General features: G+C 44.6%; 6 protein-coding genes, 6 non-coding genes and 1 pseudogene across 14 annotated transcripts; 6 read left to right on the top strand and 7 right to left on the bottom strand.

The window, feature by feature from the left end:
• The first annotated feature begins 2075 nt into the window (after positions 1-2075).
• Positions 2076-2807, top strand: LOC150066452 (eosinophil cationic protein-like). The gene is made up of 2 exons (XM_090354968.1): positions 2076-2143; positions 2329-2807. Exon 2 carries the CDS (start codon positions 2334-2336, stop codon positions 2805-2807), a length of 474 nt encoding a protein of 157 aa, XP_090211094.1. The 5' UTR covers positions 2076-2143; positions 2329-2333.
• Positions 2808-14039: 11232 nt separating this feature from the next.
• Positions 14040-15255, bottom strand: LOC150066451 (etoposide-induced protein 2.4 homolog pseudogene; annotated as a pseudogene).
• A 19590-nt stretch (positions 15256-34845) lies between these two features.
• Positions 34846-36351, top strand: Rnase1 (ribonuclease A family member 1, pancreatic). 2 transcript variants are annotated; one of them, XM_090354933.1, is made up of 2 exons: positions 34846-34917; positions 35645-36351. In XM_090354933.1, exon 2 carries the CDS (start codon positions 35658-35660, stop codon positions 36123-36125), a length of 468 nt encoding a protein of 155 aa, XP_090211059.1. In that variant the 5' UTR covers positions 34846-34917; positions 35645-35657; the 3' UTR covers positions 36126-36351. The 2 variants fall into 2 exon arrangements, with proteins under 2 accessions (XP_090211059.1, XP_090211068.1); XM_090354942.1 differs by having other exon boundaries at positions 34848-34917; positions 35650-36351.
• A 15899-nt stretch (positions 36352-52250) lies between these two features.
• On the bottom strand, positions 52251-54520 carry LOC150066449 (ribonuclease K6-like). Its single transcript, XM_090354919.1, has 2 exons — positions 54358-54520; positions 52251-53207 (listed from the first exon to the last, which is right to left on the bottom strand). Exon 2 carries the CDS (start codon positions 53199-53201, stop codon positions 52740-52742), a length of 462 nt encoding a protein of 153 aa, XP_090211045.1. The 5' UTR covers positions 53202-53207; positions 54358-54520; the 3' UTR covers positions 52251-52739.
• A 3809-nt stretch (positions 54521-58329) lies between these two features.
• On the bottom strand, positions 58330-58770 carry LOC150066448 (epididymal secretory protein E3-beta-like). The gene has a single exon (XM_090354906.1). The coding sequence runs from the start codon at positions 58768-58770 to the stop codon at positions 58330-58332; it is 441 nt and encodes a 146-aa protein (XP_090211032.1).
• A 12767-nt stretch (positions 58771-71537) lies between these two features.
• LOC150066447 (ribonuclease 4) lies at positions 71538-83388 on the bottom strand. 2 transcript variants are annotated; one of them, XM_090320262.1, is made up of 2 exons: positions 83253-83388; positions 71538-72163 (listed from the first exon to the last, which is right to left on the bottom strand). In XM_090320262.1, exon 2 carries the CDS (start codon positions 72155-72157, stop codon positions 71714-71716), a length of 444 nt encoding a protein of 147 aa, XP_090176388.1. In that variant the 5' UTR covers positions 72158-72163; positions 83253-83388; the 3' UTR covers positions 71538-71713. The 2 variants fall into 2 exon arrangements, with proteins under 2 accessions (XP_090176388.1, XP_090176396.1); XM_090320270.1 differs by lacking the exon at positions 83253-83388 and adding an exon at positions 77172-77246.
• A 270-nt stretch (positions 83389-83658) lies between these two features.
• Trnap-ugg (transfer RNA proline (anticodon UGG)) lies at positions 83659-83730 on the bottom strand. The gene has a single exon. It is a non-coding gene; the product is annotated as a tRNA-Pro (tRNA).
• A 1231-nt stretch (positions 83731-84961) lies between these two features.
• Positions 84962-85034, bottom strand: Trnat-ugu (transfer RNA threonine (anticodon UGU)). The gene has a single exon. It is a non-coding gene; the product is annotated as a tRNA-Thr (tRNA).
• A 5745-nt stretch (positions 85035-90779) lies between these two features.
• Trnay-gua (transfer RNA tyrosine (anticodon GUA)) lies at positions 90780-90873 on the top strand. The gene is made up of 2 exons: positions 90780-90816; positions 90838-90873. It is a non-coding gene; the product is annotated as a tRNA-Tyr (tRNA).
• Positions 90874-93544: 2671 nt separating this feature from the next.
• Positions 93545-93638, top strand: Trnay-gua (transfer RNA tyrosine (anticodon GUA)). Its single transcript has 2 exons — positions 93545-93581; positions 93603-93638. It is a non-coding gene; the product is annotated as a tRNA-Tyr (tRNA).
• A 1776-nt stretch (positions 93639-95414) lies between these two features.
• Trnay-gua (transfer RNA tyrosine (anticodon GUA)) lies at positions 95415-95508 on the bottom strand. Its single transcript has 2 exons — positions 95472-95508; positions 95415-95450 (listed from the first exon to the last, which is right to left on the bottom strand). It is a non-coding gene; the product is annotated as a tRNA-Tyr (tRNA).
• A 9541-nt stretch (positions 95509-105049) lies between these two features.
• Or6s1 (olfactory receptor family 6 subfamily S member 1) lies at positions 105050-106037 on the top strand. The gene is given in 2 exon segments (XM_090320249.1): positions 105050-105226; positions 105228-106037. Coding segments are annotated over 2 exon segments (966 nt in total). The 5' UTR covers positions 105050-105070.
• A 21479-nt stretch (positions 106038-127516) lies between these two features.
• Positions 127517-127601, top strand: Trnay-gua (transfer RNA tyrosine (anticodon GUA)). The gene is given in 2 exon segments: positions 127517-127553; positions 127566-127601. It is a non-coding gene; the product is annotated as a tRNA-Tyr (tRNA).
• The last annotated feature ends 4566 nt before the right edge of the window (positions 127602-132167 follow it).

Here is a 132167-nt window from a genome sequence, read left to right as displayed (position 1 = left end):
AGATCCATTACTGAGACAAGGGCTGGATGGTAGTTCCGAATTAGAGCATCTGCTTAGCATGTCCAAGGCAGAGAGAATCCATCTGCAAAATAGCAATGGTGGGAGGGAGTAGGGGAAGGGGGAGAAGGAGGAAGTGGTAAAGGCATGAAGCCAAGATGAAAAATGCAAAAGTAAACACCATGTGATTCCCAGGAACTCAACAAGGGCAAAGAGCACCAGCTGAGTCTCCTAAGCAGAGCCACTGCAGCCAACACAACACCCATGACACCATGAGCTCAGCGTGAGGTGCTGGAATTACAGTGGCAAAAGTCAAGATGGGGAGCTGGGCGTGTGGCTTAGTGGTAGAGTGCTTGACTATCATGCGTGAAGCTCTGGGTTGCATTCTTCAGTACCACATACACAGAAAAAGCTCATGGCTCAGCGGTAGAGCTCTAGCTTTGAGAAAGCTCAAAGACAGCATCCAGGTCCTGAGTTCAAGCCCCAGGACTGGCCAAAAAAAAAAAAAAAGTGAAGATGGCTCTTCCTGCTAGGAAAATGATTACAAGAGAATTATGAAGGCAACGAGATTTAACTCAGGTCTGTGACTCACTATTTGTAAAATCTTGGCAGACCCTCTTGACATGCCTTTCTCCATAAAATCTTTGGCATAATGACCTCTGGGTGGTACAGAGGGCTCAGCTGTGTCTGTGTAAGTTGGGCTTGAGCCTGTGGTTACAGGAAATACAACAAGTGTAGAACATGTACACAAATACAAAGTATTTGAAGTTTGTTTTATTTTGTTTTTGTGGGTCATGGGACTTGAATTCGGCCTGGGTGCTGTCCCTGAGCACTTCAGCTCAAGGCTATTGCCCTACCCTTGAGCTAAGCCCCACTTCCCATTTTCTAGAGGTTAATTGGAGATTAGAGTCTCAGGTCCCTTTGTGCCCTAGCTGGCTTTGAACCTTGATCCTCAGATCTCAGCCTCCTGAGTAGCTAGGATTACAGACATGAGCCACCATGCCTGGCTTCATATTTGAAGTTCCTACATGTAAAATGACCTAACCTGCAGAGTTATTCTTGCATTTGGCCATGATAAAAGATTAGCCCCAAAGAGTGAGGATTTCAGGAGTAAAAACTGCTGATCACCTGCATTGACTGATGGTTCTGGCTTGGAGACAACAGTCCAGCCACAGCTCTGATTTCATACTTCCACTCCTCACACAGCTCTGGGCAGGAAGCTTCCATTCACACACCTTAGATGCCTCTAGCCTAGCAGAAGGGGCCAAATCTACTGAAGCCAAGGCAGATCATTCTAGGTGAGTCAGGACACGCTGCTTGAACCCTCTTACTATCTGCCAGGGACTGATTCGTTCTCTTTTCCAGGCTTTATGTGTAAGGATGTATCTTGTGAGGGTCCTCAGGGGAAAAGTAGACCTTTTGTACCAGTTCTAGAGGCCAGCCAGCCATGCACACAGCAAACTTATGCAAGGAAAAATGAGAAGATCTTGTGGGGTGCGGGGTTGTAGAGACGTATCAGTACACAGAGGACAGGTAGGGGCTGAGTAATGTTTCAAGTGGCTCTTGAATATGTGATGATTATAAGCATCTGGCAGGTGACATCACTGAGCAGGCAGAAAAAAGTCAGGACAGGGGAGGCAGCCAGAGAGACTACTGGGCCAGTGCTCTCTTCACTGCAGTGATGGGGACTCAGTCCCTCCGCCACCCCAGCCCACCAGGACTGCAGAGGACACAGGAGTGGAAACTTGTCTGTGAAATGGACCTGCCTATCTGGACTTGGTCTTCCAGTGGCCTGAGGAGGCACAGCTTCCAGAGCCACAGGGGTGCAGCAGGCAGTGTGTGTGGGGGGGGTGCACACAGCGCCTCCCCTGTGCACAGGAGGACATGGGGTGGCCTTCCTCACAGCACAGCAGCCAGCAGCACTGCCATGGCTGGAGGCAAGTGAAGAAAAGGAAGTGGGCTGCTTGCCAAGAGATCCATGTGCCAGCTGTGGTTTTGCAAGCTCCACACCCTGTGCCCACTTGACCCTGCCTATGCCACTCCCAGGGCCTGCACTATATCTACTGAGCCAAGTGGGGGCCAGTTGTCCCGATCCCCCAGACAACCAGCGGCTGTGTTGTCACCCGGGAGTGGCACGCAGACACAGGTAGGATGCGGGGCCCTAGAGCTGAGGGCCAGGGCTGGGCTGGGCAGCACTTGAGGGAGGGCTGGGAGGCAGACAGGGCCCAGGGGGTTGCAGTTTGGGAGGGATGGAGGGAGAATGAGTAGGGGACCCCACAGCACACAAGTGAGCCGGGGTGCAGGCGCACTGAGCTCTCTCCTTTCTTGCAGGAAGCATGGGGCCAGGGCTGCTGGGGTGCAGAGCTGCTGTCCTGCTGGGGGTGATGGTGCTCATGGGAATGCTGACCCCATCCGAGGCGCCACCCCCGGGCTTCACCCCGACTCAGTGGTTTGAAACCCAGCACATCAATATGGTCTACCCACAATGCAATGCTGCCATGACTGTGATTAATGGTCATACTGGGGTTTGCAAAAACAAGAATACTTTTCTTAATACAAGTTACGTTGATGCTGCTCGTGTTTGTAACACCTCAATTACAAGATGCCGTAACCCTAGACAAAACAACTGTCATGACAGTCCAAATCCGGTGGCCATAACAGACTGTGACCTCATAGCCTCAGTTTACCCAAACTGCAACTATCGTCAGACACAAGCAGTCAAGTTCTACACGATTGCTTGTGACCCCAAAACTCCACAGGACACGGTTCCATATCCGGTGGTTCCGGTTCACCTGGATAAGACGTTTTAACTCCTGTTGCAGCATTCCCTGCGTGGCTCACCTCCAGCTCCACTGCCAGCCTGAAGAGCCAGCTCCTCCATCACCCTGCACGCGGGATCCTCCCCTCCTCCAGTCCCCACCCCTTCCTGCCTCGCTCACCTCTGTGACCTATGCAATAAACATCTTTGCAGAAGCATCTAGATGCTGTGTGTCTGAGTTTACTGCTCTACTCTCCTTAGCCACTCTCTGGCCTGGACACATGGCCTGAGGCTTTGGGGAGTAGAGAGATGTGAGGGTGACGGGCTGTTTGCAGCAGAGGAGGAGAAGCTTTTCCTTTTTGTTTCCTGAGGCCAGCAACCATGGAGTGCAGAGTTGTGTCATGACAAAGACCCAGTGAACAGAGTGCTCAGGCTCCTCTGAGGTCTCTCCACTCTCTGTGTTGACCTGGGCTTTCTCGTAAGGCCCTGGGGTGTCAAGTTGTGTGTTCATTTCTTGGTTTTAACTGACACAATTATTTTCAGATTTATGGGATACAGTGTGGCTTTTGTGATAATCACAAGATGTACAATGATTAAATCCAGATAAATGCCACTCCATCACTTACCATGTTGGCTCATTCAAAATCTTCTCTTGTAGTTAGTTGTTTTGAAACATACAGTATGTTGTGGATCATTCTATTCAGACAACTGTTCCATGACATTCTATTTAGCAGAATTGTGCTAATCTCACCCTCTGTTTCCTAAACTACCAATGCGTTTACTTCCTTTATCAGTGAAAACATGGGGAATTTTTCTTTTTCTACTCGGATGATTTCATTTGATGATATCAGGGCTAGTTTCTTCTATGTGGTCTCTCTCTCTCTCTCTCTCTCTCTCTCTCTCTCTCTCTCTCTCTCTCTCTCTCTCTCTCTCTCTCTCTCTCACACACACACACACACACACACACAAGCAAAACAGAACAGGATTCCCTTCTCTTAATGGCTAGTTTTCCACTGAGTGTATAGGCCTCATTTTCATTATCCATTCATCAAATGTCTGACACTCAGATTTTCTCTGGAGAATAGTGCTGCTGAGATCCTGGGAAGACAGACATCTCTGTGACACAGTGACTTCTCTTTGCTTGGGTAGACATCAAAGTGGGATTTGATGAATCACATGAGGTTCTAGGTTTAGTATTTTCAGAAGACTCCATGCTGTTTATGACAAATTTATACACTAATTTATGTTTCCACCCAAAACAGTGGACAAGCTGTCTTTCATTTCATCTTCACCAGCATCTATTTTTTCCCCCATTCTGATGGCAGAAGCTGTATCTTGGTGATCTCTCATTCTGTTTGGCCCTTGAATTTCTTTTCTTTTTTTTCCTTTTTGCCTGTTCTGGGGCTTGAACATGGGCTGGGTGCTGTCCCTAAGCTCTTCAGCTTAAGGCTACTTCCCTACCCTTGGGTCTGGGCATTGTCCCTGAGGTCTTCAGCTCAAGGCTACTGCCTTACCCTTGAGCCAAGCCCCACTTCCCATTTTCTAGTGATTAATTGGAGGTAAGAGGCTCATGGTCTTTAGTGTCTGGGTTGGCTTTGAACCGTGATCTTCAGATCTCAGCCTCCTGAGAAGTTAGGATTACAGGCGTGAGCCACCGTGCCTGCTATAAAACAAAGTTTTAAACAGTCTGTTTGAGTAAGAAGAGCTTCAGAAAGTGGTATACTCCAAGTTAAGAAGTTTGCTGTTCTGAGGAAATAATGACTAAGACAAAATGGGGTTGGATTGGTTCCAAAGTCGCCTTTGCTGACTTGCATTCCAGGAAACGTCCTGGTTACTTGAGGATGGCAAGGTTGGCTGCTTATGGTTGGCAAAGGTGGAGTTTTCTTTCTGATAACTACTACCATTTCCCTGAATTGACCCAAGCTAGATTTCAGTTACATGGATAGTGTGAGCAAAGCTAAGGCTTGTAGTGGTACTTGAAGTTGAATGTGGGATATTCAGTTTGCTATGCAGGCACTCTACTACTTAAGCTATTTTGCCTATCCATTATTTTGGACATAGAACCTCATTTATGTCCGGGTTGAAATCCTCCTTCTTCTTTTTGTTAATTGTTTTTTTCTTGCCAGTCCTGGTCCTTGAATTCAGAGCCTAGGCACTGTCCTTGAGTTTTCTCAAGGCTAGAGCTCTACCACTTGAGCCACAGCACCACTTTTGGCTTTCTTCTATGTATGTGGTTCTGAGGAATTGAATCTGAGTCTTCATGCATGCTAGGCAAGCACTCTACCACTAGGCCAAACTCTTGGCTAAATCCTCCTACTTCTGATCCCTGTGTTGCTGGGGACATCAGACAATTGTCACAGTTATTTGAAATACGTTTTGTTCCCTATTTCCATATCAGTAATAAAGTGATTGCATTTGCAGATGCCAAGAAGCTGGGAAGGTTAAAAAATGATGTGGATTGATTTTGCTAGATTGCAGCATGAGACCACTGAATGATGAAAGTAGAGAGATTTCAGCAACCTGTCTACAGGTACTTCCTCTCAGGACAATTTCCCATGTCAGCCTTTCTCTAGAACGCTGTCCCTTTCCCAACCATCCCTGCAAGACCCTGCTCATGCTCTACAACTTCATTATTCTTTGTAGAAAAGAAGTTGAGAAGAATCCCCGATGCTAAGAACCCCGTTGGAATCTCTGGGCCCATGGAAAGTCCTTGCCCAGTAGATATAAGAGCTTGACTTTTTCCTGGTTAGTCTCAGGTGGCGTAACTTTTTTTCATGAGGATAGGAGAGTTATTCAGCACAATATTTAACAAAGCATAAAAGAATACCATGCTGGAATGACACTGTATATAGTTTCATATAAGAAAATGGTCTTAGTTTTACAAGAGAAACACATGTAAATAAGTACTTTCAATGAAATATCAAGCAAACTTCCCTTTCTAGAATAAGTAATAAGGCCTGGGACCCAAGTGAAGCTTCATTGGCTCTGTGGGTGTGTATGTGTGTGTGTGCAAGTGCACACATGTGAGTGTGTATGCACATGTCCCAATATGCAGTAGGCCTTGAGCTCAGGGCTTCAGACTCTTGCTTGGCTTTTTCAGTCACAGCTGGTGTCCTATTGCTTGAGCTATACCTCCACTTGCAATTTTCTGGAAAGAAGAGTCTCTTGAAGGTGTCTGCCCTGTTTGGACTGGCTTTAAACTTCTATTCTCAGATCTCAGCCTTCTGAGTAGTTAGGATTATAGGCATGAGCCACCAGTGTATGGATACGGTGGGCCTTCTAGAATCAAAGACAACCCTTACTGAGGCAGTGGAAGTTGAGAAAGAGAGAGTTTCTTTCAACAGAACCTTAACTTTTCCCTCCACAGCTTATTTATCTGTTTTCTCTGTGTGGCTATAGCTTATCTCTTGCCATCCCATATCTGGCCTAATCTTGTTCTGTCTTTATTTTTTTATTTTTTATTAAAGAATTTATTAACATTGATTTTTACATCATAAGATAACCACACAAAGATATGAGCTGTCATGTATGGCACCATGCCTAGGAAGTTTTGAGCTACATTGTCTGTATTGTGAGCTCCCTGACCTTATCGATTTATTGCTTTGGTGTTTTCTGGCCTTGTCCTGCTTAACTGATCTGAGATTTACTGCCTTGTACGAATAGTAACCCCTGGCAGTTCCCTGGTTTCAAGAAAGTATATAAGACTGGATTTAGAAATAAACAGTGCTACAGTCTTACGCTCACAGCCTTCTTGGGCTGGGGACTTGGGCTGTAGTCTTCCCGGACCCTATCTGTTTATCTCTTGTCTATTTCTTTTCCAAGTCCCTATCCCCTAAGTCAGGAATCCCCATTTGCTGCTGGCTGGCTCCTCCTCCTTCTGCTGCTCCTTCTGCTGCTCCTCCTGCTGCTCCTCCTCCTCCTCCACTTCCTCTTCCTCTTCCTCTTCCTCTTCCTCTTCCTCTTCCTCTTCTTCTTCTTCTTCTTCTTCTTCTTCTTCTTCTTCTTCTTCTTCTTCTTCGCCTTCGTCTTGTCCTAGGACTTGAACTCAGGGCCTGAGCACTGTCCTTGGGTTTTCTCAAGGCTAGCACTCTACCACTGTAGCCACAGCACCACTTCTGGCTTTTCCATATATGTGGTACTGAGCTTTAGCCAATTCAGTGAACTCTGCCAACAATTGGCTTCTTCTGCCAGGGTTTAGTCTCATTTTACCAAAAGTCAAGTGGGGCTATGTCGACAAGAAGAGTGCTCCAAAATGCATTTGTGAGTGTCTTAGGAATCCTCTTAAATCTGAAACCTGATAGTTGGATGGGATATTGGATTAAAATCCACACCAAGGCACCTATGTTAAGAGGAGTTTCCCAAAGACAATTTCAAAATGCTCTATAGGCCCATCCCAGGAAGTTCAAATGGAATTTTTATCTCCCTTTTGGTTTGCATTTCTTGTACCATGCATTTCAAAGTTCTTCAATTTCCCTATCTCTCAGAAATCCAATACAGCAAGACCTAAGTTCTAGAGGGAAAGGAGATCAAATAAAGTTACCAGTTCACATGAGTCAGTAGTTACCATCTTTAAGGATTTAAAAGAATAATCAAAACAGTTGTTCAGACTGTCTTGAGAAGGTAAATTAAGCCATCTCTCTTTCAACCTTTATTTCCATGTTTGTTTTGCTGGTAGTATGTATTAAGTGCCTCTAAGCCCTGCCATTGTATAAATACCATCCTACATTAAAATTCTGTTGAGGAGAAAGAATGACTCCAAATGAGTCAAATAGTAAAATTTCTGGCTGGGCAAGGGGTGGTTCATGCCTGTAATCTGCTTATCATACTTCATTCTAAAATATTAGCAATGCAGTTTAGAAAATGATTGACTTGGCAATCAATTCCATTGAACTTTGCTCCATTCTTTATCCTGTGTGCCTTCAGACTGATTGTTCCCTGAGTTTTGATAACCTTGGAAATGTTCTTGAAACCTGGTATGATTTTTCTCTAAGAACTGGAACTCTTTCCCCTTTCATATTTGCTCTTTTGTGCCAATGTAATCTTGGTATCACACCACATCATGAACCTCGACATTGAGGACACAAAGTTCTCAGCAGAACTCATGGCCTCAGGAATCTTCCACACAGGAGATTTCAAGTGCCAAGTACAAGGTGGACAAAGATCTACAAAAAGGATGAGAAGCTCTTTTCCTAGGATAAGCACACCAGCTCGCTGTTTTCCCAATAAAATGGTCTGTGCTTCATTTGAAAGGGAAGATGATGGGGGCAGGGAGGGGTTGATCTGCTAGTTCCCTGCTCCCAAGTTTGACAGCTTATTCCCAGAGTGGGTGGGTTTCTTGAACTCTCTCAATCTCAGATTGCACTTGTCCCTCCCTGATCAATCAATCAATCAATCAATTTATTTATTTTTGTGCCAGTACTGAGCTTTAATTCTGGGCCTGAGCACTGTCTTTTGGATGTTTTTGTTCAAGGTTGGCACTCTACCACTTGAGCCACAGCTTCACTTTTGGTTTTTTAGACGTAAGAGTCTCATAGACTTTCCTGCTCGAGCTGGATTCAAATCTCTATCCTCAGATCTCAGCCTCCTCAAGTAACTAGGATTATAGGCGTGAGCCACTGGCACCTGGCTGTGTTGAGGATTTCAGTGAAGGCTTTCTTTATCCTTGGAAACCCTGGAAACTTTCCTGTACTACTCTGGTTCCCTCTGTCTTCAGCACAGACTCTTCTCTCCAGTGCTCACACATGTCCCAGCTAATTCCTTCCCATGCCCAATCCTGTCACAAAGCTAATTGCTGTTGGCTTTTAAAAGTTTGCTTTCTGATTTCATGGAGGATGTGAGTTACTTACACAGAGACACCGTGTGGGAACAGGAAACAAGCTGGAAGGCTTACGTGGCAAGCTCACATTTGTGGGCAGTTCTTCTGGGAGGTCCTGAACGTGTAGCTGAAGTGCAGGGATGAACGGGAGGTGGGGGAGGGAGAGGCACTCTTGGCAGTAGGAATGGATGAAATGATTCCAAAGAAAATTCAGATACTGGTGAGCAGACAGATTTGCCTAGAACTGTAACCTTAGCATGAATGCAATAGTTTAATTTTATTGTTGCTTTTGTTTCAATTTATCCTTGGACTCACTAGTAGCCTCTGGTTTGAGTTGAAACTATGTTCAGGTTAAGCTATTGTGATTCCTTAGCTTCATTCATTCATTCATTCATTCATTTATATTTCTTGCTAGTCCTGGGCTTGAGCTCAGGGCCTGAGCACTGTCCTTGGGTTTTCACAAGACTAGAGCTCTACTACCTGAGCCACAGCATCACTTCCAGCTTTTTCTATGTATGTGGTGTGGAGGAATTGAACACAGATCTTTGGTTGCATGCTAGGCAAGCACTCTACTGCTAGGAAAGCACTGTACCACTAGGCCAAACTCCCCACTCCCCATCCCCCCCACTCCCCACCCCCCCTCCTCCCCCACTCCCTCCACCCCCGCTTTTTAAAAAAAAATTTTGTGGCAACACTGGGGCTGGAACCCAGGTGCTCAAGCTCTTATCTTTTTCTCTGGAAGCTTTCATTCAACCACTTGAGCCACACCTCCATTTTGAGCCTTTTGCTGACTAATTGGTGGTAAGAGTTTTGTTGTTTTCTTTTTAAGGGTTTTATAGCCTTTGCTACTCAGGCTGGCTTTGAGGCTGGATCCTTAGATCCATCGGCGCCCAGCTTTCCTGATTATTTCTTTATGTTTGAGAATTCAAGCTCCTCTCTTCTATATCTTCTCAAAACACATAAGCCTCCTGAGTAGATAGGATTGGGCATGAGCCATCAGATGGATGTTGGGACATTTCTAGTCTTTTGATAAGTTCTTGAAGAAATCAAAAAGAGATTTGCCCCTTCTTTTATAGTAGACTGTCTTTATAGAGTTTAGGCTTCTAGCAAAACTCAGCACAAAGTACAGAGTTCACACCACAGCCTTTCCTATAACCAATACTTCCCAAGAAGGGGACATTTGTTATAAGCACTGTACTTGCACTTCCGGAAGCTCCTGCTTTCCATTAGAGCTCACTCCTGAAGCTGTACAGGGTTTGCCATCCTCTGACATGTAACCACACTATACCAACATTCAAGATGTTTCTCTGCCTTCAGAACCCTGTTTTGCTTGCTGACCCCTTCCTGTCCCAACCAAGATCTGTTTACTGGCTCCTTAGTTTTTTCCCTTTCCCCTAATATCTTATAGTTGGAATTACATAGTAGCTAACTACCTTAAATCTTTTCAGATTGCCTTCTTTCACTCTATGTTTTCAAGGACTGAATAACTTGTTTCTTTTCAGTCCTGAGTAATTTTCTGCTGGCTGAGGATAGCAGTTAAGTTTCCCAAGGGTAGTTTTTTTGCTTTCTGTATAAAGCTGCTGTGAACATCAGTGTAAGTTACTGAGTAAGCAAAAGTTTTCAATTTGTCTGAGTAAATACTAAGGAGGGTGACAATTGGGCCTGAGTAGTTTTGTAAGACATCTCCCTTTTGAGTTTATACTTTTCTCAACATGTATTAATGGTATATATTAATGAGAGTACTGTGTGATCTTTCAACATCTACCTGGTGTACATTGACCCTGGTATATGTTGACCAAGCACTTCTTTCTTGTCCTGATCATTTCTTTCTTTTTCTTTTCTTTTTTTAAACTCTGGGCTTAGGCACTGTCTCTGAGCTCTTCACCTCAAGACTAGCACCATACCACTTGACCCACAGCACCACTTCCAGTTCTCTGGTGATTAATTGGGGATAAGAGTCTCATGGACTTTTCGTGCCTAGGCTGGCTTTGAACTAAGATCCTCAGATCTCAGCCTCCTGAGTAGCTAGGATTACAGGCATGAGCCATCGGCACCCAGCTGTCCTGATTATTTCCTTATGTTTGGGAATTCAAGCTCCTCTCTTCTCTATCTTCTCCAAACACATAAGTTTACTGTGAACTTTTGATTCCTGTTGCACAACACTTAAATTAACAGCTACTGTTTGACTGTGCTTGGATACCTGGTGTATACTCTCTTTTATATCCCTTCCCCTACTACCCAGCCTCTAATAATCATCATCCAGCACGCAAATGGGTTATTACTTGGCTTTTATGTATGAGAGGGAACATGTGCTATTCATTTTTTATGTTGATCATAATTATTTACCTTTGTTTATTTTTGTGACGGTTCTGCAGCTTGAACTCAAGAATCTCGTTGTTAAAGGCTACCTTTATAGCATTTTGCTAGCTGCTAGCAAATAATCTGGAGAATTTGTCTGCTCAGTCTAGCTTTGAATTATAATTCTAAGATTGCAGCCTTTTGAATGCTAGTATTATAGATATGAGCCACCAGTGTAAGGCTTTTTTCCCATCCCCCCCCCCCACTCCTGCTAGGGTCCTAGGCTTGAATCCAGGGCCTGGGCACTGTCCACAAGCCTCTTTTTCAAGGCTAGTGCTCGACCACTTGAGCCACAGCAATACTAGCTTTTTCTGAGTAGTTTATTGGAGGTAAGAATCTCCTGGACTTTCCTGCCTGGGATGGTTTTGAACTGTGATCTTCAGATATTAGCCTCCTGAGTAGGTAGAATTTCATGCATAAGCCTATAGCATCCACCTTAAGAGGACATTTCTTTTTTTTTCTTTAATATATTTTTAAATTGTAATTAATAGAAGTTGCATTATATTCACCAGATAGAAGGTACATTACTTCACAAACATTGCTAACCCTTCTCATGTTTTTGTCCTCATCCCCCTCCCCCCCCGGGATGTTTCTTATTTTTCTTTTTAGGTAGTGGGGACTGACACCAGGCAAGTGCTTTATCACAGAAGTACAGCTCAGCCATCTTCCTTTTTCTTCTAAAATAGGACATTTCCAGTATAGCCTGATGTTTACTGGTGATTAGAGTCCAGTCTTGCCATGGCTGTGGTCTGCTGCGTGGGGCTCAGTGTCCTCTCTTGGCATGCTGTGGAGATGGCAGTATCCTATATCCCTCACAGTATTGTGTCACTATGTCATTATTTGGTTGCTATTTTCTCCATTCCAATTACTAAATAGTTGTGGGGAAACCTAGGAAGATCATGCAAATATCCCATTTCTTCTCTAATTTTCCTCCACATTTTTTTTTAAATTTTGTTTTGTTTTGTTTGTCATTCGTGGGTCTTGAACTTAGGGCCTGGACACCGTCCCTGAGCTTTTTCATTCAAGACTAGCACTCTACCACTTTGAAGCATAGCACCATTCCCAGTTTTCTGGTAGTTAACTGGAAATAAGAGTTTCAGGGACTTTTGTGCCTGGGCTGACTTTGAACCAGGATCCTCAGATCTCAGCCTCCTGAGTAGCAAGGGTTACAGGCGTGAGCCACCAGCGCCCAGCACAAAAGACCATTTTCAAGTCTTGCACTCCACACTTAACAGTCAGCTCTTAGCATATGACTTCGAGCACAAACTGTTCATTGAAGTTTCTTTATTATGTTTATGTTTATTACTAATATAGATTAGTAATTCTTTTTCTTGATGGCTTATAAATCATTATTGTACTTAACTATTTTCTTGCTCAAATGGGGCCCTGTCTTGGACCCTGGAGTTTCCTTCATGCTCACTTCTGTATCTTTGAAACATGGTATCTCTTCCACTTTCTTGGCATTTCAGTATTTTCCAGCATGATATTATGTTTCAACTTCACTTGTACCTGCTCTTGTTTCAGTCCTAGATGGGTCTTACTCTGAGGTTCCCTGATTATAATAGTGGGGAACCGTGAGTAATACCAGCATCTAAGAACTAACTATACCCACGGCTACTGAAGGATCTCCCAGTGCACACGGTGAAGAAACAGAAGCCTTGGTGGTGCATATATGTAATACTAATACACGCACACACCTGCACATTAATCAGTAGATCTACCCACACCAACACACACACATATTGTATGTATTTTAGAAATGAAAATGAAATGATAAGTTCACAAGCCTTGAATTCAGTCCATTTCCATGGAGCTCTTTCTGTGGTAGCCTAGTTAGTGAGAAAACAAAGATGCCACAATAAATAAACCAAATTATAAGAGTCATTCTTGCAAAGGCCAGGGGCTGGAGATGGGGGCACAGACTTCCCAAATTATATAGCCTAGATTCAGCACAGAGGGAATCTTTTTAAAAGCAAAAGCCACATCCTTTTTGGCAAGCAATGTATAGGGCTTTTCTTCTTTTTTGAAGCACATACAGAAGTAAAAGTGAGCATTATGGTAAATTTAGACTTACTTACCAAAATACTGAACAGCTGGAACTCCCCCCCCCCGAAACTGCTAAGCAAACATTTTTTTTGGAGGGGGGAAACCAGCTCACATTTAATTGTGACATTTTAAAATTGTACAAGTTTTTGACATCTGCCCTCCCACCCCATATTTAGTCTCCTAAAATGACAGGAAAACATCACCAGTCACAGGCTTAATGGGTTTAATAAGTTTACCTCTTCAGTTCCTATTTGCGGCACCCCTAATCCTTTGAAATACCAGTCCAAACTGGCAGTGGCCAACAGTAAATTTCCATTCTCCAGAGGAAAGTTCAGTTTCTCTGAGCATTCTGTGTTGCAGAGGCACTTGTCCAGATTGGTACCTCCCCATAGTTGGGGAACTTTAAATGTACCAATGGAAAAGAAAAAGCTTTTTCCCCTTCAAGGGGAAGAAAGAAAGGTATTCCTCAAAACAGCTAATCTGGCTATGAGGTCTTTCCTTCTCTCCCATCTCTTCAGGCTCTTTTATTTTTTTCTTTCTCTTTTTTTGCAGTAGAGCAAGAGAGACCAAAACCTAACCTGAGTTACAAGAAACAAGACAGTGATGGCTATAAAGGAAGTATCCAGGAGCAACTGAGACGCTCCTACACCTCCCACATCCAATGTATGTGCTTCACAGAAAAACAAAAATAACAAATCCACAAAATACAACAGCTAGAATTACAAAACCCATTCATCCAAGGGTGCTAGAAGACCAGAAGGAGAGGTGGGAGGGTAAATGGCACAGACAGGAAAATGAAGTATTCAACTCGTCCAGGCACGGGGGCTGGCAAATGCTAGAAAATAGCTGTGGTCCTTTCAGACTTACATGGTGGTAAAAATCCACATACTAATGTCTGCCTTATGTGCACCAGAGACAAAAATTCAAACTCCACAAACAGAAGAGACTATGCAGAGGGCCCTTGGCAGAGTGGGTCCTGCCTTCCCTGGCAGGGGGAGGAGAACAGAGAGAGAGCTGCCACAGCTTTCATCCAATCCCACCCATCCCTTCTGAACAGCAGGTGACTCAGTGGCCTGCAGCAGCCTTCAATTTGGCAGGAGATGGATGCGGTGAAGGAAACTTCTCTGCAGAGGTTGAGCTGCTCGGGGCAGATTGCAGGTAGACTGTCTTGTGGAAGAGTCTGTTGCTTAAGAAGACCACCAAAGAGAAGAGGCGCAACTGGAAAAGGTATGCTTTTCCAGGAGTCTTTGCTTCATTGGCGCTGATAATGAATAAAGGAAAGAGGATAGAGAAGAGGCAGCCACTACTAATGTATGAGGACTGCATTGCTGTGAGGAAAGCCAAGGGCAAACCAAATCCAAAGTAGTAAGGCCAGTTTCGTTCTATGTTTGACAATCGCTGATGCATTTCAATTCCTTTATTGAACCAACGATATTTAAAGCAGTACAGTGAGTGGAGAAGGGACATATGCAGCAGACTAACCAGCTGACCAACAAGATGGATGGGAAAGAGACTCACAAACATCCCCTGGATAAGGAAGAGAGCCTGCAGCAAAAGGTTGAAGAGCTTATCAGCAATGATTTTGCTGACACTAGGGAATGGATGAGGCTTCCTCCCTGACACCTCTAATGCCAGGTCAGCTATATCTTGAAACCAAATGGCATTCACAACTTTGCTAAGCACAAACAGGGGGAGCACCCAAAGAGCACTGAAGATCGATGTGAGGAAGAACTCCAGCCGTGACCAAACATCTCCATGTAGTGATGGATCACCAATAATTCGGGCTGTTACTGACTGAAGCACGGGGATAAAGACTCGATAAAACAAGAGCAGACTGAACCAGAACACTCCGCCATTCCAAGCGCAACACTGGAAAATTCTACTAACAATGCGTGGCTCTTGCTCCCGCTCTATGCTCTGGGCTCTCCGCTGGGCCAGGACACTACTTGCCCTTCCTCGCCGCTGCTCCTCTCTCTTTTGCTGGATTCGAGCATCTAGCTTTGAGATGGTACAAATGCCCCAGATGGAGTCTTTGATTCCCCTGCCAAGGTCCTAGAGAAGGGTTTTGACACTGTCAGCCATCTCCTCACCACCCAGACTATCAGCTACACAGACAGAGAAGAACCTCAAAATCTCTCATCATGAAGGACCCCCGCAGCCCCGCCGCCGCGGATCCGGCCCCGGCGTTCGTCCACCTCGGGGATCCCGCTCGGCTCCCCTCCACGCCCGGCCGGCCGCCCGCTCCGCCGGGGCGCTCCCAGGCCCGGGGCCGCTGAGCCCGCACTGGAGCAAACAGATTTTTGCAAACCCTGGTAAAGCAAACAGTTCTGGGGTCAGGGGATATTTTTCCTTGGGGGACAAAGTGGCATTACTTCTCTCAGGTTTCAGACTTAAGCAGGTAACCTACTTCATTTCTTACCTTCTTCCATTGCATTATTATCCCTTTGTTCACAGCATGAATCCTGGCTCCTGAAGTTCCTCTGTGTACTCATTTGGTAATGCTAACATAAATAAACCTAAGGTGGATTCAGAAGTGGTGGCCTGTACTATTATGCTAATGAAGATTGCGGGGGTGCGGGGGGAGTTTGGCCCAGCATGGAGACCTAGGTTCAATTCCTTGGGGTTTGTGTATATATTCTACCTCATTATGTTCCACAAAGTTAGAATGGCAAGTTAATTGGATGAAGAAACAAGAGCACTAGGGCTGTTAGTATATCCTCTTCCATTTGGGGCTTAGAAATCTCCAGCTTAGGCTCTAGCATGTATCCCTAGCTCCCTGGGCCAGATCCAAGCTCCTCCCTGCCTACTTGCTGGTTGTCTTCAGTGACCAGCTGTTCAGGTAGAATGCCTCCCACCTCTAATCTCTAGTATAAGGGTCTGCCTGGGAAGCAGACCGGCGCCATTTCTCCCTCTGCCAGGAGAGATTCGGCCTTGTTAGTCCTGCTGGCAACAAACCCCCTTTGCTTAGGTGACTGCCACTGTGGATGTGGTCTTCTGGGCTGGTTACTTTCATTTCAGGGCCAAGGCTAAATCTGTGGTCTCAAATTCGATGCCAGCCTATGAAGATAAATCCGAGAGACTCTTCTCTCCAATTGAAATAGAATTGTGGCTCAAGTGATAGAGTGTCAGTCAGCCTTGAGTGAAAAAGCTAAATGAGAATATGATGGCCTGAGTTTAAGCCTCAGGACTGGTGCATGTGCATGCGCACACACATACACACCAAAGGATTAGCAGGAGAGTTCAGAGACTGAGATGGAAACATAAACAAGCAGGTAGGTACATTGGGCCATGGTAGAGACAGTTCTCTTTTCTTCCTTTAGGTCGACTATTGGTAAGATGGACAATGCCAAAGAAACAGGTTCTCAACTCTGAGAAGGTCAGTGAAAGTTCAACACACAACCCAGCAATATTGCACACATTCTGTAACTCCTAATCCAACTTTAAGTACTTTTCTCTGGAAGAGAACATTACCTGAAACTTGAGAAATCAAAAGCTGCTTAGAAATACCTCACTGTTTACTGAGAACTTAAATCACTGATAGTTTTGTAACTCAGGCAAATCAGAAGGGCAGCTGCAGAAAGTAGTCTGGCTCACCCTCTCTAGATCAGAAATTTCATTGGCCATGATATTTTTTTCTGAGATCCAAGCACATTAGGAAAATTTGGGGGTACTTACTGAGGCTCCTCCAGGAGCCAGATATGAATTAAAAGTTTTGAGAGAGTTGAAAGAAAGCCAAAACAGAGCTCAACAGACAAGAGAGGACCCAGGTTCGATTCCTCAGTACCACATACATAGAAAAAGCCAGAAGTGGTGCTGTGGCTCAAGTGGTAGAGCTCTAGCCTTGAGGAAAGCCCAAGGACAGTGCTCAGGCCCTGAGTTCAAGTCCTAGGACTGGCAAACATTTTTTTCATATATTTTTATTGTAAGTAATAGAAGGGTTACATTATATTCACCAGATAGAAGATGCATTACTTCACAAACATTGATACCCTTTCTCATGTTTTGGTCCCCATTTCCCTCCCCCCACCTCCAAAGAAAACATTTTTTTTGAAAAAAAATCCACTAGTTTGTCTCTGGAGGCGCATACCTGTAATCCTAGATACAAGAATCTATGATCTGCTTTAAAGCCAACCCAAGGTGGGGGAATCAAGAGAGACATATGGCAGGCACATTTTGAGAGGCTGAATCTTCTGAGTTCAGGGGACAAGTCCTGCAGGCCCAGGAACCCATTGTCCAAATCCCTGCCCCTGCTCTAGGAATTTAGGGCCTATCACCTAGGGTGGGTATAGGGAAGTGAGATTTCACACCTAGGAGTTTTCTGGAAAGTCTCTATCATCGACCAGTATTCCACAATGGCACCAGTTAGACCCAGTATCCATATTTCACAATTAACCAGCAAAAACCCAGAATGAAGGTATGGCTCAAGTGGTAGAGTACCAGCCTTGAGTGGAAAAGTAAAGGGAAGCCTCAGATCTCAGCTTCCTGAGTAGCTAGGATTACAGCTGTGAACCACCAGGCACGGCTAATTACATTTTAGTTACAGTCATCCTTTTCCTGCTACCCTTTCATTAAGACATCCCATGAGAAACTCTTGAATTTTAATTATGTCCTGTTAGTTAAGCCACATTCTTTTTCAGATTTTGAACCTGAGCTCAGCCAATGAGAGCACAGGGGCAGGACCTGCTGGGTTCTGCCTAAAAAAAGAAGCCCACTCCCTGTTCTGTAAGCTTGCTTGCTACCTCTTTGACTGATGTTCACTTTTTTTTTTTGACAGTCCTGGGGTTTGAACTCAGGGTCTGAGCACTGTCCTTGGGCTTTCTCAAGGCTAGAGCTCTACCACTTGAGCCATAGCACTGTCTCTGACTTTTTCTAAGTATGTGGTACTTGGAATCGAACCCGGGTCTTCATGCATGCTAGAGAAGCACTCTACCACTAGGCTATGCTCCTAGCCCTGGTTCACCTTCCAGCAGAAATAAACTTTGTCTTGCCAAGTTCCTTTCAAATGGATGTCCTTATTCCTACCTGACACCCCAACATCCCAAGCTTTTTCTAACAAGAAGGGCAGCCAGAGCTGGATGGAGAAACGCTGGCCTTAGGCTACATAATACAGGCTAGCGGATGCCAGCCTGATTTCTGATTGTAGCCCAGGCTGCCCAGCCTTGGGCTGCCCTGCCCCTGGATCCCCAGGAACCACTGGAGGAAGTTGCTTTCCATTGCTCGAGTTTAAAGGCACACACCTGAGTTGTTTACATTCTGAGTTTTAGTGTTCTAGAAGACTTCTTCCAAGGACCAGGAGCATGGCCTAGTGGTAGAGTGCTTGCCTAGCATGCACAAAGCTCTGAGTTTGATTCCTCAGTACTACATACACAGAAAAAAGCTGGAAGTGGTGCTATGGCCCAAAGTGGTAGAGCACTGGCCTTGAGCGAAAGAGTTCATAGACAGCATCTAGACAGTAAGTTCAAGCCCCATGACTGATAAGAAGAAGTATTTATTTTTCCTGGAAAATCCACTTTTGCCCTGTGTCTTTGTAGGGAAACACTCTTTCCTGCTATTGCTTCTCCATAATTCTGACCTCATTTCATCAGTCTGGCTTATATCACAACTTTATGCTTCTGCTCCCATTGCACAGTTTCTTAGCGCTTAGTGAAACAGAATTCTGGAGAAAGGTTGTTCCAGGATTCCAGGATCCTCAGATTGTGACTCAACAGTGGGTTTCTTTTACTTGAGAGAACTGGTTACTATTTAACACACAAATGATAAGCTGAAGCTAGCTGGAAGTGAGCTGCCCTTAGACAGGGATGGAAGGGAAGGCATGGTGGCTGCCCTGCAGAGGAGAAGTGGTACAGACAGGGAAAGTTCTCCTAGATGAGCGCAGATCCAGAGTCCATTGAACAATCAGACTGAAGGGCAATTGGATCCTCTTTAATGAGGAACCACTGACAACCAAGTTTCTGTCTTTCCCTTTACTTCCCGGGAAATATCGTCTCTACATTTAGGAAGATCCAGAGTTTCCCAGGGGTGGGAAATGCCATAGGAGGCATGAATATTGGTCTTAGGACTAAGGACAGTTGATTGTGTCAGGAGGCTTGGGTTTGGGGGTGCCAGAGAAAGTGTAGGCTCTCTGTGTGCTCTGGGGACTGGACTGTTGGGCATCTGTTGGGCTCTCACAGCCACCCTTTGAGAAAACTGTACATGTGCCCATATAATCTCAAACCATGAATCAAGGTCTCAAATGTCAAAGCATTTGAAACCAGCCTAATGATAGGATATCCTGGGAATTTTTTGACTTGTTCTTGTAAAAATATCCTTACCTGTGCATACCATTACCTGAGTTATTTTACAAATTTGTGGAACCAGAAATTGAGTACACATCCCAGCACTGAAGAAGCTGAGGTTAGAGCAGTCGTTTGAGCCTGGCCTGGGCTATATAGAGTGAAACCCTGTCACAAAAAAACAAAACAAGGGCCGGGAGTTTGGCCTAGTGGTTAAAGTGCTTGCCTAGCATGCACGAAGACCCGGGTTCGATTCCTCGGTACCACATACATAGAAAAAAGCCAGAAGTGGTGCTGAGGCTCAAGTGGTAGAGCTCTAGCCTTGAGAAAGTCCAAGGACAGTGCTCAGGCCCTGAGCTCAAGCCCAGGACTGGCAAAAAAAAAAAAAAAAACAAAGCAATCTGGAAATTAACAAAACCACCCCAATGAGAATAAGCCAATACTCTATCCAGAGCTTGCTATTGAAAGGAGGCATTCACCATTACTTTCATGTGGCAGATACTAACGAACAGGCAGAGGAGGAGGAAGCTGTAGAGCAGACTGAAAGAAAAGGCATCATTGGAGACTGTTAGTTCAGGGAAGCTGTAGGCAGGTTAATATGAAGTGACACATCTTCTGTGATTGGTTAAGGGTCTGTACTGGTTTTACCCCATTGGTCCTAAGTTTGGGGGAAAATGGAAGGAAAAACATGGGAAAGTTTTCACTCAAAAATAAGTCCTATCTGCTTTGAGCCAATTGTTTGAGTCACTGTCTTTCTGGATTATTTGCAGCATAGCATGGATTGCCTCCCTGGATTTGTTGTTGAAGGTTCTGGGTTAGAGCTCATAGAAAGAAATGACTCTGACCTATGGATAGAACTAGTCTGGCCTTTGCACACTTGTATATTTAGATTCTCTTCTGCCATTTTGCTCATTTTCTGTCTCCTGAAAGCTTAATGAACTTACGGAAAGCTATAGGTCAGATTTTCATTGCTTGAACATTGCTCAGCCACCATGAGAGTCAACTGCACTGAAACCTCATTTTGACCATTTGTTCATCAGAATTTCAGCTCAAAAATTAATAGGAAGTAAACCAGGGGTGGTGGCTCATGCATATAATCCCAGGTACTCAGGAGGCTAAGATCTGAGGATCAAGGTTCAAAGCCAGCTGGGACACAAAAGGACCTGAGACTCTTATCTTCAATTAACTTCTAGAAAACAGGAAGTGGGGCTTGGCTCAAGGGTAGGGTGGTAACCTTGAGCTGAAGGGCTCAGGGACAATGCCCAGGCCTAGGGGTAGGACAGTAGCCTTGACCTGAAGGGGACAGCGCCCAGGCTGAGTTCAAGCCCTATGACACGCCCCCCCCCCCCCCCCAAAAACCTCTTTAACAGGGTCGGGAGTTTGGCCTAGTGGTAGAGTGCTTGCCTAGCATGCACGAATACCCAGGTTCGATTCCTTGGTACCACATACATAGAAAAAAGCCGGAAGTGGTGCTGAGGCTCAAGTGGTAGAGCTCTAGCCTTGAGAAAGTCCAAGGACAGTGCTCAGGCCCTGAGCTCAAGCCCAAGACTGGCAAAACAAAACAAAACAAAAACAAAAACAAAACCTCTTTAATGTGGAGGGAGGGGGAGGCAAAGGATGAGCCAACACAGCAATGCTACTGATTACACCCTATGTTGAAAACCAACTATACAACTTGTGGGTGGAGCTGGGAGGGAAAAACTGGGAGAGAATGGGGGTGTGCAGAAAGAAATGTACTAGTACATTTTATCTTTCTGGGACTTAAGTAACTAACTATAACCTCTCTGTATATTATCTTTATAATGACAGTAGAAAAGAAAATTCATTTAAAATCCAACATACTTATTTCCTCATGACATTATAATAATAGCAAAGACAATTAATAATTCTTGAGATACTTTAAAATTAGGAATCTAAGTTGCCCGCCCAAGCCAAGAAAATGAATCTCACTGGACTGGAGGATCAATCTTTTGGATTATCCTGGGGCGTGGGTACTATCCCTGAGGACTTTTGTTGTTTGTTTGCTCAAGGATATCACTCTACCACTTGAGCCACAGTGCCATTTCTGGCTTTTTCTGTTGGTATGGTACCTAGGAACTGAACCCAGGACTTCATGCATGCTAGGCAAGCACTCTAACATTAAGCCACATTCCCTGCCCTGAAATCATTATCTTAAAGTGATGTCAAAGTTGGAATCATTTGATCCCAAAGTTAGAATGCTCCAGGATAAAACAAAATCAAACCAGGCCCCAGTAGTTCATTCGTATAATCTTAGCTACTCAGGAGGACGAGGCCTGATGACTGCGATTCAATACTAGGCTGGGTTTTTTTTTTTTCTCATTTTGTTTTATTAAAGAATTTATGAACATTGATTTTTACATCATATTTCAAATGTCATGTTCAACAAACATGTATTCAAGAAAGGAATCTCTGGGGCCGGGAGTTTGGCCTAGTGGTTAAAGTGCTTGCCTAGCATGCGTGAAGACCCGGGTTCGATTCCTCAGTGCCACATATATAGAAAAAAGCCGGAAATGGTGTTGAGGCTCAAGTGGTAGAGCTCTAGCCTTGAGAAAGTCCAAGGACAGTGCTCAGGCCCTGAGCTCAAGCCCAGGACTGGCAAAAAAAAAAAAAAAAAAAAAAAAAAGGAATCTCTATATACAATCACGGGCACTTAGGTTTTAGAGCATAATTAAAATCAAGACTAAAATTCAGGATTTTTGAATGACCTCTGAATTCTTCTAGAGATATCTCCTTAGAGGGTTTATATAGGATCATAGCCGTGGCTAAATGAGCTTTTGGGCATGATTATCTTATGTTTCATATTGTTTTACATGGATCACCACCTTTATCATAACTACCTCTTTAGGGGCGAGAGGAGTCTCTGGAAACTCTCTTCACTTGCTGTCTTATTTTAGTGCTTTTCCCAAGCATCCTACTGTCAGAACTGACACCTACTATCTATCTCCCTATGTTTGTTCTCTAGCTATTATTTAGTTGACTGTCTCTAGTACATACAATAACTTTTGCTACCCAGACTTATTTGACTTTGGGTGGTGTTCTCCCTTATGAAGGGAAGTTTAGAATAGTAATGGCATATATTAGTTGAAAATGTAGGGAATGAGACTATGCTAGTTCAGTAATTTTGAGGTGGCCATTTTGAGAAAGAGCAAGTGCAGAAAGAATATCAAAAACAGCACAAAGCTGGGACGCCAGTGGCTCACATCTGTAATTTTAACTACTCAGGGACCTTAGGCCAGAAGATCTCAGTTGGAAGTTAACTCAGGCAGCAAAGTCTGTGAGACTCTTACCTCCAATTAACCGACAAATTGCCTGAAGTAGAGGACTGGTTCAAGTGGTACAGTGCCAGCCTTGATTGAAAAAGCTAAAGGATAGTACTTAGGGCCTGGGTTTGAGACACCCCACCAAATCTCCCAGAATACATACAAGGTTATATTTTGTATGAATAATTCCCATTGTAATGTTGTCTCTCCATGATGGTTAATTTTGATAATCAGCTTCATTGAATTGAAAAGTGCATAGAAGATTTAGTAAAACACATCTGCTTAGTCTGTGAAGATATTTCCAGAGAGAATTGGCTATGGAAGGAAGGTTCCGAACATAATTAGACCTATCTCATAGTCTGAAGCCGCAGATGGGATAAAAGCCCACTAAAACAGGTTCCCTCTCTCTGTTTCCTTAGCTGCATGATGGGAGCTGCTCTGCTTGTCTCTTCTCCCGGCCACGATGGGCTGAAATCTCAGTTATTTTGCTACCTGGACACAAGTCTAACTGATGTACTCCTTTTCCTTTACAAGAAAAAGGGGAGAATTTAACCATAGGAGATTATGACAGAAAAAAAAATGGAGAAGGCAACCAATTTGAATTTGCATAACAGACTGTAGTAAGTAAGCATCCACAACACATTTCTCAGTTACCTTCCACAGCTGTCTTCTGTAGCTTGTGGCCCTTGCCTCTGAATCTTGACACTTCTGTACTTTTTGTTTAAATGGAATGCAAGTGTTAGTTGCTCACTACTGTAATCTTTGCTACTCAGGAGGCTAAGTTCCCACCAGACACATGTGTGTGACTTTCACCTCTAACCAGCAAAACTCTGGAAGTAGAGCTGTGGCTCAAGTGGTACAGTGCCAACCTGAGTGATAAAGCTAAGTAAGAACCAATGCCCAGGCTTCAAGCCCCAGTACAGGCTTTTGATGACTTCCCACAAAGCTGAAATGAAACTTCAAGGGCTTCATTTTTTTTTAGTAGCTCAGATTTTTTGTCTTGTTTTATGTTTTGTCAGTTTTATGTCTTATTTTATTTGTGCTAGTACTGAGGCTACCTTCCTTTCTCTCTGTCTCTCTCTCTCTCTGTCTCTCTCTCTCTCTCTCACCCTCTCTTTCTCTCTCTCTCTCTTTTTCTTGTTGTTGTTCATGGGTTTTGTTGGTGTTTTTTTTTAACTGTACTTTTTTTTTTTGTCTTTTCTTTTTTGGCACTGGGGATCGAACCCAGGACGTTGCACTTGCTAGGCAAGCGCTTTGCCACTGAGCTACATCCCAGCCCATGTTCATGGGTTTTGAACTCTGGCCTGGGTGCTGCCCTGAGCTCTTCAGCTCAATGCTAGCTCTCTACCATTTGAACTACAGTACCACTTCCAGTTTTCTGATGGTTAATTGAAGATGACTTTAGTCCCAGGCTGGCTTTGAACCACGATCCTTAGATCTCAGCCTCCTGAGTACCTAGGATTAAAGGCATGAGCCACCAGCACCAGCTTCCTTTTTCTTCTCTGTTAAAAAAAAATCTATTAAAATTAGACTCTCTCAGATGCAGTATGGGGAGTGCTTACTCTGACAAACAGAATAGTCTTGTTTTCTTCCAGATGGAGTATTCTTGTTTTTTCCTCCAAGCCTTGGCTTTAATCAGTTTTCATATTCATTTGGTTCTCAACTTGCCTTTTAGGCTAATAGGCTTTTGATGGTTTCCCAGAAAGATGAAATGAAACTTCCGGGGCTTCGTTTTTTGAAATATATTTTTATTGTAATTAATAGAAGGGTTACATGATATTTGCCAGATAAATGGTGCCTTAATTCCCACACATTGATACCCTTTCACATGTCATGGTCCCCATTTCCCTTCCCCCCTCCCCCACCCCTTAACTTGTTTTCCCCAGTTCCCTATCCAATTTCAGATAACCAAATACAATTATATCCGATGTATCAGATAACAAAGTGAGATATGAGATAACCAAGGGACAGTAGAAGTGATGAGAGATAACATAGTACCTTAAGAACAACAGTGAGGGGCCGGGAGTTTGGCCTAGTGGTTAAAGTGCTTGCCTAGCATGCATGAAGACCCGGGTTCGATTCCTCAGTACCACATATATAGAAAAAAGTCGGAAGTGGTGCTGAGGCTCAAGTGGTAGAGCTCTAGCCTTGAGAAAGTCCAAGGACAGTGCTCAGGCCCTGAGCTCAAGCCCAGGACTGGCAAAAAAAAAAAAAAAAAGAACAGTGATTAATTACATGGCCTATGTTTACATCATATTTTAAATGACAAGTTTAACAAACAATTTTTCAAGGAGGAAATCTCTAATTACATTCTCTGGGACTTAGTCTTTAGAACTTAATCAAAATTAGGCTAACGGTTTTTATGTCATAGAAACATATCAGTTTATGAAATAAAACACTATGATTATAGAGTCATAGGTTTTTTTGTCTATATAGTTATGTTTGTATTTCCATTACCATGTCCATAGCTTTGGGTATGCAGTTATTGAGTCCTCGCTCTGGTTTACTTTGGATTTAATAACCGCATATTAAGGATACCATGCCCCTTTTGTTCCTTAGGTCTTGACTTGTCTCGCTCAGCATGATTCGCTCTAGATTCATCCACTTCCCTGCGAATGCCACTATTTTACCTTGTCTGTTGGCTATGTAGAATTCCATTGTGTATATATACCACATTTTCTGTATCCATTCATCTGCAGTAGGGCATCTGGGTTGTTTCCATCGCCTGGCTATTGTGAACAGTGCAGAGATGAACATAGCTGAGCAGGTGTCTTTATAATATCCTGGGTCATGCTGTTCAGGACAAATGCCCAGAAGTGGTATGGCGGGATCATAGGGAAGGTCTATTTTCAGTTCTTTAAGGAACCTCCACACTGCTTTCCAGAGTAGCTGAACTAGTTAACAATCCCACCAGCAGTGCAGTAGGGTTCCTTTTTCTCCACAACCCCGCCAGCAACTGTCATTGTCTGAGTTCAAAATCTTGGCCATTCTTGTTGGGGTAAGGTGGTATCTTAGGGTTGTTTTTATTTGCATTTCCTTTATGACCATAGATGATGAACATTTTCTCATATGTTTTTCTGCCATTTTAATCTCTTCTTCTGATAGGTCTCTCTTTAGTTCCCTTGCCCATTTAGTGAATGGCTTATTGAGTATAGCCAAAGTTGGCCTTGAACTCATAATCTTCCTTTCTCAGCTCCTAGGAAGGATTACAGGCATGTACCACCATGCCCTGCTTGCTGAAGAGATTTATTAAGAATTACTGAAGGTCTGTTTATATCTGAATTGTGATTCTGAAATAATCCTACTGCCAAATTAATGATCAATTTTGTGCCCACCACTGTGGAGGGATTAAAATTCCATTAAGGCCTAGATATGCCTGGATATAAATCTTCCAATTAATATAGTGCTTAAGCTGTTTTTCAAGAATGAGGTTGTTGGTGCAGGCCCAGAGCCTCCGCTCCTATAGCTTAGCCTGCCCCCTTCCCAGGCAATTACTAGACCCATTTGGTTAAAGCAGTAAATAATCAGTGCTGGCTCTGGGGCTCCCCTTTCCCATAGTTCAGTGTGCAACTTTCCCAGACAATACTGGACCCCTGGATGAAAGCAGTAAACAGTCAGCTCCCACTTCCTTTACCTTGAGGTGTCTTTCCTCTGGAGCAGCCTACCTTCAGGCCTGGGCAGCTACAGACCCCTTATCTACCATTTGGGCAGCAGCCATGCATCCTAGTCCACCATGATGAAGCCCCTTGTTCTCACATCCACCCCAGGGTCTCTGCCCCCAAAACCCTGCAGGTTATAGAGGTCGCTCAAGGCAATAGCTGACACTTTTCTCTTGTGAGAAGGGGTCTTGCTGATCCCTTTGCTGGCAATAAACCTTTCCTTTGCTCTCGGTCTCTGGACATCTGCATGCTTTTCTGACAAAGTCTAATATTCATTAACAGATGTTCCCGTGAATGGGCATGCTCAAAAGCCAACTCTGGTCAACGAGCTTTTGATGTCACAAGTTCAAAAATCTCCCATGCAGATTATGCTCATTTCCTCCCAAGAAACATAAGACCCATGTAAGGTATGGTGCCTGGTAATAACAAGGGAAAACAACCCCAAGACTACCCTTACTTGTTTCTCCTCTTTCCCTTCTTATAAGTCCCCTACAGCCAACAACGATAGAGAGGCATGTAAAAAAAAAACAACAACAAAAAAAACCTGTTTTGAATCCTGGGTTTCAAGTCCTGGTTTTGGCACCAAATGTTAGGAAGTACTAAGGAAATATTTCAAGTACCAGGAGTATGGAGAAAGAAAAGGCCAGAGAGGTGATCTCTACAGGACAATAGGTTTTTATTAGACTCAAACCAGAGAAGGGCAGCTACATCTTCAGCCTAGCTGGGGAAGAAATGGTGCACACGATTTCATTACAACTAAGGTCTCTTTTATTAGGCAGAAAAAGTGGAGTCAGGTGGGGGCAGAGGTCTGGAATAGAGGGGGTAAGAATGGGACCAGGAGAAGAGGCATTGTGTAGAGAGAAAGAAACTTATCTTCAGTTTGCGGAAAGGGGGTTTTTGAAGTATCTTGGCACCAAATGATAAGGATGGCCCTCAGTTCACAGGTTATCTCTTTTTTTTTTTTTTGCCAGTCCTAAGCTTGGGCTCAGGGCCTGAGCACTGTCCTTGGACTTTCTCAAGGCTAGAGCTCTACCACTTGAGCCTCAGCACCACTTCTGGCTTTTTTTTTGCTATGTATGTGGGGTACCGAGGAATGGAACCCAGGTCTTCATGCATGCTAGGCAAGCACTCTACCACTAAGCCAAACTCCCGGCCCCACAGGTTATCTCTTTTACAGCCCCAAGGTATGTTTGGGAAGGGGAAAAGTGAGAAGAGATGATTCCATGAGGTCTACAGCAAGGGTAGTTCTAAAATAATGACTGTAAGGAGAAAGGTGAGTGTTTTGTCTTTTTTTTTTTAAATCAAAGCAGAACTAAGAAAACTATCTTGACCTCCTTTCTTGCTCCGTTGTGGAAAACATTATACTAGGACCTGGTTGAACTTGAACTCAGAACCTGGGCACTGTCCTTGAGCTTCTTTTGCTCGAGATTAAGCCACTTGAGCCACAGCACCACTTCCAGCTTTTTTTTTTTCTTCAGGATTTTAGTATAACAAAGTGAAGGTAGAGATTAAGAGAAATATTCTTATTCCCCATGCAGAAAACAAGAGTTAATGACTCAAACTGGCAGCTATGGGCTGGGAGCATAGCCTAATGGTAGCGTGCTCACCTAGTATGCATGAAGTACTGGGTTCGATTCCTTGGTACCCCATACACAGAAAAAGCTGGAAGTGGCACTGTGGCTCTAGTGGCAGTGTGCCAGCCTTGAGCAAAAAGTGTCCAAGGACAGTGCCCAGGCTCTGAGTTCAAGACCTGGGACTGTCAAACCAAAAACAAACTGGCAGCTGTTACCTGCTGCTTTTATTCTTTCTTTTTAAAATTTTAAAAATTTTGTTGTGCTTTTATTCTTTCTGACCCAGAGAATACAGGTGGTCCCTTCTAGCAGCTCTCACCCTTAGGCAAAGGTATGGGTAGTCAAAGAGAATGGTCCTTATAATTCTGCAGTATGTAGATGTTTCTGAGCCTACAAAAAAAACATAAAGAAAATAAGCTTTAAGGTCTTCCTTTGAAATACCTAAACTCATTAGCTCACTTAGCCAATCTTGGAATTTGTCAATCTCTACAGTTATATGAGCCAGATTCTTTCTTTCTTTTTCTTTCTTTCTTTCTTTCTTTCTTTCTTTCTTTCTTTCTTTCTTTCTTTCTTTCTTTTCTTTCTTTCTTTCTCTCTTTCTTTCGTCCTTCCTTCCTTCCTTTCTTTTTTTGTGGGTCATGGGGCTTGAACTTGGCCTGGGTATTTTTGCTCTTTAGCTGAATGCTATTGCCAGACCCCTGGGCCTGGGCATTGGCCCTGAGCTCTTCAGCCCATGGCTACCACCCTACCCTTGAGCCAAGCCCTACTTCCCATTTTCTAGAGGTTAATTGGAGATAAGAGTTTCAGGTCCTTTTGTGCCCAGGCTGGCTTTGAACCTTGATCCTCAGGATCTCAGCCTCCTGAGTAACTAGGATTACAGGTGTGAGCCACCACACCCTGCTCATGAACCAGTTTCTTAAAATCTCTGTATGTAGCTGGGCACTGGTGGCTCATACCTACAGTCCTAGCTTCTCAGGAGGCTGGCATCTAAGGAACACAGTGTGAAAGGAGCCTGGACAAGAAAGTCTGTGAGATTCTTATCTGCAATAGACAACCCTTTGGTAAAATAGACGAGGGTTTTAGATCCCTGGCTAGGCAGGCTCACCATCTCTGAGTCAGAGACAGAAGATAGATCTTCTCCCATCAATCCACCCATAAGATCAAGGGAAGAGTCATAAAGCAGGACAAATGAAAGAAACAGATGTGGGAAACAGTGGTAAAAGTGTACAAATATGGAGATTGCACTTGTGAGAGATGGTTATAGGCCCAAGTCTTCTATGTCTTGTAATGTGGAAAGTGGAAAATGTATTATTATTGTAATGTGGAGAACGTATTGTTGGACTGGAATTGTGGAAATAAGGGACTGCAGTTTAAAGCCCTTCCCCCTGCCATTAGTTACCCAAACTTAACACCCTTCCCTCTGTTACTGTTTATGAAGACTAGGACTGTATCTTGAGCTATCCTGTCACCCACGACCAGATCCTTCCTGTTAAGTGTTCATTATACAGATTACACTAACCTTGTAACTTATAGAAGTATAGAATTTATAGTTGTGACCCCCCCACCCAAGCATGTTTGCTGGCCTTACAAAATAGCTTCTAAAACAAAGGGATCAAGGTTTAAGGCTTTAAAAACCACCCACTTTTGGCTAGAAAAATTCTGCTGATACCTGAGCCTATACCTGAGTATGTCCATATAAGATGTGCTTTTGTTAAGGCTTGGTCTCCACGCCAAGCCTGTGGCTGTTTTCTTTAAAAGCTTGGTGCAACTATTCAATAGCCAAGCAATGGAAACAACCCAGATGCTCTACTGCAGATGAATGGATACAAAAAATGTGGTACATACATACAACATTCTACATAACCAACAGACAAGATAAAATAATGGCATTCGCTGGGAAGTGGATGAAATTAGAGTGAATCATGTTGAGTGAGATAAGTCAAGACCAAAGGAACAAAAAGCATATGGTCTCCTTAATATGCGGATATTAGATCCAAACAGTACAAAAGCGATGACTCAATATTTGGGTACCCAAGGTTATGGACATGTCTTGGAGATATAAACATAACTACATAGACATAAAAATCTATGTTGGGCTGTATACTCTATAGACATAATGTTTTATTACATAGATTAATATGTATCTATGACATGCAAACCCTTAGCTTAATTTTAATTATATTCTAAAATCTATGTGCCAGTGATTGTTTATAGAGATTCCCTTTTTGAATACTTGTTTGTTAAAATGGCATTTGAAATATGATGTAAAAATCAACATTAATAAAATTTTTAAAAATAAAAAATTCTGGGGCCGGGCGTTTGGCCTAGTGGTAGAGTGCTTGCCTTGCATGCACAAAGAACCAGGTTCAATTCCTTAGTACCACATACATAGAAAAAAGCCAGACATGGTGCTGAGGCTCAAGTGGTAGAGCTCTAGACTTGAGAAAGTCCAAGGACAATACTCAGGTCCTGAGCTCAAGCCCAGGACTGGACAAAAACAAACAAACAAACAAATAAATAAATAGATAGATAGATTAAAAAAAAAAAAAAAGCTTGGTGCAAGCTCTGTTTAGGGATTCTGGTCTTTGAGACAGGAGTCCACCATGCAGTCACTGGCCTTTTAATAAGGACTCCTGAATCGATCTCTCAAAATGCAGCTTCTCTATTTCCTCACCAAACAAAAATCCAGGTCTAAGTAAGATCTGAGTCAGGGGGCAGGGTGGAGATCCAAATCCAACAATAACAGACCATATAGGGCAGTAGATCAGTGCTCAGCTTAAACTTTCATATAAGGTATTTTCAGAGGCACGTGAATCAAACCATTTAGGGGAAATCAAAGGCCAGCTTTCTCTGTAACAAAAGCTTTCCTATGGCTAAACAGCATAGCATTTGCATGTTCTCTGAAGTAGCACTCTCCTAGCTCTGATGGAACTAACCACATGCAATTCAGTGACTGTCCTCTCTCACCTCTAGGCTTTTCAGAGCAGAGTGGAAAGCCCCCTCCACCAAGCAAGGCACCAGGATAGCGGCAAGAACAGGGCCATGTTAGACTCAGTCTCCTTACTTCACAAGCATTTTCTGGACATGTGTCCCCCAAACAGTTGCTGACTTGCAGTCACAATCTTTTTAAAATTAATTTAATTGTCAAACTGATGTACATTTCTTGTTGAACATTGTTACCTCTTGCCTTATCTTTCTCCCACTTTCTCTCCCTTCTCTCTGACTTTATAATAAAGACTACTGATCCAACCTCTCAAAAGGTAGCTTCTCTGTCTTGTGATTGAAGAGGGATGCCATGGTGATGTGAGAAGAGTGAGAAAATGGGTTGGGAGCATGGCCTAATGGTAGTGTGCTTGCCTAGCATGCACAAAGCCCTGGGTTCAATTCCCCAGAACTGCATATACAGAAAAATCCAGAAGTAGTGCTGTGGCTCAAGTGGCGGAGTGCTAGCCTCGAGCAAAAAGTGTCCAAGGACAGTGCCCAGGCCCTGAGTTCAAGCCCCAGGACTGGCAAAAATAAAATTAAAAAAAAAAAAAGAGTCAGAAGACAGGAAGCATGGTGTACTGGAGACAGAACTGAAGGGACTTACTTAGAGTCCTGAGTAAAAGTGGCTAGGAAGTGAAAGGACCCCTTTCTTGACTTCCCCCAAAATCCATCCCGTAAAGGCATTTCCCATCTTCAAGATAAAGGAGTACTTAAGGCAGGGGCAGTAAAATCCCTGATAACAGCTCAGACTACAAGAGTAGTTAAACCAGGTGGAGTCACCAGAATTCCTCTCCACCCTATCCCCTTGGCCTGCCAGGAAACTCCCTCCCTTTCCTTTGTTGTTAGAGCAGTGTGCCAGAAGCCCACTGAGATGATAGGTCGGTTCAAACAGCAAAGGTGTCAGTGGTTGCCTCAGCCATCACTCAAGTAGGTTGAGATTCCATTGGCCACCTGCATATGGCCAGCCCAACCGCATGGCTGGGGTCTATAAAAGTAGCCTGTAAGATTAGGCGAGGTCGCTCTCTCACTCACATCTTAGAACCGGTCCTGACTGGTCAGTATGATTCTCGATGCTAGGCACAGAATAAAACTCTGTTTAACTTCCGCTTTTGTGTCAGACTCGTTCCTTTGATCATGGACCCTAATATTGGGGGACTGGACCCTAACAGTACAAAAGTTTCTCCTTATCTGTCTGCGTGAGTACTTGCCTATTTGCTTACTACTCCATAAAACTCTACCAAGTTTTCTTACCATTATGACTTGTCCAGAAATTCTTATTCTGTGATTGGAGTCAAGGACCCTAAGCGAAGAGTTCCTACTTCTAGAGGGAAACTTCAGCAACCTTCAGCTGCATCTAGTGACAGTACAAAGTGGTTTTAATAAAATGTATCAGTTTCTAGGTATGACACATCTTGATCTCAGTTTCCATGAAAAACCATGGGGTGTCTCACAGAAATGAGACTTGCACAAAGTGGAAGTTTTAGCAAGGCTTGATTTTAGTTTAACAAGGCTAAAGGAGAGAGACATAAATATTTTCCGCGGGAAATGAAGTTAAAGACTAAAAATGGCAGCCCTTCAGCAAAGGCCCTGGGTAACCTGTGCAGATGTTATTTAGTATTCTAAAATATGGAGATGTCTTTGGGTCTACCTAAAACAGGGGGATCTTAGCTAAGCTTTAGGGCTTCCTTTCCTCAGTTAAGTCTCTCACTGCAGTATCCTACACACTTACAAAGTAGCTAAGTTTTATTATAAGGGAGAAGACAGATTTCGATAGGTAGCTCTCTGTTAGCTCTGCCTGGGGAACATGACTCCTTCCCTTTGGTTTCCTGTGGTGATCATGTGGTCCTCCTTAAAAAGTGGGCCCAGGGACAGGGAGTTTGGCCTAGTGGTTAAAGTGCTTGCCTAGCATGTATGAAGACCTGGGTTCGATTCCTCAGTACCACATACATAGAAAAAAGCCAGAAGTGGTGCTGAGGCTCAAGTGGTAGAGCTCTAGCCTTGAGAAAGTCCAAGGACAGTGCTCAGGCCCTGAGCTCAAACCCAGGACTGGAAAAAAAGAACAAAAAAAGTGGGCCTAGCATCTATAGCCCAGACAACTGGCGCTCCTGGGGGCAGTGGGAGCCCCCCAGGCTCTGAGATCACTTCCTCTTCCTCTGAGGTCACATCCTCACCAGCCACAGTCCTTTGGGCAGAGAGAAGTTCCCGGGCTCTGAGGTCATTTCCACAGTGCCTGTGGCCACCCCACCTCCCCCACATCAATCTTCATGATGAATTCTCCTCCTCCTTCCCTTCCCTTCTCTCTACACACCTTCCCTTCCCCATCCTTCTTCTATTCTGTGCACACCTCCAGCTTTCAGGATGCCTCCAATCTTGTACAGGGCCTGCAGTTTCTCCTAATAAACTCCTCTGCCCGAACCATATGGTGGCCTCCTTTCTACAAACCTTACACCCACCACCCTAAGTCTCACCCAGAGCTTTCACCAAAAGGAGACCAGCTACATGGTTCAGGCAGAAAAGAGTTTAATTGGGGGGGGGGGGAGGAGGGAGAGCAAACTGCCTGACCCCACAACATGGAGGGTGCAAAAGTCAGGGGAGAGAACTAATGATGGAGATTGATTAAATAAATAAAGGGTGGGGAGCCAAGGGTGGTGGGGCTACAACTGTGACCTCAGAAAATGGGGGACCTCTCACTACCCCCCAAATGCTCCAGTTACCTGTGTTACAAGTACTGGGCAGAGATTTCTAGGGAAGGGACCACATGTGTACAGGGAGAAAACAAAGAGAAATGGCTATTTTTTCCTGGACAGACCTAACATTACCAACCTGAGCTCAAAAGACCATGCAGACACCAAGTCACGTACAGTGAAGTTCATTGTCAGCTGAGCCTCTTGGGCAGGAAAAGCACCTGTCCTTGAGCAAGGGCGTTTATATGGCTAGGGGGGTTGGGGTGGAGAATTTTACTTGGGATGGAAGGTATTCTGTTGTCTGATTTTTGTGGGACATGGAGTTTGTGCGGTACATGAGAGCAGGGATTTATTTTGTGTGTGTGGTTACAGCTGCTTGTGTCATCAGGTAAGATAAGGCCTGAATCAGCTAATTTCAGGGAAGGGGCCTGTGTCACCAGATTTGGGGAAAAGGCCATGCTTTACAGCAGGGCTGAAAATAGCAGACTGCCTCCTAAGGTGGAGGAGGTTAGGCTAACAGATTCCAGCTTTTGAGTAGGACTCTTTTTATAGTTATTTAAAAGTATATATTGAGGCACTAATAGCTCTTGCCTGTAGTCCTAGCTCCTCAGGAGACTATGACCTGAAAATAGTGGTTCAGAGCCAGCCCAGGTAGAAAAGTCTGTGAGATTTTTATTTCAAATTAATTAGCAAAAAATCAGAAGTAGAGGGTCGGGAGTTTGTGGCCTAGTGGTAGAGTGCTTACCTAGCATGCATGAAGACCCAGGTTTAATTCCTCAGTACCACATACACGGAAAAAGCTGGAAGTGGTGCTGTGGCTCAAAGGATAGAGCTCTCTAGCCTTAAGAAAGCCCAAGGACAATGCTCAGGCCCTGAGTTCAAGCCCCAGGACTGACAAACAACAACAACAAAAACAGAAGTAGAGCTATTGCTGAAGTAGTGAAGCGCCAGCCTTGGGGGGGGGGGGAAGCTAAGAGGGAGCACGCTATCCTGAGTTCAAGTCCAAGTACACACACACATGTATGTATATATGTATGTATGTATAATTTTCCTGTCTCCTCACCTATCTCTCCTGCCATATCCTCCTAACCACCACCACTGCTAAATGACTCTGATCCCTTTTAATCTGAAATGGGAATGCTGAGGGAGGAAAAAGAACCAAGTGTCTTTCCTAGGGTATGACTAGTTAAGTCTGTCCATTTCAGCATTCTTTACCTCCAGCTAAGCTTCCCCTGCAGCCAACAGTGACACACTGTCTCTCTCCTCAGCCGCAGTGGAATGAGGTTGACCTGAGTGATTCCCCCCACCCTGGCCTCACAGAGGTCTGGTTTTTATCTGAACAGACTCCAAGATGCTCCTCCCACTTTCCTTGGAAGCCAACCCCTTCATAGTCTCTATATAAGATTCAGACCCAGGACCTTCGTGTTTGTAGAAACTGACCTTCCACTCAGCCCAGGAGCCCCAGCTGGAAACAAGTAATTGATCCAGGAGGTAATATCAGGACCCACTTCGATTTGGGGGGTTGGAGAGGGGGAGGCGGAGCTGACACTTGCATCAAAAAACACTTGGGCTGGACTGACAGTAGCTCAGAAAAGCTCAAGCCAAGTAAACCTCAATTGGAGATGGGGAAAGGAGGGGAGCCACAGCAGGTACAAAGAATCCTGGGCTGCAGAGAAAAGAATCCCCAAGCTGGGATAATATGTGTCTTGAGTCCCTTCTAATCCCTTTCATAAGTCAGTGAAGCCCATATACTAAGTTTCTCCTGCATTGTAAAACTACAAGGCTCTGTCAGGTGAGCCATGGCCTTAAATGTTATGGTAATAACTCAGAAATATGATCTGGCTTGTAACTTATCCAAAACCACCTTTGGATGAGCCATTTGAGCATGAAATTCAAATATATTTTGTTTTTCAAGTGAATTTCAGGTGAAAGAAATGCCAGAAGGCAAACACAGTAACGCTAGTGACATTGTAGGTAACCACTGAGAGGGGACAGTGGCCTTTCTAGTAAATGAGAGTAAAACACACTAGGGGAAGGGTGTGTGTGTGTGTGTGTGTGTGTGTGTGTGTGTGTCTCATCTCTTGGAGAATCTCTCAGGAAGAGGACTGTCTTCCTGGCTATTCTGAAAGATACAGTACTCTAGAAAGAGCAGTCAGGAGCTGGACTTCTTTCTCTGAGGTTCTCCTCTCTTTCCTGTTTTCTGTCCATGCTCTCCTAGGGCAGAGTCCACCATGGCTCTGGAGAAGTCCTTTAGCCTGTTCCCACTGTTAGTTCTGTCACTGCTGGTGGTCGGCTGGGCCCAATTATCACTGAGCAAGGAAACCCAGGCCATGAAGTTCCTGCGACAGCACATGGACTCCACCGGTTCATCCAGCAGTCCCACCTACTGCAACCAAATGATGCAGCACCGGAATATGACACAGGGATGGTGCAAGCCAGTGAACACCTTTATCCATGAGCCCCTTGTAGACATCCAGGCTGTCTGCACCCAGAACAAGATCTCCTGTAAGGATGGCAAGAGCATCTGCTACCAGAGCAATGATAAGATGAACATCACTGAATGTCGCCTGACAGGTAGCTCTAAGTACCCCAACTGTAACTACCGGACCAGCCAGAAAGAAAGACACATCATTGTGGCCTGTGATGGGAATCCATTTGTGCCTGTCCACTTTGATGCTTCTGTGGAGAGCTCCACATAAAGCCACAGAATCAAGACATGCCTCTCCCCAACCTCATTGCTTCTACCCCAGCTTCTTCCTCTTTGTTTCTGGCTCTGAAACAACTCTGTCGGCTCCTATCGATTGTGCATGTTTCCTCTCCCTGACTTTTGTTCCTGCATGGCTCTTGGGGTGGAAAATGGGTTGTGAGGTGGGCCCATAAAAAGTTCCTTCACTGATTATATGAAATAAAACCTAATTGCAACTACTTGATTCTGGAAATATCCCATCTAAGCTCTCTTCCTCTGATGGTTTTCCAGAAAAAGGTAAGATTATGTCTGGATAATTTTTTTTTGCCAGTCCTGGACCTTGAACTTAGGGCCTGAGCATTGTCCTTGGACTTTTCTCAAGGCTAGCGCTCTACCACTTGAGCCACAGCACCACGTCTGGCTTTTTTCTATGCGTGTGGTACCAAGGAATCCAATCCAGGTCTTCAGGCGTGCTAGGCAAGCACTCTACCACTAAGCCAAACTTCTGGCCCTGTCTGGATAATTTTGATCAATGAGTGGAGTAATTAAATGTCTTTCATCTTGGCTCCTGGCTTGCAGTGTGTAGAGAAAGACTAATTGATTTAATGTGTGCCAAGACTGGTGTTTGAATTCAGGGCTTAGGTGCTGTCTTATAGCTATTTGCCAAAGGCTAGCACTCTACCATTGAGCCACAGTTCCAACTTCTGGCTTTTTCCTAGTTAATTGGAGGTAAGAGTCCTACAGACTTTCCTGCTGAGGCCAGCTCAATCGTTAGCTCTCAGCCTCTTGAGTAGCTAGGATTTCAGGCTAGAACCATCTGCACATTCGGAGAAAGTTAATTTTTTTAATGCTGTTCCTGGGGCTTGAACTCAGAATCTGGGCATTGTGTGTTCAAGGCTAGCACTCTACCACTTGAGTCACAGCTGCACTTCCAGCTGTTTGGGGGTAGTTTAATGGAAATAAGAGTCTCATAGACAATCCTCAGATCTCAGCCTCCTGAGTAGTTAGAATTACAGGCTGGAGCCCCTAGCACCTGGCTGAAAGTTATTTTTCTTATAGAATCTGCAGTGCTAACTATAGAACTGCTAAGTGTGGGCTTTTTAACAAAATAAATAAATAAAAGTGGGTTACAGCCTGGAACATTGTCATACTAGATGAACTGACAGAGTGAAACTCGGCCTTGCTTGACCTGGGGGGTGTCAGGAGGTGGCTATGAAATTAGCCATTTTATATTTTTCTTCTTGTTATGTAACTCCTATTGCTTGCTACATTAGAAAAAAAAGACATTTTTAAAGGTTCAAACAGGAGCAGAGAATAGACAGAGATGGCTCAACACTAGCTCAGGTTTGTTCAGGGAGGAAACAGGTAGAGGGAAACCTCCAGGCAAAGCCAGACTCCCAATTAGGAGAGAGTGGAAGGAAGGAATATTTGTAAATCAAACCACTAGTCTGGAGCTTCAAGATAAAGGTACGTGGCTATTCAGACCTAACAGTTATCTTACTTAGAGAGTCGGAACCTTACAGGTCAGTGCTGAAAGGTCACGAAACTGAGGGATAACAAGCTATGTTCACCTTTTATACCAACTCAAATGAGAATGGAATGCTATAGGAGAACATCTAAACCTGAACTTCAACCTCTACTGAAGGCAGGAGAGCAGGAAGATGAGTGTGTCCCTCTTGCTAGCCCTGATGTAACATAATGCACTTTCTAAGGGACTTGGTCAGGGGCCACTACTAATAGCATAGCTGAAAATGGAGCCCAGGTCACCTGTTTTCCCTAAAATTGTTCTTTCTGTTGCTAGAGGCTAACCCAGGAAGAAAATCTCCCCATTGTGCCTCTTTCTTTGTGTGCTAGGAAGTGGTGGCTAGCTCTGGGTGGCATATTCTGGGTGGCCATCCTAGTGTACTTGATGTGTTAGACTTATCCACTGTGGCAAAAAGTTAAAGGAGGGCAAGTTTATTTTGACTCCCACTTTTAGTAGTTTCAATCCATGTCAACTGACTCTATTAACAAAGGCCTGATGTAAAGCAGAATGTCAAAGCCTAGACAAAGCTAAAACTTTCCTTGGACTTTCTCAAGGCTAGAGCTCTACCACTTGAGCCTCAGCACCACTTCCAGCTTTTTTCTATGTATGTGGTACCGAGGAATCGAACCCAGGTCTTCATGCATGCTAGGCAAGCACTTTAACCACTAGGCCAAACTCCCGGCCCCCAAAGCTAAAACTTTTTAGGCCATGTTTCCACTAATAGATAGATAGATAGATAGATAGATAGATAGATAGATAGATAGACTTAAACTCTGCCCTGGCTATGCATATTTTGCTTTTCTAGGATACATGCCATGCCAATTATCATGATGTCCCTGCTTAGTTATTGTTGTTGTTTGCCAGTCCTGGGGCTTGAACTCAGGGCCTAGGCACTATCCTTGACTTTTCTCAGGGCTAGCACTCTACCACTTGAGCCAGAGCACCACTTTCAGCTTTTTCTGTATATTTGGTATGAAGGAATTGAACCTAGGGCTTCATGCGTTCTAGGCAAGCACTCTACCACTAGGTCACATTCCTTGTCCTCTTTGCTTAGTTTTTAAAGGAGACTAATTTGGGGCCAGCAGGAAGGTCACATGGAGAAAGCTGCTCTTGTTCTTGTTCTTTCTTTTCCTTGAATAATACTGAAGCTTATGAAAGAAGACAGTGCTTTTTTTCTTTTTTCTATTTAGTTAGTCATGGGGCTTGAACACCACCTGGGGGCTGTCCCTGAACTCTTTTTTGCCCAGTGCTAGTGCTCTACCACTTTTTGAGCCATGGCTCCACCTCTAATTTTCTTTCTTTCTTTCTTTCTTTTTTTTTTTTTTTGGCCAGTCCCAAGGCTTGAACTCAGGGCCTGAACTCTGTCCTTGGGCAAAACTAGAGCTCTACCACTTGAGCCTCAGCACCATTTCTGGCTTTTTCTATTTATGAAGCACTGATGAATCAAACCAGGGTCGTCATGCATGCTAGGCAAGCATTCTACCACTAGACCAAACTCCTGGCCTCTCCACTTCCAAATTTCTAATGGTTAATTGGAGATAACAGTCTCACAGACTTTCTAGTCCAGGCTGGTCTTGAACTGCAATCCTTAGATCTCAGATCCTTGAGTAGTTAGAATTACAGGCGTGGGTCACTAACACCTGGCTAAGATAGTAACTCTAAATAGAACTACTCATTAAATGCAGTGTTTGTTTCTGAATTCCTGGCTCCTATTTATCATGCTTCATTTCCCTAATCTATCATACTTCAAGGCCATATGTAGCTTCAATCCTCAGAATTGAAAAAAAAAAAAAGAAAGTAAGTTAAATATTTGTTTGGATTAAATTTGCTTTTATCAACTGATAAAACTAATCAGGCATGTTAAAAATAGAATAAGCACATGTGATATGGCAAACAAAGGACCTTATTAAATTCATCAAGTATCAAGCTCCTGGAAGAGCTCCTGTTCCTGGAGTCTCTGCTGCTACTTTCTCTTGAGGCACTTTGGTCATGGTTCTACTACACCTGTTTCCATAGCAACTACATCTCAATTTATTTTTATTTTTATTTATTTATTTATTTATTTATTGGCCAGTCCTGGGCTTGAGCTCAGGGCCTGAGCCTTGGACTTTCTCAAGGCTAGAGCTCTACCACTTGAGCCTCAGCATCACTTCTGGCTTTTTTCTATATATGTGGTACCGAGGAATCGAACCCGGGTCTTCAGGCATGCTAGGCAAGCACTCTACCACTAGGCCAAACTCCCAGTCCATATTATTTATTTATTTATTTATTTATTTATTTATTTATTTATTTATTTATTTATTGTGGGTCATGGGGCTTGAACTCTGGGCCTGGTCTTTGTTCCTGAGCTCTCCAGCTCAAAGCTACCGACCTACCCCTGGAGCTACAGTCCCACTTCCCATTTTCTAGGGATCTAATTAGAGGTAAGAGTCTCTCACTTTGTCTTTCGAGTCTTTTGTGTCTAGGCTGGCTTTGAACCTTGATCCTTAGATCTCAGCCTCCTGGATAGCTGAGATTACAGGCATGAGCCATCGCACCCAGCTATACCTCAAATTTGAACAATATTTTCCCTTCCTGTTTTTTTTTTTTGCCAGTCCCAGGGCTTGAACTCAAGATCTGAGCACTGTCCTTGGACTTTCCTCAAGGCTAGAGCTCTACCACTTGAACCACAGTGCCCTTTCCAGCTTTTTCTATGTATGTGGTACAAAGGAATGGAACCCGGGTCTTCATGCATTTTAGGCAAGCATTCTACCACTAGACCAAACTCCTGGCCCCTTGAACAACATTTTCTATTAACACTTGTGAGAAAGAGGACATTTTCATAAATTTAAAAGATTGCAGATCTAGGTGTATGGCCTAGTGGTAGAGTGCTTGCGTAGCATGCATGAAGCCCTGAGCTCAATTGCTCAGTACCCCCTGCCACACACATACACAAAGCTGGAAGTGGTGCTGTGACTCAAGTGGTAGAGCAGTAGCCTTGAGAAAGCCCAAGGACAGTGCCCAGGACCTGAGTTCAAGCTCCAGGACTGGTGAATTAAAAAAAGAGAAAAGAAAAAGATTGCAGAAAAAAAATAGTATTTATATTATCAAAATAATCAATAAAATTGGTATTAGTACTAGCTTTCATAATTCTTTTCAGATACAACTATTTAAAATAATTATCTACTCTACGAAGCAAATCTATAAGAATCTTTAGAATCTAGAATCTTTAAATCTATAGAATTGTTTCTACTGGTCCCATACCTTAGTCTTTTATTTTTGTGTTAGGACTGGGGCTTGAACTAAGAGCCTGGGTACTCCTTAACTTTTTTGCTTAAGGCTGGTGCTTTACCACTTTACATACACACACACACACACACACACACACACACACACACACACACACACAATTTCCCTACTTTTTAGTCATCCAGTGGAGGCATAGGAATGGAGGAAGTTCAACCACCTGCATCAAGAAAGGAACTCAGGAATGATTTCCAAATAATACTCTCCAATTAAGGAAGCACTAGAAATATTCATAGAGGAAAGCATGTTAGGACTTTTCTGAGCAAGCTCAGTTATGTACATTTCTGAGCTGCTCAGTGTTTGAAATCATGCTATGCATTTAGGAAAGAAAAGATGGCAGATGGTTTAAGAAGGAAAGATGGCAGAAATATACTGTGGCTGGTTTATGTCAGTGTTAAGGGTAAGACCACCAGGAAAGACCATACATATACAGGGTGCAACCAATAGAAACTGCAAAAAAAAAGTGCAGTGCCAAGTCTGGTCTCTTGGTCCCTTTTCAAACAGAAAGCCCACCCTTCTTATTCATTCAGAGGAACAAAGTCCTTAATGGTTCTTTCCTACAGGTGCAAGCAAAGCATGAAGTTACAGAAGCTAGAACAATTCTGTAAGCAAGCATGAGTAGGGCAACATGAGTCACCCTGGTATTTCAGATACTATGATAATTTCTATATTACTACTATAATCATTTATATATGTCATTACTATGATTGTTACCTAGAAACATAAAGGAAGAATGTCTACATATTTCTAAATGACAAACTATAAGGAACTGGTCTCACAGGTGGGGGTGCAGTCCTTTCAGATGGAGTCACAAAAACAAAATGGAGGCCCGGAGTTTGGCCTAATGGTAGAGTGCTTGCCTAGCATGCATGAAAACCCAAGTTTGATTCCTTGGTGCCACATACATAGAAAAAAAAAGCCAGAAATGGTACTGTGGCTCAAGTGGTAGAGCTCTAGCCTTGAGAAAGCCCAAGGACAGTGCTCAGGCCCTGAGTTCAAGCCCTGGGACTGGCGAAAAAAAATAGAGTAAATGTTATAGAAGAGTGAATGCCATGACAGTGAAATTTGACAAGTCCTATTACATCGAAGTCGTGGGGTATGAGTTCACGGACAGGCTCATCACTGAGCTTACTCTGCCTGTGTCATAAAGTTTTGAGCAGGAAATCAAAAATAGGACCCTTTGAGGATGTGTTAGCATTAGATTTTGCCCAGAGATACCTGCTTCTCTTCACGGTTAACAGTTGCTAAAAACAATTTGCTAAAACCCCTAGGTGACTCTAATATAAAGCCAGAATTGAGAGGTGCCAAAATATTTGCTGAGTTAATTTCTGTGCTTTGCCTACTTTGAGATCATTCTGTAATGTCTATCAGATACTTAAGTGACTGCTCAGGCAGTATGTAAATGACTTCTTATGTAACATCTTTACCCTTTCACAATACATAATTGTACACTGGAAAGAAACCCAACCTCTGATAGTGTCGGAACCAAGTTCTGAAGATACAGGGCCAGCCAGACTTAGAAGTTGGAATCTGGAAACAGTTAACTTCCCTCCATTTAAATGCTAAGTTAACAAGGCCTGCAAGATCTAATGGGAACTAGCTGTTTAAAACTATCCTCTCCTTTGAAAAGGTAAAGATTTGGTAACTCTAAATGGATATCTGAAGGATTGAGTCCTGTCTTATTCCCCAGCGGCAAGCAAAGCACCAGGCACATGCTCACCTGCTTGTCTGCAGGCAGGTCATTCTACCTTGGTCCCCAGGGGATAATAGACCCCGCCCCCACACACACACACCCAAGGTGGAGCATTCCTTTGCTGGCCTGGCCAAGAAAATCATCCTCCAAGAGACCCACACCCATTTTTTAATCTTGCTCCCTTGTTAAGTCCCCTATAAACCTACCCCCAAATCCAATCCTTAGCACAACCCTCCAGTCCCCAGGGAAGGTCTGTGCCCCTCGCTGTTCCTCAATAAACAGTCCTCGCCTGTTGACTATGGAGTCCGGCCTATTCCTTTTCTGTTCTCCTCCATTTTCCTCACATTTGGTGTCAAATACCTGGGAGAGGAAAAATGCCAGGAGGCACCAGGTCCCCTCCACTCGCCTCCTGGCTGCCTCTCATCGAGTCTTTTATCTTCCCTTCCTCCATCGGGAGTGCATAGGCCTCCAAGCTTACTTTTGGTCTAAACAGCCACCTGAACCAACCTCATGGCCTTTGCTTCTATAAGTAAAGTATGCCTCGTGGACGGTCACCCTGCATGGGTTATTATGGCTTATTATGGCTTATTATTATTATGGATTATTGGTTATCTGCATATACCTAGAGAAGGCCTTACCTATTTCTCCATCTCCCTCCCCTTGTTCCCACCGTCCAAAAGCCTTCAAGACAAGGTAACTAGCCTGGTCTGTGGGAAAGGCGCCCTGACACAGACCCCGGGACTCCAGGAGTACCTTCCTTCCTTCCTTCCTTCCTTCCTTCCTTCCTTCCTTCCTTCCTTCCTTCCTGTCTGTGGGGTCCCCAGAGACTCCAGGAGTCTCTCACATTTGCTGACCCCCTGACACCTTTTAATTAGGCTTTGGGGACAGGATAGCCCTCTCCTAATTATCTGGATCCATCCGTTAGCCTTCCCAAAGCCCCAGGGATGCCTGGAGCAGCAGGACAGGCCCAAATTTCCAAATTGTCTCCTAGAGACATGCCATCGACTTGCCCACAGTCTAATCTTAGCCTGGCTTGTTTGTCCATTGGAATTTGGCCTCACCAAGCAGTGGCCACCGTGGGCCTGAACCTTTGATTCTTACTTTACTCTTGCTGCTTTAGACAATTTTCCAACGAAAGAATGCGGGGTCCGAGGTCCCCTACACCCAACCTTCTTTACCCCCACTCTAGACCCCCTCTGCTCTTCGTGTCCTACGCCCAAGTCCTCCTCTACCTCCACTCCAGACCCCCTCTGTTCATCCTGTTCTGTCCACCAAGTCCTTCTCCACCTTCACTCTAGACCCCCTCTGCTCTCTTGCACTGCTTACCAATTTCTTCTCTGCCACAACCCGCCCAGCTATCTCCTCTAGAAAGGCAACTTGCCTTGAAGCAATCTCTGGCTCCACTTTCCTTTCCCTCTCTGTCTTTCTCTGATAACCTCCAGACAGGAGATCATCACCTCCACTCCCGCTGACAACCTTTTCACTGCACCCTTGAGAGGAAGATGCAGGCAGGGTCCTAGGGACCCCCTCTAGGTTCCCTCTTAAAGGCTAGCCGTCCTGGAGCAGCAGTTCCATAAACCCAAGGCTTTTCTCCACCCCTGCTCTTGTAACTACATTCCTCCTCCCTGCAGCCAGTCTCTAAGTGAAAATTACCTTCAGAACTCCATCACTAATCCATTCCTTTTCTCTTTCCTGAGCCTACTCGCTACAAAATCTGGATTCTTTATTTCTCCCGAAGGCAAACTCCTCTAGGATACTGTAGGAGAAATCCCTCTCTCTCTCACCTCCTCCCTATCAAATAACTCAGACAGTCAACTTTCAGTATCTTCATTGGGCTGCATCCTCCCCTTAAAATGTCTACAGGTTAAAAGTGTTGCATCCTCCTCTTAGAAGCCTGTTTCGCAGCCCCTCTTCCAATTCTCTGCAGGTCCTGAAGATTTTCACAAAGGCCACATAGTGGGATTTCATGTGACCTCCACTTTCCCTCAAAGCTTTGCCAAAATTATTTTAAAGATTTACTGTTCTTGTTACCAATGTTCATTTAAGCGTGGAAAATCTGTTGAACTTGCCTTGTGCTTTCTGACTACAATTGTTAAAAGGAAAAATCTTCATCAGTGGAAGTAGTAAAAAGAATAAGACAGAACTCACCACCAACTCCTGCATTCTTTGTTTTAATCACTAAGGCTTAATAACACCTCCATTGCCTTAACCTCAGTGTCCTAAAGTATTATATGCAATTAAGAATAACTATATTTCTTCCTTTTTCTTTTTTTTTTTCTTTTTGTGGGTCATGGGGCTTGAACTCGGCCTGGGCACTGTCCCTGAGCTCTTCAGCTCATGGCTACCACCCTACCCTTGGAGCCACAGCCCCACTTCCCCTTTTCTACAGATTAATTGGAGATAAGAGTCTTATGGTCTTTAGTGCTGGGGCTGGCTTTGAACCACGATCCTCAGATCTCAGCCTCCTGAGTAGCTAGGATTACAGGTGTGAGCCACTGCACCTGGCAAGAATAACTATATTTCTAGTTGATCTCCTTGTTACTTTAATTGGAAATAAAATGAAAAGCTGGGGAATTTTTTTTGTTTTTTGTTTTTGTTTCTATTTTTTGCTTTTGTGGCAAAGATTGCATTTCTAAACCAGACCAGACAGAAAAATCCTTGAGACTCCATCTCTCCATTAACAAGCCAGGCTAGAAGCATGGCTAAATAACCAGCAGAATTCTGGAAATGACCTTGTGATTCAAAATGGTAGAGTGCTAGACTTGAGCAGAAGTGCTCAGGAACAGTGCCCAGGCCTTGAGTTCAATCCCCGTAGAGATGTAACCAGGAAAAGCCATCCCTGCACCAAGCACCTAGACCCCTGAGATTCAAGCTAGTCCTGGAGTAAGAGGAGATGATGTTACATCCCAAATGGAATTGGCCTTTCAAAACTAACCAGAGCAAAAGAAAATAGTTAATGCCCATCTAATAAATTAATGCCCATTAATGACCATCTAATATCCATACCTGTCTGCCTTCTAACTGGACAGGAACTTACATTCTTGCCTTTGTTATCTCTTATTTACAAGGAATGATCAAGGCCCCTCCTCTCCCATGTTCCTTCCAATTCCTCATGCATTTCAGTCTCTGACCTAAAAGACACTTTCTTCACTATCCGATCCACCCCTCTTCTAGGCCACTTTTTGCCTTCACCTGGGAAGACCCAGATACCGGCCAGGCCCAGCAACTAACCTGGACAGTTCTCAAGGACTTCGAGACAGGCCGCGTTATTTCTCCAATGCTTTTCAGCGAGGCCTCCCCTCACTAAATCTCTCCCCACGTAGTCTCCTTCAATGTGTAGATGACCTTCTCCGCTTTACAGCCCTTCTGTTGATCTAAATGTCTCCTCACCTTCTTATTAACCCCCTCACTTCTTGGGGTTACAGGGCCCCCAAGGACAAAGCTCAGATGTGCCAAAAATCAGTTACATATTTGGGACTAACAGTTTGCCAACAGGGCCAAATAATACCTCCCCTCCCCCACCCCCCCAAGGGTCCATGAGCTCTTCAGTTATCCCTTACCTCAAAAGAGCCCTCTTGGCCCTCCTTGGCCTTTTCAACTTCTTCCATATATGGATCCCCAACTTCTCTCTCTATATTCCAAGTAAGGGGTCCCTCAATAAGCCCTTCCTGTTCCCCCACTCTCTTTCAACTCCTATCCATCAACTTAAACTCTCTATCCAATGCCTCTACTCTTTCTCTCCTTGACCTTAACAAACCCTTTTTTATTTTCTTACATACAAACTAAGGCCTTAGCTATTCTCTGTCAAAAAAGAGGAGACACCTTTTGCCCCTTGGCATACCTATTCAGACAACTGGATGTGGTAGCATAGGGATGGTCTTCAGATTCTGGCAGCTGTGGCACTCATAGTCCCAGAAGCCCAAAAGATTTCCCTTCACAGCCCTCTCCACATTCTCACCTCTCACTCCTTTAAGGACTGCCTAAACCACAAAGCCTTTCTCTCCTTACCTCCTTCCCAAATCCAAACCCTCCATGCCTTTCTCCCTGATCGGATCCTATTCTTTGAACAAACCTCTCTTCAAACCCTGCTAACGGGGCCGGGAGTTTGGCCTAGTGATTGAGTGCTTGTCAAGCATGCACGAAGACCCGGGTTCGATTCCTTGGTACCACATACGTAGAAAAAAAGCCAGAAGTGGTGCTGAGGCTCAAGTGGTAGAGCTCTAGCCTTGAGAAAGTCCAAGGACAGTGCTCAGGCCCTGAGCTCAAGCCCAGGACTGGCCAAAAAAAAAAAAAAAAAAAAAAACCCAAAACCCTGATACCCCTTGCTTGCCTTAACCCAAGAATCTGAATCTCCAATTCATTCCTGCTCGAAAATCACAGATCCCATCATCTTCCTCTAAATCTCCCATGTCTCAGACCAGCCTATCTCAGGAGCACCTGATTGCTTTATTCATGGTAGTTCTCTTAGATGGCATTATTCAAGAAAATCCAGAGGAGCCTGGAACAGGTCTGATGTTCATTTCCCAGGGAGTGCATTATGCCAACAGAATACCAGCCCCACAATGGAGAACAGATGCCCTTGGAATGCCAGCCCTTCAACAAGATGACCTCTCGTGAGACTGTCCCCTAAAACATCACCCCCTGTCAGCAGGAAGTAGCCAGAAAAACAACCATCGTCCCCTTTCCCTTGTCTCCCTTCTTGGTCTCCCCTCTTGGCCCACCATTTGTATTTATCCAAAAGACCCTATATGAAGGATCTGCCTCTTCCCTCTAGGCCCAATCTGTTATAAAGATGGAATATGAAGGGTTGAGCCCTGTCTTACTCCCCAGGTGTGTGTTCACCTGTTTGTCTGCAGGCAGGTCATTCTGACCTTGGTCCCAAGGAGATAATAGAATCCACACCCAAGGTGCAGCCTGGGCAAGGACATTGCTCTGGAACTCTGAGAGACCACGACCCATCTTTTAATCTTGCTTCCTTGTTAAGCCCTATATAAGCCTCCCCCCAAATCTAGTCCCTAGTACAACCTCCAATCTCACGGGAAGGTCTGTGCTGCTCTCTGTTCCTTGCCTGTTGATGATCAATTCTGGCTCTATTCCTTTTCCATTCTCCTTACCAGAACAATACAGACTATTTCTGGTGAAAGATATAATTCGTTACCTTCTGAAAAATACCTAGTTATAAGTAGCCAGTGTCTTACGTGTATGGATCATACACAGCAAAACAGATTTCAAAACAAGTACAAATTCAAAACAAATTTAACAAGCATGACTACAGAACTTTACCATAGGGACTGGCTGGAAAACTGTTTAGCTTTAATCAATGAAACAATATTGGCATTACAAGTAATGTTGGTGATACTAAAAATTAGAACAATAACGTGGTTATACCATTTCAGTGACACCTGACTTTGGCTACTCAGACTTGTCTAAGGATTAGGGGATGCTAGAGAATAAATGTGTTTCCCCAGCTCAGAAGGAATAAAGGCAGCAGCCCATAGCTGTCATTTGAGCCTTTAGCTCCCATTTTTCACTTGGATAGTAGGAACGTTTCTCTTTCTCCTACTTTAACTATACTAAAATAAACCCTACCTGTGAATATGGCTGAGTGGTAGAGTGCTTACCGTGCATGCATGAAGCCCTGGGTTTGATGCCTCACTACCAGATGACCAGAGCTGTGGCTCAAGTGGCAGACTGCTAGCTTTGAGCAGAAGTAGTAGCTCAGGGACAGTGCCTAGGCCCTGAGTGAAGTCCCAGGACTGGCAAAGATAAATAAATTAACCCCTTGCTAAAACTTTTACCTGTGAGACTCTCCTTTCATGAGACACTGACATTCATTTCACAGTTGAGCTCAAGGATCAATAAATAGCTTTGTGCAGAAATGGGAAGCTGGAGGAAGCCCAAGACTATTCTCTGTCGCTGGTTAGGATTTGGCCCTCTCACCAGGCCCTCTTACCATCTTGGCCAGGTCTGATTACCAGTCAGGGAACCAAGCCTTTATTTCGAGGCTTTCTTTTCACTTTCAAATACCCTGTTGACTGTAAACACCTCCTTTCCTTTTCATTCTTCCGTGGGTAGTGGGAATGACTCTCTTCTCTTAGATTGTCAGTTTCATCTTTGTCCTATTTCATCTTTTTATTTTGGTGCCAGTCCTGGGACTTGAACTCAGGGCCTGGGCACTATCACAGAGCTGTTTTGCTCAAGGCTATCTGTCTACCATTTCAAGTTACAGCTCCACTTCTGTCTCTTTTTGGGTGGTTAATTGGAGATAAAGTCTCATGGACTTTCCTGCCTGATCTGCCTTCACACTGTGAAGGGTTGCTGAAAAGAAATTCCCATGCTGTTCTAGGGAAGAGGATTTATTAAAAGCAGGAGAGAACAAACCTCCAGAGCACAAGATGGAGTCAGGTGGAGCAAGAGAAACTGTGGGCAGGAGAAGAATGATTATATAAGGAAGAGCAGGGAAGGGAGTGTTGCCACAGTGGAAGCAAAGGTGACCTCAGAGAATGGGAAAATGACCTCAGAGACTGCCCTCTGGCAAGCCAGTTGCCAGGACTATAGGTGCTAGGCAGGGGGCTTCTAGAGTGCAGGGGGAGAGAACCCCTTCCACAGGGGCCATTTCTCCCAGGCGGACCTAACATTCCAGCCTTTTGATAGTTATAAAGGGACACTGAGTCTCTGGCTACTTCCTGCTGACAAGGGACATCAACTTAGAGGTAGAATGTGGAGATGTTATCCGGTCCAAGAGAAGGTAGTGATAATAGTTCCTTGGTAGTGAACATGCATATGTGTCTTTGGATGAAATCCGAAAGAAGTCTTATGAAACAGGGGCTTGGTAGGTGGGAAAGAAGATGCAGTATAACTTGAAGTCATCATTGGTATAGAAGGGGTGGTAGCAGGAGCCTTTTTTACTTCTTTCTTTTTTTTTTTTTTTTTACCACTTTTACTTTTTTACCATTGTGGCTGTCTGTTGAGCTTATCTGCAGTGGGAGTGGTTAGCAGACAGATTAAGAGTCAAGAAAGACTTGAACCCCAGGAAAAATTGGGAGAGAAGAAACGAGGCCTTGATGAGAGGCCAAAGGAGACTTGGAATGGGACAGTGGAGTACGATTAAGAAAGGAACGTGAAAAAACCTTATCTATTCTACATGTCATGGCTTGGTAGTTACAGAGCAAGTAGGACTGCATCTACACCCACCATCAAGATCTGGGAGAGAAAAGACAGGCCAGAATATTCAGGTAACATCAAGTAACTGGTCCCATATACAAAAGAAAGGCTACAAATAGTTTGTCTGCAACCTGAAGAGATACCCTGGGCTCCTCCATTGTGATGCTTGTGGGATCCAACAGCCCTGGACACTGTCAGTCTTGTTGCCAAGTTCAGTATCTTGGATAAGTTGGGCTCCTCCCCCTGTGGGGGGGGAGGGAATGGGGGGGAAGGGATGGGAAGGCTTGGCCTACCTTGTAGAAATAAGGAAAGACAGTTGACTCCCCATACTTTAGAGGATCCAGACAGTGGTCATAGAGTAAGACAATCTCTCTCCTGTTTTTCTTTGCCAGTCCTGGGACTTGAACTCGGGGCCTGGGCACTGTCCTTGGGCTTTCTCAAAGCTAGAGCTCTACCCCTTGAGCCATAGCACCATTCTGGCTTTTTCTGTGTATGTGGGTACTGAGGAATGGATCCCAAGGCTTCACTTTACCACTAGGCCACACTTCTGGCTCCGAGTAGGACAATCTCTTGCCCAGTGGCCTTCCTTTGCACATTTAAAGCATGGTCTGGATCACTACACTGGGTGACTTTCTTTGAGTTGCCCAGAAGGCAGCAGCCAGGAGCTGGAAATTTTTCCTATCATGGGCAGCCTTATCAGCTTTGTTCTGTTCCTCCCAGTGATGGAAAATCTTAAAGGCTATGCTCACCAGCTCTTGTTGGGGGGTTTGAGGGCTGTCTTCAGCCCTTTTCAGCTTTGTTTGTTTTTAAATTTCAGGAGAGATAAAAAGGGTATTAAAGACCACTATATCGTCCTTTGACTCTGGGTTTAATGTAACACCAGCGTGCCAACATGAGGCAATTGAGAAATTTGGCTGGGTCTTCAGTGGCTCCCTGGGTAACCTCCTTTAGTTTATCATAGCTGATTCTGGTGCCTCTTACTAGGTGAAGAGAACTCTCCACCCAGTGCTGAAAAGCCTAGAGATGAGAGAGACCCTAAATTGAACGCAGATGCCCAGCTCAAGGTGAGCCAGGAGAACTCTGCTTCAGAGAAATGCACACGTCATAGCCTTAAGAAAGCTTTGCATAGAGAATGCTCTGCTTCTGCCTTAATAAACTCCCTTTTAAATGGCTTGAATCACCTGCCAGGGAGCAGTAACTAAGTATTCCTTCTATGGAAGATTGAGGCCTATCTTTCCTAGATGGAAAGATAGTGACTTCATAGGAGAGGACTGGTATCAAACTAAATCAATTTTACATAATATATTTATATGCATATTTTCTGCTTAAACATAGAAATAAGTCTTTAAAAATAGAACCCCTCTGTCGTTAGCTTTGCTGGGAGCACAGCCCCTCCCCGCTTCCTCTTCACCTGCCTGGAATCACCTGACTGTGCATTAGCAAAGGATCCTAGGCTCTGAGGTCACTTCCTCATCTGCTGAGGTCATTTTCTGAATTGCCCTGGTCATGCCTCCCTTGGACAATGAGAAGTTTCCTAGACTCTGAGATCACTTCTGTGTCCTCTGTGGTCCCGCCTCCTGCCTTTCCCTATATAATCCAGCTCAACACAAGTCCCCCTCGCCCCCTTCTACTTCTTCTCTTTCTCCTTCCCTTCTGTCTCTGCAGGCCACCATCTTGTGAAGGCCCTTGGTTTGTTCTTCCCCACAATAAACTCTTTCCTGGCTGAACCATGTGGCAGTTTTCTATTCCTTTCCAGCGAATCTTACATCGGTCACCAAGGTTGGAATCTATTCCAAAAGTACCATCCATTCTTTCAGAAATATTGGCACTGCTCCAAAAATAAGAATGGAGAATGATAGTTTCAAGAGAAGCATGGAGAGCATAGTTTCAGAAGGGAAGATCTGTTTCCAAAAACAAAAAACAGAGCCAAAGAGAAGGCCTCAGAGGTCGCCTTTCAATCTAAGGCCAAAATACTTCTCCTTTGAATACTGGCAGACAATATATTTTTGCCAGTCCTGGGGCTTGAACTCAGAACCTGAGCACTATCCTTGGGCTTTCTCAAGGCTAGCACTCTACCATTTGAGCCACAGCACCAGCTTTTTCTGTGTATGTGGTATGGAGAAATTGAGCCCAGGGCTTATACATGGTAAGCAAGCACTCTACTACTAGGCCATGCTCCCAACCCCACAGACAATAATTTAAAAGGGGGAAAGAAACACATTCACACTCGGGCCAGAGTTTGGCCTAGTGGTAAAGTGCTTGCCTAGCATGCATGAAGACCCAGGTTTGATTCCTCAGTACCACATACATTGAAAAAGCCAGAAATTGTGCTGTGGCTCAAGTGGCAGAGTACTACCCTTGAGGAAAAAGCTCAAGGACAGTGCTTAGACCCTGAGTTCAGTCCCCAGGACTGGCAAAGAAAAAAGAAAAAAAAAAAAAGAAACACAATCACACTCATTAAAATGCAGGAGGAAGTGGTTTTATTGCCATTAATATAGTGCAATAAAGTTTCACGGTCAAATGTTTGTAGTATTTCTTCTCTCAACACAGACAGCACTCTACAGCAGCAAAGAATCCTGTCTCTTTCTGTCCCAATTCTGTTCTATCAGATTCTGCTAACTCTTTTCTTCTGTGGGAGTAAAGGAATAAACAAAGAAAATAGAAACCAAGCCTATAATTCTAGCAACTCAGAAGACTAGTATCTGAAGATCACAGTTCAAAGCCAGCCCAGGCAGAAAAGTCTTTGAGACTCTTATTGCTGACTAACCACCAAAAAAGAAAAAAGTAGAAATGGAGTTGTGGCTCAGTAAACACTGGCCTTGAGTAACTAAACTAAGGGACAGCATCCAGGCCCTGAGTTCAAACCCAAGTACTGACACAATAGACAAAAAAGAAGAAAAAAAAATCGGAAGGATCCGTAAGATAAACTGTGTCATATGGAAGGAGATGGGCTTAAAACCTTAGATCAGTTTATCTAAGTGCACAGGAACTAGCTGATAAGGGGGATCAGTCTTTTCTGGGGGATCGCAAGCAACAACGAAGAATTTGTACTGGGCTTCCTCGCTGTAGCGGCAGTGTGGATACTTCCCTGCCGTGAGTCTGCAGTGGGTGGAGTTCACCGGCTTGCCACTCTGGTGACAGTTCATCTCACCATTCTTACAGATGATATTGGGTAAATCACAGGCAGTGGCCACATTCTGGAAAGAGTCATGCAGAAAGGCGTTGGCTGGCTTACAGTGCTGCGTGTAATTGTTGACACCGCTCATTGCCCTGTTGCATGGCTGAGAACTTGACTGGATGTGCTGAATTTCAAACCAATGAGCCTTAGTGAGTCCCTTAGGCCAAGCATCAAGTGGATACATTGGCTCGCATTGTGCCAGCAGCAGCAGGAGAGAAAGGACTCTCATGAGATCCGGCACCATCTTTTTCTGCAGGAAGATAATGGGACAGCATAGAAATCATAGAGCAACATACCCAGGCACAGTTAGCCTAAAATCCTAGCTATTCAAGAGGCTTACACCTGAGGATCACAGTTCAAATCCATCCCAGGAAGGAATGTCTGTCTTACCTCCAGTGGCTCAAGTGATAGGTAGAATATCAGCTTTGATCAAAAAGGCTAAGAATGAGGCCAGGAATAGCTTACTGGTAGAGTGTTTGCCTAGCATGCATGAAGCCCTGGGTTCAATTCCTCAATATCACATACACAGAAAAAGCTGGAAGTGGCACTGTGGCTCAAGTAGTAGTGTGCTAACCTTGAGCAAAAGAAGCTTTCAGGGACAGTGCCCAGGCCCTGAGTTCAAGCCCCAGGACTGGCACACACACATACAAAGTTGCATGAACTGGGTGTATAGCCTAGTGGTAGAGTGCTCAGCTAGCATGTATGAAGCCATGAGTTCGATTCTTCCATACAACATACTCAGAAAATGCACTGTGACTCAAGTAGCAGAGCACTAGCCTTGAGTAAAAGTGTCCAAGGACAGTGCCCAGGCTCTGAGTTCGAGCCCAAGCATTGGCACAAAATAAAAATAAAAAAGAGAGAACAAAATTATTGATCGATGGGATCTACTTTGTTCTCATAACTCCATGCTGATCCCTTGGCCCACCGACCACCTTCCCCTGTGATCCCTCCCTGATTCCCAGAAAAACCTCACCCCTGAAAACCTCACCCCGGATCTTAGGGCCTTATCTACACTTACCTGAAAGTGTGGGACCTCAGGAGTCAGAAAGGACACTCCTATTATAAAACCCCAGTCCAGACAATAAACCCACAAGACACGACAAAGAAATTCTAAAAACCAGTCACCTTAGACTGATAAAATCCTAACACCCCCTCACCCACCACACACACACACACACACACACACACACACACACACACACACACACACGACTCTTCCTCCAACCCTGCTCTGTGATATGGATCCCTCTACAGCCATGACCTGCTGCTGAGGTCTCTTGTCTTCTTTCTCTCCTTTTGTCTGCTTCATCTTTCCTAACACTCATGACTCAGTTTCCTACCAAAGACTGTGACTATCTACTTCGTTTTGTTTTTCTTTAAAGATTTCATATTCCACTAACTCACTCACTCCTGGCCCTGAAGTTTTCCTCCTACCAGGTATTGGTGATGGGCTCTTGCGGAGTTGGTAGTTAGTCCCAGGTTCAGAGAATTTGTCCGCTTTTCTTCTCTTAAGCCTGCCACAACTGGCTTTGTTGGGCAGGAGAAAAAATATTTTGAGCTGTAGGAAAGAGAAACCTAAGGTTTTGCAGAAGGTAAAGTTTTACAAAAGTGAAGTGAAACTTTCAGCTTTCTAATCTGATCTTTATCATGGTGCTGTAATTGTCCCTAGAGAAAGAGTAAGGTCATTTAGAACAAGATGATTCAAAACTCACAGAATTGAGGAACTTATCACTTCCTGGAAGGTTCAGTGACTCCTTCTTGACTGGAGCCTTTGGGCTTTTCATGCTCTATGATTTCAATTGTTTGAGAGAAAAATATACTATGTGAATCTGATATAATAGCTGGTAATGTTTATTTATAGGAGATGTGAACAAAATTTTTCACTTATACATATTTGTTGAATCAGATACCGGAATATTCAAATTTAAGAGTTCACAATCTATTGGAAGGATCAGGTTAATAAACAAATATATTCTAAATTAATATATAGGTCGGGCATGGTAGCTCACGCCTGTAATCCTAGCTACTCAGGAGGCCAAAATCTGAGGGTCACTGTTCAAAGCCAGCCTGGGGCACTAAAGACCATGAGACCTTATCTCTCCAATTAACCACTAGAAAACCAGAGGTGGCGCCGTGGCTCAAGGGGAAGGGCGATAGCCTTGAGCTGAAGAGCTCAGAGAAAACACCCATGCCTAGATTTCAAGCCCCATACTGACAAAAAAAAAAAAATATATATATATATATATATATACATATACTTACACACACACACACACACACACACACACATATATATATGTGATAATTCTAGGAGGGTACACTTGAACAAATTTTGAGGAACAATTAGAAGTTAGGCTAGGTGTCAGGGCTCATGACAATAATCCTAACGTCATAAGAAGCTGAGATCTGAATATCACAGTTTCAAACCAGCCCAGGAAGAAAAAAGATACAGGTCTTATCTCCAACTGTGGCTCAAGTGTTAGAAGTGAAAAAGTGAAGCAAGAGCACTGGGTTTGGAGTTCAGGCCCAAGTAAATAAATTTTAAAATCCCATTATATCCAAGAAAACTGAAATAGGAAAAAAAAATCAAAGTATGAACAGGTTGAAAATAAAACTTATGAACGAAAGAAGCAAATGCATAGATTTTCCATGTTTGTAGATAATGATAGTGAAGGTTCTCAGGATACATGTTCTTCCCAGCTAGGCATCGGGGCATATACCTATAATCCTAATACTTTGGATTCTGAAGCAAGATCATGAGTTTCAGGTCAGCCTAATCCTAAGATTGTGTCCCCAGAACTTAAGAAGTCAGTTTCTCCCATCCTGATTTGTAGATGAAGACAATTCCTGCAGTAACTCGGAAAGAAATAATTTTGTGGATAATATACTAAATCCAAAGCTCATAAGGAAGGCCAAAGATTCAGAATTGTCAGCCAAACAAGACACACAAGTACTCAATTTCAAAGGAAGCTACAGTTGTAGTGACAAAGACGGAATGCCAGTCAGCTTTCTATTACAGTGACGAAAACTAAGAAACTAGAGTGTTGTATCTTAGTTCAAATAGAGATTTAAGTCTTTCAAAACCTGATGTCTTTGCTAGGAGGGCAAGGAATTTTTTTTCCTTCATTTTTTTTTTCTTTTGTTGGTCACGGGGCTTGAACTCAGGGCCTAGGCACTGTCACTGAGCTCTTTCACTCAAGGCTAGTGCTCTATCACTTGGAGCCATTGCTCTACTTCCAGTTCTCTGGTAGTTAATTTGATAAGAATCTCACAGACTTGCTTGCCCAGGCTGGCTTTGAACATCTTCAGATCTCAGCCTCCTCAGTAGCTAGGATTACAGGCATGAGCCTGCAGTGTCTGGCTTCTTCATTGATTTTTATTGAGTACAGAGAAATGTATTCCACCAGGGTTGGGCTGTGGAACTCATATTTCCAATAACTGGGAAGGACCAGCTAGGTCTTATAATATTGAGCCATTCTGTAAATTCAACTCTCTACCAGAATCAGACAAAATTTAGCGACTTTATCCTTTCCATTCCTCTCAAGGTGCTTTTAGACAGTAACATTTTCCTTAATTAGATGGTAGAGATCTTCCAGAAAATCAGGAACTTGTTCCATTGCAATTGAGAAGTCTCTAAGATTTTATTGCCTGTTACAAAACATGCTTGTGCAGATTAACTTTCCAATAAAGTTAATCTGATCCGTTGAGTTTACTTTTTACTCTTTCTTTATTCTAGTATCCTCATGACTCAGTTTCCTAACACATGGAGCAGGCAAGCGGCTCCCTATTTATGGGTCCTGCCCCTCTGTTCAGATTGATTGACTCAGGCTCACAATCTCCTCCAGATTGGCTAGTTGGAAGAGAGTCAGATGTATTTCCATTAAGGTGACCAATAAAAGACTTTGAAATAAGATTAATTGGTGCATAAGCAATCTCCAAAACATACTTGTTAGCCTGATCTGCTCTATTTTAGGAGACACTCCATCTCCAGCCTGGTGATAAAGTATGGCCATATGGAACAAGTAGTTGCAACCCCTAATGGCAGCTTTCCTTAAGATAATGTCCTCATTTGGCCAGCTATAACCATAAAAGGCAACAAATGGCCCCCTTAAAGTAATCTCCTGCCCTACAACTACAACCATAAATCAGCCCTCACCAGGTCCTGGAATCGTATGTTATCTTTAGGCTCTAGCTGTGACTGCAGAGTACCCCCTGCCTCTACTGGAATTCTTCATTCTCAGCCCTCCCCCAGTCCTGTAAAGATACTCCCTAGTACAAAGACCAGGGTTTAATTCCTTGATACCACATACATAGAAAAAGCCCAAAGTGGTGCAGTGGCTCAAGTGATAGGGCACTAGGCCTTGAGAAAGCCCAAGGACAGTGCTCAGGCCCTGAGTTCAAGCACTGAGACTGGCAAAAAGAAAAAAAAGAAGGAAGAGACATGCTTCTCAAAAGTAACAAAAGGGTAGACCCAAAATGTAAGCAACCAGAATGGTAAACAAAATCCAGAAACTTAAAAAGTATAACAACATGAAGAGTAATTGTGAAAAAATAGAAACTCCTACCGTTTCCTATGTGTAAGCCAGACCCCCTTTGCCTTTATCATATAAATTCCCTTTATACCAAAGAGCTATATGTCTCTCCTCTAGAATATCCACACTCTTTTAGTGTGTGTTTTTTTGACTTTCTCTTTGTCTACATGCCTATTTATTTGTTTACTCATTTGCCTACTCAATAAAGCTCTTCCAAGTTTTCTTACAATTGTGACTTGTCCAGAAAATCCTATTTGGTGATCAGAGCCAAGGGACCCTAAGTGAGAAGTCTCTACTTTTAAAGGGAACTCTCAAACCTTCACCTGCATCCAATGACAAAAGCACTTAACAGAACAAAACAACGTATTAATTTCATATCCACAAAGCCAGTAGGGAAGGTGTGGCGGAAGTTTTAGAGTACCAGTCTTAGATAACATAGCTACGAGACAGCACCCAGGCCCTGAGTTCAAGCCTCGGCATTGGAACAAAACAAACAAAACAGCAGAAGGGAATTAAATAAATGAGGACAGAGAGAGTAGCACTTTATGTAAAGAACACTGTAGAACAAATTTGTACTTTCAAAAATATCTATGTGATACATAACAAAATAATTGAAAAACATTGATAGACAATACCACTGGAGAACTACTAAAGATTCTCCCCAAACCTGGGACACAGTCCAGGCTGTGAACACCTGTAATTGCCACTGCTCAGATGGCACTGATAGGAGGATTTTGATCCAAGAGCAGCTGGATCAAAGAGCAGATTGCAAAAACCAATCTGAAAAAATAATAAACAAGGAAATCATAACAACAAAACTCTGGAGCAGAGACAGTCTTTCTAGTAGAAGACAGGGTCTATCTTCTTCATATCTTCTATGCTCTCCACATATCCTTCCATATTACAATGGAATTGAACATAGCTATAGCTCCTGATCTCTCTGTAGCTCTTTGTGAAGCTGTTCCAGTGGCACTTGAGCACTTTGATGGGAGTCTGAGCCCATATGTAGGCATTTCTGTAAAACCTTTTCCAGTTGACACTATTGCATACTTGCTTGATTTTGTACCAGGAGGCATGAATAAACAGGTGAGAAATCTTATGTTTGAGATCTTTCTCCCTCATAAGTACATCACATCTGTATGCATGAAATTCTTGGTTTGGATTTAGATAGTGCTTTGCCATAAACTCCTTCCTGGAAAAGTCGCGGGCATGGACATGTAGACTGCCCTGGAGGCAGAGGAGAGCCACAAGACTGCTCCAGATCTTCAGAGAAAATGCCATGTCACCTGTAGGTACACAGGGAAGAGAGAAGAAAGTACAATGAAATATTGCTCTGGGCCGAGCTCTACTTTATTAATTAATTAACTGATTAATCAACTGATTTAGTGTTCATCCTGGTGCTTGGACTTAGAGCCTGAGCACTGTCGCTTAGCTTTTCACTCAAGACTGACACTCTAGCACTTGAGCCACAGCTCTGCTTCTGCCTTTTTGGTGATTAATTGGAGTTGAGTTCAACAGACTTTTGAACTATGATTCTCAGATCTCAGTGGCGTGAATGTGTCACGTATGCCTGGCTAGAGCTCTATTTTAAAATCCTTTCCCCTGCCAGTTTTATCATATCAAGTTCCCAGGCTAGATGATGACCACTTTCATTAAATAATGAAGTTTACAGGGAAAAAAATCTGACAGAATATGTGAGCCAAGAAGGAAATTAAGGGAAAACCATGAGAGAAATATATTTTGAAAATGACCTTAAACCCCTTGTGTGCCTTCTCTTTATACTTAAACGGAGCTAGCTCTAGTCAGCAACTAAACTCAGAAGATCCGGTGTTCTTTTGAATACAGAGTAAACCATTGTTTTATTCTTTACCATCTGAAATGTCAATCTCCGTCTCATGACTCTAGGCCTTGCAATCAAGTATCCTATCACAAACTCTCCTAACTCACCTGCTTCAGATTCAGCATTCACGTCGCTGGTTACAGTGGTCTCGATATGAGGAGCTGAAGGACAGTCTGTGTCCTTCTTTGTTTCCAGCAGAGAAAGGAATCGCATTCGCAGTGACGTGGGTGTGGTTAGAGAGAACAGGGTCATAGAAATATCTTTTTGTGTGAGCCTACCCTCTCATGTGGAACATTAAGTTCACTTTGAGACTAGTCGTAGGCAAAAGCTATAAACATCAAAGAACAAGTCCTGGCACAAAGGAATTTGCAAAGCAGATGAGACAAGTGACCTCAGAGGGCTTCAGCTGGAGTTTCAGGAGATAATCCGAGTTCTGGTCCCTAAACTCATTTCAATGAGACTAGAAAAGGTATCTAGACCAAAGTGCAAATTATGGGTAAACTGAGATAGTAAACCAGGTACTGGTGGCTCATGCCTGTAATTCTAGAACTCGGGAGACTGAGATCTGACAGTTGTGGCTCAAAGCCAGCCTAAGCAGAAAGCCTATGAGACTCTTATCTTCAATTAAACAGCAAATATGTAGACGTGAAGTTGTAGCTCTAGTGGTAGAGTGCTAGCCTTGAGTAAAAGTTTTCATGGACAGTGCTCAGGCCCGGAATTCAAGCCTCAGGACTGGAAAAAAGACGGGAAGAAGGGAGGAAGGGAAGAGGGGAGGGAGGAAGAGAGTGAGGAAAAGAGAGAGGGAAAGGAGAGAAGGAGGGAGAGGAAGAGTGACAGGGAGGGAGGGGGAGGGAGGAAGAGAGGGAGAGAGAGGGAGGGGGAGAGAGGAGAACCTGAGATACTAACCCAGACTCTAAATCTTGCCAGGCAAGTGCTCAACCTAGCCTTTTGCTTGTATTTTGCTTTTGAGACAGACAGGGTCTCACTAACTTTACCTTGACTGGCCTCAAACTGAAATTCTTCTGCCTCCATCTCTTGAGTAGCTATAGAGTAATGTTTCAAGGAACAAGATTAAGGGACTGAGCATGTGAAAGGCTCTGAGTTTGATACTAAGCATGGAAAAATGAATAAAATAAAATAGTAAACTAAGAAAGTGAACCATAGTTTCTCAAAGCATCATATCCATATTAATTATAGTATAGTATATAGCATCCGTAAATAATTTGGAGAATTATAAGAAGAATGCAAAGGAAAGTAGATCTTAAAAAATAAAGTGCTAGGGGCCGGGAGTTTGGCCTAGTGGTAGAGTGCTTGCTTAGCATGCATGAAGACCCGGGTTCGATTCCTCGGTACCCCACCTACATAGCAAAAAGCCAGAAGTGGTGCTGAGGCTCAAGTGGTAGAGTGCTAGCCTTGAGAAAGTCCAAGGACAGTGCTCAAACCCTGAGCTCAAGCCCAGGACTGGCAATAAAATAAAATAAAATAAAATAAAGTGCTATACTACTATCTGATATCTTCTTTTTGTGTGTGAGGGGGGAGAGTAGGGAGTTTGAACTCAGGGTCAGTTGCTCATTTTTAGCTTTTTATTTTATTTTTATTGTCAAGGTGATGTACAGAGGGGTTACAGTTACATACATAAGGTAATGAGTACATTTCTTGTTGAACATTTTTACCCACTACCTCACTTTTCTCCCACTTTCCCTCCCCCACAACCCCCCCTAACATTTTAGCTCAAGGCTGGTGCTTTGCCATTTGAGCCACATCTCTACTTCTTGTTAGGTAATTGAAGGTAAGAGTCTCATGGGACTTTTCTGTGTAAGCTGGCTTTGAACCTTGATCCTCACACATCAGTTTCCTCCGTAGCTAAGATCACAGTCCCGAGCCACTGGCACCCTGCTCTATGGTCAGTAATACAAGTATGGTTGTTCTATCACAGACATTTCTATCAACAAGTGCTGTGTCTATCAAATAAGCAATGCTCTGCTTTAGATGTGGGAAAACATTTACTGTGAATGCCAAGGATAGTCATGAATTGAGGTCATGATCAACCAGATCGTGTGTGTGTGTGTGTGTGTGTGTGTGTGTGTGTGTGTGTGTGTGCGTGCGTGCGTGCCAGTACTGAAGGCTTGAACTCTCTGGACCTTGTATTCTTGCTTGGCTTTTTTACTTAACGCTGCCACTTTGCCACTTAAATCATACCTCCACTTCCAGCTTTTTGGTGTTCAATTGGCGATAAGAATCTCATGACGCCAGGTACCAGTGTCTCATGCCTTTAACCATAGCTACTCTGGAAGCTGCAACCAGTTCAAAGTCAGCCTGGGCAGGAAAGTCTGTGGGACTCTTACTCCAATTAACCACCAGAAAACCAGAAGTGGTGTTGTGGCTCAAAGTGGTAGAATACTAACTAATCTTGAGAGCAAAAGCTCAGGGAGAGTGCCCAGACCCTGAGTGTATTGTATTTTCTTCACTTCACATTTCTAATAAACCGTTTTTTAAAGAAAATCCATACTGGGGCTTGGCCACTTTTTCTGAGCTTCTCGTTCAAGGCTGGCATGGTACCACTTGAGCCACAGCTCCACTGTTGGCTTCTTGCTGGTCAATTGGAGACAAAAAGCTTGTGAATTTTCCTGCCCAAGATGGCAGGATTGAGGTCTAAACCTTGAATTTCTTACATCAGTCTCCTGAGTAGCTAGGATTACAGGAATGAGCTACCAGGGTCTGTCTTGGCAGTCAGTTTTTATAAGTGCTAGACCATTTTTGAGTCAGTAATAAATTCCAGGAAACAAGCCAGCTATCCCTTATTCTTTCGTCCACATCACTTTATTTCCATGTGGGCTGCAACCCATTCAGTTTCTCCTACACAGGTGTCTGGTTTTGTCTTTGCTAACAGTAAAGATTAACATGCTATAAAATACTAGCACTTAGGTCAGTCCAATTATTGCTATAGCTGAATTCTATACCAATAATTCTACACTGAAAGCTCAGTTGTTTTACTTATTTTTTTTCCATTTTTACTTTCCATTTTTATATTATTGCTTATAAGGGAGTATAAAGTCATCAGTAGTTTATTAGGCAAATTCCACTTGGGTAAAAGCCTGCTAATCTAAGAAATGAACTCAAAGTGAGGAAACTGAGTTTAAATAACTTCTTAGAGCCATCCTGGTGCCTGGCTGGGTGGAGGGGGCTTTCCACCCAGCAGTGAAAAGCCTAGAGGCGAGAGAGGCTATTCATTAAATGTAGATGCCTAACTCAAGTGAGCTAGGAGAGCTCTGCTTCAGAGTAATGCAGATGCCATAACCTTAGGAAAGCTTTGTTAACTTTACATGCTGGCCTTCAGTTTTCCCTCTGCTTGTCTCTGATCATCTCTATCTATGGAAAGTTTGGGCATATTCCCTATATGGACGTTTTAAGCAGTACCTGAGCTACTGCTCTAATAATGTCTGTTTCTGCTGGAACCGGAGCTCCACTCCAAAGCATGTGGTTTTTGTCTTTAAAAGCTTGATTCAAGCTTTGGTTCTGGGCTGCTGGTCTTTGAGACAGTAGTTTACCATGTAGACATATAAAGACTCCCCAGTTCGATCTCTCCAAATGTGGCTCCTCTGTATCTTGCTGACTGGATTTACTTTACAAGAAACTCAGAAATCTAGACCCTTAAGGACAAAAGATTTGTTTGGGGAATTACAAGAAATGTTATTACAAGGTGAGTGCAAGCTAAGAAGAAAAGCTATTGGATCAAAGAAAAGAAATCCAGCTTTAAAATAAAACTCATTGTGTGTGGGGGGGAGGGAAATGGGTACCAAGACATGTGAAAGGGTATCAATGTATGTGAATTAATGCACCTTCTATCTAGCAAATACCATGTAACCCTTTTACTAATTACAATAAAAAAATAAAAATAAAAATAAAATAAAATAAAATAAAACTCATTGAAGTAGTCAGGTGCCACCACTGAGAAGCTCAGCTTTTGAACTTGAATCACCTTAAGTCACTGTCTTCATTACCTCCCACTCTGTCAGAAGCATAGGGAATGTCATTTCCTCACCTCCTACTCTTATCGTGAGGATCAGATACATGGTGAAAACCACAGTGGCGCCTCAATGTCTCTAAGGACAAACTGGTCGTTGATCTATATCTTACACAGGGAAGAAATGTCTCTAAAAACTACAATACTGGGGCCGGGAGTTTGGCCTAGTGATTGAGTGCTTGCCTAGCATGCATGAAGACCCGGGTTCGATTCCTCGGTACCACATACATAGCAAAAAGCCGGAAGTGGTGCTGAGGCTCAAGTGGTAGAGCTCTAGCCTTGAGAAAGTCCAAGGACAGTGCTCAGGGCCTGAGCCCAAGCCCAGGACTGGAAAAAAAAAAAATACAATACTTACAACCAGTGAAAAAAATCATCAGGTCCTAATCCACTCTAGCAAACTGATAAAAGTCTAGTCGTGCTAGGGTACTCGTGACCCATGCCCAGGCAATAAATTCTGTGAGGCTCTTATCTCCAATTAACCACCAAGAAACCAGAAGTGTGGCTCAAATGGTAGAGTGCTAACCTTGAGCAAAGAAGCCAAGCAAAGTTGGATACTGTGGTTCACACCTGTAATCCCAGCTACTCAGGAAACTGACATTTTTGGAGCCAGCCCAAACAGGAAAGTCTGTGAGACTGTTATCTCCAATTAACCGCCAGAAAACCAGAAGTGGCGCCGTGGCTAAAAGTAACAGAACAGCATCCTTAAGTGAAAAAGCTCAGGGAGGCCTGGGAGCGTAGATTGCTTGCCTAGCATGCATGAAGACCTGGGTTCGATTCCTTGGTACCACAGACATGGAAAAAGCCGGAAGTGGTGCTGAGGCTTAAGTGGTAAGAGCCTTAGACTTGAGAAAGTCCAAGGACAGTGCTCAGGCCCTGAGTTCAAGCCCAGGACTGGCAAAAAAAAAAAATTGTACACGGACAGTGCCCAACTCTGAATTTAAGCCCCAGGACTGGCAAAAAAAAAAAAGCTAAGGACCTGCATTTAAGCTCCATGACATACACACACATACATACACACACACATGCACACACACACATGCACACACACACACACACACGCACACACACGCACACGTCAAGCAAGAATATAAGGCCCTAAGTTCAAGCTTTAATACTGATTGGTTTAATTAATTAACTAATTAATACCAGTGATTTCCTTAGTTTAGGAAGCTTACTTGAGAATTTCTCTTCTCATCTGCTAGTTTCTTTTTCTTTTTTTTTTCTTTGCACTGGAGATCGAACCCAGCACATTGCACTTGCTAGGCAAGCGCTTTGCCACTGAGCTACATCCCAGCCCAAATCTGCTAGTTTCTTAATTCTCAAGTTCAAGAATAAAGTAGAAGCTGGGAGTGGTGGCTCATGCCTATAATCCTAGCTACTCAGGAGGCTGAGATGTGAGGATCAAGGTTCAAAGCCAGCCCGGGCACAAAAGGACCTGAGACTCTTATCTCCAATTAACCTCTAGAAAACAGGAAGTGGGGCTTGGCTCAAGGGTAGGGTGGTACCTTGAACTGAAGAGCTCAGGGACCAAGCCCAGGCCAAGTTCAAGCCCCATGACCCCCCACCACACACACACAAAAGAATAAAATAGATTTTCCTGTATAAAATGCTCTGTCTCATTCTGCTAACCAAAAGTCCACCATCAATAAAAGTGTACTCTGTCTCACTGTAAGAGCTGACAATAGTTCATTCGTAGAGATAGTCATTTACTCGGCCACTGCCCTGGCTTGTCTGGAGTGCTGTAGTCAGAGGAAAGCTCTGAAATAAATTGTTATGAGGTAAAAGGCAGGAAGGGAGAGCTTTTGCAATCTGGCTTTGTCCTTTTTGTTTTTATTTTTGTTTTTATGGATCATGGGTCTTGAACTCAGGACCTGGGCACTGTCTGTGAGCTTTTTCACTCATGGCTAATCTCTACCAATATGAGGCACAGTACCATTTCTAGTTTTCCGGTGGTTAATGTGAGATAAGAAACTCATGGACTCTCTCACAATCACAGCAGACGTCTTTGAACTGGGATCCTCAGATCTCAGCCTCCTGAGTAGCTACGATTACAGGCAGGAGCCACCAGTGCCTGGCTCTTTGCATTTTTTTGTTTTAATCCTTTTAATTAAAACAGTGGTAGTTTTGCCTTTAGCGAGAGAGCAGGCTCAAGCAAGGGCAAGTAGCACCACCTGCTGGCCAAGTCCAAGAACCGCTAGCAATGAGGAACTGCTCTCAATGTCTGAAATAGCACCATCTGCGTAACACTTACCAGTATTGTAACAGCTAACCATGAGTGATAGGATGCCGGGGCCAGCCGGCAGCAAACCAGGGTTCGCAGATTGGGATTCCTGAAATAGGGGGCAAGGACTAGGAAAAAATAGAAGAGAGACAAACAGATGGGGTTCAGGAGGGCTACAGCCAAAATCAGGAGCCACAGCTTAAGAAGCCTGTAGCCCAAGACCGTAGCCCAGTTTATTTCCAGTTCTGACCTTAAATACACTTCTTTAAACTAGGGAACTGCCAGGGGCTACATTCGTACAAACAGTATCAAGTCTCAAATAGGTTTAATGAGAAGCTATCAAGTCCCAAACAGGTTAAATGAGAAGCTATTGACACAGCCCAAAATCATGATAAGAGCTTACTTCCTTGTGTACTCAATTGTGCGGGTCCAAGGTCACTGACCCCACAGTCAGTCCCCAACAATAGGAAAACGCAAAGGGAATTTGAAATGAAGGATGCAATCACAAGGTCTCAAAAAATATATTTAATTTCTGACTTCTTAATATCCTTGACCCTATAGACTGGCCAAGGGTCAGAAACTTCTCACAGACTTATCTCAATAAGTACTCAAACCCCAGATGCTTATGCTGTTGACCTTACCATTGACACCCTACTTTCAGTCTACTGAACATGTATTTACAACAGGTTCTTAAATTGATTTTGCTACCAGAAATTAGCTAGAAGCAAGAGATAAAGCTTGACATCTGTTTCCATTTTATATTTGTCATTGTTTGTGTTTTCATTCTTTCCATAGTCACCTTGAAATCATCTTGGGTTTCAAGAAAGATGGGACTTATTAATAACATCTTTATGAACAGCAACAAAAAAAAACCTAAAAAGAATAACAGGCTCTTACAGAACAGATCACCTCAAATGAAGATAATTATCACTAATGGTCAGACTGCACCCTGGAGCCAGAAAGTTCATCTCAAGCAATGACAACAATAACTTCTCTGGAGCCCAGAGAAAGCAGAACTGAGAATGACCAGACAGGCTGATAGGATACTGGGTCTAAGTAACAACGTACTGTAATCGCCACCAACCTGGTGTCTTGTTGGGTGGTAGGGACTTTTCATGTAACTCTAAAAAGGCTTTGGGGTGATATAGGCCATTGTTTGAATTGAAGATGCATCATGCTGTTTAGCTTCCGGAAAGCTTTGCTAAAGAGAAGTCACGCCTTTAATTTTTCCCTTAGAAGGTTTGATTTGTCCACCCTTGAGTATTTCCTTGGCTGGTCTGATTTGCTCACTCCTGATTGTTCCCTTATATGGTATGCTTTGCTCACTTCTGAGTATTCCCATGTATGGTCTGTTTTTGTTAGGTATCATTTCCCCACCCCAAACCTGTGGATTTTGCCTTTAAAAGCTTTGTGCAAGCTATTTGAGGGGCTTCAGGTCTTTGGGACTGGAATCCACCTGCAGTTGCTTGCTTGCTTGCTTGCTTTCTTCTTTCTTTTTGTGGGTCATGGGGCTTGAACTCGGCCTGGGCGCTGTCCCTGAGCTCCTCAGCTCAAGGCTGCTTTCTAGAGGTTAATTGGAGGTAAGAGTCTCAGGTCCATTTGTGCCCAGACTGGCTTTGAACCTTTGATCCTCAGATCTCAGCCTCCTGAGTAGCTAAGATTACAGGCGAGAGCCTCCGCATCTGGCCAGTTGCTGGCTTTCTAATAAAGACTTACAATTTAGAGCTGGGCACAGTGGTTCACAGTGGTTCTTTGCTACTCAGGAGGCTGAGATCTGAGGACTGTGGTTTAAAGCCAGCACAGGCACTAAAAAGTCCATTAAGACTCTTATCTCCAATTAACCACCAGAACTGGAAATAGAGCTGTGGCTCAAGGGCAGGGTGGTAACCTTGAGCTGAAGAGCTCAGGGACAGCACCCAGGCCCAGAGTTCAAGTCCCAGATCTGACAAATAAATAAAGACTCCCAATTTGACCTCTCAAAATGTGGCTTCTCTGTTTCTTGTGATCTGATTCCCATATAACAAGGCCACCTTGTAACTGTGATGCTTAACGCTGCATATCTTTGTCTCCTGCTCCTAATTCTTCCTGTTTAACCTAATGCTCACGTCTGTATCCTAAAGATGGCTGGAGATGGTCTGCAGTGGGATGTCCCTATGGCGTGCCCACACCATATAGTCTGCTTTCTCTGTCATATTTCTTCCCCAGTAAACTTCCTTTTAACTTTCATTACCTTTGAGTCTTTCCTAAATTGTCTCGGGCTCGATTAAAGGATGTAGACGAACTGCAGTGAATTTTTGGTGCTATCTTTTAAGTGTGGGCTGTGTGTAAACGAGGATCTCTCCACACTGTACAATGTAAATCCTCTGTAGAATCCCCTGAAGAAGTCAGCAGGCCACCTATTAACACCATCCAACTGCTCACATGTCAGGTGAAAAGATCTATGTTTAGCATAGCAATGAAGAGCGATATAAGCATTCCAAGGTCAACTTTCTAGCACTTCAAACTAAAAAGATAATTTTTTTGCCGGTCTTGGGCTTGGGCTCAGGGCCTGAGCTCTGTTCTTGGACTTTCTCAAGGCTAGAGCTCTACCACTTGAGCCTCAGCACCACTTCCGGCTTTTTTTTCCTGTGTATGTGGTACCGAGGAATCGAACCTGGGTCTTCGTGCATGCTAGGCAAGCACTTTAACCACTAGGCCAAACTCCCGGCCTAAAAAGATAATTTTTAAACAAAGCTTTCTAAAATCACTTGATTGGATATGGACTGGTGATGTCAGTATATTTCATTCTGTAATTTGGGTTCAACTCTCATTTACAATATGTTTGGTCCTATTAACTAATTCATGTTTATAAATTGCTGTGTGGAGAGCCAATATGAGATTACTTTCTTCTGGGTCTCTTGAAATATGACTATACACATACACAAGTGAAAATACACATTACATATACATATAGATGTATATATATGTACACATGTACAAACATACATATGTATATGTGTGTATATACATATTTGCTCACCCCTGAGTATTTCCATGTATGGTCTGCTTTTGTTGAGCTTGGGTCTCCATTCCAAACATATGGGGTTTTTTTGCCTTTAAAAGCTTTGTGCATGTGCCGGGAATTTGGCCTAGTGGTAGAATGCTTGCCTAGTATGCACGAAGACCCAGGTTCAATTCCTTGATACCACATACATAGAAAAAAGCCAGAAGTGGTGCTGAGGCTCAAGTGGTAGAGCTCTAGCCTTGAGAAAGTTCAAGGACAGTGCTCAGGCCCTGAGCTCAAGCCCAGGACTGGCAAAATTAAAAAAAAAAAAAGGCTTTGCGCAAGCTATTTTCTGGGAGTGTGTATATATACATATATAGTCCTAATATACATATAGTCCTAATGACTAAGGTTTTAAAACCGTCCAAATAAATCTGTGGGGAGGTTTTGCCAGTCCTGGGACTTGAACTCAGAGCCTGAGCATTGTCCTTGAGCTTTCTCAAGGCTGGTGTTCTCCCACTTAGCCACAGCACCCCTTCTGGCTTTTTCTGTGTATGTGGTACCAAGGAACTGAACCCAGGACTTGGTGCATGCTAGGCAAACACCCTACCACTATGTTGGGAGCCAGAGTGGAATCAAATTGTACCTTGATTTGCATCAGACCATGGCTTTATTGTCTTATTGTTTTCTGGCCTTAGTCTGTTTAAATGACCTGAGATTTACCATATGAATGTAACAGCTGGAAGTTCCCTGGTTTCAAGAAGGGATATAAGCCTGGAGTTGACAATAAACGAGGCTGCAGTTTTTACCTGGGCGGCAGACCTCCTGGACCCGATGTGTTTGTCTCTCTTCTATTTTTTCCAGTCCCTGCCCCCTGTTTCAGGAACCCCAATTTGCTGCCGGTAGGCCCCGGCACCACTAGACTATGCTTCTAGCCCTCGAAATTAATCTTACATTTATAAAAGATAGAGTTTATGAGGCTTATATGTTCAATTAAGTTTGTCATAATTTAATTCACTAAGGTCCAAAAGGTAATACACTGATGTAAAACTAAGCCACAATTATCTGATTATTCTTCTTTTGTTTGGTACAGAGAACTGGACTGAGGACCCTGCACTTGCTATGGAAGGGCTCTTCCACACTAAGGCCAAAAGTAGATCTTAATCCTCTGTCTACTCTAAAGCAATAGTACTGTCTTAAAAGTGTTGTTCTACTCATAATAAGGAATCCTAGGGCTGGGAGTTTGGCCTAGTGGTTAAAGTGCTTGCCCAGCATGCATAAAGACCCGGGTTCGATTCCTTGGTACCACATACATAGAAAAAAGCCGGAAGTGGCGCTGAGGCTCAAGTGGACATTGCTCAGGCCCTGAGCTCAAACCCAGGACTGGCAAAAAAAAAAAAAAAAAAAAAAGGAATCCTAACTTTAAAGGACGTTTTGTGTTGTATGGTGGTAGTTGCTTTAGCCAGGGGCTGGTGACTCACATCTGTAATCTTAGCTACCTTGGGAGACTGAGATCTGAGAATCATGGTTCATAGGCCAGCCCAGGTAGGAAAGTCCATGAAACTGTTATCTCTAATAAACCCCCCAAAATCTAGAAGTAGAGAGAGCTTGGATTAAGAGGTAGAGTGCCACTTGAGTAAAATATCTCATGGACAGAGTCCAGGCCTTGGGTTCAAACCCCAGGATGAGCGAGCACACACGCGCGCGCGCGCGCACACACACACACACACACACACACACAATAATTGCTTATATTTTTGCTAATTTTGTTAGAGTAATTACTGAAATGTAACTGACTCTGGGTTTATTTAAATTTCTGTGTCAGGCTTTTATTTATTTATTTATTTATTTTGATGGCTCATGGGGCTTGAACTCGTCCTGGGCGTTGTCCCTGAGCTCTTCAGCTCAAGGCTACCACTCCACCCTTGAGCCAAGCCCCACTTCCTGTTTTCTAGAGATTAATTGGAGATAAGAATCTCAGGTCCTTTTGTGCCCAGGCAAATTTTGAACCTTGATCCTCAGACCTCAGCTTCCTGAGTAGCTAGGATTACAGATGTGAGCCACCAAACCCAGCTTGTGTCAGTCTTTTAAAGGACACTTTTGTGTTTAAACAAACAGCTGTTGTTCAAAGTAATATTCATCCTGCTTTTAGTTACACCTTAGGCATCTTCAGGCTTAACTGAAGAACCAGTCCTTTTTAGCAAAAGCAGTCCCGTAGTCCTGGTTACAAAGACAATCTTTGTGTGAGGAGTCCCTTTTTATGGAATAAGTGAAACAAGTTTCTGTGTGTGGTCATGGATTGGAAGGCATCAGTCTTTGGATGGAGTGCATGAGGATAGTAAGATGTATGCATGCAAGGAAGACATGAAAAAGGATAGAACAAGAAAATATTATCCCAATAGCGTGGTCTTTTTTTATTTCTACTGGTAAGTCTTTTATTGTAAGGAAAAACCATGAACAATCTTTTAGTCAGGAAAAGTAAATGAATCCTTAAGATCTAGTACATTTTTTTTTTTATCACCCTGACTTGCTAGAGTGACTCAAAAGTACGGGAAGACAAAGAAAATGTTTAACATCTCTTCTTTATATTATCATACACAAACATAGCAATAATGTTAGTGCTCAAAGTTTTCCACTCCATTATTCCCAAATGGTTTCCCTCAATGGCTGGCATTTTGGGAGTAACAAAAAAGCAGACACTTCCAAAGAACTAGTAGTGGGTGTGGAAAGCTCTGTGTGGGCAGTTTGCACGACTGAGTGTTACAAAACTCAAGTCTTCCACTACAGCTTTCAGCAAATCTCTTTTATATCACCTCATCGAAGTGCTGGGGTATGAAAATGAAAACCCTTGGATGCAAGTGCTTGGAAATTGTTCAAATACGATATGAATACATTCCAGAGGACAGGATCTGAGAGTGCTAAGCTGACTAGTATTAAAAGCAGCTTATTGTACATAAAAAAAAACTCGTTACTGGTCGTTACTGGATTATGTCTCCATCTTTTGGGTGTAATGGATTTAAAAGAATGGGTTATATGGAGAAAGATAGAAGAAATGAGCAGAGGACACAAAGCCTGAGACATCTCAAATGCATTACTCATTCCCGGCTCAGACTTATTCAGAGGCCAACCACCACCAGTAATTCCTCCAAAATGCCTCTATCTATCAAAGTGCACTGGCACCTCTGGATTTCCCTCACAGGCAATCACGACTCGTCTAGTGCTTGCTTGGGCTCGGTATCTGCAGTTGGTTGGCCGGGAACTTCCTGTTTCCTTGCAGTCTGTGACCTTTACCACACCCTCATGACAATTCAGCTTGCCATTCTTGCACTGGATATTGGTGGTGCTGCAGATACTGCGAATGCTCCAGATGTTTTCGTGGATAAAGGTGTTGAAGCGCTTGCAGGAACCACTGGTCATCTTTCGTCTCTGCATCATCATGTTGCAGTAGCTGTCGTTGCCGCCTGTCTCCTGAGGGTCTACGTGCTGTCGCAGGAATCGATGGTACATGCGATCTTGGCTGTAGGAGGGCTGGATTAGCCCAAGCCCCAGCAGAGTGAGGAGCAAGAGCAGAAGCAAGGACTGGATCCTCTGCAGAGCCATCACCACCTAGAGAAAAAGCAAAGAGAAGAAAAGACCATAAGAACTAAGAGAGGGGGGCCGGGAGTGTGGCCTAGTGGTGGAATGCTCACCTAGCATGCACGAAGCCCTGGGTTCGATTCCTAGGTACCACATACGCACTTTGAACCACAGCACCACTTCCCATTTTCTGGGGGTTAATTTGAAATAAGTGTCTTAGGGCCTTTCCTGTCTGGGTTGGCTTTGAACTGTGATTCTCAAATCTCAGCCTCCTGAGTAGCTAGGATTCCAGGTGTGAGCCACTAGTGTCTGGTCTGAAAATAGGAGTCTTACACTTTGCAGGACAGGAGTTGATGTAGTCAGTTCATTAAGCTAGGGCACCGCTGAAATGAGTGGTTTATTGTTCAGCTTTGTGTAATCAGAGTAGAAAGAAAAGACAAATCTATGAAAAAAATGCAATTGTCGGTCCCATAAGGTAATCACCTGGTACAATCTTTGGGGAATGTTTGGTTCCCTGAAAACATTTTATTTTATTTATATTTGGAGGGGGAATGTGAATTCACACACAGAGACATCTACATCAGTACTGGAGCTTGAAACTCATGACTTTGTGTTCTCGCTTAGTTTTGTGCTCAAGGCTAGAGCTCCACCACTTGAGCCGAGCCTCCACTTTTGAGGTTTTTTTAGTTAATTGAAGATAAGAGTCTGTAGAACTTTTCCTTAGAGCAACCATCATCAGATCACAGTCTTATGAGTAGCTAAGTTTGCAGATGTGAGCCACTGTTACTGAACGTCATGAGAACTTTAACTCCCAACAATGGAGATAAACTCAGCTCAAAGAAGGTTTTTGCACTGATTTTAATACATTTAGAATTGAGGGAAGAAAAGAAAAGAAAAATAGAATAAAATTTCAGTCTAGTATTAATACTTCCTCTCACATGACCATTTTGCTAATGCAGTAAAATAAGATTTTTAAATGAAATTTTAGTGATCTGATACTTTAAAAATAAAAGAAGAAAGACAAATAGGATAATGAAGACACGTTCAGAATTGCTTTTGAAACAACCCAAAGGTGGAGATCAGCTCTCTGCCAACACTGACTAGCCCGATGCTGCCCTCTCGTGGTCAGTCCTGGAACTAGCATGGTTTGTGACTGCCAAAGTCACACAAGATTAATTCACCAGTAAAGAAAAACCTGATTTAAAAAAAAAAAAAAAAGGAGAGGGCAATCCCAATTACACAGTATTTTGAAAGTCAAACAGACCCATTACAATTTGTGCAGGCCAAGGACTGACCCCAGGGCTTTGGGCCACTTCAGGATAGAACAGAGGCAGCAGGAGACACCACTGTAGTAGGTCTGTGTTATGGCTAACCAGTCTAGGAACTGTGACCATGAATCTAGAAAGTCAAGGGAACCCAGAGTGTAGATTGGGACAGTGTGTCACTCAGTGGGTGCAACATACCCACCTAAAGCTGAACATACCTAATGCTGACTGACCAACACCTATTGGTTCCACCTTGTCTGCTAAATTTGGTACAATGCTGAAGAACAGCAAGTTATATGTTATGGAAATGGAGTGATCCTTTCACAATACTGAAATACATTCGAGCTGAAAAGTTTCTATTAAGGGGCCGTGAGTTTGGCCTAGTGGTAGAGTGCTTGCCTAGCATGCACAAGACCCAGGGTTCAATTCTTCGGTACAGCATACATAGAAAAAGCCAGAAGTGGTAATATGGCTCAAGTGGCTCTAGCCTTAAAAAAACCCAAGCCCAGGACTGGCAAAACAAAAACAGGGTGTTGTTATGTAATCTATACTGGCCTAGAACTCATGATCCTCCTGTTTCAGCCTTCCAAGTGTTGGTATTCTAGGAATGGAGCACAACTGACTTTCTCTTCCTTATGATTGATGTCGTGAAGTACAAACATAGTTATAAATATTAAATGGGTGTCTGAACATGTTAAAATATGTAATTGCATGCTACATGTATATAATTTATAGTTATAATGTGTTACTTATATAATATTCACCTACTTATATGTAACAAATGTAATGCTAAAAGAAAGACTTATTTGCAAACTCTGATTAAAAATAATGTAGTGGGCCAGGAGTTTGGCCTAGTGGTAGAGTGTTCAATTCCTTGGTACCACATACATAGAAAAGCCAAAGGGGTGCTGTGGCTCAAGTGGTAGAGTGCTGGCCTTGAGGAAAGCCAAAGAACAGTGCTCAGGCCCTCAGTTCAAGCCCCAGGACTGGCAATAAATAAATAAACAAAGAAATAAAAGAAATTTTTAAAAATGTAGTGTTATCTGAGTAGCTGAGTACTTAACTTTGGATTCTTGCATGCTTTTCAGATTTCCAAAATTTGAACAAGGAAAAGGTTAGTGATAATATTATAAAGAGATGAGTCAATCAGTCTATAACTTATGATGAAATAAAATAAATGTAACATCAATATCTCTAAGCTAATAAAACAAATATAAATTCATACCTCTGGGAAGTTTTACTGACTTGTAGTCAATTAAGTATTTTCCCCTGTAGTGGATAAGTACTCACTTCTGAATCAAATGTAATTGTAGACTCTAAGCACTCAAAACTGAAAGGGACCTAAAAGGTGACAGAACAAACACCTTTTGCCTAGGGCCAGAATTTCAGCTCAAAAATCAATAGGAAGTAAGCTGGGCACGGTGGTGGCTCACGCCTGTAATCCTAGCTACTCAGGAGGCTGAGATCTGACGATCAAGGTTCAAAGCCAGCCCAGGCACAAAAGGACCTGAGACTCTTATCCCCAATTAACCTCTAGAAAACAGGAAGTGGGGCTTGGCTCAAGGGTAGGGCTGTAGCCTTGAGCTGAAGAGCTCAGGAGCAGCACCCAGGCCAAGTTCAAGCCCCATGACCCACCAATAATTAATAATAATAATAGGAAGTAGAACAAAAGCTGGTAGTACTTAAAGAAATCACTAGATGGCAGTGGTGGATAGGATGCTGGCAGTGGATCCTCATAAGCAGGTCTACAGTGGGGTTTGTGGTTCACAGAGTGGTATCCTCGCTGGCAGGCCTGGTTAGTCTCCATCTAAACTTGCTGTGCTGCAGATAGTAAGACTAAAGATGCCACAAAGTGTAGCCCCTGAGCACAAGGATATCACAAAACATATACTTGCAGTCAGGCTCAGTGGGTGCTCTTTACTCATGTGATCTTGGGTAAACTACTAACAAAGGCCTCTGTCACTGATTCCTCCTGCTGTTGATCTACAAGGGGCCAGAGCCCGGATGACACACATGGACTCTCAATATTGGTTCGATGATTGGCGTTGTTTTCTTTTCCAGACATTAGTAATTTGTTTTTTCCTTTAAAAGTTTTGTGGGAACAGTGGAGAAAAGTTGCAAGACAGCAGGGCAGGGGTGACACTGTCAAAAAGAAATATACTCCTTACCTGACTTAAGTAACCCCTCTGTACATCACCATTATAACAATTTTTTTTAGTTTAATGCAAAAATAAATAAATAAGGTTTAAAGCCAGCCCAGGCACAAAAAGACCTGAGACTCTTATCTCCAATTAACCTCTAGAAAATGGGAAATGGGGCTTGGCTCAAGGGTAGGGTGGTAGCCTTGAGCTGAAGAGCTCAGAGAAAGCGCCCAGGCCTAGTTCAAACCCCAAGACCCCCCCACACCCCCCAAATAAATAAATAAATTACAAAAATGAGTTTCTGATTTTCAAAGACTAAAAGTCCATGGTTCTTAGTAAGCATAACAGAATCTTTACCATTTTCACTATCAAAAACCCAATGATAATTAATATGTATCTATGACATACAAACCTGCTCGGTTTCTTTTTAATTATGTTCTAAAATCTATGTGCCTGTGATTGTATATAGAGATTACCTTCTTGAATACTTGTTTGTTAAACATGACATTTGAAATATAATGTAAAAATCAATGTTAATAAATTCTTTAATAAAAATAAACCAGGGCCAGGAGTTTGGCCTAGTGGTAGAGTGCTTGCCTAGCATGCACGAAGACCTGGGTTCGATTCCTCCATACCACATACTTAGAAAAAGCCAGAAGTGGTGCAAAGCTCAAGAGGTAGAGCTCTAGCCTTGAGAAAAATCCAAGGACAGTGCTCAGGCCCTGACCTTAAGCCCAGGACTGGCAAAATTATAATAATAATAATAATAATAATAATAATAATAAACCAATGATAGCAGTTGTAGAGAGAAATCAGCTTAAATAAATAAGCTGAATTAGTGGCACAAATGTAGTCTGGGCTGGGCACAGTGCTCACAGCTGTATGCTAGCAGTGTAGGAGGCAGAGTTCTGAGGACCCTAGTAAGAAGCCAGCCTGGACAGATAAATCTCACAGACCTATTTCTGATTAACTAGCAAAGAACCAGAAGTAGAGATGTGGCTCAATTTCTAATGAAAGAAATCGGTACTGAAGATTAGAAAGGACTAGTGCTAACAAACCTCTGTTTCTTCCCTGGTAAAACCACATATAATGCTAATAAAAAAGATAAAAGCAAAGTTACTTCCATTACTCTTCAGCAACTGCCTTCTAAAACCTTTGGGGATTTTATCACAGTTGGATAAATTCAACTGTGTGTTGGATAAATCCTTCCGAAATCTCCACTTGCTCCGAGTCCTAAGAATTTTCCTTTATCCACACACAGGCCATGAAACCTATATATATTTTTAAATCTAGAATCTTTTTTCTTTTTCCTGTTTTTTCCCAAGTACTGGGGCTTGAACTTATGGTGTGGGCTCTGTCCTTGGGCTTTCTCAAGACTAGCACTCTACCAACTTGAGCCACAGCACCATTTCCTGCTTTTTCTGTGTATGTGGTACCAAGGAATCAAACCCAGGGCTTCATGCATGCTAGCAGGCAAGCCCTCTACCACTGGGTCACACTCCAGGCCCAAATTTAGAATGTTATTCATTTTCTTAATTCATGAGCTTGAGTGCAGAGACTTTACATGATTTCCGGAAAGTACATAAATGCCTAGAAATCACATAGATATAAACAAGCAGAGAGGCAGATTACCGAGGAGGAAGAACCTTGCCCAAGTCCTGCAGCTTCCCTCCAACTGAAGAGTGAAGCTGTTTGCTCCTGGATAAAGGGTTCCAGCTGTGTGACTCTGAAGGCCTCTCTGGCTCTGAATATATAGTCCTCATATGAAGGGGTGGGGACACAGATCTAAGGGTTCCTAGCATTGGTAGAGAGATGCAGAACGAATGGTCCTGTGCTTGGACAAACAAGGAGAGTCATTTGCCTTTTTCCTGGGCGTGTTTGAGTCAAATATTAACCCACCTGGGTGATAGAAATTTGCTTTGGGAGTAGCTAAACTTTGATAAACATGGCCTTTTGTCCTGTATCTTTCTGATATTCATGGATCTTACTCTTGCTCCTTCTAAGCACTGCCTTGGAAGAAGTCTATAGAGCAGACGCAATCTTCCAGGAAGAGTGTGTGTGTGTATGTGTGTGTGTGTGTGTGTGTGTGTGTGTGTGTGTGTGTGTGGAGAGAGAGAGAGAGAGAGAGGATGATGATGATGATGACAATTTATGTATGTGTGTATATATACAAAATTGGAGGAACATATGTTTTGGGGGATAGCATTTGTGTAGATAAAGGAAAATTAATAGGACTATGGGCAACAGAAGGTTGCCCCTGTAATCCTGCTACTGAGGAGGCTGAGCTCTGAGGATCAATGTTCAAAGCCAGCCTGGGCACTAAAGTTTGTGAGACTCTTATCTCCAATTACTCACTAGAAAACCAGGAGTGGCGTTGTGGCTCAAGTGGCAGGGTGGCAGCCTTGAGCTGAAGAGCCTGGGAACAGCATACAGACCCAGAGTTCAAGCCCCATGACCCGCCCCCCAACACACACACACACACACACACACACACACACACACACACACACAATTAGGCTTCTGTTGTCATCTACTGACTTCTAAGTATTTACTTGGTCCACATTTGAGAAGGTGACTATTGAGGAAAGGCTGTATTCCAATAAAAACACCTGCACTTAAGAATCACCCCTATAATTATAATAATTCATGCTGTATTTCCTTTTATGAAGTTCTTGTGTTTATTATTACATTTGACCATCACTGAGATCTGAGGATCTTGGTTTGAAGCCAACCTGGGCAGGAAAGTCTCTGAGGCTCTTATCTCCAATTAACCACCACAAAGCCAGAATGAAAAAGTAGAGCTAGCAGGGCACAGTGGCTCACACCTGTAATCCTAACTACTCAGGAGGCTGAGATCTGAGGATCAAAGTTCAAAGCCAGCCTGAGCACAAAAGGACCTGAGACTCTTATCTCCAATTAACCTGTAGAAAACAGGAAGTGGGATTTGGCTCAAGGGTAGGGCTGTCATCCTGAGTTGAGGAGCTCAGGGACAGCGCCCAGGCCAAGTTCAAGCCCCATGATCCACAAAAAAAAGTAGAGCTGTGGTTCAAGTGGTATAATGCCAACAGTGCCCGGGCCCTGAGTTCAAGCCCCATTAACAGAACATTATTTTTTTAAAAGGGGGGGATTAAGGGTCGGGAGTTTGCCCTAGAGGTAGAGTACCTGCCTATCATATGAAGACCTGGCTTTTGATTCCTTGGTACCACATACATAGAAAAAAATCCAGAAGTGGCACTGTGGCTCAAGTGGTGGATTCTAGCTTTGAGAAAACCCAAAGACAGTGCTCATATCTTGAGCCCAAGCCCAGGACTGGCAATAATAATAATAATAATAATAATAGATGAATGATAGTCAGACTTCAAGTCCTTTGGTGACAGAAGAAATATACTTGTTTTTTTCCAGATTCCAGAATCTCCAGAAACCTCCAGACTCCACCTCTTCTCTTCTACCCAATCCCCAGAGGAGATGCCCACTTCTTGATTTGTGGGGTCCCTGTATGTAGTCGTGCTCCTAAGGAAGCAAACATGAAGTGGGGATCCCACATGGATGGCTATTAGTTGCAAGGACTCAGTTTCAGATATGTGCAGGTGTATTGGAAAAGCTGGGGACTCTCTACTTGTGTAAGAGCTTTCAACTAGACGAACACGAGAGGAGAAGATACATGGAACAGAGTGGTAGGAGTACAGTGAAAGCCATTCATCTCCCATCTCTTGACTAATTTTCTGAGACAGTCTCACTATGCAGTCTAGTTTGGCCTAGAACTTACACTCCTCCTGCCTCTGTATCCTGAATTCTGAGATTGCGAGCATGTGCTATGATGCCTACCTTCATATTACCTTCTGATCCAGCTTCCTGGGTCCTAGAGAGAGGAAACTGTAACAAAAGCCTCAATAAAAATGTCATGCAGGGCCAGGAGTGTGGCCTAGTGGTAGAGAGCTTGCCTACCATGCATGAAGCCCTGGGTTCGATTCCTCAGTACCACGTACATAGTAAAAGGAAGTGGTGCTGTGGCTCAAGTGGTAGAGCTCTATCCTTGAGAAAGCCCAAGGACAGTGCCCAGGCCCTGAGTTTAAGTCCCCTGAGTAGTAAAACAAACAAACAAACAAACAAAAGTTTTGCACTGTTGGCTCACACCTGTTATTCTAGCTACAAAGGAGAGGAAGAATCTTATCTCCATAAGATTCTTATCTCCAATTATGCTCTAAAAAGTTGTAGAGGTGAGGCTCAAATACTTGAATGCCAGCCTTGAGCAAAAAAGCTAAAGGACAGTGCCCAAATCTTGATTTCAAGTCTCAATGCTGGCGTGCACATGTGCGCATACGTGAACGCTCACACAGACACAACCCACGCCTTCAGTTCAAGCCTCAGGACTGGCAAAAGCAAATAAATAAACAAATGTACGTCTGGACCTAGAGAGGAAAGGAAAAGGACTATGCAAGCTGCCATCAGCTGCTTTCCTTCAGCACCTGGGCCCTCAGTAATATTCAAGTTTCTAGAAAGGAAGTGGCAGGCACACCTCTGACCATAGACCCAGAACCTATCACCAAATGCCTGTTTGCTTTGCTGAGTCAACTGTTCAAGGCATTTCTGGAACAAACAGAAGTGTTGAGACTTGAGGCCCCCGAGTTCCTTTGTGCAGTTTCCTTTTGTGGACAAACATACCATTTGCAAGTTCCTCTTTTAAAGTAATCCTGCGGCACTTTTGGAAAGCTGTGTGCTCCACAGTCATCAAGCACTCATCTGTTAGGAAGGAGAGCTACCCTGCCAGACTTATTGCAACACATGATTGCCTCAACTGTTCTCAGAAGAAGCAGCAACCAAGCCTCATAGCCTGAAATGACCCAGCAACGTGGCCCTCTTCTAATTAACAGCCCTAAAGCACTAAGATACTTCTCACTACCCCACAGCCCACATGTGCGAGTGCGCGCGCACACACACACACACACACACACACACACACACACACATGCATACATGCACGCACAGTCCCAAGACCAGACACACAAACTGGAACAAAGTGGCAGCCTCTGCTGTCAGAGCTATGTGTCACTATTAGAAAGCCCAGGCCCAGAGTTCAAGCCCTATGACCAAAAAGAATTCTGGGGGCTGAGAATTTGGCCTAGTTGTACGGTGCTTGCTTAGCAAGCACAAAGCTGTGGATTCAATTCCTTGGTAAAATATATACAGAAAAAGCCAGAAATGGTGCTGTGGCTCAAGTGGTAGAGTGCTAGCCTTGAGAAATCTCAGGGACAGTTCTCAGGCCCTGAGTTCAAGTCCCAGGACTGGCAAAAAAAAAAAAAAGAATTCTTACAAGTTGAAAGTCATTTCTCTTTTCTGGGGTTCTGTCTATGTGTCCTCAAAGCTAGAAGTATCCACAGACACCAGAAGCACAGAGTTCTTGTAAGAACTTGAGAGATGGTATACTTCCTCCTTATACCCTGTCTATGTTTGCTTCTGTCCTTAGCATTCATGATAAAATTAGTTGGTGCAAGGAACTGACACACTCCCTGAATTCCTTTTATAAATGTAACACTTGGGGTCTTTAAACATGACACTCAGTAGCAAAATAATGGCTAAAGAGAAGAGGCCCATAGGCGAAGGAGCATGAGCCCAGGAAATGGAGACACTATTCACAGAGGGAGAAATTAGGACAAAGTTCTGCTGATATCCTTTTTTTTTTCCAAACAAAGACAAAAATTAAACATTCACTTTTCAGCAAACTCAGTTCCCTGCCCATCCCCCTTTTCCACGTTCCCAGGTGGCAGCTGTTTCCAGAGGTGACTCTGCTCCAAAGAAAAACCTACAGAATAGGCACTGGCCCACTCTGCTTGAGTTTGAGTCACACTAGCAATGCTTGCAACAAAAGCGTGCAAACATTTCCCCCTGGCTGGCTTGTACACTAACATCTGTGCTCTGACTGTAGCCAAAGCCAAAAGAGCAATCTCTTTTCCTGGCGGGGGTTTCCCGGTCTCCCTGTTAAACAACAGCTCGCTTCCACATTCCAGAGTGCCTTCTTTTATGTAAGAGTTACTAGCACCCCACTTTCTTTCCTCAGTCAGAATTGGGAGGGGAGAGGTGTGCCCCTAAGACTGTCAGCCCTTCATTTTACACATGAAGAAAGTGAAGCCCAGAGACAGAGACATGAAATGGCTAAAGAACGGTATTGTGTTTTCCTGGGACTAGAACCTTTCCAACTCACCATACAACGTTTATGTTCTACTGGGATATATTCTTAGAAAATAAAAGCTAATTGTGTCCAAATTGCCAAAAAATACCTTACTGCTTTTTGATTCCTGTGGTACTGGAATTTTTGTGTTTGTGCCACTAGTGGGGCTTGAACTCAGAGTATGGGGAGTGTCCCCTCACTTTCCCTGCCTGAGGCTGTCATGTGAGTCATGGCTCCATTACTGGCTCTTTTCTTTTTGAGATCAAACCACAAGCCTCCAAACGGGTACCAAGACATGTGAAAGGGTATCAATGTATGTGAATTAATGCACCTTCTATCTGGCAAATATCATGTAACCCTTTTACTAATTACAATAAAAAAAAAAAGAGTTTAGGGAACTATTCTAAAAAAAAAAAAAACAAACAAAAAAAAAACACAAGCCTCAGGTCTCAGCCTCCTAAGTCAGCAGGTAGGTGGAGCCAACAGTCTAGCCAAGGTAGTGGGTTTCAATCCAAGCTCCCTACACTTATTAGGCAAGCATGCTACCATTTGACCTATGCCCCCTGAATCCTTTGTTTCTGTTATTTTTCAGGTAGCATGAGTTTATCCTGGCACAGGCCAGCCTAGCTGGTATATCAATCACCTACCACACAGGTATTTACTCTCCTTTTTTTTCTTTTTCCCCCCAGTCCTGGGCTTGAGCTCAGGGCCTGAGCACTGTCCTTGGACTTTCTCAAGGCTAGAGCTCTACCACTTGAGCCTCAGCACCATTTCCGGCTTTTTTCTATGTATGTGGTACGAGGGAATGGAACTAGGTCTTGGTGCATGCTAGGCAAGCACTTTAACCACTAGGCCAAACTCCCGGCCCTTACTCTCCTTTTTATCTGGAAAAAATTTTGCTTGAATTCAAATGTTTATAACACAATTATCGTTCTGCACGGGAAGACAGCTCTGTGTGTGGAAGTTAATTATATGCTGTCCAGATGAAACATGCCTTTTGGGTTTCTAGGGATTCCATTTATGGCTTTTACTCTAAGATGGTTACTGTCCCAGAGGGAAGGTTTTAGCTCAAGATTTCCAGAAATCCATTCTTGTTCTTTTCTTGTCCTTCCAGAATGAAGATGTTGTGTTTCACCCGTAGCTGGCACCGTCTGATTGTGCTGTTTCAGAGCAAGGAACCGAATCCCAAAGTTCCAGGAAGAAAGCTTAGAGGAGAGAGGCTTTGGGCCATCTCCCCAAGAGTTTCACAACAAGCTGAGGGTGGGGAGAGGCAGAGGAAATCAGACAAAAACACCAGTCCGCACATGTTAGTTACGCACAAATCTGTGCCAGCAGTTTCCTTAGTTTGGGGCAAATTAACCTCAGTTAGTGGTACGGGGCGGAGGGGGCTTTATTTTGACGTGTATGCATACAGGGAATCTTGATCGGTCCATCGCCTTCCATCCGCTGACCCCCCCCTTCAGCTCCCCAGTCCCGGGACCCCTCACTTTCCTCCCCATCTCCCACCCCTCACCGCTCCTTACCCAGAGCCCAGAGCGTGACCCTACCTTGGCTTGTCAACCCGGAGTAGGTGAAAGGGAAGGTTTGCTTCTGGCCGCTTCCTTCTTCCCAGCAGGAGACCCGGAGCTGTGGGGACTCGAAGCTGTTCTTTGCACTGCGGCTCTGGGTCTGGGTGGGGTGTGCGTGGCGCGCGCGCACGCGGCGGGGACGGGGAAGGGGAGGGAGGGGACGCCAGAGATCCAGCCCCCGTGGGTGGACCGCACCCCGCTTCGCTTCTCGGAAGAGGCCCCGTCTGCCTGGACCCGCCCCCGGGACCCAGGAGATGCCCAACTCCGGTCATCGGACCTTCTGTCACTAAGTCGCTCGGTGCTGTCCCCTTGGGGGCAGAATTGGAGAAAGTTTGTACTTGTTATCAAGTTGTCAAAGAAAAAAAAAATAGGAAAAGAACGGAGAGGGCTCGTCCGGGATTTGAACCCGGGACCTCTCGCACCCAAAGCGAGAATCATACCCCTAGACCAACGAGCCGCGACGGGTCTGCCGTGCTCACATTTCCCCTGAACTACACTTTGCTGCCATCTATGGGCCAGGGCCGCCCCAGCGCCGCCCGCAGTTCTCCGATTCCGCGGCTACCCGAGCCCCAGCCGACCCGCCAGCACCCCTCTCCCACCGCATCCTGGGCGCCCCCAGAGGCAGGACGGCGTCAGGGGAGGCGGCCTTCCCCCTGTGCAGTCCCACAGCCGGGTCGGGACGACTCCCGCTCGGTGCTCGACCTCGAGGGAGCGGCGGGAGCCGGGCTGGGGCTCCGGGATCCCGGGCCAGGTTCCGCTCGCGTCCGCGGGAAGCGCACGGCAACTCCCCGAACGCCCGGCGGCGGGGAGCGCGCACCGCGATCCGGGCCTCGGCGGACTCCCGGCCCTGCCTCCACACCGGGGCTGCGATCGTTCCCCGTCGAGAATTCACGCGGGGCAGTCGCCGGGGCGGAGGCACGGGAAGGGGGGCGGCTCGGCAGATCCACTCGAACCCCCGGTGTTCGTCCGGCCCGAGGGGTTCCTGGCCTCGGCAGCACCCGAGGGTGAACTGGAAGCCTAGAGAAGGCACATCCTGGGGAAAGTGGCTCGGAGTTCCCATCGGCCCATGATCCCTGACCCTGCTCTCGGTGTAAGGTGCGGTGTAGTTCCACAAGTGTCTAACGAAGGACTCGGAGCCACAGACCCAAACAGCAGCCTCAGCCCCGGGCTGGGATCGAACCGGGGACCCGGGGCCCACAGCCCCGCCCCCTGCCGGCCGAGCTAACACCCACACGGGGCGCACGGGGCGCGCGAGGCGGACTCCGGGGTCCTCCTTTCCCGCGGCGCGGGGGGCGGGGATGTGCGTCCCGGGGGTCCCCGGAGCCCGAGCGTCTGCGGGCTCAGGGGCCGTCGGCTCGCCGGGGGATTGCTGGCCCGGCGCGTCCGCACCCACGGAGGGGAGGGCAGAAGGTGGAGTATCCCACGCGCGGGAAAACTCGGCTCTCTCTTAGCGTTTTCGGGGGAGCATCGCATTTCACGCCAGGCCGTGGCCTGCTGAGCGGCTGGGCCGCGCTCCGGGCCCCGGCGGGGCCTCGCTCTGCTCGCCGGCTTCACCCTGATTCTGGAGCATAAAATGAGCGCCGAGACTTCCTTTCTGCAAAACAGCCGGGTTCCGTGGAGAGCCGAGGTCAGGTGTTCACGTGTGACCAGGTGGAGAAATTCCTCCTGAAAAAGGTAAGCCGCACGACAGGCCCCAGCGAGATTTGAACTCGCGACCCCTGGTTTACAAGACCAGTGCTCTAACCCCTGAGCTATAGGGCCAGATGTGCGTAGCTTCTCTTTCTTTTGTAGAAAAGGAAGCTTTCCTGGCCCTTCACTGCCCCAAGTCTAAGAAGCAAATGCCATGTTTTATTCTATTGTACCTTCTTTTACCACTCCAGTAATGGAATTAATTCAGTTTGCAAACTCTGGTCTTACTGGAAACAGTGTCGAGTAGTGGGGGCTTCGTCGTCCTGTGGGTCAGTCCATCTGTCTCCCCCACCCCACTCTCAGACTGAAAATCACGGATGGAAGCCGGCCAGCAGCAGAAACGGAAACTTCCACACTTGCTTTCCTCTTGCCTAGGGACTTCTCACCAGCTGCAACGCCGGCCTAGGCCCAGGACCCGGTCTGCACCCCAGCCAGTAGACGCTAGCTCTCGAATCCATCCTCCAGTTAGCAAATACTAAATTCCGGTTCTGTGCTAGGCACTGTCCCAGAAACTAGAAGTCCAGATCCGAGCTGGAACCTGAAGTCACTATCATCGTTTTGGGGAACCAAAGAACTGCGGTTTTTAATGGAAGACAGCCACGAAAGGCAGCTGTGCTACGCATGAACTTGGGGTGCACGGCTTGCAAAATGAGCCCCTGAAGAGGCTTTGAGGAAGGGGTGAGGTAGTCATACTAGAGCCAGTTTGAGATTTATGCAAACATGAGGGCAGGGCTATCCATGCCAGAAGAAAATGATAAGCAAGGCCCAACAAAGCAGTCGTATTTTATTTAAGTTTTATTTTTCATTGTTATTGTCAAAGGCGATGTCCAGAAAGGTTAGAGTCACGTACATCCGGTAATGAGTGCATTTCTTTTTGGATAATGACACCCTTGCCCTTGCTATCACTCCATTCTTTTTTTCTCCTCCTGTCCCTACCCACATTGTATAGTTCATTTACAATAAAATGCCTAGTGCATCCCACTGCTGCATTTGTTCACGCTTTGTCCCTCCATTCAAAAACAGCAATGTTGAAGGCTCCACGACAGAACACAATCTGGAGTAGATGCCACCCGTTCTTTCCTCAAAAAGAAGAGTTGAGAAAACATGTGAGCAGGAGACAGGAATGAAGTTAGATTAGAAATAAAACCAACAACAACAAAATGGAAACCAACCAAGCATAGGTTGCAAAATACATTGAAGATTGAAAAATACATTTAAGCCAATCCAAGGGAAATACAAGGATGCCCAAGCAAAACCAAACAAAACACCCCAAAAAACAAAGGGGGTAAGAATTGTAGGGCTGAAAAAGGAAGGAGAGATAGAGGGAAGGAAGAGCCAGTTGGAACTGATTTAAAATATATAAAGAGGAAAAAGAGTGGCTTCTCATCAGAACCTTGAAGAAGCAAGATGATACCAGTAAGGAAAAAATAAAGGAAGTCTGCTTCTACAGAGTATGTGGAAAGGAATGCTCGTGGTGCAGGCAGTGCTAGAGATTAGGTGGGGATTAGGTTTAGCTAATTAGGATCAGCTAGGGATTAGGATTAGAAGTTAGGCCCTAGCAGCCCATGAGAATTCTACTAGCCGGAATCTGTTCCACTGGAGTTCTATGGACTGACAGGTCAAGGTTGAATCCAATCACCTAAGTCATCCATTGAGTTCCAACCAAAGTTGGAAACTCATTAAAGAGAATAAAATGACAAAACAGCAGAAGCCTGGATATGAGCTTTATGAACAGCCCTATTGTAGCCAAATCTATGGCTGTCCCATATCCTTTAAACACTTTTCATAAGTCAAGTCATTTACATAGTATGAGTCAATCTGGTTGAGAAAACTTGTTTTCCCTGCATAAACAGCAACAGGGAACATGACCTGGATCCAGTCGATCCTGCCATGAGGAAAGGACATAATTTGAAACAAAAGACTACAAATGATTCCCCACAAAAGGAAAACAAAAACAAACAAAAACCTCACTGGACATCAGTGGCTCAAACCTGTAATCCTAGCTCCTCAGGAGTCTGAGATCTGAGAATCTCAGTTAAAAGCCAGCCTGGGTACAACAGTCCATATCTCCATAACCACCAGAAAACTGGAAGTGGTGCTGTGGCTCAAGTGACAGAGCACTAACCCTGAGCTGAGCTCAGGGAAAGTGCTCAGGCCCAGAGTTCAAGCCCCATGACTGACAAAATAACAACAATAATAACAACAAAAAAGCTCTTTCCCGTTTCTGCAGATATGGGAGAAGTAGATACTGGTTTTATTTTAGTTCTGGAAAAACACCACACACTGCATAACCTAAACAACTCATATTTATCTTTGCATAGTTGTGGGGGTCCGAAATCCAGGAACAAGGCCTGGAATTTAGTCTAGTGGTAGTGTTCACCAAACATGCACAAAGACCGGGGTTTGATTCCTCAGTACTACATACATAGTAAAAAGTCAGAAGTGGTACTGTGTCTCCAATAGTAGAGCTCTAGCCTTGAGAAAAACAAACAAACAAACAAAAAATCCAAGGACAGTGCTCAAGCCCTGAGCCCAAACCCAGAACTGACAAAAACAAGAAATCAATCAATCAATCAATCCAGGAACAAGATGTCAGTATAGTTCCCTCTGTGGTCTCTCTCCTTGGCTTGTGATGGCTGACCTCACTCTACATCTCTGTGTAGGCAGCATCCCTGTGTCACTCTTCAACCTGACACTAGTCAACTTGAAAAAAGTAGGCTCATTTTAACTTAATTGTTCCATTAAAGCCTTGTCTCTAAACAGACCCATTCTGAGGGTAACAGAACATACTTCAGGCTATAATAACCATTATTGTCTCATGTATTGATTTTTTTTGCTGTAGCAGGATCTCCCCTGTTTTATTCATATGATTATTTTACTGTTGTTTGTTTTGGTGTTTTTTTATGTATTGATTTTGTACAACTGTTTCAATTCTTGCATCTGGAAAGAGGTTTCAGCAAAGACAAGAGGCAGAGTAGTAAAGAGCAAGTTTTATTGAGCCAGGAACCAGTGACTCAATCCTAGCTAAGATCTGAGGATCCTGATTCAAAGCCAGTTTGGGTAAGAAAGTCCATTAGATTCTTACCTCCATTTAACCACCAAAAAGCTGGGAGTGAAAGTATGGCTTGAATGTTAGAGCTCTAGCTTTGAGCAAAAAAAAAAAAAAAAACCTAAGGCCATCACCTGAGTTCAAGCCCCAGTTCTGGAACATGACATAAAACAGTGTAGTTTATTGAGATCATAAATATAGAATAGAAAGTCTTTCAGAAACTTGGTCAGGAAAACAATGGCTTCTGCCCTGACACAGAAAGTTTAGAGACTTGCACCAGGCAGTTGGCCTTTCAGGACCATTGTGCACATGTAAGTCTATGACCATGTAAGAAAAACCCATGGTGGTGGAAAGGGAATCTTCTATTAGAGCTGTATTAAAAAGACACATTAATGATCCAGGTAAAACTGGGTCTTGTCATCTCTTATTTACCTATTTCTAATAAGTGGACAGGATGATATTTGTAAAGCTAATTGTCTTAGATCTCAAGAGCAATACATCGCCAGGCATAAACCAAACATTTCCTTAGGTTTCTTTGAGTCACTAATTATGTCTACCTGTATTTAATAAGGACTATAGTCAGAAAAATCCTCCATTTTACGTTCACAAAACTTATCCCCACCTCTCCTGTCACTTTCATTTTCTTTTTTCCTACATTTTCTAACTCTTCTTGCAACAAAAATTAAACAAGTATTAGAGCTTCAGATCCTGTCTTCCACTACTTTTAATCTTTCTCTTCAATATATTTCTGACTTGTGGTCTCTGTTACATTTTAGAAAACAGGTTTTTGCCCATAATACTGTTCAGTACCTCTCTCAATAGTTGTGATCAAGCAGCTACATGCCTGGGGATATTTATTTTGGTTTGTGGGTCATGGGGCTTGAACTCGAGTCTGGGCACTATCCCTGAGCTCTTCAGCTCAAGGCTACCACTGTACCCTTGAGACACACCCCACTTCTCATTTTTATAGGGGTTAACTGGAGATAAGAGTTTCAGGTTGTTTTGTGCCCGGGATGGCTTTGAACCATGATCCTCAGATCTCAGCTTCCTAAGTAGCTAGGATTACAGGCGTGAGCCACTGTGCCCAGCCATAACAGATCATTTTTTAATGTATTCTGCTCAAAATATTTGTAATATAGATGATTTCTCTCTGTTTTCTGTTTGTTTTGGCAATACTGAAGTTTAAACTTAAGGTCTTTTGCCAGACTCTGGTGTCTCACACCTGTAATCCTAGCCCCAAAGGAAATGATATCTACTATCAAAAAAGCAACAAGTAGAAGTGTGGCTCAAGTAGTGGAGCACTAGCCACCCACGAAACAGCTAAGGGAAAGAATCTGGCCATGAGTTCAAGCCCCAGGAATGGCATACACTAAACCCAAATAACAACAACCCACTAAGTCGTTTCCTGACTTTGTTGCACAGACATTTTTCACTACTTGAAATACATGCTCCATCCAATTTCTGCTATAGTTGTTTTTCAGGTACTGTCTTAAATGCAGAAGTACTCCTTCCACTACCCTACATCTATACCTAGGCGCACAGATACATGTTACAACACCTGGCTTAATGCATCGTGTGCATGCGTGAGCCTAATGCTTGAACTCACGTCCTTCACTCACACCAGACTTGGTGGTCAAGACAAATGATCTACCAAATGAGCCACAATTCCACTTCAAGCTTCTTTTGGGCAGTGAATCTCACACCAGAAATGATGGGGAGGGGTCTCTCCCAAACCACTCTCTCCACCAGGCTCCTGCCCAAGTGTCCCGTCCGGGGGGCCGTCAACTAGGGCCAAGAACCTAGAGGGAGGAATGAAAGGGACAGGAGACACGAAGAAGGCAGCAAGACAAGCGTTCTGATCAAGCTGCGAATTTTATTTTTCACACAGGGGCTTATACGCCTCTTCAGGAGAGGCAAGAGGGGGTTGGGGTACTGCTCAGGGTAGGAGGTCAGGTGGTAGGATGTTTACATATCAATACAAGCAGGCAAGAGTGGCTTAGTGACCTTAAGGCAAGGAACTATGCAGGCACATTCTTATGCTAAGAATTCAGGGAGGAGGAGAATGTCTCCGACATCCAAGGCACCTGTGGAATTCCGGGGTACACTAAACGTGGCATCCTAAGGTTCTCCTTGGAGAACAGGTTCCCAGCCTGTCTCCATGAGCCTGTGTCCTCCCACCCCACCAATCGCGCCAAACACAGGACAATGCGGGGGAGAAGCAGCGTGGGATGGATGTAGACAGAAGACGAGGGAGCACGACACACCTCAGACAGCCCAGATGAGGGGACAGGGTGCTGGCAGGAGGTGACAGCTGCTGGTCTTGGCTCTACAGGACCCTTGAGCCGCAGCCCGCCCCGCACACCCTGGCTCCCCTCCCCTCCCTAACCTTCCACTCCTTTCTCTGCCATGTTTCCCATGCAGAGTGTGGCAGCAAATCCGCACAGACCCTCGGCTGCCCCCGCCCCAGGCAGTCCTCGACAAGTGGCCACACCTGGGCTGGGTGACAGGGGGAGGTCACCTCCGCCCCGCCTCCTGCCCCGCCTCCCCTGGCGCCTCTGCCCGCCCCGGGGCCTCCACCGCCGCCCATGGCAGGGCTCCCCGGGCCTCCCGGGTCCCACACCGCAGAGCTGGCGGCTCCTGGCTGGGCTTGGGCTTGTGCAGGCGGGAGGCCGGGCGGGACCCCGCCCCAGGGGACCTGCTGCTCTCAGGGACACACCTGGCCTCATCCTGGCCCCAAAGGGCCGGCAGCCGGCACAGACAGCGTGCACCCTTCGATAGCTCAGTTGGTAGAGCGGAGGACTGTAGACTGCACAGCCAGCCACGGCCATCCTTAGGTCGCTGGTTCGATTCCGGCTCGAAGGAGTTGCCTCACTCTCTTGGTGTGGGCGCCCACAGCACATAGACGCCACACACACTCACACAGCCACGCCCTGTTTCTGCCTGGTCCTGCCCCCGCGTCCCCACGCCTCCAAGGCAAAACCCACAGTTGCCTGGCTGCCTTCAGCTTGGGGTACACAAGCATCCTTGGCACACTCAGTCGGGGCTCCCTCCTGTGGACACAATCCCACCCCCACAATCGCCCAAACCCACACTCATGCCCTGCCCTTGTGCCTCCTGACTCCAGCCAGCTTGCCACACCCCACATCCTCCACTTCTACCTGCCTGACACCCCAGCCCAGCCCAGCACGCCAGCTACAGCTTGCCCCTCCACACAACCATGCCGCCCCTGCCACCCACGCATCGCAAGCCAAGGAGCACAGTTCTAGCACCCCACCCCTTGGCACTCCACAGGACCCAGGACCAACCCAAGGAAGAATTGGCCTCCAGTCTCTTTCTGAGTCCCTAACACTGCACAGGCGCCTCACTTTGTCCTCACACCCCTCATCTCAAATCTCCATCTTCCCCCTTCCCCGCAGCTCTTCCTCTCTCTCTCCACTTGTTTCCATCTGGCTACTTCCAGCTGGTTCTCTGGGTCTCCTTCCTGTCCCTGTCACTCTGGCAGCCACTGCTGTCTTGTCCTCTCTCTTCAGCTGCCCCCATTAGCTCTCCTGCTCCCCTGTGTCTGCCTGGGTTTTGGGATGCCTGTGCCCTTTCCTCGGCCACTACAGAGCTCTGCAGGGCCCAGGAGGCAGGAGGCAGGAAGGTCTGGCCCTTGAGGTCCTTCAGGTAGTGTTGACAGGAGGGCCTGCCTTTGACAGGCAGGGGGCCCGAGCTGCCCTCCACCTTTCCTGGGCCCCATCTTTCCTGTATGTCCCATGGTGCGAAGTGCTACAGAGATGTTGCCTTGGCCTTCTGCAAGGGACAGAGCAGCCACATCTGGCAGTGGATGGCTGGAGAGCAGCAGTGCTTGGACCCCTCCCCTCCCCCAGCCACCTCCCCCACCAGGACCCTTCCCCAATGGCCCCTGTGCTCCCCCTGAGGGACATCGGGAGCTGAGCACACCCAGGACACATGGCAAGGGGGAGCACCAGGGACCCCCATCTCCTAAACCAGGGGAAGGAAGGGATGACTGCTCCCCCTTCCGGTGCCCCTCCCCCAAATGCCTGCTCCCCTCCCTGCTGTTCAGTAGCCAGTTGGAAGCAGAGATGGCAGAAGCCTCCCTTGCCAGTCAGGAGCATCTGTGTCCTCCACACCAGCTCCCCTACCACACTCAGCTTGTCCTCCATGCCCCCAGCGGGCCGCTGAGGCTAAGGGCATCCAGAATGCAGGGTGCAGAAGGTCCCTTGGCTTCGCCATGCTGGAGCTCTGGAGCAAGGAAGAGGCCCCAGGCTCCAGTGACCGCATGTGCAGACACAGCCGGGTCCAGGAAGTGGTTGGATGAAAGTGGCATGCAGTGGCATGCCTGCGGGGCTTGGTGGGCATGACGACCCCCTGAGGTAGAAGTCACCACATTGGCTGCCTTACAGGCAGAGCCAGCGTTTTCCTTGCTTCTTATGGGTTGGATTGTGCAGTGAGAAAAAAGCCCCTGCTCCTGATCCTCATAGCCTCTGGGAACGGGACAGGAGAGGAGTGGAGGGAAGTTAGGTCCACGTGTGGAAGCCACCTCCACCCAGGGAGCTGGAGAGCAGCCTTGCTCAGGGGAGGAGTGCGAGTTCAGTGTCTTCGAGAGTAGCTGGCCATAGCCAGCCTCCGTGGGTGGCTATGGGGACACAGGACGGGATGGGGACTGAAAATCTCCTGACACACTGCAGGCCCAGCCACAGGATGGGGCACAAGCCAAGGGAATGGAGAGATCACTCTGGCAGTGGTTCTGAGTCCCACTGTGCGGATGGTAGCCAAAACAAGCTGGGGTGTCACCCAGCTCCACCTCATGCATCTGCTTCCTGCCCAGGGCACTGGGGAGTCCTTAGCCCGTTGAGCCCGCCCTACATTCTCTGGGGGCCATGTGCCAGGATCTCCATGTGCCCCACCCCAATCCAGCACAATGGGGGGGGGGGAAACGAGCCTGGAATGCATGAAGAGAGAAGTCTATAGAGGACAAACCCCTCTGGTCCCAAGGCCAAGGCTCCTCTGTGTTGCTGAGAGGAGTTGACATGCAGTGCTTCCCTTCCCTCCCCTTCCCTCCCCTTCCCTCCCCTTCCCTCCCCTTCCCCTCCCCTCCTCTGCCCTCCCTTCCCCTCCCTTCCGTTCACCGAACGTTCATTCGTTGGGGTGGAGACTCCCCAGGGGCCCAGGGGCTGTGCACAGTGTGGCAGCAAATCCGCACAGACCATCAGCTGTCCCCGCCCCAGGCAGTGGTAGACAAGTGGCCACACCTGGGCTGAGTGACAGAGGGAGGTCACCTCCGCCCCGCCTCCTGCCCCGCCTCCCCTGGAGCGTCTGCCGGCCCCGGGGCCTCCACCGCCGCCCATGGCAGGGCTCCCCGGGCTTCCCGGGTCCCACACCGCAGAGCTGGCGACTCCTGGCTGGGCTTGGGCTTGTGCAGGCGGGAGGCCGGGCGGGACCCCGCCCCAGGGGACCTGCTGCCCTCCAGGGACACACCTGGCCTCATCCTGGCCTCAAAGGGCCGGCAGCCGGCACAGACAGCGCGCACCCTTCGATAGCTCAGTTGGTAGAGCGGAGGACTGTAGACTGCACAGCCAGCCACGGCCATCCTTAGGTCGCTGGTTCGATTCCGGCTCGAAGGAGCTGCCTTACTCTTTTGGTGTGGGCGCCCACAGCACATAGACGCCACACACACTCACACAGCCATGCCCTGTTTCTGCCTGGTCCTGCCCCGCGCCCCCACCCCTCCAAGGCTTGTGATACACAACTGGAACTGGCCATGTAGTGCAAAGTGACAAGAACAGTAGCTTAGAGTGAAAAAACATAAGAGACAGACACCTGACCCTGAGTTTAGGCCAGGGATAGACCAAGAGAAAAAGAGAAAGAAATTGAACCTGTTCAAAATTCAAAAGGATATATGAAAAGATCAAAGACCAACCACAGTAAACTTTTGGAAAAGAAAAGAAATGTTTTATTAAATTCCCTACTATTATAGAGAAACAAAACCTAGACTACACATGGAACTAACTGGAAGAGGCTTTCTATATAATCAATTTTAAAAGTGATACAAATTTATAGAAAGCAGTACAAAGCCAAAAATACAAATATATATACCCAGTGAAAAATACAGTAAGCTTACTGGGAATGGTTGCAGGTAATGATAATTACTCAGAACAATGACATTTAAGGATCACAAGTCAAAGACAAACTGGACAGGAAAAATGGATGAGATATATCTCTCTATAACAAAAGGAAGCCAAAATAATATGAGTGAGCAAAGCAGCAAACTGAAACAAAGCAGGTCCAGAGTTCAAAACAAACATCAATGAGACAGAGAGGGAGGGAGGAAGAGAGGGAGAGGGAGAAATAGAGAGAGAGAGAGAGAGAGAGAGAGAGAGAGAGAGAGAGAGAGAGAGAGAGAGAGAGAGAGAGGGAGAGGGAGAGAACAGAGAACAGAGGGCAGTAGATACTCAGAAATGTAAAGGTAGATTAAAGATAATGGGATACGATTGGAAGGGAAAGAATCCAGAAAAACCTGACAGGAAAGGAGAGAGGCTAACAAAAGGAGCAGTATAGACTGGGATGATGGAAGGGTATGAAGGAAAAAAGGACGGAGGAAAGGGGAAACCAGCAATACAAAAGAAAAGTCACAAACGTAGCCATGATATGCTGGGATGAACGTGGAGTAGTTTTCAAGTAAAATCAAAGGACTTGGTTTAGGGAATCGACGAGATGTGCAAAGGTCAAGTGCAAGAGCAGAGTATGAAACTGACCCTCTTCTGTAAGTGGGAGCGTGAACTCCGACACACTTCCTGAAGGACACAGCCGCCACCCATTCCATGAGCAAGGCTGCTGGCCAGCTACCTGGAGAAGCTGGATTCCACATCTGAACCTAACTTTCCTCCACTCCTCTCCACCCTCCTCCCCCGAGGCTATGAGAATCAGGACCAGGTGCTGCACTCTGGGGTACAATTCAACACCCCGCTGTCCTGTGTGGTCCCTAAGGTGTGGGGTGCAGGGCTGTGCTCCTTGGCTTGCGATGCGTGGGTGGCAGGGGCGGCATGGTTGTGTGGAGGGGCAAGCTGTAGCTGGCGTGCTGGGCTGGGCTGGGGTGTCAGGCAGGTAGAAGTGGAGGATGTGGGGTGTGGCAAGCTGGCTGGAGTCAGGAGGCACAAGGGCAGGGCATGAGTGTGGGTTTGGGCGATTGTGGGGGTGGGATTGTGTCCACAGGAGGGAGCCCCGACTGAGTGTGCCAAGGATGCTTGTGTACCCCAAGCTGAAGGCAGCCAGGCAACTGTGGGTTTTGCCTTGGAGGCGTGGGGACGCGGGGGCAGGACCAGGCAGAAACAGGGCGTGGCTGTGTGAGTGTGTGTGGCGTCTATGTGCTGTGGGCGCCCACACCAAAAGGGTAAGGCAGCTCCTTCGAGCCGGAATCGAACCAGCGACCTAAGGATGGCCGTGGCTGGCTGTGCAGTCTACAGTCCTCCGCTCTACCAACTGAGCTATCGAAGGGTGCGCGCTGTCTGTACTGGCTGCCGGCCCTTTGGGGCCAAGATGAGGCCAGGTGTGTCCCTGAGAGCAGCAGGTGCCCTGGGGCGGGGTCCCGCCCGGCCTCCCGCCTGCACAAGCCCAAGCCCAGCCAGGAGCCGCCAGCTCTGCGGTGTGGGACCCGGGAAGCCCGGGGAGCCCTGCCATAGGCGGCGGTGGAGGCCCCGGGGCGGGCAGAGGCGCCAGGGGAGGCGGGGCAGGAGGCGGGGCGGAGGTGACCTCCCCCTGTCACCCAGCCCAGGTGTGGCCACTTGTCTACGACTGCCTGGGGCGGGGGCAGCGGAGGGTCTGTGCGGATTTGCTGCCACACTCTGGGCTCAGGCTCGTCCCCCCCGCATTGTGCTGGATTGGGGTGGGGCACATGGAGACCCTGGCACATGGCCCCCAGAGAATGTAGGGCGGGCTCAACGGGCTAAGGACCCTCAGGACTCCCCAGTGCCCTGGGCAGGAAGCAGATGCATGAGGTGGAGCTGGGTGACACCCCAGCTTGTCTTGGCTGCCAGCCGCACCATGGGACTCAGAACCACTGCCAGAGTGATCTCTCCATTCCCTTGGCTTGTGCCCCATCCTGTGGCTGGGCCTGCAGTGTGTCAGGAGATTTGCAGTCCCTGTCCTGTGTCCCCATAGCCATGGCGCCCAGACCCACTGCTGGCTCTACCAGCTGCCCAGGGAGGCTGGCTGGTGTCACCTACTCTGGAGGGAACTGAACTCGCACGCCTCCTCTGCCCGCTCCTCCAGGCTATGAGAATCAGGATCAAGTGTTTGACAGTGGTGCACACTCCAACCGGCCAGAAGCCAGGGCAGGGCTGGCTGTCCTGTTGGGTCCCCAAGGGGTGGGATGCCAAGCCTGTGCTCATTGGCTTGAGGGGTTTGGGTGGCAGGGGCAGCAGAGTTGTGTTGGGCTGGGGTTGGGGTGTCAAGCAGGTAAACTTGGAGGGTGTGGGGTGTGGCAAGCTGTCTGTAGTCAGGAGGCACAACGGTAGAGGATGGGTTGCTTGTGGGAACAGGAGTGTGTCCACAGGAGGGAGCCCCGACTTTCCTGCCCAAGCCTGCTATGAACTGTTATCGTCAGACCTTAGCCTCCTGAGTAGCTAGGATTATAGACATGGGACACCATCCCTTTGCTCAACTCTGAAATTTGTATTTGGTTTTCAAATCGTAAATTGTTCTGAGAACAGTTACCATTTTACACTAAGCTAATAATACTTTTAGGTTAGGCTTGTGCTCCCTCTGCTTCTGCTTCTGGGTGCTGAGATTATAGGGATGACACCTCATAGCCAAAGCTCCACATATCTCTTAAATGTGTTATCAAATGCACTTCATAAATACAAAAAAAGGGGGCTGGAAGTTTTGGCCTAGTGGTAGATGCTTGCCTAGCATGCACAAAGTCCTGGGTTCAATTCCTTGATCTCATATACACAGAAAAAAAAAAAAAGAGGAGTGGTGTCAAGTGGTAGAGTACTTGCCTTAAGAAAGCCCAAGGAGGGGCCGGGAGTTTGGCCTAGTGGTTAAAGCGCTTGCCTGGCATGCATGAAGACCCGGGTTCGATTCCTCGGTACTACGTATAGAAAAAAGGTGGAAGTGGTACTGAGGCTCAAGTGGTAGAGCTCTAGCCTTGAGAAAGTCCAAGGACAGGACAGGAAAAAAGAAAGATAAAAAATAATATTATTTCAATTACGTAAAATTAGCATCTTTTTATTAAGACATAATCAAATAAATACTCAAAAAAGTTTGTCCTTCAAATAGAGTGCCTACAAATTAATAAGAACAAGTAATCACATTTTAAATGTGTTTCTTTTTCCATTTGTGTTTGTACCAGTGTGACAATCCCCCTTCATATAGCTATCTCGGTGGAAAACATTAATTTGGCTTATGTTTTTAGACAGTTCATAGGCTTAGATTCTATTGATTCTGGGCTTGTGGTGAGGCAGAGCCTTTTTTCTTTGGAATCCTGTTAGCAAAACTCTGTTTATCTCATGATGGAGGGCAAACAGAGTGCCAGAAAACTAATAAGGTCCGGGTTAACCCCTCAAAAGCATAACCCCTAGTGACCCACTTCCTGAAGATTCTAGAACTACCCACAATAGTGCCACTAATTGGGAACCACGAATTAAGCCTCTGAGTCTGCAGGAAGCATTTCCTATTCAAACTATGACACCTTTTAAAGCACTGCCTTTCTCATTATAGAAACAATTCCTTTTAACTAGCTCTTCTTTGCCACCTGGGAAAAAACAATTTTTCTAAGATTTGGCAAATAAGCCTGGTGCTGGTGGGTTCAGATCTGTAATCCCTATCTCCTCAGGAGGCTAAGATCTCAGGATCAACAACTGAATCAAGCTTGGGTAGACAAATCTGTGAGACTCTTGGTTGGAACCTGCCAGAAAACCACGTGGACACACAAGCACATAGACCAAAAGGAGGTGTATTGCCAGCAAAGGAACTGACAGGGCCACTTCTCACAGGGAGAGAAGAAGTGCCAGCTTTGTCTGAGGTGACTACTTATAATGGGGGGAGAGGTGAGATTAGGAGGAAGGGACTTGGTATGGACGTGTGGGTCCAGGACTTCATCATGGTGGGCTAGAATTTAGAGCAGCTGCCCAAGTAGTAGATAAGGAGCTTGTAGCTGGTCACATTAAAGGACTCTGTTATTTTTTGTGGTTGTAATAACTGCCCTGAATGGAGTGTCATCAAGGAAAGGGAGAAGGATTATTAGTGCCTGCACTGAATGGGCTTAGTGCTGCTGAGAAAAGGAGCATGCTAAGCCACAGGGAAGGAGCCCATTGAACTAACACTTGTGGGGTTTTTTTTTTGGGGGGGGTTGGTCATGGGGCTTGAACTCTGGGCCTGGGCACTGTCCCTGAGTTCTTCAGCTCAAGAATACCACCTTACTCCTGCAACCTTGGTGCCACTTCCAGTTTTCTAGTGGTTAAATGGAGATAAGAGTCTAACAGACTTTAGTGCCCGGGCTGGCTTTGAACTATGATCCTCAGATCTCAGCCTCCTGAGTAGCTCCTGAGTAGCTAGGATTACAGGCATAATCCTAGCCCGGCTTGGACTAACACTCTTATCTCCAATTAACCAGCAAAGAGCCAGAGGTAAAAGTTCAGAGCACCTGCCTTAAGCAAAAGAGCTGAGTAAGAGCATGAGGCCTGAGTTCATGTCCTGTATTGGCACTCAGTAAACAATACGTTTATGTTGTAAATATGTTTTAATATAACCATTGTTGTTGATGTTGCTGTCATTCCAGTCCTAGGGCCTGACCTCAGGGTCTGGGTCCTGTCCTTGAGCTTTTTGTTTGCTTCATGCCAGTATTCTATCACTTGAGATACAGAACTACTTCCAACCTTTTGGTAGCTAATGGTGGCTCATGCCTACAATCCTAGCTACTCAGGAGGCTGAGATATGAGGATCACAATTTGAAGCCAGCCTGAGCAGAAAAGTTCATAAAACTCTTATCTCCAATAAACTACCCAGAAAAAGCCTGAAGTGCTGTGGCTCAAGTGGCAGAGTGGTAGCCTTGAGCAAAAAAAGGTTCAGAGACCTAGGACCCACAGAAAGAAAGGAAGAAAGAGGAAAGAAAGAAAGAGAGAGAGAGAGAAAGAAAGAAGAAAGAAAAAGAGAGGAAGAAGAAAAGAAGGAGAGAAAGAAGAAAAGAAAGAGAAAGAAGGAAGAAGAAAGGAAGGAAGGAAGGAAGGAAGGAAGGAAGGAAGGAAGGAGAAGGAGAAGGGAAGGAAAGGAAAGGGAAAGAAAGACCCAAGAAACAAATTGAGGTTCTACAAGGATGGCTTGACAGAAGTGCCTGCCTAGCGAGAACAAAGCCCAAGTTCAAACTCTACTACTACCAAAGGGGGAATCTAGAAATACTGTTCCCCATACTTTGTTTTATGTATTTCTTTTGTCTCACAAGGATTATGTTAGGAAAGAGCAGAATTCAGCCAAATTGAAAAACTGAATCGGTGTGAAGCTTAGTCAGTGGTTATCACAGAAGAGCAGGTGTTCCTGAAGTCTGGGATTCACAGCAGTTTGGTTATCTGCCATTTGTTGAGCATCTAGTCTATGCCAGGTTCTGTGATGGTGGTCAGAAGACAGAGGTGTAAACGTCCTTGCTCTAGGGATTTGGAGACCAGCAGAGGACACGGATGAAATCAAAGCATAGTTCTATTGCATGCAGTAGACTAAACAACTGGAGAAAAATCAGCGGATGTCCTGGCTCTTGCTGGAAATGACTTGGAAAGTAGAAAGGAGAGGAATAGAAAGGAGTTTTCTCACAACTGAGAAAACTATGCCAGATGCCAGTGGCTCACACCTGTAGTTCTAGCTATTCAGAAGGCTGAGATCTGAGGATCCTGGTTTAAAGCCAGCCCAGGCAGGAAAATTCATGAGTCTTATCTCCAATCGACCACCCAAAACTGGGAAGTGGTGCTGGGGCTCAGGTGGTAAAGCTCTAGCCTTGAATTTAAGGAACAGTACCCGGGCTCCAAGTTCAAGTTCCAGTATTCATATTAAAATTAAAAAGAAAATTTAAAAGCATGAGAAAACAGAGTCTTGTACATGAGAAGGAGGTAGTCAAGTCTTTATTCAGTAGCACACAATGGACACCACTGGAACACAGGATCCAGAATTCTGTTTTGAGCTTGTCAAACTATGTAGATGATCAGTAAGAGACACTATCATTACCCACCATCTTCCCTATCTCATCACCCCTTGGGACCCCATCATTTCCTACCCTAGAGCCCAGGGGAAGGAGTCCCAATATCACTTTAAGTCCCCAAGGAGAAAAGGCAATGTCAATGTTACTTGGGACATCGACATTTCCCCCGAGTGTCATGCTCAAGGAAAGGTGGATGGCGGTCACAGACCTGTGGTTGGTCAGACTCCATGCTTTCCCTCCTTGCTTTGTCAACAGTCCTCTTGCAGCTGCCTGGCTTGACATATTTCCAATCAGCCGTGGATGAATGAAAGGAAGCCTTTCAGACTTGTCAGGCACAAGAGTCTAGGAAATTGCTTTTGCACTGCCAGTCTCTCTTGGCTCTCTTAGGATTTTATTCTCTCTCTCTCTCTCATAATCTTTCTCTAGATAGCAATGCTGCTAGTTAGGCTTCTGCTGTCTGCATCAGTGTTTATTTGGGGATATCTCAAAAAACCTGTAGGGCTTTAGAACTTGCAAACCAAAGTTCTTCATGAAGGATCCTGCTTTTCAGTAGATATTGGTTAGAAATCAACACCAATCGGAGCTGCACTGGGACTCAATAAAATCACTGCCAGAAAAGATGGAATCAAAAAGTAAAAAACAGATACATTGTACTTGAAGTCCCTCTGCCCAAAAAAAAGAAGTAAAGTCATGACTTCAAAGAGAACATTGTGTGTTAACTTATTCTCTCAAAGCTAGCATTCTACCACTTGAGCTACAGCTCCACGCTCCACTTCCAGTTTTTTTGGTGATTAATTGGAGATGAGAGTCTCTCGGATTTCCTGCACCCGCTGGTTTAAAACCTCCATCCTCAGATTTCAGCTGCTTGAGTAGCTGGGATTCTAGGTATGAGCCACTGCTGCCCGGCCGGAAGAAAACAGTTTTTAACCACTAGAAATGAACGGAACAAAGGGTGAGTGTGACAAGCGTGGTATTAGTTAGGTCAGTCTTAGAACTCTCCTTGTTCATGTTTTGTCTTCTGGCACAGGGTGGTCTTGGCATGACCTTCTTTAGAGCACTGGGAAGCATTGTCTTTCACTTGAGTCGTGTCTTCTAAGAGAGGATCAGAATGTAGACATTTTTATCCTGGGAGGAAGGAGGGGAGGGTGGGTCTGATACTGTCTTTCTCAATACCACAAGAAAGAACAGCATGACAAGTCAGAAAGCCCTTTGTTCCTGAGGCAGAAGATCTCTGTCTGAAGAAACAGATCAGGGACAGCTGGGGGCTGGGGGCTCATGCCTGTAAGCCTAGCTACTCAGGAAGCTGAGATCTGAGAATCATGGTTCAAAGCCAGCTCAGGCACAAAAGTCTGTGAGACTCTTATCTCCAATTAACCACCAGAAAACCGGAAGTGGTGCTGTGGCTCAATGTGGTAGAACACTAGCTTTGAGCTGAAGAGCTCAGGGACAGCATCCAGGTCCAGAGTTCAAGCCCCATAACTGACCAAAAAAAAAGGAAGAAAAGAAAAGAAAAAAAAATGAACCAGGGAAGAACATTCAGGAAAAGCAGCATAGTGCCCAACTTCTCCTGAATACTCGTGATCCCATCTCTTGTCATCTTGTCAGCCTTATAGTACAAGGTATGAGAAGGGCTTCAAAGATGGGTGGAGAGAAACCAGGAGAGAAAATCCCTTCAGAGTGAGCACATGTGCATGCACGTGTGTGCACGTATACACACTGTGGAGATGTCAAGGCACTCGGAGGTGAGTAGGAGTTGAGATCCATCATTTAGTGGATTTGGACACTGTTCCTTGCACACTACCACTTGAGCCACAAACCAACTTGTGCTTTTACTTCTCAATAGCCTGTTGTGTTTTTACCTGGAGGCTGGCCTTGGACTTTAATCCTCCTGTATAGCTAAGGTTACAGGACTATATTGCCACACCCAGGCTGCTGGTTGAGCTGGGATCTCATGAGCTTTTTGTCTAGGCTGGCCTGGCATCATGTGTTTCCTGTTATCCACCTTTGGTGTAGCTGGGATTTGGGCATGAGATGTCATGTTATGCTTTTAAAACTGTAACTCATCTTTCATTTACTTAAAACATAGTTTAGGTTGGATTCCATGGAGAAACAGAGGGCCAGAAAGAATTTCCTTTGTGATTTACTACCTGTCTCATTACATTACCTTGATATATCCTTTTACAGTGTTCTTTAATGCAAGTATATGCTGCTTATATTGCTTTTCTTTCCCATTGAAAATCCTCCTTCTTGCGTATCAAATCCTAGCCTTGAACCTTAGCCCCACTTCCCATTTTCTAGTGACTAATTGGAGATAAGAGTCTCAGCTTTGCAGTACCTTGGTTGGCTTCGAACCATGATCCTCAGATCTCAGCCTCCTGAGTAGCTAGGATTACAGGTGCGAGCTACCACTCCCAGCTGAGGATTGATTTTTAGACTTCACTTTCTCCAGAGTACTACCTGTCTCCTTGGTCTCGCATTTGTTCCCTATGATATCCCCCCTGCCACACAACATCTGACATCTCACTAGGCAGGGAGCTATACTAGCAGAGTGTTGGGCCCATTTTTCAAACCTGTGGCCCACCTCTCAAAACAGCTGGACCCAACAGTAAAAGGCTGGCCAGCATGCCTTCGAGCTCTGGCAGCAGCAGCTACTCTGGCTCAGGAGTGGACAAAACTCATGATCGGCCAGCCCACCACCATATGCTCTCCCCACAGACTAAAGGACCTTTTATCTCATAAGCTCTGTCCTCCCTTTCCCCTTCCCGCTTACAGTTGTTTTGTGCCACTTTTATTGAAAATCCCAACTTCTCATTGGAAAGTTGCCCCCTCTTAATCCAGCCACTTTACTTCCATCCAACTCTAACTCTCTTTCCCATTCATATACAGAGACCTTGGCAGAACTCACACCCCTTTTACAGCTATCTCGGACACGCCTCTCTCTAACCCAGAAGACACCTGGTATATTGATGGCAGGTCCACATCTACCTCCCTGGGCAGTCGGGTTGTGGGCTCTGCTATTGTTAACAATCGCACCACCATTATTGAAAGCAACCCCCTTCCCCCTGGCACCATTTCACAAAAGGCAGCCTTAACTAGGGCCTTAACCCTAGGTAGGGGTCAGAGGATTAACATCTATCCAGATTCAAAATATGCCTATCATATCTCCATTCCCATGCAGCCATCTGGAAGGAGTGTGGCTTCCTGTCCACAAAAGGGACCCCTATCACTAATGCTCCTCTTATTCTTAAGCTCCTGGAAGCAGCTTCCCTTCCCCAACAGGTAGCTGTTATTCACTGCCGGGGTCATGGGACAGGACCTGACGTCATCAGGGTGGGTAATTCAAAGGCAGACCAGGAGGCAAAGTTAGCGGCCCAGAGACAACTTCCAGCTCCCTTACTCCTGGTACTACCTCTGATCCAACCCTCTTATACCCCACAGGAGCTTGAGGAACTTACTCAACAGGGAGCCTCCCAGGAAGTGCAGGGATGGAGGACCCTGGGAGGACGACTAGTTCTTCCCAAAACACAGCAGACAGCTTCCTGTCTCAGATTCACCAGGCCCTACACATAGGATTCAAGCCTCTTTCCCACCTTCTGAAATCTTTAATCTATTGTCCTGGCCTAATCACACGACTAAAAACTATTACCCAAGCCTGCCCTACTTGTTCCCTTACTTCCCCACAGGGCGGTCTCTGACCACCTGCATTCCCCACACACCAACTCCGGTGCCATACCCCAGGAGAAGACTGGCAGATAGATTTCACTCGCATGCCCCCATGTAAGCGACAAAGATACCTTCTAACTATGGTAGATTCCTTTTCAGGATGGATAGAGGCTTCTCCCACAACATCAGAGCAGTAATGATTCCTTAATCTCTGAATCACTAAGCACAGCTTTGGGACATCATAAATGCAGAGTGAGTGTTGAATGACTTCCTTGATAGAAAACAATTTCCATAGATGTTGGAGAGGAGACACCGGAAGAATTGCTAGGAAGACAGATAATAGAACTACTCAATCTTAGATGAAAGAAAGGTACAAACACACTTGAGACCACAGGTAAGCATTTGTAAATTAACAACCTTATGTTTTGGGAACAAAAATTGCTGGTGTGCTATAGAATACCTATTGCTGACAGAGAACCAACAATTTCAAACTCAATTCTTAGCCATGCACCAATGGCTCACGCCTGTAATCCTAGCTACTCAGGAGGCTGAGATCTGAAGATCAAGGGTCAAAACTAGCCCGGCAGAAACATCTGTGAGACTCTTATCTCAAATGAGCTACCAAAAAGCCACAAGTGGAACTGTGACTCAAGTGGTAGAGTACCAGCCATGAGTGAAAAATGAAGGAATAGAGCCCAGGTCCTGAGTTCTAGTACTGGTGCACACACATTCACACACACACACACACACACACACACACACACACACAAAACTAGGCTGTCTGGGCAAGTTCTCATTCTGGTTGAGATGAAAACTCACAAAATCATTTTTCTTACAAAACCATTTTTCACGGAATCATTTTTTTCAGAAGTTTTCACCCAATCGTAATGGTTAGTGGCATTGTTATCATAACAAGGAAGCCTTATCCATTCTGATTCAACAGTAGGAAAGGTGAAGATGAAGGCATTTTATTGGCTATGCTTTAACTACCCTTTATAAAATTTTTTTTTCTCTCGCTATATAATCTGATGATGATTTTTTGATGCTTCAAATACTTATAGGACTTATGACTAGAGCCAGTGGAAATATGCGTGATGCTCCATGACTGGATGACTTTCAGGACCAAAGAGGCTTCACTCGTGGCAGGATGGTTCTCATATGATGTCACCGGTGGAAGCAAGAGCAATTCCCAGTGGGAACCAGAGTGATGGGATGACAGAGTTTATCCTGGCAGGCTTCCCAAATCTCAATGGCACACAAGTGGAACTGTTTTCCGTGTTTCTGCTTGTCTATCTGCTGACTCTGTCAGGTAATGTGCTGATCGTGGGGGTGGTAGGAGCAGATAATCGTCTGCAGACCCCCATGTACTTTTTTTTTGGGTAACCTGTCTTGTCTAGAGATTCTCATCACTTCTGTCATCATTCCTAAGATGCTGAGCAATTTCCTCTGGAGGAAACACACCATCTCTTTTGCTGCATGCATTACTCAATTTTATTTCTACTTCTTCCTGGGGGCCTCTGAATTCCTACTGTTGGCAGTCATGTCGGTGGATCGTTACCTGGCTATCTGCCATCCTCTGCGATACCCCTTGCTCATGAGTGGAGCCGTGTGCTTCCGTGTGGCCTTGGCATGCTGGATGGGGGGACTTCTCCCTGTACTTGGCCCCACAGTGGCCGTGGCCTTATTGCCTTTCTGCAAACAGGATGCTGTGGTACAGCATTTTTTCTGTGACAGCGGCCCACTGCTCCACCTGGCATGCACCAATACCAGGAGCCTGGAAGAGACTGACTTCATCTTGGCCTCTCTGGTCATCGTCTCCTCACTGATGGTTACTGTTACATCCTACGGTCATATAATCCTGGCTGTCTTACGCATTCCCTCCACATCAGGTCGTCAGAAGGCTTTCTCCACCTGCACTTCACACTTAATGGTGGTCACTCTCTTTTACGGAAGTGCCATTTTTCTGTACGTGCGCCCATCCCAGAGCAGTTTTGTGGATACTAACTGGGCAGTGACGGTGGTAACAACGTTTGTGACACCACTGTTGAATCCATTCATCTATGCCTTGCGCAATGAACGAGTAAAGGAAGCTTTAAAGGACATGTTCGTGAAGGTGGTGGCAGAGGTTCTAGGGACTCTTTTGCTTGCTGATTGTACATATAAGAAAACTGTGAGGTGAAAGTTAAAGAATTTGTCAGGTGTTAATGGCTTGTGCCTGTAATTCTAGCTACTCGGAAGATGAATATCTGAGAATCCCAGTTTGAGGCCAGCTAGACCAGGAAAACAAATCAAAGGGACTCTCACCGCCAATTAACCAGAGTGGAACTGTGGTTCATGTGGCAGAGTGCCAGCCTTGAAAAAGAAAACAAAAGGACAGCACTCAGACCTTGAGTTCAAGCCCCACCACACACACAGTTGAGGAACTCAATGTCTGACCTTAAGTGCAGACCTCTCCATTGTCACTTTCCATCTATTACAAACATCACCAAAGGCCTGAGATCTAGAATCATTAATGAACTTCCATGTGATCAGTTCTGCACTTTTTCAGGTTAAAAAAAAACTGATTATGTATTACTAACGTAAATAAATTAATTCTGTATTAATAACACATATTATTTTTGTGTTTGTGTCAGCACTGTGGCTCAGAGCCTGGGTGTTGATGTTGTCTGAAGGAAAATGACTGATACCATTAATCAAATATTTAATGATATCTGTACATATCAAAAGTTAAAAAATTACCAACTGGGCCTTGATGCATGGCTTAAGGGAGAATGGAGTTGCCTAGCAAGATTCAAAGTTCAAACCCTTTGCCACCAAATAAAATAAAACAAAATTGCAAAGAGTTTCAGTAATGTCTTAATATCCTTCCAATTGTTTATACAAGCTTTTAAAAATGTCATTATAATAAAATGGATTCAAAATGAACAGATGAATTTGAAGCCATGTGTTCTTGGAAGAGTCTTGTTCTATTTCCCTGGGAAGACACCTTGATTTTCTCTTATTTTTGCTATTCTCTCTGCCTCTGTCTCTCTGTCTCTCTGTGTCTTTGTCTCTGTCTCTGTCTCTCCCCCCTTGGCAATACAGGAGTTTGAACTCAAAGCCTTGCATGCTCTATCATGGGAGGTATACTTCCAGACTTTTCACAGGAGTCAAGAGAGATTGCCTTGATGATATGAAGTCTGAAAGGCAAGAAGTGCTCCATTAGTGTTGAGTGTAGAAGACCATGAAACAGTTCGAGTTAGGACTGCTCAGGCCTTGGGTTCACTGGCTGAGATTCTTTGTGGGGCCTGGGGCAGATTTATTTCCACAGCTTTTACACCATCTTAAAGATCCCAATCCAGAAAAGCAGTATGGGGATGTTTTTCTTGGGTCTTTCCTTTTTTTGTCTGCATAGTACATGTCTGGAACATTTTGAAATGTGACAATATGATAAGGTAAGGACCTTAGCCTCAGATCTTCTCTGAGACCCTTAAGAATCACCAGTCTATGAGGAGAACTGGTGTTCTCAGTCCTAAGGGGGAGAAAAAGTTGCTTGTCTAAAGGGACAGTATTGAATCATCTCCAAACTCCATCTCATCACTGTGGAAGCTGGTGTTTCTCTACTTAAGCAGAGCCCTGACTCCAGCTCTTCTTTCGCCAGCCCTCTGTCTTGGGGTCCTTTCAGCTTCCCAGTGGGCGCAGTTTTCTTAAAGGGATAAAGATCTTATTTGGGTTTGGAAACTCATATCCTTGTTCTAGCTAAAACCATTTTCTGCATTTTAAAACTATCTGTCCTTCCCTTAACCTTTCTCCTGGGTCTTGCTTATTTATCTCAGGTACTGCTGAATGCTTCCCTCTCTCTTTCTTTTTTGTGCCATTTCTGGGGCTTGAACTCGTGACTTGGGCCCTCTCGCTTAGCTTTATTGCTCAAGGCTACCATTGTACCACATGAGCCACAGCTACAGTTCTAGCTTTCTGGTGGTTAATTGGAAATAAGGGTCTCATGGACTTTTCTGCCCAGGCTGGCTTCAAACTGAGATTCTCAGATCTCAGTTTCCTAAATAGCTTGGATTACAGGCAGGAACCACTGTGCAGAGCTCAGAAGCATTTCTGCCTGTTACCAGGGTCACAATTGGGGTGCTGGTCATAAAGCTTCAGAGGAAGCCACGTGCTGGTGACACATGCTTGTAATTCTAGCTACTCAGGAGATTGAGATCTGAGTACTGAAGTGTCGGGAGCAAGAGTGGAAACAAACTGTACTTTGATTTGCATCAGATAATTGCTTGATTGTCTTATTGTTTTTTGGCCTTCTCCTGTTCAATTGATCTGAGATTTACCATATGAATGTAACCCTCAACAGCTCCCTGATTAACGATCTGGATGTAACACCTGGGAGGGCCCTGGTCTCCGGAGGGGAGAAAAACTTTGTGTGAAGAATAAACGAGGCGGCAGTTTTTGCTTGGGCTGCAGACCTCCTGGACCCGATGTGTTTGTCTTTCTTCTAATTTTTCCAGTCCCTGCCCCTTATTTCAGGAACCCCAATTTGCTGCCGGGAGGCCCCGGCATCTGGCGCCCGAACAGGGACCCTGAAAATCTGGGACGAAGGTGAAGGACCCCTCCCTGTGGTGAGTAACACATCGTAGGACTATTAAGAGAGTATAGTCAGGAGTAATAATTATGGGTCAAGCTAATAGCCATGAGTTATTTCTACCGATCTTAACAGGCCTATTTGAAGCCCACGGAACGTGGGTGGAAGAGGGGGTGCTTCAGAGCTTCCTACAGTTTCTCGAGGAAGCATGCCCGAGGTCTGTAGAGGAGGCATTCCAAAAAGCCTGGCAGCGGATAGGAAAAAGAATTCAAGATTATTATGAGGTATATGGCCCCGAAAAGACCCCAATAGAGGCTACTACTGTATGGAATTTAGTAAGTAAATACATAGATCCTCTACATGAAGATGCTGAACTTAATCTTGAATTAAGGGAACTTTATGAGTTAAAGGACCCTTCTGAAGAACCTGAGGCTGAGCCATATGCCGCAGCCCAAGAGAGTCTAAGTGAGATCTTGCAAACGGAACAACAACCAGTAGATATTGAGTATCAGAATTCAGGTTTGAATACCAAGGAGGAAAGTTATGATGAGTCAATGGAGGGCCGAATGGCTACGATGGAGAAGAAGTTAGAAGAAATCCTACATTTTCTATCGAAAATGGGGACAGAGCAGAGAGCCCCCTCAGAAGTAGGAAAGAAATATGACCCTCAGGCCACTATGGTGTCTGATTCTAAACCTTACCCCTCACACCCACCGCCTCCGGCTGCAGCCTTACGGCCTCAATCCCTTTCTCAACCTTTAGGCAAGCCTAAAGGCCCTAGCAACAAGTCCCTTTTAACAGGCACTACAACCAGGCACAGTGCATCGCAATTAAACCTGACTCAGGCTGCTAGAGAGAGGGAAGGTATTTCAGGGCCTCGATGCTTCCCTAGTTTAGTTGATCATGATGAACAAGTATACCATCAACCTGTTCCTGTTAAACTATTACAGGATTTAAAAAATGCCTGCTCCCAATATGGGCCAACTGCCCCTTTTACTCAAGCAATATTGGAGGCCGCGTGTGCTGGTATTGCATGCCCAAATGACTGGAAGTGGCTTGCCAGAGCATGCCTTAGTGCGGGAGAGTACTTATTATGGGAGACAGAGTTCACTGCACAGTGTCGGGCTAAAATTGAAACAAATAGGTCTAAGAACCTGCCTTACACTGTTGATCAGTTGTTAGGAGAGGGAACCTATAAAAACACCAAAGATCAATTGGGTTATGCAAAGGAGGCCTATTTACAAATAAATGCTGCGGCGAGAGAGGCTTGGAAAAAGTTACGCAATTCCAATCGTACAAAAAATCTAGTAGAAGTTAAACAAGGACCAAATGAGCCTTATTTAGAATTTTTGTCTCGATTAATGGAGACTGCAGACCGCCTAGTACAAGATGAGAATGCAAGGGAGATTATAGTTAGACACATAGCCTATGAAAATGCCAACGCCGCCTGTCAGGCAGCTATCAGACCCCATAGGAATAAGGGAGGAATCACGGACTTTATTTCACTGTGTGCTGATATTGGACCCTCCCATGTACAAGGCCTTACTTTAGCCGCCGCTCCTCAAGGAAAGACTGTTACTGAGTCTCTAAAATATAGAGGTCAGCGGCATTCTCGGGCTGCTAGACCCCCAGGGCGTTGCTTCTCTTGTGGACAAATAGGACATTGGATGACGCAATGCCCACGCCAGGCCAGGCAAAAGAGAGAAAAATCACCTGGCACATGTCCACGCTGTGGTAAAGGGAAGCACTGGGCTAAAGATTGCAGGTCAAGAACAGATCGCAATGGCCGCCCGCTTTCGGGAAACTGGAGGAGGGGCCAGCCCCTGGCCCCGCAAAACCATGGGGCAGTCCCTCCCTCTTCTCGGCCACAAGTGCATCTTCTAACAACCCCCCAAGATCAGTCTCCGGCCTCCTCCGTGCCACCCCAGGAAGTGCAGGATTGGACCTCTGTTCCTCCACCTGCTCAGTATTGACCCCAGAGATGGGGACACAAGCTCTCCCCACGGGGGTCTTTGGCCCCCTTCCCCCGGGAGTGGCTGGATTGCTGTTAGGGCGAAGTAGCTCAGCCCTTAAAGGGATACAGATTACACCTGGCAAAATTGACCAGGATTTTACTGGAGAAATCAAAGTTATGGCCTCTGCCCCGAAACACGTGGTATCGATCCCAGCCGGTCAAAAATTAGCACAATTAATACTTGTGCCTTTACCTCCCGGGGAGACTGCTAATTCCCCATGTGGACAGAGAGGATTTAGATCTTCTGATATCTATTGGGTACAAAGCATAAAACAAGAGAGGCCTGAGATGACTATATTTATACAAGAAAAGCCCTTTAAAGGAATATTAGACACTGGAGCAGATGTGTCTGTGATATCTAAAAAACATTGGCCAGCCCAATGGCCCCTGACAACCTCTATGACTTCCCTACAGGGGGTTGGGCAAGCAACTGACCCACAGCAGAGCAGTGCGATCCTTGTTTGGAGAGATGAGGAAGGGCACTCTGGTCATTTTCAGCCATTTGTCTTGGATCATCTGCCAATTAATTTATGGGGTCGTGATATCATGGAAAAAATGGGAGTGTATATGTTTAGTCCTAGTGCTGCGGTCACTAAGCAGTTACTTGATCAAGGCCTCCTCCCCTTTAGGGGACTAGGCCGAGCAGCACAGGGGGAGCTAGAGCCACTCCAACCCCAGTCTCACCCTACGAGACAAGGATTGGGGTATCCCTTGACGGGAGCTGTCGTTTGCCCTCCCCCTCATGCTGATCCCATAAATTGGCTCTCTGAACGACCGGTATGGGTTGAACAGTGGCCTCTTTCACTAGAAAAGATCATTGCAGTACAGCAGCTGGTACAGGAGCAGCTGGATTTGGGGCATGTGGCCCCTTCTAACTCTCCATGGAATTCTCCAATTTTTGTTATAAAGAAAAAGTCAGGTAAATGGAGACTGTTACAGGATTTGAGAAAAATAAATGCCACAATGGAACTGATGGGGGCCCTACAGCCTGGCTTGCCTTCACCCATGGCAATCCCAAAGGATACTTATAAGATTATTATAGATTTGAAGGATTGTTTCTATACTATACCCCTGGCGCCTCAAGACTGTAAGCGCTTTGCCTTCAGTGTCCCCTCTGTTAATTTTAAAGAACCCATGAAGCGATATCACTGGCTTGTGCTCCCACAGGGCATGGCAAATAGCCCAACTTTATGTCAAAGTTTTGTGGCTAGAGCCATTTCTTCCACTCGTGAAAAATTTTCTTCTGTTTATATTGTTCATTATATGGATGACATCTTGTTGGCTTGTTCTGACCCTATCGTCGTACGACAAGCCTTTGGACAACTAAAGTAGGATCTGAGCCTCTTTGGCCTTGTAATAGCAGCTGAAAAGGTTCAGGAACACCCGCCTTTTACATATCTAGGCCATATATTAGGCCCACACTATTTTAAAAGCCAAAAAATACAATTAAAAACTTCACACTTAAGAACTCTTCATGATTTTCAGCAATTCTTAGGAGATATAAATTGGCTTCGGCCTTATCTAAAGCTCTCCACAGGAGAGTTAAAACCCCTCTTTGATCTCTTAAAAGGAGATACCAACCCTACATCCTTGCGCGAATTAAATCCTGACGCCAGGAGGGCCATCCAAATTGTAGAAAAGGCAATTTCCCAGCAACAAATGACCTATTGTGACTATTCTAAACCCTGGGGAGTTTACATTTTAGCTACTTCTCACTCCCCAACTGCTGTATTGTGGCAGGATGGCCCACTTTTATGGCTTTATCTACCATCAACACCCGGCAAAGTGCTGACCCCCTACTACGAATTGGTAGCTAATCTGATACACATGTGCCGAGTGGATTCCCGTAAATATTTAGGTCAGGAACCTCATTTTATCTGTGTCCCATATAATTTACAACAACAAGATTGGCTATTCGCCCATTGCGATCCTTGGGCCATTGCTTGGGCCAATTATACGGGAAAAATTTTGCATCACTACCCGTCTAACAAACTTCTCCAATTTGCTGCGTGTCATACGTTTCTATTTCCTTCCATAGTACAGGCCTCGCCTTTATCTTCTGCCGCTTTGGTATTTACAGATGGATCCTCAAATGGAACGGCTGCTTTGACCATTAATGGGAAAACTCAATCTTGGGTTACAGGTTTTTCCTCCGCCCAAGAGGTGGAGTTAGAGGCTGTTTTACAGGCACTCGTCCTGTTACAAGACGAGCCCTTTAACTTATACTCAGACAGTCAATATGTAATTCGTGCTCTTCAAGTCATAGAAACTGTTCCCTTTATTGGAACTACTAACTCCAATATTCAGACCCAATTTCGCCAAATACAAACTTTGCTTTGTTCTCGCAACCACCCCTGTTTTTTTGGCTTTGTTCGAGCTCACACTAATCTTCCTGGCCCTTTAAGTGAAGGCAATGCGGTCACTGACTCTGCCACCAGAGTTTACTTAACTCAGGTTGAACTTGCTAAGCAGTCACATGCCATCCACCATCAAAACAGTCGAGCCTTGCGCCGACAGTTCAAATTATCTAGGGAAGCAGCGAGACAAATAGTTAAGACTTGCTCCAACTGTGTCCCTTTTTCACCAGCCCCCCATTTAGGTATAAATCCACGAGGACTGCTTTCTAATCACATTTGGCAGATGGATGTCACGCATGTTCCATCATTTGGCCGATTAAAATATGTTCATGTTACTGTAGATACTTATTCTAATTTTATCTTGGCCACCCCCCTTGCTGGGGAAGCCACTAAACATTGTATTTCTCACTGCATTCGATGCTTTGCTGTGATGGGGATTCCCTCGCAAATAAAAACAGATAATGGCCCTGGCTATGCAAGCCGAGCATTTCAATCCTTCTGCCGTTCCTATAATATCACTCATATTACAGGCATTCCTTACAATCCTCAAGGTCAAGGCATCGTGGAGAGAGCTAATGGATTATTAAAACATCAAATTGCTAAAATACAGAAAGGGGAGTCGTATCCCGCTACCCCTGTGAATATACTTAATCATGCTTTATTTGTTTTAAATTTTTTGAATTTGGATTCAAATAATTTATCTGCTGCTCAGCGATTCTGGGAAAAAAGAGAGCAGCGTGCTTTTGCCTTAGTAAAGTGGAAGGATCCCCTAACTGGTGCTTGGCATGGACCCGATCCTGTTCTAACCTGGGGTCGAGGGCATGTATGTGTTTTTTCACAAGGAGAAAATGACGCCCGCTGGCTGCCTGAACGCTGCGTTCGGATCGTGGAGAGTGACAGTGGCCATCCAAGCAGCGACTCACTGGGCCTACACCCCCAACCCTCCAGTGGTGCATCCTGCGACGTGGAAAGGACCTGAGTTATTTGTGCATGTCTATTGGGACTGCTACTGATCCACTTGTTCCACACATTCATATGAGCTGTGTTTCTCCTCCTTTTACTATTATGTAGGGACCTTTTAACATATTCATTGACTCTACACAATTTAATATGTGACATTATTTTGTCTTTACCATCCCTCTTCTTAATAACCTTTTTTGTAAAAGATGCCCAGGTGAAAAGCAAAGGCCTCCAGAGGTAAGTAGAAGTCGGCCGACCCCCTGTATGTCTGTGTTTTGTTTTATTTTTTTTATTCTATTTTATTTTATTTTATTTTTTTTAAAAAAAAGGGGTGCACTGTGGGCCTAAAATAGAGGCCTGGGTGCCGGGGCCAGCCGGCAGCAAACCAGGGTTCGCGGATTGGGATTCCTGAAATAGGGGCAAGGACTAGGAAAAAATAGAAGAGAGACAAACAGATGGAGTTCGGGAGGACTACAGCCCAAGTCAGCAGTCCAAGAAGACTGTGAGCTCCAGACTGCCGCCTAAGACTCTCTCGTTTATTTTAAGTTCCGACCTTAAATACTCTTCTTAAAACTTGGAGTTGCCAGAGGCTACATTCATACAAAATAGTAAACAAATCACATATAGGATAAATGAGAAAGGATTAACATTGCTTAAAGTCATCATGATAAGAACTGATTGACATTGCTTAAAGTCATCATGATAAGAACTGATTGACTTTGCTTAAAGTCATCCTGATCAGAGTTACTTCCTTGTGTATACAGTTGTGTAGGTCCAAGGTCAGGTCCAAGGTCATTGACCCCACAGTCGGTCCCCAACATCTCCCCCGTCTGTCTTTTAAAAGATGCGGTCTTGCTTGTCTTGGGTTGGGTGGATCGCTGACTCTGCCTTACCCGTCATGGGGAACTTCTTCAGATCAAGCTGAAGGCCCTGTCTTAGGTTGGTCAGAGAGCGTCCCCTCTTATCCCATCCTTGACTGCGATTCCTCTCGGGGGGGGAATTCATCCATCTGGGGCTTAGAACTGCGGAGTTGTTCGATTGGTGACTGTTGCAGATGTGACCATTGGACGGCTACTGGCCATAGGTGTTGATTTGTTCCCAACCATAGCTTCAGTTGTCACTTTACTTGGAATAGAAACAACAGCAGTTGGCTTGATATTGGCTGTTGGTGGATCTGAAGTGCTGGCAATTCCTCATTCTTCAGAAGCTGCAGTCGTTTTCAACGTGATCAGTCTCTGCTGTTCTGGGACCTTACTAGTAGGTTCTTGAGGCTCTTTTCTCTGCTCCAAGTGCCTCCCTTTATGATCTCGGAGTTCTCTCTCCAATCTACTGATTCGACCTTCTTAATGGGACTTAAGAGCTGTCATACAATCATCAAGTACATTTTTTTTGATCTAACATTCCATTCTCCCCCCTCTTTAAAACAATGCAATAATTCAAACATAAATGATTTTCTTGATTAAACCTTGAACATGTTCACTCACTCATTCACACACATTCATACTCAAAGATTTTAAAGTGCACAAAATTAATATTGGCCATTCATTTTCCGGAAGTTTGTGTCAAGAGAGCTTTGCCAATTTTACTCTTGCAGGTGAGAACCAGGTTCAAAAGAAAACTTTAGAAAAAACATAAGGATCCATATTTAAAACTGGTACCAATTTCAAAGACAAAACTGGACAAGAAAAAATATGTAACATAATTTTACTCTTGCAGGTGAGAACCAGGTTCAAAACAAAACTTTAGAAAAAACATAAGGATCCATATTTAAAACTGGTACCAATTTCAAAGACAAAACTGGACAAGAAAAAATATGTAACATGAACAAGACAAAGAAACAGAGACTTTTACACTTAACACAAAAACATGAATTCAGGTCTTTTCTGCATTACTGGATGCATTACTGGAGGGTTGGGGGTGAAGGTCCAGTGGGTCGCTGCTTGGATGACCACTGTCACTCTCCACAATCCGAACATAGCGTTCGGGCAGCCAGCGGGCATCATTTTCTTCCTGTGAGAAAACACATACATGCCCTCTACCCCAGGTTAGAACAGGATCTGGTCCGTGCCAAGCACCAGTTAGGGGATCCTTCCATTTTACTAAGGCAAAAGCACGCTGCTCTCTTTTTTCCCAGAATCGCTGAGCAGCAGATAAATTATTTGAATCCAGATTCAAAAAATTTAAAACAAATAAAGCATGATTAAGTATATTCACAGGAGTAGCGGGATACGACTCTCCTTTCTGTATTTTAGCAATTTGATGTTTTAATAATCCATTAGCTCTCTCCACGATGCCTTGACCTTGAGGATTGTAAGGAATGCCTGTAATATGAGTGATATTATAAGAATGGCAGAAGGACTGAAATGCTTGGCCTGCATAGCCAGGGCCATTATCTGTTTTTATTTGCGAGGGAATCCCCATCACAGCAAAACATCGAATGCAGTGAGAAATACAATGTTTAGTAGCTTCCCCAGCAAGGGGGGTGGCTAGGATAAAATTAGAATAAGTATCTACAGTAACATGAACATATTTTAATCGGCCAAATGATGGAACATGTGTGACATCCATCTGCCAAATGTGATTAGAAAGCAGTCCTCGTGGATTTATACCTAAATGAGGAGCTGGTGAGAAGGGCACACAGTTGGAGCAAGTTTTAACTATTTGACGTGCCGCTTCTCTAGATAATTTAAACTGTCGGCGCAAGGCTCGGCTGTTTTGATGATGGATGGCATGTGACTGCTTAGCAAGTTCAACTTGAGTTAAATAAACTCTGGTGGAAGAATCAGTAACTGCGTTACCCTCACTTAAAGGGCCAGGAAGATTAGTGTGAGCTCGAATGAAGCCAAAAAAACAGGGGTGGTTGCGAGAACAAAGCAAAGTTTGTACTTGGCGAAATTGGGTCTGGATATTGGAGTTAGTAGTTCCAATAAAGGGAACAGTTTCTATGACTTGAAGAGCACGAATTACATATTGGCTGTCTGAGTATAAGTTAAAGGGCTCATCTTGTAACAGGACGAGTGCTTGTAAAACAGCCTCTAACTCTACCTCTTGGGCGGAGGTAAAACCCGTAACCCAAGATTGAGTTTTCCCATTAATGGTCAAAGCAGCCGTTCCATTAGAGGATCCGTCTGTAAATACTAAAGCGGCAGAAGATAAAGGCGAGGCCCGTACTATGGAAGGAAATAGGAACGTATGACACGTAGCAAATTGGAGGAGTTTGTTAGATGGGTAGTGATGCAAAATTTTTCCCGTATAATTGGCCCAAGCAATGGCCCAAGAATCGCAATGGGCGAATAGCCAATCTTGTTGTTGTGAATTATATGGGACACAGATAAAATGAGGTTCCTGACCTAAATATTTACGGGAATCCACTCGGCACATATGTATCAGATTAGCTACCAATTCGTAGTAGGGGGTCAGCACTTTGCCAGGTGTTGATGGTAGATAAAGCCATAAAAGTGGGCCATCCTGCCACAATACAGCAGTTGGGGAGTGAGAAGTAGCTAAAATGTAAACTCCCCATGGTTTAGAGTAGTCACAATAGTTCACTTGTTGCTGGGAAATTGCCTTTTCTACGATTTGGATGGCCCTCTCGGCGTCGGGATTTAAATTGCGCAAGGATGTAGGGTTGGTATCTCCTTTTAAGAGATCAAAGAGGGGTTTTAACTCTCCTGTGGACAGCTTTAGATAAGGACGAAGCCAATTTATATCTCCTAAGAATTGCTGAAAATCATGAAGGGTTCTTAAGTGTGAAGTTTTTAATTGTATTTTTTGGCTTTTAAAATAGTGTGGGCCTAATATATGGCCTAAATACGTAAAAGGGGGATGTTCCTGAACCTTTTCAGCTGCTATTATAAGGCCAAAGCGGCTCAGATCTTGCTTTAGTTGTCCAAAGGCTTGTCGTACGACGATAGGGTCAGAACAAGCCAACAAGATGTCGTCCATATAATGAACAATATAAACAGAAGAGAATTTTTCACGGGTGGAAGAAATGGCTCTAGGTACAAAACTTTGACATAAAGTTGGGCTATTTGCCATGCCCTGTGGGAGCACAAGCCAATGATATCGCTTCATGGGTTCTTTAAAATTAACAGAGGGGACGCTGAAGGCAAAGCGCTTACAGTCTTGAGGCGCCAGGGGTATAGTATAGAAACAATCCTTCAAATCTATAATAATCTTATAAGTATCCTTTGGGATTGCCATGGGGGAAGGCAAGCCGGGCTGTAAGGCTCCCATCAGTTCCATAGTTGCATTTATCTTTCTCAGATCCTGTAACAGCCTCCATTTACCTGACTTTTTCTTTATAACAAAAATTGGAGAATTCCATGGAGAGTTAGAAGGGGCCACATGTCCCAAGTCTAGTTGTTCCTGTACCAGCTGCTGAACTGCAATGATCTTTTCTAGAGAAAGAGGCCACTGTTCGACCCATACTGGTTCTTCCGAGAGCCAATTTATGGGATCAGCATGAGGGGCAGGACAAACAACAGCCCCCGTTAAAGAATACCCTAATCCTTGTCTCGTAGGGTGAGACTGGGGTTGGAGTGGCTCTAGCTCCCCCTGTGCTGCTCGGCCTAGTCCCCTAAAGGGGAGGAGGCCTTGATCAAGTAACTGCTTAGTGACCGCAGCACTAGGACTAAACATATACACTCCCATTTTTTCCATGATATCACGACCCCATAAATTAATTGGCAGATGATCCAAGACAAATGGCTGAAAATGACCAGAGTGCCCTTCTTCATCTCTCCAAACAAGGATCGCACTGCTCTGCTGTGGGTCAGTTGCTTGCCCAATCCCCTGTAGGGAAGTCATAGAGGTTGTCAGGGGCCATTGGGCTGGCCAATGCTTTTTAGATATTACAGACACATCCGCTCCTGTGTCTAATATTCCTTTAAAGGGTTTTTCTTGTATAAATATAGTCATCTCAGGCCTCTCTTGTTTTATGCTTTGTACCCAATAGATATCAGAGGATCCAAATCCTCTCTGTCCGCATGGGGCAGAAGAATTAGCAGTCTCCCCATGAGATAAAGGGACAAGTATTAGTTGTGCTAATTTTTGACCGGCTGGGATTGATACTACGTGTTTCGGGGCAGAGGCCATAACTTTGATTTCTCCAGTGAAATCCTGGTCAATTTTGCCAGGTGTAATCTGTATCCCTTTAAGGGCTGAGCTACTTCGCCCTAACAGCAATCCAGCCACTCCCGGGGGAAGGGGACCGAAGACCCCCGTGGGGAGAGCTTGTGTCCCCATCTCTGGGGTCAATACTGAGCAGGTGGAGGAACAGAGGTCCAATCCTGCGCTGCCTGGGGTGGCACGGAAGAGGCTGGAGACTGATTTTGGGGGGTTGTTAGAAGATTTACTTGTGGCCGAGAAGAGGGAGGGACTGCCCCATGGTTTTGCGGGGCCAGAGGCTGGCCCCTTCTCCAGTTTCCCGAAAGCGGGCGGCCATTGCGATCTGTTCTTGACCTGCAATCTTTAGCCCAGTGCTTCCCTTTACCACAGCGTGGACATGTGCCAGGTAATTTTTCTCTCTTTAACCTGGCCTGGCGTGGGCATTGCGTCATCCAATGTCCTATTTGTCCACAAGAGAAGCAACGCCCTGGGGGTCTAGCAGCCCGGGCCTCTGGCCTCTGGCCTCTATATTTTAGAAATTCAGTAGCAGTCTTTCCTTGAGGAGCGGCGGCTAAAGTGAGGCCTTGTACATGGGAGGGTCCAATATCAGCACACAGTGAAATAAAGTCATTGATTCCTCCCTTATTCCTATGGGGTCTGATAGCCGCCTGACAGGCGGCGTTGGCATTTTCATAGGCTATGTGTCTAACTATAATATTCCTTGCGTTCTCATCTTGTACTAAGTGGTCTGCAGTCTCCATTAATCGAGACAAAAATTCTAGATAAGGTTCATTCGGTCCCTGTTTAACTTCTACTAAATTTTTTGTACGATGGGAATTACGTAACCTTTTCCAAGCCTCTCTCGCCGCAGCATTTATTTGTAAATAGGCTTCCTTTGCATAACCCAATTGATCTTCGGTGTTTTTATAGATTCCCTCTCCTAACAACTGATCAAAAGTGTAAGGCAGGTTCTTAGACCTATTTGTTTCAATTTTAGCCCGACACTGTGCAGTGAACTCTGTCTCCCATAATAAGTACTCTCCCGCACTAAGGCATGCTCTGGCAAGCCGCTTCCAGTCATTTGGGCATACAATACCAGCACACGCGGCCTCTAATATTACTTGAGTAAAAGGGGCAGTTGGCCCATATTGGGAGCAGGCACTCTTTAAATCCTGCAATAGTTTAACAGTAACAGGTTGATGGTATACTTGTTCATCCTGATCAACTAAACTAGGGAAGCATCGAGGCTCTGAAATAACTTCCCTCTCTCTAGCAGCCTGAGCCAGGTTTAATTGCGATGCACTGTGCCTGGTTGTAGTGCCTGTTAAAAGGGACTTATTGCTAGGGCCTTTAGGCTTGAAAGGTTGGAAAAGGGATTGAGGCCGTAAGGCTGCAGCCGGAGGCGGTGGGTGTGAGGGATAGGATTTAGAATCAGAAACCATAGTGGCCTGAGGGTCATATCTCCTTCCTACTTCTGGAGGGGCTCTCTGCTCTATCCCCATTTTAGATAGTAGATGTAGCATTTCTTCTAATCTCTTTTCTATTGTAGCTATCCGGTCCTCCATCGGCTCATCATAACTTTCCTCCCTCATATTAAAATTTGAATTCTGATACTCAATATCTACTGGTTGTTGTTCCCTTATCAAGATCTCACTTAGACTCTCTTGGGCTGCGGCATATGGCTCAGTCTCAGGTTTTTCAGAAGGGTCCTTTAATTCATAAAGTTCCCTTAATTCAAATTCAGCATTCTCATGTTCAGGATCTATGCCTTCACTTACTAAATTATATACATCAATAGCCTCTACTGGGGTCTTTTCGGGGCCATATACATTATAATAATCTTTAATTCTTTTTCCTATCCCCTGCCAGGCTTTTTGCAATTCCTCCTCTATAGACCTCGGGCATGCCTCCTCGAGAAACTGTAGGAAGCTCTGAAGTGCCCCTTTTTCCACCCACATTCCGTGGGCTTCAAGTAGGCCTGTTAAGATCGGTAAATATGACATATAGCTATTAACTTGACCCATAATTTTTTTTTCTCCTGACTATACACTCTCCTAATAGTCCTACGACGTGTTACTCACCACAGGGGGGGTCCTTCACCTTGTCCCAGATTTTCAGGTCCCTGTTCGGGCGCCAGTTGCCGGGGCCAGCCGGCAGCAAACCAGGGTTCGCGGATTGGGATTCCTGAAATAGGGGCAAGGACTAGGAAAAAATAGAAGAGAGACAAACAGATGGAGTTCGGGAGGACTACAGCCCAAGTCAGCAGTCCAAGAAGACTGTGAGCTCCAGACTGCCGCCTAAGACTCTCTCGTTTATTTTAAGTTCCGACCTTAAATACTCTTCTTAAAACTTGGAGTTGCCAGAGGCTACATTCATACAAAATAGTAAACAAATCACATATAGGATAAATGAGAAAGGATTAACATTGCTTAAAGTCATCATGATAAGAACTGATTGACATTGCTTAAAGTCATCATGATAAGAACTGATTGACTTTGCTTAAAGTCATCCTGATCAGAGTTACTTCCTTGTGTATACAGTTGTGTAGGTCCAAGGTCAGGTCCAAGGTCATTGACCCCACAGTCGGTCCCCAACACCTGGGTGGTCAAGGGACGCCTTGACCCCCCTTCCCCTTCTGAGTTTCTTGTCAATATCAAGGCATACCTGAGAGTCCCACCAGCAAGACATGTCTAAATCTAAAAATAGCTGTTAAGTGTATCTGATTGAGTCCAATTTTCTTGTTATATGTCAATGTCTGATTATTTAAAAGTCTCCGCTTCTCTGTCTTGTTCATGTTACATATTTTTCTTTGTCCAGTTTTTGTCTTTAAAATTGGTACCATTTCTAAGTGTGGGTCCTTATGGTTTTTCTGTGCGTACTCAAGCACACATCCTTGTTATTTATTTGAACATTTCTGGGCCTAGCATGGCCGCTCCCCCATGTCTGCAGTTGTTACAAGCCCTGGAAAAATAAATTCCAGCTAAGCTGCCTTGCAAAAAGTTTTGTTTCGAACCTGGTTCTCACCTGTAAGAGTAAAATTGGCAAAACTCTCTTGACACAAACTTCCGGAAATTGAACGGCCGATATTAATTTTGCGCGCTTTATGATCTTTGAGTATGAATGTGTGTGAATGAGTGAGTGAACATGTTCAAGGTTAAATTGTCAGCATGCTAAAAAAAAAAAAAGAAAAAAAAAAAGGATAAATTTATACTTAAACACAAAGACAATTGGGTAAATCTAAGCTTAAAACTTCAAGAAAAATATTAGGTTTGGATGTTTTACAATGTCTCAAAGAATTATTGTGTTGTCTTAAAGAAAAACTGGTAAATATTTTTCTAGATCCTGAAATCTGCATTTTATTGCAGGGCATACAGCTGTTTACATTGTAAACATTGTATCCTGTTCAGCTCAGAGGTGTTAGGGAATTTGGGATTTATTACTTTAAGTTAAAGTTTGGAAACATGCATTAGAGATTTAAATGTAAAATTGTTCATTAACGTCAGAAACTTTGCCTGTCCTTTCTTGCAAACTGACACTAGAAATCTGATGGTAAAATGTGGATAATGTGATTAGTATTTTAAAGGAATGTTAAAAAAAAAAAAAAAAAGGAAGAAAACTAAGTCCAGACTTGGACTTTTGGTGCACTGATGTCTATAGTTCTTGCATTAGGGAAAAACTGTTATTTGAGTTTAAACTGTCGTTGGAGTTTTAGACAGTAATCTAAACTGCATAAGAGCCCCTTTTTTCTAAAAGGCAAGAGGAGTGCCTTGGGCCCTAGGGGGCCTGAGGGCAGGAGCTCTTTGTGCCCTTAAAGGTTTTTCAATTGCAAATAAAGGCTAAGGTGTTAATTGTTTAAGCCAGTATCAGTAAAAGTTATTAAGAACATTGGAAATGGGTTTCTAAACAATATTTGAAAGTGAAGTTGTCTTGTATGTTTAAAGAAAGAGAGAAAAGGAAAATCAGGACTACCAAAGTAATTGCTTAATTGCTATTTCAGCTTGCTCTTGTAACTTCCAGCTAGCCCATTGGAGAAGAACAGCAATCCTTATTCAGATGTAACTTTGGCCTTTTCCAGGTTCTAGGTAAGCTCATGCTTAGAGACTATTTCTGTGTCTACCACCTTGTTGCTCTATTGGAGATACATGGCCGTTCGTAGGACTCACTGATCTGAAAACTGCAGTTTTGAGCCAACCCCGGGCAAAGCAAAGTCCCTGTGAGATTGTGGTGTCTAATCTGGCAGCAGAGTGCTATTAAGGCAGAGTTGCTTTGGAGCTTGAAGCCGCAGAGTGCTAGCTCTGAGCTGAACAGCTGGGGGACAGCACTCAAGCACCAAGCTCAGGACTCACAGTGGCAGGGTGCTAGCCTTGAGCTGGAGAGCTGAGGGACAGTGCCCAAGCCCTGAGTTCAAGTCCAGCAACTAAGCAAGTGAATTGCCAATGGGACATTTATCCCTGTGTGGGGAAACTCTACTGGGACACGACGCAGAAAGCCTCTGCTTGGATGGCAGAGATGGTGTCAGATCTTAGTCACTTGTGCTTGGCCGATCAAATTAATCAGAGCCGGGAGGTCATAGAATAGTTTGTAAGCATGCCTTACTAATGCCCGTGCCTTTCATAACTGGGCAGGAACTTGTCAATCTTCTGTGATAGTGGATAGTTTAAAGCCCTAATTGAGCAAAATTTTTATTTATTTATTTATCTATTTATTTTTGACACCAGCCACAAATTCAGGAAAAGTTTGTGGATCTGAGACTTGTGTCTCTATTAATCTGTTTAGATCTGACAACTGAAGCATTGTTAAGGTTGCAGAAATTTAGTTCCCCAGACAATCAAGAAAAGGCTTTTGCAAATGGGTGCTATGTAACTACACTATTGTAGCCAAAGATGGTTTGTGCAGTTGTTAAATGTCAAATATGATCTCTAGTTTGGAGTAAATTATTATTCCTGATATCTAATCCTTGCAATCCCTAATAAACAGGCTAGGCTTTTTAAGGTCCCTGGTCAAGCACAGAGACAACGCCCCTGAGTCAGCTTGAAGAAGTCACAGAAGCCGAATCTCCGCCCATCTATCCCCTTTAGATGAAGGGACCAGTCATTTTTGGAAAGTGAGACAGGATAATGAGATATTAGAGATAGTGAAAAGAATAGAAATTGCACTTGTGTTTCTTTTAAAATGAAGACGGGGGATATGTCGGGAGCAAGAGTGGAAACAAACTGTACTTTGATTTGCATCAGATAATTGCTTGATTGTCTTATTGTTTTTTGGCCTTCTCCTGTTCAATTGATCTGAGATTTACCATATGAATGTAACCCTCAACAGCTCCCTGATTAACGATCTGGATGTAACACCTGGGAGGGCCCTGGTCTCGGGAGGGGAGAAAAACTTTGTGTGAAGAATAAACGAGGCGGCAGTTTTTGCTTGGGCTGCAGACCTCCAGGACCCGATGTGTTTGTCTCTCTTCTAATTTTTCCAGTCCCTGCCCCTTATTTCAGGAACCCCAATTTGCTGCCGGGAGGCCCCGGCACTGAAGTTCAAAGCCAGCCTAAGGCAGAAAAGTCCAGCCTACTGGACAATTATTGAGCAATTTTACAAAGGAGTCACAGTTCCACAAATCAGGTTATGAGTACCAAGTTTCATCACTGATTGTCTTTCTAGTTTGGTATCTATTTCCTTTGCTGTGCAGAACCTTTTTAGTTTGGTGCAATATCTCATTTGTCAAATCTCTCTCCTATATGCCAATAAGTTTGAATGTTTTTCCTATTCCTCTTTCTGATAGTACTTTCAACAGTTCAGGTCTAATGTTTTGATCTTGGATCCATTTTGAGTTGATATTAGTGCAAGTTCATAAACGGGGATACCAACTTTAGCTTTCTACATATGATGTCCAGTTTTCCCAATAATAATAATTGAAGACTTTTTTCCTATGGATTTTTTTAACTTCCTTGTCAAATATGGGATTACTGTAACCTATATAGGCTTATTTCTGGGTCTATTTATTCTATCTAATAGTCTTTGGGCCCATTCTTATTCCAGTACCAAGCTGTTTTTGTTTATTATAGCTCTGTAATAAAGTTTAAGACCTGGAATTGTGATACTTCCAGCATTGCCTTTTTCTTTTGCGTAAAATTGTTTTCATTATTTCTGGTGATTAATTGGAGATAACTATCTCACGGATTTTAGTGCTCTGACTGGCTTTGAACCACGATCCTCAGATCTCAGCCTCCTGAGTAGCTAGGATTACAGGTATGAGCCCCAGTGCTGGTTTGGATGTAGTATTTTGCCAAAGGCTTTTCTGCATCTATTGAGATAATCATGTGATTCTTGCCTTTGGCTCTGCTAATGTGTTATATTACATTTATTGATCTATGTATATTAAACCAGCCTCTCTGGCAATAGACCAACATGATCATAGTAAATGATTTTTTAAAAAATTAGTTGTTGAGGGCCAGGAGTTTGGCCTAATGGTAGAGTGCTTGCCTAGCATGCACAAAGACCCTGGTTTGATTTCTCCATACCACATATATAGAAAAAAAAAAAGCTGGAAATGGTGCTGTGGCTCAAGTGGTAGAGCTCTAGCTTTGAAAAAGCACAAAAACAGTGCTCAGGCCCTGAGTTCAAGGCCCAGGACTGGCAAAAAAAATTAGTTGTTGAATTCTGTTGGCAAGTATCTTATTAACGAGTTTTGCAGAGGGGGTTGGAGGAGGAAAGTAGGACAAAAACATGAGGTATATCAATGTTCCAGAAGTAATGTACCCACTACCTGACAAATGTAACTGTAACCCTTCTATACACTACCCAGACAATAAAATACAACTTTAAAAAAAGGAACTTTGCATCTATGTTTATCAAAGAGATTGGTCTATAGTTTTTTTCACTGGGTCTATACTTGCTTTTGGAATGAGGGTAATGCTGGCTTCATAAAATGTGTTTGGTAGTGATCCTTCCATTCCAATTTCATGAAAAAATTTGAAGAGTACTGGTGTTCCATGAATGTCATAAAATTCAGGGGTTGGATTTTTTGAGATCTGGATTTGTTGGGAGACTCTATTACTTCCTCATCTTAGGCAGTTCATACATCTTTAAGAATTCATTGATTTCTACTAGATTTTCCATCCCATTTGAATATAGATTTTGAAAGTAGTCTCTCATCATCTCTTGAATTTCTTGGATGTTATGGTATTTCCTTTTTCATCTCTAATTTTGTTGATTTGTGTCTCTTCATCCTGCTCCCTCTCCTTTGTGTCAAATTAGGAGTCTGTCATTCTTTTTGTTGTTGTTTGTGGTGTTTGTGTGACTTGAAACTCAGGGTCTGGGTGCTGTCCCTGAGCAGTTTTTGCTCAAGGCTCACACTCTACCACTTTGAGCTATAGATTGACTATTTCTGGTTTTCTGGTGGTTAATGAGGGGCTGACACTCTAAAAAGAAATGTCTCATTACCTGGTGTATGTAATGGTAACCCTTATTTACATCACCTCTACAATAAAAAATTAAAAAGAAAAGAAAAAAAGTGTCACAGAGACATTCCTACCCAGGATTGATCCTCAATCCTCAGCCTCCTAAGAAGCTAAGATCACAGACTTGAAGCCAGTAGAGTCTGATGCATTTATCATTCTTACTAACTTTTTCCAAGACCTATCTTTTTGTTCTGTTGATTCAATGTATAGTTTTATTTAGTCTCTAATTCATTGATTTCTACCCTGATCTTTATTATCTCTATGTGTGTGATAGTTTGGGGTTTGGTTTGCTCCTGTTTTTCTAGAGGCCTTCGTTGTATGGTGAGGTTGCTTACTTGAGCAATTTCTCTTCTTTATAGAATTCTATTCTCTTTATAGATTAGAAATAGACACTTGGAGCTATTGATTTTCCTCTCAACACTTTTTACTGTATTCTAGATGTTCTGGTATGATGTTTTCATTTTCATTGGCTTGCAGGAACTTTCTGGTCTCTCCTTTTATTTCTTCAGTGACCCAGCTGTCAGGCAACAGTGTCAGAACCTTCCAGGTCTACTCCGTCTGTCTGTCTGTCTGTCTGTCGTCCAGGCTCCTTCCGTTCAGGAGCAGGAGCACGTCCTGGGGTAGGAATCTTACGTAAGAGGCACGCGCCCCCCCCCAACTTCGTCTATCTGGGGGGAATGGGGCTTGAACTCAGGGCCTCCAGCTTAGCTAAGCGGGTGCTTTATCACTTGAGCCGTCCGCAAGCCGATGTCTACGGCTGAAACCCCGGGCTGAGGCACGACTACCTTTTGCCTGCGATTTCACCGCAGATGGGGCGGTGGCTCCGCGGCTCGAAGGTTAGCGTCCTGGGCTCGTTAACCAGACGTCGTGAGTTCGAGCCCCGTGTCCCCTTCTGGTGTGATCCCGTCCTTCGTTGCGTTTTTTGGAGGAAGCAAGCCCTTCCAGATCTTTTAGCGAAGATTCCGCTCCGCGCGGGTCCCCAGAATCGACCCCGGCGGCGCCCCGGCTCCGGGCTCGCGGGCGGCCGGCGCCGAATCCTGCGGTCCCCAGGGCGCTCTGGGCCGCTTCCACCTCCGGTCCCGGCTCGGCTGCCCCGGACCCCGCGGGGTCCAGCCTACCGCCAGCCCCGCGCTCCGAGGCCGCGCCCCGCCAGCCCTACGAGCACACGGGGCTCCGCGCCGGCCACACCTCCCGGCCCCTTCGGTAGCTCAGCTGGTAGAGCGGAGGACTGTAGAGGTTCGCGGTCATCCTTAGGTCGCTGGTTCGATTCCGGCCCGGAGGAGGTGCATCCTGTTTTATTCAACCTTTCATTTTTTTTCTTCCTGTCTACTGGATTGTAAAAAGAAACAACCAACCAAACAAAAAACTCCACCTTAATCCACTTACTGAGCTCTTCATCCTAATTTTATCTTCAAGAAAACAGGGATTTTTTTTGTTGTTGTTTTTCTTTTCTTTAACTCAGCCTGAGCACTGTCCTTGAGCTCTTGCTCAAGGCTAGAGCTCTACCACTTTGAGCCATAGCTCCACTTCCAGTTTTCTGACTGTTAGAGATGAGAGTCTCATGGACTTTTTTTTGCCTGGGTTGGCTTTGAACCGACATCCTCAGATCTCAGCCTCCAGAGTAGCTAGGATTGCAGGAGTGAGCCACCGGCTCTTTTGTGATTATTCAGTCCATCTAGCTAGTCAGGAAATGTGAATTAAGGATCTTCACTTCAATTTTGAATTTATTATCTCATTTTCCAGACCTGTTTGCACCGGCTGAATTTTAGCAGCCTGGTTATCCTCATTCCATTAATTTTCTATTATCCTTAATAATTAAGAAGAATTACCCCAGAAAGGAATGTCCTTTGAAAGGTTATAACCTTTGAAAGGTTATAAATAAATCACACAGATAATAACTAATACAACAGGTACATGTGCATGTGGAAGACATCCCTTTGCTAGTGAGAATTTATCATTATAATCTGGGCACTGGTGGCTCACGCCTGTAATCCCAGGTAGTCAGGAGGTTGAGATCTGAAGATTGAGGTTCAAAGCCAGTCTAGACACAAAAGTCTGAGACTCTTATCTCTCATTAACCACTAGAAAACTGGAAGTGGTGCTGTGGCTTAAGTGGTAGAGTGCTAGCCTTGAGCTGAGCTCAAGGACAGAGCACAGGCCCAGAGTTCAAGCCCCATGACGACAAAAGAGAAAAAAAATCCTTATAACAAGGGGTAATTTTTGCCACCAGTTAGGAAGTATTCATTACTGTCTAATCCTGAAAGGAAAGCAATGTTGTATTCTAGAATGTCTAGAATGTCACTATGACCAGCTTAGAAAAACATTGTATTTGAACAGATATTCTATTTCCATTTCTATGAAGTTATTATTTAAGAAGGAAAAGTAACACCTAAAATGGTGGGAGGAAAAACACCAAAATATTTACCTGTGGATGATTGATTTTATTCATGTTTTATGTATTTTTCAAAATATGCTTCTTAGCTGGTTACAAGAAACTGAGATCACAGTTCGAAACCAGTTAGGGCATGAAAATCCATGAGACTTACCTTGAATTAGTCACCAAAAGGCTAAAACTGGAGTGATGGCTCAAGTTGAAGAGTGACAGTTTTAAGAGAAAATCTGAGGACTAGTCCTTCAGTTCAAGTCCTAGTACTGGCAGGAGAAAAAGAAAATATCCTGTGCGTTAATTATTTAACTAAGAAGAGTTTTGTCTTGTTTTGGTGATACAGAAGGAAACTTAAAGCTACCCTGTGCCACTGTGGAAGACAGGTTTTCCTTATGAAATAAAACACGCACACACATCACATACGATCCCTCAATCCCATTCCTCAAATCCCGTTGTTCAAATGAGTAAGAATTTCTGTGGATGTGATAACCTGCAAAGTCTTTTCATATAGCAGCTAAATGAGAAAGCAATCCAAATGTCTGTTTGCTAGGATTTACAGACATAAGCCACCAGGGTTCTGCCTGGGTTTTGTTGTTTTCGTTTTGTTTTTAAAGGCAGGGTCTTACTGTGTAGATCAAGCTAGCCTTGAACTCAAGTTTCTCCTGTTTCAGCCTCCATAGTGCTAGAATTACAGGTCTATCTAACACAGCTCGTAAATATTACATGACAACGTGGAAACTTTTGTTTTGTTTTGTTTTTTTGGTTGGTGGTAAGGCTTGAACTCTGGGCCTAGGCACTGACTCTAAGCTCTTCAGCTCAAGGCTACCACCCTACCCTTGGAGCCACAGCTCCACTTCCAGTTTTCTAGTCATTAATTGGAGTTGAGTCTCACCGTCTTCAGTGCCTGGGCTGTCTTTGAACCTCCATCCTCAGATCTCAGACTCCTGAGTAGCTAGGGTTACAAGCATGAGCCAATGCACCTAGCTCATGGGAACATATTTATGACCATGAAAAAGAATGTTGAAAATGAAAAGAGAATTTGAGTTAGAATCTGACAGAAATATTGCTGTGCCCTTAGGGGATTAAGGAAACTTTTAGGAAAGTGTGCTTTTAGGAAAGGGAGACAGATGTGTTGAAGAAGTAACAGGAAGAAGGGCATTGGTGGGAAAGTGGCAGAGAATGTCAACAGAAGAAAAGGGACGTGAAGGACTAGTTTGGCAGAGGAAAGCAGGGGGAAAAAATAAAAAGGAATGAAGTAGCAAATAGCCTAAGTCAGTGGAGACAGAGGTCAGCAAACATCTTTTTATCCCAAAGGGAATGGAATGGCCGGGAACGAGGGACAGTAAATGTTCTGGGGACAAAATGTGATAGGAGTAAAACCACATAAACAACAATAACAAAATACTTCAAGGCAGTGGTCTGCACTAGAAAATGCTATTTTCCTTGGTAGAAGTAAAGAAATCACCAGCCTGGGTGGAGTAGGGGAGGGGACTTCAGGCGCTTTCCAGGTTGTTGGAACTTCAGACTGGACAGATCAGATTCTGGGAATCATTAGCGGAAGACTAGAAGCAATACCAAAGTTAAATAAATCTTGGAGAAATAATGCAAGATTAAATTTCAGAAAGAAAAGGATAAAACAAATATGAGAAGACAGAACCATTGTCCTGTGTAGAAAGAAAAGGGAGTGATGTGAAAAGTACAGAAAAAAAGAAACTATAGCAATGTTAAGAATGTCCCATTTATCTACAGGTACCCAGGCTTCACAAGTTTCTTTTGTTTGTTTGTTTGTTTACTTTCGGGATTGAATCCAGAATTGTACTCATTCTTAGAATAGCTCTAGTGCCAAGCTACAGCCCAGAGGTTTTTGGTGTTGTTTTGCCAGGGCCTGAGCACTGTCCTTGGGCTTTTTCAAGGTTGAGCCACACCACCAATTCCAGCTTTTTCGATTTATGTGGTACTGAGGAATCGAACCCAGGTCTTTGTGCATGCTAGGCATGCACTCTAGCACTAGGCCACACTCCCAGCACCCCAGAGTGTATTTTTTTTTTAAATACCTTTTTCCTAGTACATACAAGGCAAAACTTAGCCTCTCCATTTCTGGAACAACAAACCAACCAATCATCCACTCTGATACGTCCCCCACGGGAAAAATCTTTCTTCTTGATCAAGACCTTGGTGGCCCTGGAAGATATTTCTTGGTGAGAGGTGGGTAAGAGGAAGGAAAGTCTGGAGTGGAATTCAAGGGTCCGCAAGGAAATATACAAAAAAGAAGGCAGTGGGTTTGCTTACATGTATAATCCTAGCTACTCAGGAGGTTGAGATCTGAGGGTGAAAGCTCCAAGCTGGCATAGCTAGACAAAACCATGAGACTCAACCAGCAAAAAGTCAAAAGTAGAGCTGTGGCTCAAGTGGTAGAGCATCAGCTAAGTGGGGGGGGGCGGGGGAGAGCAAAAACTAAGGGACAGTTAGCATCCAAACCCTGATTTCAAGGTCCAGCACTGACATACCAGAAACAGATTGAGTACTACTGCAGGTAGAAAAGCTGGAATGGTAGAAGCACAACAGCCATTTCCACAGAACAGGGCAGTCGCCCTGGATGTACTCGTGTTTTCTCTTGCAGTGTTTGTTCATTTAGCTGTTCCAGGAAGCTGCTGGAACCATGAAGGTTTGTTGTTTTGTTGTTGCCTTTAATCAATATGCTTGCCTAGATGGTTGTTTGGTAACTGAAACCATCCTTTCAAGAAATACATTGTCAAAGCAGGATGCGGGGAAGGTTTTGCTTGAGTTCAGAACAGTGACTGCAAAGCAAAATGAAACAGCTTTCCTTCTTGGCATCACAGAGCAGTTCACAAAATGGAGCCCGTTAGGCTGATTTGAATTGGCTGAGGTCTTCATAACAAGCACATACCCTTGCAGTGTTCTGTGATTCCTCAGTTAACACCAACATTCTTCCAAGAGTCTCCCTGGGTAACCTTTTTATTAAAGATAGACACAGGCAATCAATGATTATTAGCATGAATGTCCTTGGAAGCCTTGCATCTTTTTCTTTAGTTTAGACAATAGGACACAGAGGAAAGAAAAATGAGGGGGTGGGGGAATAAAACAATAATAAAAATTAAAGGAGACCAGGAATCGTGAGTACATTTCTGACAAAACTTTGGGATCCTGGACAATCAAAGCTTAAAATAAATAGCATAGGCGCAGGCCCAGAGCACAGGCTTGTCTCCCCTGTAGGTTCAAGGCCCCAGGCCCCTCCTCTCCCTCTCAGCCCCTACTTACTCCTAGATTCTCAGTAATAATCAGGTGTAAAATCTTTCTTAGCTAAATAGATTTTAGTTCTTGCTTAGCAGATCCAAGTTTTGAAAAATGCTAAACGCTATTTTAGAAAACAGTCGTTTGGGGAGCCAGATGTGTGAGGTTGAATGTGTCTTTAGGGAAGGATGGGAAGCTTGCTCTCCAACA

The sequence above is a fragment of the Megascapheus bottae genome, chromosome 2 (genome assembly GCF_031878675.1).
Source record: "Megascapheus bottae isolate mThoBot1 chromosome 2, mThoBot2.hap1, whole genome shotgun sequence".
NCBI classification, from domain to species: Eukaryota; Metazoa; Chordata; class Mammalia; order Rodentia; family Geomyidae; genus Megascapheus; species Megascapheus bottae.
The sequence above is the reverse complement of the archived record's forward strand: the minus strand, read 5'-3'. Positions and strand labels throughout refer to the sequence as shown.

Excerpts from the sequence above, each read along its gene's own strand:
- LOC150066452 (XM_090354968.1), top strand. The coding sequence starts at position 2,334 with ATGGGGCCAGGGCTGCTGGGGTGCAGAGCTGCTGTCCTGCTGGGGGTG.
- Rnase1 (XM_090354933.1), top strand. The coding sequence starts at position 35,658 with ATGGCTCTGGAGAAGTCCTTTAGCCTGTTCCCACTGTTAGTTCTGTCA.
- LOC150066449 (XM_090354919.1), bottom strand. The coding sequence starts at position 53,201 with ATGGTGCCGGATCTCATGAGAGTCCTTTCTCTCCTGCTGCTGCTGGCA.
- LOC150066448 (XM_090354906.1), bottom strand. The coding sequence starts at position 58,770 with ATGGCATTTTCTCTGAAGATCTGGAGCAGTCTTGTGGCTCTCCTCTGC.
- LOC150066447 (XM_090320262.1), bottom strand. The coding sequence starts at position 72,157 with ATGGCTCTGCAGAGGATCCAGTCCTTGCTTCTGCTCTTGCTCCTCACT.